Genomic DNA, 120,742 nt, shown 5'->3' on the forward strand with positions numbered 1-120,742 from the left:
TGAGCCAAAGATCACTGAAGTAAACTCGAGCCTTTTTGGCTGACTTCAAGGGGCAAATGAGCTATTATGTACTGAGCATATTTTCATATTATTACAGGCATAAGATATAAAGAGCTGCCTATGATCTGCCTAAGCACTTCCAGAATGCTCTTCTAGGAAGAACAGTGAATTCTAGAAGAACAGAAAGAGCAAATGAAACCTGGCAAAAGAGAAAGTAACACCCTTAGCAGTTCTCATTTTCATGTGTAAAGAAAAAAATGCTGTTTAATCCAGTCATGATAGGATAGCTATACCAGACTGCTCTGAACCAAACTGATTTGACAGAATCTGCCCCTACCCCCTTCTGAAACTACACATTAATCTATCCTGCTTCACTGGAAGAACAGAGGAGTGATAGAATTCATTGTTCACTGCAAAACAGGTAGATTATGCCTTTATTATTTTTTTGAGTCAATCTAATCTAATGCATTTTGCACTTTTTGTGCTGAATGACAAGCCTAAGAGTGGACTCTCTTTTTATTGGCTAAAACTGACTCAGTGCTTTATTTGGTGTTGGCTTTCACAGTCTGCTCTGGTCTGGAAAGATTCAACACAGAGATTCTCCAGCTTTTCTTTTTTGCTTTCTTGTAAACCATTCTCAAGACAAAAGATTTTAGTCCAATGCGATTTATTAAATGGCAGTGGGCTGAGTTTTTCCAATCCTTTCTTCCTCCCAGTTTCCTCATGTTGAGGCACATTCTATTTGGTAGTAAGCAGGAGAATCAGTTTCAGCATTTGAACCATCAGGTACGAATCAGGTTCTAGCAATATCCAGTAATTAAAATGTTACAAGTCAGCTTGAGCTACAGAATTCATATCTGGATCCAAAATTTCCACAGTGTTCACGTTTACAGGAACTGCAGATTTGTGTCAAACTCAAGTTGATTCACACAAGGCAAACCCACATTTTATTTCATTTCAATGGTTTATGTAGCTGGTGCTTTTTTGTGTGTTAGACAATGAAATATAAGGACTTTGCTGTCTGTAGGAACCAGCAGCCATGTGCACAAAAGCCAGTGCAAAGTCTCAGAGACAAATGTTGTACTTGGTATTAGGCAGAGAATACTTTTCTTCCCTCCCATTTGGTCTTCTTCCTATACAAGTTTAAAGACAATCTGACTATATCTATCTATCTATCTATCTACATAAATGCAATGAGACTTATGCAGATGAGGATGATAATGTACAAAAGCAATTCAATACTTAGAAGTTCTGGTTCATGAGAAAAAATAACAAAATATATGCTTAAAGAAATACTGAAGATTTCTGGTTTTCTAGTAAATCAGAAATATATTGAAATAGTTAGAAAACTAGATGTGTTCTAGAGACATTGCATTTGTGTATAAAACACCTGTCACTGTAGGGCTCTGATCCTGTTGAGGGGCTGTATATTTCTGAGACAAAGAATAATAGCAACATTAATAATAATAGTTCAAAGAACACATTAACTAAACTGGAGGCATCCATGTGAAATACTACAGTACAGTCAGGAAACCACAGAACCAAAATATTAACATTGGAATGCTGGAGATGAAAGGACAAAGAACACAGGATGAGCACAGAGTCTGTGTTAGGAAACACTACTCTGAATATACAAACTTTGGGAGAGGAAATAAAATCTCCCTCAAAAGCTGGTTATTTGTAGAAAAGCAATAAAGTAAACTGACATGGTTTTGCCCCTGTGAAAAGGCTGAGGTGCCATATCAACTCTTTCCTGCTCTTTTGGCAAGAACAGTTTTCACTTCACGTGCGACTGGGTTGTTGACTGCCCTGTTTCCTCGTAAGCAGGTTTGAACATCTAACCACCCTGCCAATACAGGTGGGGGGTATAGTGTGCAATAGCCACTGCTGAAGTAACTGTTGTCTCACTTTCAACAGAACATTTCTTAGTGGTAATGTATGGCAATGGAATAGAAAAAGTCTAGCTGGGTTTTCAGAAAGATCAGCATTTGCTTCATGAATTTATGGTTTGGGATTTGGAAAAGACTTAAGAGTTAAATTAATGGAGCTCTTAAAATCTGTCCTAAAGCTCAGTGACTGAGTCCTTTGGATAACGTCACTAAACACAATGTTATTAAAGAACAAATTATCAAAGTCTGATGACTGAAAAAGTTGCGGCTGATAGTAACCTCAAACCACAGATATCTTTACCACCCAAAGTATGGGCAAATGAAAAGCAATTCAGAAACCTCAAACACATCAGCAAAACAAGGTCATTAGGTACTCATTTATATCACAAGGGCATGCACGCTTTTATATGGATTAGAGTGTGGGGAAGGATATATGCAAATGACAGCAAAGAAGAAACAACAAAATTCAGTATGACAGTAAAAGCATTGCCAACTCCAAAGTTGGCAAATGGTCCAACTCAGGACCATTCAAAGATTTTGGAATTATCTGACTTGTATAATATTAACCTAAAGCCATGTCCTCAGCTTTTAGGCAAAACCCATCTCATCATCACCATCTCTGCTCTTTGTTCCTATGAACTTTGCTACTGCAAATACAGCTCAAACTGAGCCTCACTAGCCATGGTGTCATGGCTGTTGCTGGGCTGGAGCACAACAGTTACAATTTCTGGGTCACTATCTGACATAGAGTACAATCTAACATAGTAAAAATCTTCATTGCTGGACTCTCAGCTTTGAGTGTCAAGTCAGCCATTGGAGATTACGATGGGGCAGTTCCAGGGACACACTTCTCTCTAAATATGCAGAAAGGGCCTTGATGTCTGCACCTGATTCTTGCAGATCTTGCCATCCACCTCTGACATATCATCACCGTGGCACATCAAAACCTTTAAAGAGAAAACTCAGCTTCTTTTTCATGTTTGCTCTTTGTTCAGATCCAATGAAAAGTGGATTTTTTATTTTTTATAATCAGAGTTACGTACAAAAAAACCCCTTCAGATGTAAAATTGTTAACATTTCTGAGATAAACATTAAAGTTTCTTTTTCAAATTATTTCATAGCTAACCACTTCTAAAAATCCTAAGATATACAAAAGCACAAAAGGATTAAGGAAGCTTGCTGGGACTGTAGTGTGTGTATGGACATTGCCTTGCAAGGGAAAAATATTCATACTCTTCAGCTGTGTTTTACTGCTGCTGCAGTCCTGCTTGCATTGAATTACTGAGGAACTTGGCAGCAAAAATTATTCCACCATCTATCCCACAAGAGATTTAAGGAAATTGAGATGTTACACTGAGACATGGTTCTTCAGTTAGTGGCTTAAAAAGGTGGAGGACTTATTCAAGCCCAGGGTAAACAAACATATCAGGAAGTCAGATGAGAGACCCCGGAGTCTTTGCTAGGAAAGAAATAACAAAAATAATCTCCTTGTGCTTAGAAGGGAAACCAGGGGCCCACACTTTATGACCAGCTCACTACAGACTTTCGGAGGGAATGGGCTTTCCAGTGAAGGAATGAACCAGTTTCCAGACAAGCTCACTTTCCCCGGTGGCTGGGGATTGACAATACATCTATATTAACAGTGCTGGGAACTGCAAGTGTGATGTGAAATGAAATATTTATGATGTTATTGCAAGTTCTACATACTTATAAACTGAAAATTCCTATAACTTTCACTGGCAGGCCTGTTCTCTGCTCTACATAGTACAGGCTCACAAAGTCTTCATGCTTCAATGGTGGCAGTTTAAGCTCCAGAAAAGCAGCTTTCTGGCCTGGAGACAGATAAAAGCATTTGTAAGATAATGTCAACATTCTTTTCTTACAAACCTAATGCTTGCTTGAGAAGTGTAAAAATGAAGTTCCTGTCAGGAAAAATAGAGTCTCTCTCCTCTTATGTCTTCTTCATCAGCCCCTGCCTAATGCAGAGAAATCTTAGCAAGGGGATAAGATATCAACAGACGACAATTGTCTAAGTCTACAGACCTCTATTGGCAAACAGTAACTGGAGTCTATTGCTGTGGTGGTTTCTTTAGTACAACAACTGTTCTCCAGGTAGTTCATTGAGAGCACTACCTGCCATCAACAGATCCCTGGTAACAATCCATGCACCATGGTGGTAAGAAAAAACAAAGCCAAAGGGGGTTTAAGGTCATGTAACCAGACTTCCTCTCCCAGTGATATCAGGACATGTAGAACAGAATTAGCTTTAGTAACATGAAAATAAATCATAGAAGAGAATGGTAAAATTTTCTGCTAATAAAAGCAGTGAAAAAGCAGCACCTCTCAAAAATCACAGATCGGAGCAAGTGAAATCTTTCTTAGTGTGCCACAGTGATCTCCATCCCACCCTGTCAAGCCCTTCTCCCACAGGTCTGATATTCACTTGTATCCATTAAGGCTTTTATTCCTATTAGACTTAGGCCAAAGCCAAACAATTGAGATTACCACTGAGTTTCAACCTTTTTCCTCTAAACTCTGGGATGTGAAGGCATTGGGTCACATATATTTCTAATCAGTTAGAACAAAGCTAGGCCTTGGGGATCATCAGGAAAGCACCCAGTGTCCTGGCAGAGAAGAGATTTCTACAGTGCAGCTACAAAAGGCAGTTGGGACAGCTGTCCCCATCTCATCCCCTCTGCCTGCATGTGTGGTGGTTCTAACCCACTGCTGGTTCTTCTAGAGAGGGCACTTGGATACCACACTTCAGTAGGAGCACCCAGCTCATACCTACTAAGTTCAACTGCTAACAAAGAATAAGCCAGGGGATAAACTTTTCACATCTCCGTGCTGTACCTATTTCAGAGCTCTAGAAATCTTGGGATTACTACATTGGGGAATCATTTGTTTCTCTCACAGCTCACAGTGCAATAGCCTCATAAGCCAGCCCAAAGAGACAGTAAAAGAAAGTGTTGGAGGTGTGTAGCAAGAGATGGGACCCCATCAAACCCCTGAGTTGAAGGCACATGGAAATCCTGCCTGGTACTTGCAATTCTGAAAGCATCAGCATGGGCATTTGGAAGGTAATCGATGAGCTCTCGGGGCAAGAATCTGCCTTATTTTTATTCTATACAGCACAGAGCATATTTATACATCTACAGGCTGATTTTACTTACTATGTCAATATATCCTTCAGAATTTGCTGTTAAGTACTCTGTGATTTTCACAGAAGATGGATGAATGAAGTTATAGTGTCTGCAGAATTCCTGCACCAAACATCCATGATAAATTGCATACAAGCATTTCACACCCATCAAAGACAATAAACTTAATTTCTTCAGCACCTTTCTTTATCCTTCACATCACAGTGTTCACAACTTCTGTTTATCTATTAGGATCATTTGGAGTGTCTAAATTTTCATTTCATAGGATCAGCTCATTTTGTTCACCGGCAGCTAGAAAGGATTCATCTTGTTAACAATGGGCTGTTTGAATGACAGGCTTCTAATAGATTCATCTGACTTCCAGTAAAGCCAAGTTCTGACCTGACCCAAGTTGTAAGCAGAGCAGTGCACATATAGTCCAAAAGAGTCTGATGGGCATGTTAGTTGTGACTCACATGCTCACATATAAACTGACTGGGAGACAGGGGAAGGAATTTTTCTCCAAGTTGAGTTCATATAGGCACTAGAGATACTCCATTTTCTTTCCCACAGACTCGACCATGTTTATTTACCAGAGCTGATTGCATTCACCAGCACCTGTCTATTGCAAGAGTGTTCAGCAGTAGGATCATTTTAGTCGTCCTGTTAATCAACTGCAACTAAGGACAACTAAACCTTCCAAATATACTGATGCTTGCAGCATAATTAGCCTGAATTTGGTTTTATACTGGCAGCTCAACACAATGGGCTTCATTGTGACAGATAAAAGATGAAGCGTTTTTTATGGACTCACCATTGCTGAGTAACAAGCAGCAACCTCGCTACAGAGACTAGCACCAGTCTCTGTAGATCAAAGAGAAAAGGTCACTTGTGCTCAGCCACATCAAAAGGCCTAAGAGGAGACGCAGCACCAGGAGCTGCTCCAGAAACTTGAGCATCCACTCAAATATGTGTAAGGCCTAAGGCTGTAAAAAACATCCTAAAATCTAACCTCTGCCAGTGAGGAAAATTATTTCCAACTGTAACAATGGGTTCATTATAGTAATTTGCTTCATCAAATGCCATGCAGCAGGTGGAAATAGGTCAGGGCTCAGAGGAAAAGCTCTCAGTAAATAGCTGAAGTATTTTAAGTAAAAAAGCCCGAAGTGATTTGTTTTTCTGTTCTTCCTCCCAATCCTGTTTGTCATGACTTGAGCTCACAGGTCATCTCCCAAAAAGACTTGAAAAACTTAAGTCACAGTGAATTTCCCCAGCACAATGCCTGTTTATTTCATTCCTTGCTAAATAAAAAAAGAATTTTGAAACTGGAGGCAGCTTGCTTCATTTCTACATAACTGAGAAGTTGAGACTTATTTGATGTGATCTCCAAGTGAAGTGTAGAGGGAAAACAGGATACTGTATCTGGCAGCAAATATGTGGCAATCACGCAAAGTAAACTCTTGATATGTCTGTAATCTCTTTGTTGGTTTATCCCTGATTCAATTTAAGGCTCTGGAAAAAGCCACCAAACCTCTTCATGTGAAGTGTGAGATGGAACTTATTAGTCATGGCAATTTGCTTCTCATGGGATGCCGGCAGTCAGAGAGCACGATGTACTGAAAGAAACAAACCTAGAGGCACAAGTCCTGGGTCTCTTAGTCCTCCCTAGAGTTACCGGTGAGGAGAGAGTTCCAAGTTAGGCACATAAAGGAAAACCTGAGTGAAAGTTTGATTTACAAACTTTTGGGCTTTGGCTTCTGACAAACCTTCTGGCTGACAATCTTCTTGTCTTTTGTTTTCTTGAGCCTTTGGCACACAGTCAAATGCATTTTCCTTAAACCCATTAAATCAGAGAGAAGGGCGGTTACACATTGTTAAGGAAATGTAATTCTAAAAGAATACATCTAGAACACCAGAGGTACTTCCAGTTTCTCCTCCGGGCACCATTTTCCTTGCATTTTTTCATATTCTTTTTGAGTTCTCAGGTGACATGACACTATTCACTGAGAAAAATAGACTGAAACCTTGTGCAGCAGCATCCTTGCCCAGGGGCAGGGCAGAACGGCCTCTTCCATGGGGCAGGAAGGCCAAGGCAAAGTTTCATGCAATGCAAAGTGGTGGTTTTACGACAGGAACTTGAGACTGCTTGGAAACAGCTCTTTTTTCTTAACTGTTATCCTCCCCCTCTACTCTGCCCCGGTGAGGCCACATCCAGCAGCAGGCTACAAAGATGATTAGTGGTCTGGAGCATCTTTCTTATAAGGAAAGGCTGAGAGAGCTGGGTTTGTTCAGACTGGAGAAGGCTGAGAGGGGATCTCATCAATACTTATAAATATTTCAAGGGTGGATGTCAAAAGGATGGGACCAGACTCCTTTAAGTTGTACCCAGCCATAGGATGAAGGGCAACGAGCATAGACTGAAGCACAGAAGGTTCCATCTAAACATGACGAGAAACTTCTTTACTTTGAGGGTGCCAGAGCACTGGAACAGGCTGCCCAGAGAGGCTGTGGAGTCTCCTTCTCTGGAGACATTCAAGACCTGCCTGGGCGCATTGCTGTGTGATCTGCTCTGGGTGAACCTGATTTAGCAGGTGGGTTGGACTAGATGATCTCCAGAGGTCCCTTCCAACCCCAACCATTCTGTGAATGCCCAGCTCCATGCAGTGCAATGACAGCTCCAGTGTCTGGTGTACTGCTAGCAACACCGTCCTACCCAGGCTGACAAAAATAACCAAGGATGGAGTCATGTTTTTCTTTAACTGCATTTTGTCTCAAAATCTGTGTGAAACACCTGGTATTTTGAGGTACCCCTTCTAGGGCAGAGCAGGGTAAAATCACTAACCATGAGAGTGAGTTATGGTGGCTTGGTGAGAAGCTTGCTTCACACCCACCTGTAGGCCCTTCAACATGAGCCCATTTCTCAGAGTGGGCTGTAGGGCTGCACTCATACCCCTGTTCTGGTGCATACAACTCACTGCCTCGGGAGGCATCTGTCCTACTGCACATCAACACATTTCAGGATGTAAAAAAGACCAAACTAAACTTTATAGAGATTTGTTTTTTCAGTGTTTCAAGTTATTTAGTGGAAAGACAAACTTGCAAGGTTTCATTTGGATTTGTTGTCCACTTTTTTAGCTATCTCTCTTTTTTTCTCCCTTTTCCTTTAAAGGAGAAGGAAGTATTTCTCAAAACAACAACTTGTAAAATAAAGCAAGAGGCAGTGAGAAATTTTTGCATTAAATGGAAAAAATATGCTTGGCAAATTTTAAATAAAACATTTCCAAATATTGACCACTCTTTAAAGTGAATTCCTTTAGCTAATTTCCTTAATTCTTTTCTGAGTTATGAGACAAGCTGCAGAAACAGATGGACTAAGGATTATCCTTGACTGCATCTAGCATCTTTCTGTAAATTCTTAACCCTCTGTTTCCTCAGTTACAACAGTGCTGAAGGGGATGTCAGCCTAAGTTCAGGGTTCTGCAGAGAAAGTGATCACAGCATGTGCAGGAACAGTATTGTGCACAACCAGCAGTTTTGAGCATAGGTAAGATAAATCAGATTATGGCTATGAGAGAGATATAGATGCTAGTCCTCCCAAATGCCAGAGTAGTCCATGAAGACATATGTAACCTTGCTACAATCTGGAGCAGCCCCTTGGGTATCCTTATATTGAGGGCCATATAAACTTTGAGGCACTGAAATGTAGGATAGAGGAATTACAGTGGCACAGATACAGTCTCTTTTCCCTTCAATCACATCGTTTCTTCTTTGCAGATTTCTAGGAGGCACAGCAGAGAGCCAGCCATAGCATCCTTGTCTTCCAAAGTGCCTGTACAGATATTCAACCAGCTCTGTAAGCTCTATCCTCTCTAGAGTCCCAAGAAACAACAAATAAATGCTATGGTGGGCTGGTACAGGCTTACTCCACATCTTTGTTTAAGAAGGAAATAGGCAGGGTTCTCTTGTATGACTTTTCCTGTCCCCCAGTTGTCTCACCACATTTTTGTTCTTCCTGACAGAAAAAAAACACTGACCTGACTGTCAATGCCATCTCTGCTTCAGTGAGCTGCTTTGCGCGTTTTTTCACGGAGGGCTGAATAATGGACCAGTGCCAAAGCCCTAATCAAGAGGAAAAACTACTAGTAGTTACAGCTACTCAGCATTATACATGTTTCTGAGTAGGACTGATTAAGACTTTTGTTTGGAACAGGGGAACTGTGTAAGAGGTGCCACATCCCATAAATTAGTTTAAGCTGAGGTAATGTATGTGCCAACATACAGCTATATGTTTGCTAGCTCAACAAATCTGGTAAGCAAATGTCTGGGAGAAACAAGACTAATAACATTTTCAGGCATTTAATCCAACTAAGGCAGAGCTGCATGACTCAGGGGACCATTACAGAAGTCCAGATTTATACACAGTTTAATAAAACACTAAAAACTTTGCATTTTATTTATTTTTAAGGGGGGAAAACATATCTGATGAAAAAATTTGGTGTCCAGACTCAGTTTAGCTAGACAAGAAAAATGGTCTAATTCTCAAAATACGGTGTTTGCCACTAGGGACACCTGAGTTCTAATCCAGGCCTTCTGCAACTTCTGTAGCACTCTATAGAAAAGTAATTTAATTTTAGTCCAGATGGTGAACTTTGTGTGCTGCTGAGCAGATTAGTCATACAAGTGTGCTCCTTTCTGTGGGACTACTCATGTGAGTCAATTATCAATGGGGAGAGGGTAAGCGAATCTGGCCCTCTGTCTGGAGTTACACAGAGAGAGAAAAAGCTACCACAAATTTTAATTGGTCTTGCCTCCTTGGAGGAAGAATTGTCTACAGTGATGCTAGAAGAAATTGTAAGAAAAGTAAGACACCTTCCTGATGCAAAAATCTGTTAATCAGAACAGTAGTCTCTTAAGTAACAGAAGCTTTATGGACTGTTTCAAATGCAATTAAACTGGACTAAGGAATCACAAAAGCAGGAAATCAAATAGACCAATCTCATCATGGACAGTAAGTAAATGAGTCAGTAAGGATCGAAGTTCGAAGTTCGAAGCATCCATCACATCTTATAACAAGGGGCTAAGACACCCGAGAGAAGGACACACTTGCTGGCAATGCAACCAGAGAAATGAACCCAACCAGAAGTCACTTAGAAATGTCATTTCTCTTTTGAATCAGAACTCAAATGCTGGTTTGCAGCCTTTTGGAACCTCAACTGGAATTAGACCCTCTCAAAAATTACTTTGGTTAATTAGCAAGGAGAAGTAATAATTTCTGTGCCTGAAGCTCTGTTCTGCTGGATCTTTTCCAGCAACTGACTGTTGCAAGTAAGGTCCAAGTCACCAGTGTGGCTAAAAAACCATTAGTAGCCTGAACTGAAACTAAACAGGAGCAATTTCAGTTTGAATAAACCTGAACTGGGACAGAGGTAAAAACCAGCTTGCTCAACTCCTTGATGTGACACATCCTTCTGATGCACAATTACCTAATTCCATGGATTTACCTAAGGGGAAATCTGACATGAAGCAACCTTTCTTTAGAAAACCGTATTTCATTCACCACATTACCTTTCTGTTATTGTCAGTAGATTATGTATGTCTTCACTACTTGCCTTCCTCCCACAGAATCCCAAAATACTAATTAAACTTCCCAAGTCCAGAGAGATATTGATTTCTCCTTCTGTAAGAAAATTAAGATGCCATAGAGAGAATCCAAACCAGGGCTAGAAGCAGCATGTGGGAATCCTGATACCAATACAGTTCCCTGCTGGACTCTACCTCTGCTGTTCAGTAAGGTGTTGGTGCTCTAGGTACTTCCAAAAGACCTGTTTTGTTATATAAACAGCACAACAGGCAGGTTCTGTGTAATTCAGGCCTCAAGAGCACTGTCTCCTAGAGCACAACTTCCTCAGCCAGGCAACAGTTGTATTTTGTGTCAATGACCATGTCCAAGTAAAGTTTGATCCTTTCTTCTTCCCACTCACCCCTCTCCAAATTAGGAATATTAAGACGATTTTCTGGATTGTGACTTACAGTAGTCTAGACCTGAGGTGGGCTGCAAAAATGTATTTAGACAGGAAAGTGTATGACTGAAACCCTGCATGGCTCAGCATCCCAGCGGGAGTTACAGCTTGCAAAAGACTCTGTTATTGTGTGGTATTACTAGGCCTTGATTATGACACTTGGATGACTCATAACTAGGATATTTTCTAAAGATCTTCTTATCCTCATACAGAGATTGAAGAGAAGAACACAAGAAGGTGAACCCAGTGTATAAATACATTGCCTTGTTCTGCAGAGAATAAAGGTTTCAGCATACTTGGAATTTACTAAAGTTACAGTATACTGGAGGACATGTATCATAGTTTATTAATTCTTTCCATACCAGAGAGGCCTCCCTCCAAGCAGAGATTATTTCATTTTCCATCTGGAAATATTACCCTTTCAGAAGTCTGTGACCTGGGCAGGCGGCTGTTCTCATTTTAGGGGAAAGAAAGAGAAACCTCCACGAATTCCAAGGACTTAGTATCATTGATTGTGTTGTATTACCCAGAATCAAAGAGCTTAACCACCATTTACACTAAATACTTTAGCACTGCTCAGGCAGAAAATTATACTTTCTCCTGCTCCCATATTCCTGTACTCTTACATTGTCAAGAGCTTGAAAGTACCTTAGAGTTAATAAGGATGGGGCTTGCAGTTTTTACAAGCATGTGTTATGTAGGATGGCAGAGAAGTCTGCAGCTCAGGTTCAGGCCTTGTCTCTAGAGAGTTATGTTTGCACTGTCCAGATACCAAAACTAGTTCAGAAGCAGTTTGAGCACGGAAATCCACCTTAGGTTAATTGACCTCCATGAGAAGATGAGACTCTTAAACACAGGACTGAGGTTACTTCCAGCTCTCTCACATCTCTCTCCAACACACTACTCTTAAGGCATGCTTGTGCATTACATGGCAGAAATTATACTGTATTATCCAGTTCATACTCAGATGGGGCATGAGGGAGCTAATACGCCATAAATACTAGGTCATAGAAAGTTCACACAGTCATCCAGCATATGCAGATACACAGCACATAATTTTTAAGTCATAGGACACTGAGAGCTGTAACTAGAAAGGCAGTTGCTGGAGAGCCTAAAGAACAGATCTGTGCTTGACAGTCAAAAGTGTTAGGCCTGCTTGGAATTTGCAGAGGAAAACAAGTGAAAGAAGAGGGCGGCAATTGTATGTTTTGTGCAACGCTTGGCTGCACTGCCAGTGAAAGGAAAAACAGAGCCAAGTTCACAAGCACTTCACTGATCATTTGCTTTGTTTTCCCTTACCTCACCATAACACCTTTCAAATTATCTCATTAACACAAATCAATTGCTGCATTACACAGACATCTATTTTTTGCAGCAGTTTTAGGGCGCAGTGATAGTCACACAATGGCATCTAGAGCTGATTTACATTTATTTATCCAACAGTGATTTCAATTCTCTTTCCCAAAATCAAAACAGCCACCCTCTCAGGGAATGCAGTGTCAAAAGAATGCACATATGCAAGGCTGTCTGAAATTTTAATTGCAGAAAGGTCAGGAAGTTCAGACTAAAGGTTCCCAGAGCAGCTCTAGCTCCTTTCCCCTGTGTGTCTCATGTTGCTACAATAGGGTCTTTCCTCACATAAACATGCAGAATGGGCAATTCAGCCTGCTGTTCAACATGTAAAACCATCTCATATGCTGCAAAGGATTTCCACTCCTTTATTGTCACCTCAAAAGAACTTCTCTACTACCTCTTTGGATCCTTAGGAGTGCTAATCATGTTCTGAAAAACCCTACAGAACCAGTTACAAGCAAGCCTGCATGTGTAAGTAAAGACTTAAGTTCAACAAGGTGCTAGGTACATTCATGTCCCGAAGAGCACTGCTGGACCCGCTGATTAATGCACTCCAGTTTAGGTACATCTTTAAACAGTGTCCACATGCATTATAGTGCTCCAAACATGGAGGAGGGTATTGACATCAAGTTCTCTAAATTGTTGCTCTGATATACAGAATTCAGTGAAATAGATTGTAGTTAATCACTTTTAGTGATGACAAAAAACCTAAATGATTTTTTTAAGGTGGATTTGATGAGTTTGTGAACACTAATCTGGTTTACACATCAGTGACTCAGTTCCATATCAGCACTTCAGGTGTTTCTGTCATCTCCCAGCAATTCTGGATCAGCTGCCAGAGCTGATGCTCTGTTGGAGATTTCAAATCTCTCAGAAAATATGTGAATCATTTTATGTGGGCAACCAATCAAGGCAAGCCTCTGCCTCCACAGGGAGCTTCAGTGGGTCTGACTCCTTCATCTGGCATGCATGGAATGCACAGGATGCTTATATGAAGGCCTGGATGTGGAAAAATACACTTCCCTTTGCCATATGGTTTATATATGTGCTCACTTGAGAAATAAGAGAATTAAGAGATTGTCTTCTGTAACAGTTTAAAAGTATTCCTAAAAGGCCAGAACATTAAAAACAAAGAAAACTATGACCCAAAAAAAAAAAAAAAAAAGATACTCTCCATATCAGTAAATCCTTTAAAATAGTGATAATATACAAAAGTAAAGCGTGAAATGTCTTCTTACTACAGTTATCAGCCCTATTATTGCAGAGCCTGCAAACTGCAACAACTAAGCTGTCTTACTGTGCTAAATTATCTATACAGACAAAAAAAGGGGATTCCTCATTAGCGGTTTTAACATTACATTGATAAAACAAGTGTTAGAAGTTGTATAGGTGTGAAAACAAGGTTTGAGGAGGGTTATTTCTTTCAGGTCATATACAAAGCCTATGGCTGAGCTGGAACTGACACACAGGTTTCCCAAGAGTGTGCCTTCCCTGCCAAGTAACTTCCTTCCCAGTCCACCTGGGAATACCTGTCCATCCATGCTGCATATAGGTCCAATTATCCCTCATGTTATTTCAGAAGTGAGTCAAATGGGTCTCTGCGAGAGTAAACCCAAGTACTATTAACAGGACATTTCATTCTATGGTTAACTCCAGGCAGCTGGTATAGATAAAAACTGTAGGTACAAATGACACTATCAAACCAAACAGCACAGTGGGCTTTGCACTCTCAAGTATTCTGAGAAACCCTCATGATCTATACGCTGTGTGTAATTATACCACTCAATTCACCTGATGAAAACATGATCCCTGTGAAAGCAATACAGTGCTCGTTGTTGCAGAAATTTTGATTAATATTTTAAAGTATTGATTTATATCAAGGGCTAAATATGTGAGGTTTAGGGGAGGTGAAACAGCATTCAGTGTACACATTGTCAGGCTTTTCTAGAGCAGGTTAATCTTAAGGAGTATGGCTATGAACCACACTACACGCCTTGGTCTGGGTAAGGTGCATTTGGCAATGTAGGTATACTGACATGATCAGGTGGAAGAATGAAAAAGCAGAAGAAAAACAAACAACTTATTTTCACTAAATTGATTGACTGTTATATTAAAACTAGTTTTAAGCCATTGTAGGGACATGAATTGAGAGATAAGGTACCTCGTCCCAACCTGGGTAAGATGTGGAGTGTGACCTAGACAGTTTGGATCCTGATTCAGATTTTGAACCTCCTCGTCAGCATACAAATGTAATAGTGCTGTGATCAAGCACAAAGTGTAAATGCAATACAATAGATGTGAAAAGTCAGATAGGACCTAATTACCAACACCTCCACTCCCCCTCCGAGCTGTGGGGTATTCAGATACTAGCTTTACATCCTCTTGTTCCCTATCTCTGAATGCTAAAATGTCTTGTCTTCAAAGACACTCCTGCACAAATTGAAGTAAGACATGCTGAGTCAGAAGCAGAGTTAGTCTCCTAGGGCATGATGTGCTAGTTCTACAATACACTATAGCTCAAGCACTAAAGCAGGATTAACTTATAATATCCACTGATTAAAAAAGGGAAAAGGACCAGACCTTACATTGCATAAAACAAGTGACTGGATACCAGCCAGATGTCAATGCAAGTGTCTACCTTCTCCATCAACATATGCTGCCTCTAACTCTCCAGGAAACCTTCCCTAATGGCACTGCTGTGGCTAAACAAATGCTTAGTTTATTCAGTCTGCTTGACCTAGTCATTGACACCACTCTCCCAAGAACTGTGGGGCATGTCCCTTCTCTTCAGAATTCCTTGCAACATTTTCAGCAGCTAAGCACTGTATCATGAAGAATTCATAGACAGATTTTGGGAAGATTCAAGATTTATGGCTTGCATGTAACTATGTGCTTCTGCCCAACACAGCATGGGCATAATCCTAGCCCAGTAGCTTCGTGAGATCTCATTACTAGAAATCAACATTGAGGCAAATTTAGGTTAAACATAATGTACAAAAAATTAATATGAAGGATGTCAACCTTTTGAATGGTGACTGGGTGTATAATAGGCACTCCTTTGCTTGAAGACTTTGAGTGAGGAAGTTTTTCTTGAAAGTAAGTGCTAGCTGAGAGAGTTAAAGACTTGAAGAAGAGATTATTGTGAAATCATAGGTCACACAAGATGGAAGACAAGTAATGATCATAGCTTTTCCTCTGCACAACATCTACTTACCTATATAGCAATTCACTGGTGGTACAGAATCCTAAAAGGCTCTGTAGGCAAAGGCCTACAGAAATCCAGATATTCCCACAAAAATACTTTATATAACAGCAAGACAGATATTCATGGAGCATTTGTGTGCAGGGAACTGGGGAAAAAGAAAAATCGATCAGACATCATCCTTCTGACTACAGTGCTGTGATAAAGTTTTACCTGTTTAATGATATTTTATTCCTTGTCTCATTTAGGTCACAGGCCATTTTGGCATTCCAGGAAAGTCATAACATGCGATTAGCACCTGTTATAATAGAAATTAGCTTTCTTCCCAGGAGAAGAGGGAGAAAAAGAGAAATTCAGTGAGTTCTGGTTGAACTGCTGCTAGGTTAAATTACTGATGTATGATGTAATGTACCTTGGCTCTCCTTGCCACCTTGAGAGTGGTTCAGACTGCTGTTCATGTCTGCAAATAGCCAGAGTTGGCACCATACAGACATCTGTGAGCTTGTACCCAGCGAGGCTGTGGCTGAGGTCAGGGCAATGTCACAGACCCCACTGCCGTGTCTCCTTGTTGATCATGGTAAACCAGTGGTGCTGATCAGAGCTGTGGAATAGCAGTCAGGTCCAGATGATAACTCAGATAAGGTGCAACCCTGTCTACTTCTTCCTGACTTTCTCCTCCCAAGCAATTAAAAAATATTAGATAAATACCTCAAGTCAATAATTCAGCTGAAAACCCTAACAGACTCTTTGTGAGGCAGGAGCCCTTATCAACTTGGCCAGGGGCCTTCTGTAACAGATCCCATTTTTATGCACTTGAATCTTCCAGGGGCCTGTGGCTAAATCCAGAGGAATTCAGGGGGAGTTTTTCCAGTGTTTACATGAGGACAAGAATTCACACCTGAATAACTAAGTGATTAGTAAGTGCATTCCTTAAAGTTTTTTTTTAGCAGTAGTTTGACAGCTTTCCATATGCTTCTTCCTCATTATAAAAGCTGTACAGGAGCAGCATAAATCTATCTCAAGGTTAATTTTAAAACTAGCTTTAGGCTTCAGTTGTCCATAGGTCGCACAGTCTGCCTTGCTGTGGTTGGAGCTGTAAGTGCTTGTAATACAACTGCCTGCTAGAAGGGGAGGGAGCACAAAATAACTGAAGACGCTAAGGGCTAACCAAAATTTTGTTTGTCATAGATTTGAACTACTGACTTACAGGTGAAAGGCTCCATATGTTAGTAGTAATCCCTCTTATCACTCGTCCCCTTTGACAAAATGCTCCAGTAACCTATTTTTTCATAATGTTTCCAAAATCAGTGCAGTTCATGGATTTTGCTGCAGAAAATCTTCACCGCCTTGGCCTTTGCCAAAGTGAACAGTGCTGAGAAGTCTGCTCTGGAGTTAGTCTCTTTAGACAATAAAGATAATATACTGTCAAAAATTAGAAGTTCTGAATAAAGAAATAACAGATAAGCAAGCTGCTGAGGCTGGATAACAGACACACTAAAAGTCCTGATGGGACCAAAGAATGGAAAGGATGAACTGCAAATGAAAACCTGGGCTTCTTCTATGCATGACAATTTCTGTCATGGATGACTAGAAAATAGTTAAGTACTGCATTACCTGCTTATTTCCTAAGACTTAAAAATGAATGCTTATTACATCAGAATGAGAAATAATGCACTGAACGTCACATTAATCAATGGCACATAGTTGTCTGTAATACTCTATTCACCTCCAAAGGAGCTACAGAGGGCATTTCAGAGTTAAGTAATGAATGTAACTAGAGGCAGAAGATTTCTATACAGAGGGAGACAGAGGCTATTGAGGTCAGAATGAATCATAGAATAACTAAACCATGTCCCTAAGAGCCTCATCTATGTGTCTTTTAAACACTTCCAGGGATGGTAACTCCACCACTTCCCTGGGCAGCCTGTTCCAAGGCCTGACAACCTTTTCTGTGAAGAAGTTTTTTCTAATATTGAATCTAAACCTCCCCTGGTGCAACTTGAGGCCATATCCTCTCATCCTATCACTTGCTATTCAGAAGAGACCAACACCCTCCATGCTACAACCTCCTTTCTGGTAGTTGTAGACAGCGATCAGGTCTCCCCTTAACCTCCTTTTCTCAAGGCTAGAGATACTTAAGAAAATTCAGGAAAGTATCCAAATCCATTGCACTATTACTGGATATTGGATCACTGCCACAGAGGACGCATAAATCTGTAGCATTGGTTTTGCGTACCACGGACCTAATCTTATTCCTGTGGCATATAAGCAATGATTTTGAGATATGTTAAAGTGGAGGAAAATTTGGCTCAGATTAACATCAAACTGAAAACCCAAGTAGTATTTTGAAGAGGTGAAGTCCAGTTCACATCTCAGAGAGGAGAAAAATGGAAACCAGGTAGTCACTGAGGCAGCTGCTGAGGCCAAGTGGCATACAAGAAAGAACTGGAAATCTCATGGGGAAAAGAACACATGGGGCAGAGGGTATGATTGACAGAAAATCTTAAGAAGTATATCGTGCTGGTCATAACCAATTTGTCACCAATGGAGGTAAAAGTGGGAGAACATAATTTCAATCAATAGACAGTTATTTAGTATTTACCACTGAGAGTGTAGCAGCTTTCAAGAAGTAATTACTAGTGGTTATATATGGATACAAAATACCAGAATAGGTTTGTAAATAAAAAATAGCTTACAGAAGACCAAATGCAGTATAATAAGTGATGAGAGAAATGAACTTGTCACGTGGACTGCCTATGACTTCACAGGTTGTTTTGCATGAATTAAAAAAAAAAATATCCTAAAATTTAAGATATTATGATAATTGCCAAAATCAGATAAGTCAAATTCCGTGCTCAGTTACACCAGTTACTATTTTATTGTTTTCTTCTTGCTGCTTACTCCTGTGGTACAGGTATGACTGAACAGAAAATAAACCCATCCAGAAAAACTTGCATTTTGTCACACTCCTCAGTAAGTGTTTTACAAACTTTACCAACAAACAAAAAGGAAGAATCACTGCAAGATGTATTTTATGAGAGAAAATAAAGTCTCTTTTGGGACTGTTCACTGACAGCAGTGGAATCAATTCAGCTGTGGTTCGAATGGGAATCCTTATTATCAAATAAAACACTGTTCTGCTGCCCAAATGCAGCTGAGAGGAACTGTTATTTAGTACATTGCATCATTACCAGAGAGCCTGTGTAACCCTATCTGTAGCAACAACCCTGAATAGTGTGGTCCAAATTCTCTCATTCCTTACATGTGTGCGATGATTTTTAGGGCTTTAGGTTGGGGAGATTTGACTCAAAAATCAGATAAAACTGATGACTTGATCGTTTCACCTCCTTCTGCACAAAACAAATTTGCTCACTGCAAAGCAGCTGCCTTTCAAATGCCTACACAGCTTAGGAGACCATACAGTAGTCTAATTCCTCGCCAGTGAAGTCAGGCTGTAACCATGGCAGCTGCGAGTGTAAATCTCTGCGGTGTGAAAAGGCCCAGGCTGATAAAGCAGATTGTTGTACAAGTACATATGTGCCTGTGTCTGTGTATACATAACGTAAGAAAGCATACGGCTTAGGGTGTGAGCCAGGGAGGGCAGAATAGCCCCACCAAAACTTTTAGTAGAGCAACTCTGGGTGAACTGCCAGCTGGATCCCAGCACTGCAGGTGCCCTGAGAGACAGTGCTGAGGACAGGCTGTGGGGTCACAGGACAAGGAGGCAATCAGGATGGGAAGGAATAATCAAGTAAATGAATGTCAGCCAGTGCAGGCTGGTTCTGGCACTATACAGGGATGTTGTCCCTCAGCGGGGAAAAACACTAATTCCAGCCTGACCTCAGCCTAAACATTACATTTGTTGCACAGAAAAGAGTGCAGAAAATGGTCCTTTTGCTCCAGTGACTGAGGCCCAGGAGCTGGCAAGGTATATATCTGTAGAGATGGGGAAAGGGACAGTCTCCCTTTAATCATTCTAGGCCTGGCATTACGTCAAGCTTTTCTTCAACCTTTTCCAGGGGAACTGGGGCCTTCGTTCCTTCCTTTCATTAAAATACATGAAAGTATGATTAATGATCCTGGAGCCTGATGTCTCCCACGTATTCAAAGATCAGCTACAGCAGTGGCTACTGCCAACACAGCACATTCTAATGTGTTGCAACCCTAATCTCCATGCTCCTTTTTAAGGGCAAGAAGCCAGTTTCCATGTCTTAGTCAGCCACCGGCTTCTTTAGTGCTCTGAAGGCACAAGCACAGAGGTGATTTTGTAAAGAGGGGTCTTTACCTATTAGGAATCAAGCTGCAGTCCACCTGCTCAACCCTCTGAGGCTGCTGAGTGACTACGGAGGAGAGACGCAGTGATTTACACAATGACAGGTGAAACCAAACACAGGGAAAACTGAGGTCAAAATCAAATGAGTAATTAAAACCCTTCCTCTTAGCATCCAAGCACACTGGTATGCTTTGAGAACGGGCAGTTCCTCCAGGGATTAAGTCCATTTTGAAGAGGGTGCTGAACTGAATCCGAAGACAAAACCATTTTGAGCTGATATTTTTCATCTCAGACCACACAGGAACAGTTATTATGATGATTTTGCTGAAGCTGAGCCAAGATGAGCAAACACTGATATTTCTTATTCAAAATAACAGATCAGGATTTGATATCTTCACCAGGAGCCTTCCTGCATGGCAACCGCTTGTTTCTAGCAGGGCCTGAATTGCACAGCTTTAGCTATTCATCAGCTTTCCCACCTGTCTCAGGACATATGACTTGTCCAAATGTGTGCTGTGATCCTTTCTTGCTCTGCAGACCTTTGCAGCAGGTTGTTCACCACAGCAACTCTTTCACCCACCTAAATTGTTGCTCCTCACCAGAGAAACTCAGTGATTTTTTTATTCCTCTGTGTGAAGTGGCCTGTGAGACTGCTGAGGCCCCTCTGTGTCTGCTCCTTCCAACCCAAGCACCTGCATACATCCTTGAGTGCAGATAAGATCCCAGACCCACACATGTATGTTCATGCACTGTACTGGCATAGGTTAATCCAGGAAGGCAAAGAAGCCTCTAGTCCTTTGCCACTGGTCAACCTGATTTTCCCTTCCCTTCCAAAATATTGTACTTTCCTACTGTTGTGCTTCAGCTTCACTCCAGTTTTTCTGCAGATTTATGGAGATAGAGAGAAACAGTAATACAATAGTGCCAGAAATGTAAGTGGTACTGCAGCCCTAACAGAGAAGCAAATTCTTCCTTCCCTATCTGGAGGTTCAGCATATAAAGCCATCACCACTGAAACTGCTCACTGAAAGCTCCCGATAACATCAGTGCCAGATGACACCTCCGCAAACATCATACTGTTTTGCCATGCCACTCAAACCTGTTTTCACATGGACCGAAAGACGTGCCATATTCAAATACAAAGCCTCTTTTCGTCAACAACTGTGACCACTTTAGAATGAACCAGTTCATTGCATGCTGAAGAAATATTGTTGGTCAAGAAATCAGTTTCTGGCATAGCGTTATTTGTAGTTACTTTTGCTTTCTCTGAGAGACTGCAAAGAATAAGATGTAGACATTAACATCTCAAGAATACATTTAACTTTCCATGTAGCTATAGCTTTATTCAGTATGACTGTAGATAAGGGTAGCAGCAAACAATCATTGGAGCTTAAAGAACATTTCAAAAATAAATACCAAGGCCTCATATTTGTTCTGAAACTGTTTGTTTTAATTTCAGGGAATACTGTTTAATTTAATTGTCATCCTGACATCCAGAGCTGCCCCAGTGTGGCCACACACCTTCCTGGACTTGCCTTCATCTATCCATATAGGCTTAGCTTCTGACAACAAAGAGGACAGTCTGAAAAACTAAAGGACCACAGTAAACCACTGGATGGAATCTGCCTAGCTGCCCCAAACCAGAATTATCCTTAAATTCCTTATTTGTTCAGACCTGTACCTTCTGTATTACAGAAAACGCTGCAGCAACCAGGATGCCACCATTGCGAGGTCACCAGAGAAACCCCAGAATTTTACATTGACATGAATAAGAGCTCATAGGATTTATAAGAGCTGGAAGCTCTGGAAATAAAGCAACATAAATCTGAATGGCTTAGTCTCAAACGTATCTCCCAGTTAACTACTTCTGGGATATTTCCTTCCTGTTCTCCTACACAAACAGGTTTTCTTTTAAGACATCCCCTCCTCTTCAGGTCAACTTTATTTTACAATGAGACTGAAACAGGAGCACAAAGCTGGAGACTGTATGTAACTGGAAAGATCAAACTAAGATATTTGTTTTAAAAGTTATTTGATATATAATGAATTGCAAATTCAGTAGAGTACCAGCTGGAAACAACTGAGTCCTTTACCAGCAAAAGGTGGTAAAGAACAATGATGAAATAAGTCAACAAGGCAGATCTCCTGGAGAGAAGGCTTCTGGCACAGCAGGGCAACATAAGCACGCACGCTATATATAGACCTGGCCCTTGGGTGAATACACACATCTTAAAGATGACCCCAGTTCAGATACACAGAGAAATATATAGGGTGGCTGTGTGGTTTGAAGCCTGGGCTGGAAGCCAGGAGTTTCCAGTTTCCCTTTTTCCCAGTTCAGTTTGCCTGTTACACCGATGGCCCCGAGCCTTTGTTGACACATAGGCAACGATACTGAGGAAGTTGTGATCTGCAGGCAAATCCTGCATGGCTCTTTTTGTCAGTCGGCCATGCCAGAGGCCCTGGGGACCCTTGTCTCAGCCTGCGTGCCCTTCAGAGCAGATGCTGCATCTTGCTTTGGGTATGTGCCCCCAAGGCAACTGGCCTTCCAAAGCCTGCAGCCACTAACCACCACTGGCCTTCCCTGTGGTGTGCTCTCCTGTCTTGTACTAAACATTTGTGTACTCCCCAACAAGCAAGAGTGTCAGAATTTCAAGTATTAAGCTTTTAGACTGAAAAGAAGATGAGGGTTTTTTAATACCTCAGCTATAGGCCTGTAGTTGTGAACCTTTTTCTACATTTACGGCTTGAAATCTCCCCCTACATTCTGATGTACTGTTTTGCTGTAAAAATATTAGATGCTTATTAGATATACTAGACCATGAAAGATTGACAAAGAATATGTAGAAGTGATTTATTTATGCAATGGGTGTTCTAACACAGAACATTTGTTTAATTTTTTGGTGTGGAAGAAGGGTCAAAATCTGTGGTTTAGAAGCAATTATATTGCTAATGGAGAAGGATTTAAAATACACCAATTGACAATATCGTTGTTCCATAGAATGCATTTGGATTCAGCTCTGCATTTCATAAATTCATGATTCATTCTGGACAACGTTCCTTAAAAATTATGATATGGTGACAGATTATGGATATTGGGTGAAATGCTTAGCTTCTAAGCATTTTTTCCCACAATCTTTCTCTAGGTCTCATTAAGAAAAAGTTAAGATAGCTCTTGAAATCTGTTATTTCTTAATAAACGTTACATAGGAGTAGCAGACTTCAGAAAGACAGATTTGCTATCGTATCATATATTTCAGCTTCAGCAATAATCAAAACTGAGAGAAGACATGTTTGCACTGGTTTATATATTTTTGTTCTTTGAATTCTGGATGTCAAATTATTTGCAATATCTCATTGAGAGCTGAAAGAAGTTGGGTCCAACTTACATCTTTAAAGATCCCTTCACATGTTTTTAATCTGATTTATTCCTCATTTTTTCCATACACTTAGAAAAAAAGCCAAGTTTGAACAAAGTTAGTCTGTCAGTTCTGAGACAGATGCACATAACTCTTGAGACAAGAACTAAGTAAATACTATACTCTACCTTTTCTTGGGGCAGAAGAAGGTGTTAATATTTTTCCAAAATGGTTTGATTCGCTTTGACCAAAAATCATAAAAAACAAATAATTACTTGGCATAATGATTTTGTAAGACTCTTTTCCCCCTGCTTCCCCCACTTCAGTAAAGCTAATTTCCACTCCTATGAGAGGCCTTCTGTGTGCACTCCTGCTTAAGAGATAGCATTGCTGATGAAACAAATAGGGACCGCTCACTTTCTGTCTCTCCTTCATAAAGGCATTACTTTGGACCTTTTTTCTCTTCTCAGTTGCACAAAACTTGGATGAAAATCTTTATCTTTGAGATTTTCATTGGGTTCAAAAGTTTACTAGGTGAAACTAAAAACAGGGTTAGGAAAGACAGCCTACTAACTTGTCTGGGAAAAGAAAAAAAAACACTTAAAACCACTAAATATTAAGAAAACACTATGGCAGAGAGAATTTGTCTGAGGAAGTTAAAGTGAGCGAGGGTAGGTTAGAAGATTAACCACAGCACGCAAGTACCTTAGCCTTTTTTTAAGCACAGGGAACAAGATGTTGAGGGTCTCCAAGCCCATGCTCCCTGCTCTATTTCTGTAATTTCTGACATGGACAGATTTACTGCTGCTATTAAGCCCCAAATCAGCATTCTCCTTCCCAGACTTTGTCTTATGCAGCTGAAGATTTTTTTAAAGAGGTTAGCAATTTAGCTCTACGTATTTTACCCAGGGCTGAAATTCACAGTGAAGGTCTCATCGTTGGTGCTGTAATTTCTTCATCATTTCAAGACAAAATTATTTCAATTTATTTCAGTGCAAATAAAGGCAATGAAACCTAAGGATGTGGTGATATCTTCTTACATGACTCAAAACTAGCTTCACTTTTTTATTCCAACTGAAATATTTCAAGCCACTGGAATGTATTGTAGTCTGGTTCTTTTGTGCATTTGGGATTAAAAATAGGCAAGATACTTCATTTTTTAAATACTGTTCTATATTGTAGACCTAATTTTTTCCTCACAATAAAAAGTTAATTAAAGTCTGCTGGATACAGTTGGATTCATTTTGTAATGCAAAACAGCACGTGAAGCACAGCTCGACCACAAAAAACTCAGTTCTCTCTGTTCCTTTTTTTTTTTTCCCCCCTTTTGGCTTGGTTTGCTTTAGAAAAGACAATTTCCTCATTTGGAACGTGCAACAGGATAAATTCTGCACTCAGTACTCCTCACTCTTCCCCACCCAGCTACATTAATTTCAAAGAAGTGCCGCCAGTCCACAAGGACGTTCCTTTCAAACAAGCCAAACCTTCTGCTTTGGCACAATCACACTAGAAACCTGGGTGATGAAGCCTGAAGCTGCACTCTGATCTCATACAATTAGTTGTTTTGAGATATTCAAGACAGCTGTCATCTGCTCCCAAAAAACTGACTTGGCAGAGAAGGAGACAATTTGCACCTCTCCCATCTCCCAGGCTGATTCTCTCCCACTGACCTGACTCACAGAAAGACTCTCCACATAGGGAGATGTAGCCTGAAGTCCATTCAACTCATGGCTGCTGTCAAAAGATGTTGTGAAATATGCATTTGCAACCTGTAAGCTCTGTCTATGGGTAGATAGCAACAAGTTTCACTGAATGCACCAACCAAACTCTCCACTAGCATGTGCAAATGAGCTTTTTTCAGTGTCAAATTCATCACGTAGCAGGCAAAAATTGAGAGGCCCCAGTGCAAAGTGCAGAGAAGACTGAGGGGTGACCTCATTCATGTTTATAAATATGCAAAGGGTGAGTGTCACAAGGATGAAAACAGGCTCTTCTTGGTGACAACCAATGATAGGACAAGAGGCATTGGGAACATGGGAAGGTTCCACTTAAATTTGAGAAGAAACTTCTTCTCAGTGAGGGTGCCAGAGCACTGGAACAGGCTGCCCAGGGGGGTTGTGGAGTCTCCTACTCTGGAGACATTCAAAACCCACCTGGACACATTCCTGCGTAACCTCATCTGGGTGTTCCTGCTCCAGCAGGGGGATTGGACTAGATGATCTTTTGAGGTCTCTTCCAGTCACTAACATTCTGTGATTCTGTGTATGCAAGAGGAAGAAAATGTATGCCTTAATTGATAGCTATCAGCATTAGTGCCATAACTGAAGCCTTGTGGCAGCCCAGTGACTAGTTTCTTGAGTATTTACAGTATGACCTTCATTTTTTCACCCTCAGATCTCAAAGCAACTTACTAAGAGAAGGGAAAGTCTTTTTAAGAGATCAAGATATTTTACACAGGATGAAAGTGATGCACACTGGAAGAATGCAAACAATTTGGGGACCAATACAAGGGCACAGTTCTGAGCAGCTGGTGAGTCTCTGGAAGAGCAGTATCATCTTCTAATAGTTTTGAAACTAGAAGAAAGAAAACAGAAGAAAAGTCCTTTTTTTTCCCCTCTCTCTTTCTCAGTAAACTCATCATAGGTCAATCTGTGCTTTCAGTAACAACAACAACAAAAGAAGAAAAAAAAGAAGGATGAAAGATCATCTAGTTCTTCATCAGGTGTGGAGTACATACTCTACCAGTTACTGTCATTTCCTAGCTCTTCAAAGGATTTAGTAGTCTCTTATTCAACCCATCCAAAACAGAACAATAAAGCCTGTAGAGACCAAAATTATTCAACTACATAGTACAGCTTCCTCAATAAAAAACAGCTGGTACTGCACAAAACAACAGCAGAGCCATGGGCTAGCATGCTATTTGCAGTCCTGTACCCTTGGTAGTAAGAATCATATTGCTTTATTTAAGCAGAATGCAAATCAGCATGAGATGAGAAAAACAGACAATTAAGATACAGCTCCTTGCAGCCTTCTAGATCTCTATTGCCGAGTTTGAATTCCCGTGTGAACAGTTGCACAGATGTAACTAGAAAATCGTAAAACATTACAGCTAGAGAGAGGCAGCTGACGTAAAGCATTTCAAGGTGCCTTGGACAAAGGACAGTCAAAAACTCTGTCTTGCATAAACACCATAAATGCAGGTTTCATTATTTTTATGGAGCCAGACTGAGCATTTTGTTTAATTAATCCTGTGATATAGATACCACATTGTTTGTCCCAGCCTTAAAAATAAGCTACTAAGAAGATCTGATCAGACCCCATTAATTTTATGAACAATTACTGGCAAGCTATCTGACCAAATATGAAAATAAGTGTTGTCCTCTCTCGCCACTTTTTTCTAAGGATATCCTGACGTTTTCATTTCTGCAAGAACACACGCGGTTTTAGTCATCTATTTCTCAAAACCTCAAGTATTGTAGATGGATCAATTGCCCAGGAGACCTTAAACTAAATGACAGCTTGGGTCACCCAACAAAGCTTGTTTTTCTTATATATACCTTCTTCACAGAGGCACTTTCACACTTCAGCTTTAAAATAACTGTATATTTACTGGGCAAAAAGAAGAAGAAAAAAAAAGTTCCAGGTAGCTGAAGGATTATCAGAGACCAAACCAAAGCATGGTAGGCTGGGAAAGGTTATCTAAACTCTGAAGAAAAACATAATTTTTAAAGAAAGATTAACAGACGCCAGGCAAACTCATCTGGAACAGAGACATGAAAAACATGGGACAACTTGAGTAAACAGTGATGTCATCAAGTGGCCAGGTGAGATGTGCCAAGCATTGTTCTGAAGCCACAGGTGGTCATGAGATTAATAAATCCAAATGAAACCTGAAGGTCACTTATCCTCATCTCTGCAGCAAGAAAATTAACACTAGGAGAGAATATTACAAGACTATTTTGTACATGTAGCCACTCAGCCACTAATTATGGATGAGACCATTGCTTCCAAAAACAGTGAGCTACAGTGCCCTGCTGTGACTGGCAAAGGAGAGAGCTTGTTCCACAGATGTAATGGTTACAGCTTGGCATCATGATGTCAACACTTGGGGTTCCTCTGAGCAGAAAGCCAGTCATCTGGTCATGAGAGATACTCCAGTTCTCCTTTCAGAAACTACAAGAAATTGCCTCTAGTGTTGAGACCAGCCTCTGACCTGGGTGGCTGCCAGGGGGTAGCCTGGCTTCTAATCCCTACTCATCCAAGCCACCAGAGTTCAGGACTCAGATAAAGGGCTTCAGTTTATTCGTATCTCTGCTATGAGAGGTAGGTTTAGTTTGGTGTTTAGTTTTATTCCTTTAGTTAAGACATGGGATGGCTCGTACCAGTGTTACTTCATAATTAAACCTCAGTGGTTGGGTAAGATGGTAAAATTCCAATTTTAGATAATTTCTGTTTATAAAACACATATGAAACTGGCAATGGCTTTTTACCTTAAATGCTGCTAATTTTTGCTACTGAGCTTGTCAAAAAGAGCTTAAGGATCTCACATTTCTGATGTTCTGAAATGGGAGCTATGTAGTCTCTCCTCCTTTCATTAAACTTTCCAGGCTTTTCAATCATTGTGCAGAGAGCACAATGATTGGTTCCTTTTCTTTGTTTGTATCAAAAATACTTCAGTGATGCATTCTTTGCAATTTGTTGCCATGCAGGGAATCCTATTGCAGTCTTATCTCTGAGCAAGAACACTCAGAAGAAACTAATCAAGATTCAATTATCCATTAGAAAGCAGAAGATTTTATAATAGCAAAAACAAGAGGTGAGGGTCAGAATCCTTCCAAGGAATAAGTTCAATGTAGTCAGCAAAATTATGCCACAAAGCTGTCCTCTCTTTAGAAAAATTGGTTTATTCAGTAAGATGATTCCCAGCACATCCAGTAGAAAAGTTGTTTTTGATGGTTTTTTAACCAGTGGAGAAGTCATCTTTCTTGTGGCAGGCCCTCAGGACTTTGGTCAACCTCAGTTTTGCAACCAAAACTATCCTATGGTTTGATGATATAAATATCAAGCTTTAAAAAAGAGAAGCAAAAACAAGGCCTAGGAGCAGGACTTGGCTTTTCTATAAATATTCAACTAAGTAAAGTACAGTGCAGTTATTTCTATTACACAGAAGACAGATTTAAAAAAATGTGTAGGAATTAGCAAATCATCGGACTAAACGTTTTAAAAAAATTGTTCCTTGGCAAAAGTTTTGTCATTCCGTCTGGCTTTTAAAAAAACCCCCAAAATTATCTCCAGCTTCTCAGAGATACTTTCTCTGCCTTCTGACAGGTTCTTTCACAACACTGTTGACTCAGGGTACCACAAAAAAGCCTATAAATACTCAGGCGTGTTTAACATGTACAGACAGGTTTTCTTCTGTAGGGTTTAACATGCTCAGCAAAGGAAGGAAGGAAAAGATCGTCATCCAGATGGGGAAGATTCTTATCACACACAAGATTTTTATATCAATTCAACAGCTTTTACCACAGGTATCTAACACCTCCTCCACAGAGCAGAGTAGCAAGGCTCTGCTAACCACAGGCAAGGGCACCACCGTCTAGCCAAGTGCAACTTGTCTGAGCTGACACAAGCCTATAGCAAAGCCAAGTAGATAGATTCTTGAGGCTGGCAACAAAAATGCCTAGAGTCTAAAAGTGAGATTTTTAAAATGAGGATTTGGTGAATAAGAAGTTCGCTGGTGAACTAAGAGAGCAGTTAAACAAAAAGAACAGATTAGACTCTGATGTCCAGGGTGGGGAAATGAGATCTCCCTTTCCCACAGTAACAGAGAAATTTGGTTTAACATACATAGTGAACATAGTGAATATGAAAGGCAACAGCTTAAAAACAGCTAAAATGAAATTATTTCCTCACATATTTACTACCTTTGTCTCTCTGCAGAGCTAGGGGTGGTGAATCATCGGACTTAGGTTCCTGTTGAAGGAGTTAGGAATACAGATAAAGGCATTTTTTAGTACAACTGTACAACTTCTTTACTTACAGAAGTCTTATTTAACTGGGGAGACAAACAGTGAAAACTACCAGTATGTTTTGTCCAGTAAGAAATGTCTTCTTAATGCCTCACTTATTCATCATAAATACATAGCTCTCTTTTTGTTTTTGTCTCTGTTTAACATATCTGTTTATTATTCGATTTCCTCAGCTGCAGCAGCACGAGGTTTTTCCCAGCACTGGGATACTGAATAGGATAAATTCCTTATCTTTAAGCCCACCTTTTTCAGTCATTGACCTGGCTAATTTACAGCTAAGCTGGTACCAGGCAAAACCTTGGGTCATGACGCAAAATTGTTCAGCTGGCATACTCTGACAAGAAGCATGCAATCTCTATATATTCCATTGGTTCTAGCTCAAAATCTTTTTCACTTTCTTTGTCTCCCACCAGTGACAGCAAGAATTACCACTTTATCTTTCCAGATTTCATATTCTTATCCACTGTTCCAGGAAGACACTGTTATCCAAGGAGTAAAAAGAGAACTGCAAGAAATATTAACTTCTATAGAATGCAAAGCATTGAACTGCCTAACATTGCTTTATCTCACTGACATTATTTATCACCAACAAGGGGCAATATTTTTTCATGGAGTATTTGGAAAGGAGTTGTCATTCATAAGATTAGTCATTGGAAACTACAGAGGGATTCTAGACAATAAGCTGTGGTGATGGAATGATACTGGTTTATCCTGTTTTATCCCAACAGGCTGATAAAACAAAGTTCATTGGATAGTCTAGTTCTCACACAGCCTGGTGCTCATTTCCCAGTCAGCAGTCTTCACTTCCAGATTTTCACCAGGCAGCACCTTCTTCATATGAAGTACGATGTCCCTAATGTTTCAGAGCCACTACCTTGCTATGGATAGAAGCTATAATATAATAGAGGGTGATCACACTGTGAACTAACAGGTGAGCTGCAAAGGGCACTGATTTAGCAACACAGAATGGAGGAATTAGTTTAGCTACAGAGCAGGCATGTGGCAGATGAGCCTGCTGGAATTAAAATAGGTCAGTCTACAGACATGGGTAGGACACAAGGCAGACCAAATTAACGCTGAAGTGAAGGTGCCACACTAACAATTGCACCTTTTCTTTATCTGTAAAATTGATAGGAATAACAGATCAGTACTTTGCAGTGAGTTTAGCAGAATTAATGCATTAATGTTCATAAGTGCTCAGCTGCTGCAGAAATTGTGTCTTTTCTGTAGCTAAATAATAGCACACAGTTAAGTGGCCTGTAAACTGCCTAGCTAGCCTGTGCCAGATGCTGGAGAGGACAAGAGACTGGTGCTACACAAGAAGGGTTTTTCTTCTCAAATAATAATTTCTTTAGATCAGTCATTTTCTCAGTTATGTCAGGCAAGTTTAGCCCAGTGATTTATTTGGAGTTGAAAGGTTGTGGCTTTTTTCTCCATTGTCTCAGTTTTGGCACATAGGGATAATGAATTTCACTAACCGACAGTACATGTATTCTTTGGCATCATCTGCTGTTGACTCTGTTGGGAGTCAACCTGATTTCTTTAGGCTCCTTTTTGAAACTTTCTAACAGAGATGAGAAAAAAGAAGCTGACTCCCGATAGGCATTTAAAAAAAAATAAATAAATATATATATATATATATATTAAAAAAAAAAAAATCATTCTCCCCACCCCCACTGGCCCAAATAAACAGCAGAAAAAATATACTTTGCCTAAGTCCTCAAACAGCTTTGATTTTGCTCAGATGTTATGAAGGAACTTAATCATAACAGAAGTAGAATTAGTTTACATTTTTTCCTTTTTTTCTAAGGCATCGAAAATATTAACACTGGCTCTGCCTGAGTAGCATTCAATGTCAATATCTCATCATTTGAGCCAAGCGCAATGCTGACTTTAAAAGCAGGCTACAGCCTAAAAAGTGGCTCAGTGAAAGTGATGTTGGGGTACTTTATGTTCATTCTTGTTTATCCTTTGCAATCAAGATAAGGGTAGAAGCAGTTTATACTTAATTTTTTTAGCTGCCAGTGTTCTGGTATTAAAAATATTGGAAATTATATCAGAAATAAACTAGGAGAGATCAGTTGACAACTCTATGAAGCAGGCAAACAAGTGTCAACTCATTTTCCTGTAGCACGAATGGCTAAAGGTCACTAAAAGAAGAAAAAATTCCCAGAAGCTCAGTTTTCTCCTCATCAAACCAAATCTGCCAACACACAAAACCAAACCTCAAATTCTGTCAGTGCCACCTTCCCCAGTTAACTGACATTTGAAAGGACACCTTTTAATTAGCTGTAGGAGCACTGCCTTTCACTTTTGCTCATCATCCTCTTCTTTTTGACGGAGGAAGTCAGGACAAGCGGGCTTCATTTTGTGCGCTCTATGTTATTGTACGTGAAGTACCTTCATACCCATGTTAGGGTTTCATTCATCTCCACAGTTTTATGGAGAAAAAGAGAACATGCAAGGCTTCAGGTGAAGGGATCGCCCACTCACCACCAAACAAACTAAGAAGCAACGAGAAGATTCAAGGATTTACTTCTTTTTAACACTGCACAGCCCTTCCCAGTAGAAAGCACACCAGGTACAAATAGCCTCAGTATAAGAAGGTTCAGGTAGAGGCTTTATTTGATTAGTTGTGAAGATTAGGGCTACATGCAAGTATTTGAAGATGGGCTGATCACCCTTAAAAATCATGGCCATTGCTTCCTTCTGCTGAGTAAAGTAGCAAAGAAAAAGGAAGCTAATCCGGAATGAAAATATTTTGTGGGGATGCTTCCTGAAATAACCTGTTTACTTAAAGGAGCACTGTTAAATATTTTTAAGCCAGCACTGACTAATTAAACAATTAAAGACTGCAGAACTTGCCCTGAATATAGGGTCAGGTGCTGAAAGACTCTTTTGTAAATGAGGTAAACTGCTGTGGCTAGACAGAAAGCAAACTATATGCGTGATCACAAGCCCTCAAAAACCAATCCCACGTAAAGGACTTTTAGAAAAGCAAAAAAAAAAAAAAAACCAAAAACCAAAAAACAGGGAGCCATTCAGTTTTCAAATCAGCTGAGAACAAATTCTCTTGCTTTTGAACCCTTTTTTTTTCCTGCCAATAGCAACAAAACAAAAATGAAAAAGGCTCTTCAAAAGCTACTTAAGATTTGCATAGTGCAGACCCACCATCCTAGGTGAGATCAAAGCACAACTCCATATGATACTTCCTCGTCAAGCTGGCTGGAAAACAGAATGACAAAACCTAAGACCAAGTTACACAACTTGACAAAGACAAACACTGTCTTTAAAAATGATGGTCAGAAACAACCCATTTTGTCATTCAGTTTGGATGTAAGAGAGAAGTCAACAACAGCCTGAACTCCTAAATGAGCAAGTCCAATTATCCACGCACTAGTGCTCTGCTTAAACTGAGAAACTTGGAGGCAGATGACAGGAAATGTTCAATAAATACAAATGTTGGGCTAGGATAACTTGTCACTCTGCTGGAAAGAATGGAAAATCAAAACAAAGCAGCTGTATTGAAAGGACTCACCTATACACATGGGTGATAACAACAGGTGCCTCAGCACCCCATGGCAGCAGAAATTAAGACTGTATAGGAAGTGGTTTTCTTGTCTCATGAACAACTTCAAATATTTCCAGTCTGAATAAACTGCCAAAGGACAAAATATTATTCATGCACCATAATTATTAGTAAAACATTTTATATCTGAATCACCAAAATATTTCATTTTGATAACCTTAGAGTACTTCAATGAGATCTTGAGAGTGCAGTGTTTAAAAAATACTATATTACTTATCTTTTCAAAGACATGCCATTCTGCATTTGAAAACCATATTTTTTAACTTTGAAAATTGCATTCTGATGCAATTTTTTCTGTAATAGGAGTCAGGAACACTTGAAAGTGACTCTTTACAAGTTCTTACAAGAACTTATGGGTTTTCCAGCAAACCAAGACACTTCAACCAGGCCTGCTCTGGAGAGGATACAGTTCCCTGACATTGCCATAATCCATACTACCCCTTTTAACAAGACCATCCTCAGAGAAGAGGATATTCTCCTTTCTATTTATGCAAGATCCTACTGAAATAAAAGGTTCTAGTACCAGCTGCTTCTAAAGCAGTAGAGCCCTGCCTACCTGGGATTGCTTATCTAAGCATGTCCTATGCTTTCTAGGACACTAAGTAAGCCCAGTTAGGTAGGTGCAGACCTTCCATCTGTGCAGCTCACTGAACAGTTCTTTCTGCAAGGTCTTTTGTGCTGGACCTTGAAATCCTGTCCACTCTGCCCAAATGCTAATAATCCCATGGTGCTTTTCAGAGTTGTCAGGGTTGCCCTTAAACAAAATCTCACTTCATTTTCCCTTTTTAGGCAGAAAGCCCAGAGCTAATTGGATGCATTCTCTCTCTTCTTCAGTGGCTAAATGCAATGCTGATGTGTGCATATAATGTGGGAATCACGTTAATCACAGGCACACAGATCTCAAAGCCAAGAGTGCTGGTTGTGATGACCTAGTCTGATCTGCAGTGTAACACCAGGCATAGAATTTCTGCCAGTGATTCCTGCCTCAAGCCCACAATTTTGCACCTCAGTTCCCATCTGTATAAACTGAGTTGGAGCTTCCAGACACAAGGTTTGTTATGCCTCTCTCTGCTGCATAAAAGAGTTCTTTGTTCCCAGAAACCTTCTACCACACTAAAGTCTTCTGGGCTCTGCCCAAGCCACCTCTTCACGTTCTCTTTGTTAAAATTAAGCCTCTTATATCTCTACTCCCGAGGTAAGGTTTCCAGGCTTTGAATTATTCTATAAAAAGACCACATAGGCCTATGATCTTGGTATCTCAAATAAATCTTGAAGATATGAGGCTCATGCAGTACAGGCTCTTCAAAGGCCACACAGTCATTTCAGCACTCCAGTTGGATCCACAGCGTTTGCTTTCTCCCTGAGTGTGCGTGTTATGTTTGTAGTTCTGTCATCATTTCACAGTTTATTCAACAGAATATCCCTGTGCACAAAGTAAGTCTTAAATGGATCTCAGCAGCTGTACATAAACAGGGTTGTGGGTCTATATTCAGATCAAGGGCTCAGAAACTTCATACCCACTCATAAGAATCACAGGGCTTAAACCAACAGCATTAATTGGTAAGAAAGGTTTAAGCACTTAGGTGGTCTTGGCTGGCCTGGTTTAGACTTAGACATTTAGTTTGGTCTGTTGTTGCTGACCTGGTCCTTTAAAAAGCAAACTTGGCTGAAAGAGCTGCTCCTAGTTCTTCCCGTTACCCTGCTTGACCTGCCATACTTGTATGCACGTCAAATGCCAGCTAACCAAATGTGCTGTTCCTGTAATTACTAGCAAAAATGCATGTAATCCGTGTCAAACTAGCCCTAATTTTAATGGCAAGATTCCCAGGTTTTTCAGCGATCTAATGTGACAGAAAGATCTCAAGTAGTTCACAAATACCAAAAAGTACTAACGTTGTCAACAGATTCATTATGAACTTAACAAATGCAGAATCCTCTTTGGTCTGGTATCTTAGCATATATCTTGGATCCATATATACAGATATATTCACACACAACTCCAGTTTCCAAAGTCCTTGCACATAATTGCATTGTAAAAGCAACTGAGAGTTGCTTAAGTGTCATTTAAGTCCTTTAAGATGTCTAAGATATTAAGTGATCTATAAGGGGTGCATAATATTACAGGTAAACCATAAATAAAACTTATCTAAATTGCTCTAATCAATCTAACGAGAATTGAAGGCTCACTTTGGAGAAAAAAATTCACTGTTTGCTTTTCAATGTTCTTTTCATTTTTTTTTTTTCATTTGCCAATTTCAATCATGGTTTCCATATTTTTTTTTTTAATAAATGAAAAGGTTATTCATCCAAAACCCCTTTGCAATACACAGCTGCTTTTACCTGCTTATAGTGACCATTTTTTAATTTTTAAAAACTGGGAGCAGGAGGAAGAGGAAGGAGCTTGGTAAGTACAGCAAGAAAACAGTATCAATATTTTTCACTGAAAACTGTTTTCAAACCCAATTTTTTCAACAAAATATATTTGTAAAAAATACTGCTTGTTTTTTTCATTTTATCATTGAAAATCTGTCGGGTATAAATACAGCAAGTCATACATTTTTAAGCTGTTATTTTGGGCTCTCTGCAGACTCCAAAAAATGTTTTAAGGTTATTTTCACAGACAGTAAGACTAGACATGTCTCTCTTTCTATTCTATAAATGCTGGGAGTCTCAAGCCCTGTTAGGTGGTAATAGACGTTCTAAATTTTTGACATACATTTGGCACTATTAATATTTACCCTAAGTGTAACATTACTTTTTTCTTGAAAAAGTCCGAGACACACAATCCATTGGCTGACTCCATACTGAGTGTGAGGTAATGCCTCTATCCACTGGTCAAGAAGAAACATAGGAACCAGAGAGCTGCTTTTTTAACAGAGTCAGTGTTTTCATTTTCAACATGCTTTGCACTAAACATCACTAAAGCCCTTTCACTAATTCTGACCTTGTGATTTCTGTCATTGACAAGTAGAAGCAGAACCCAGCAGAGCAAAGTGATGTAGCATCAGGGTATTGTTTCAAAAGCAACATCTAAATGTGACGGCTGCTCCATTGTCTGGCTCTTTAAACCCAGCCTAGGATTTTCCTTATGGGACAGTGCTTCAGCAAAATAAATAAATGGGCTGTAGTTTAAACTCCAAAGCCCTTTATAAGATGGTATTTTCTTCCAGGCTCAGCAATAATAGGAAAGACACCACATTATGGCAGATGTACGCTTCTGCACTTTTGGATACATCAAAGCTTGACTTGTCTGCAATAACTTCGGATGCAAGATGGCTTGAGCAAGCATGATCTAAAACACAGTAGGGGAAAAGGTCATCAATATCCAACTGGCTCATTTAAATCCCAGTTTCTTCTTATTGCCTCACTGACTGCAAAGCCTGAAAAACAGCATATTTGCATGGCAGCTGGTAAGTACCTCAAAGGTGGGAGGAAACTGCAAGTAGAGGAAGAAGCACCATAGAAGGCCTTATACCTCTAGAGGACCATGGAAAACAGAGAGAGAAAAGAGGCCACACCTTCAGGTTGAAATGCTTTAAAACAGGCTTAATTACTAGGAAGCACATTCCACACATTTTCTACACATCACCTTCAAAACCAAACACTCCACCAAATCTCGACCATTGTTCTTACAAAATGGAACAACTTGGGCAGAAGCAGTTGAAGCCAAGTGAAGCAGCCATCACTAGGTACCAGCTACTCCCCCATGGAAATCTCTGTAGGTCACCAGTCCTGACTTTCCATTACCTCCAAACAATGCCTACATACATTGAGGTAGGGCTCCTGATGTTTCCCTCATCTTTGCATCTTCTGCCACTCTCTCTGACAGAAGTTGAGTGACATGAAGGCTTATACTAGCTTTATGCTATCCTGGAGACGAAGTGCAGATCATGCCTGGAGGTCCTTTCCCAAGCCCCTTACAGCAGGGAGGGCTGTGTAGTGACAGGCAGAGTAGGGAGCAAAGCTGAGCTGCTGTATTTGCCCACAACCTTTAACTTCTGAATCGCCTCAGCTTGAGGATACTGGCTTTTGGACACAGAGGTGTTTCAAGAGCTTCGCATACACACCGCCCAGCCAGACATTGCTCCCCTGAAGGGACAGTCCCAGGGTCTGCAGGACCACAGGCCTCCCACCAGAGTTGCAATCCCATGCTAAGGAGTGTCAGACTGCCAGGGAGGCCATGGTCTGGCTGCAGGCTGGGACAAGGAGGTCCTGGAGGAGGTTCTTGAGGGTTGCCAGCTTCCCCACAGGAAACCTTGGCTGCATTTTCTGCTGTGCCACGTAATTATGTGTGGGCTGTAAATCTGGATGTTAATGCAGGAGAAGCCTGCTTCTATACACACACAGGAGGGACTCAGCCTTTTCTTCCTCATTAGGCACAGTAATGCCTCTGCGAAGTCAAGCACAGGGTAATTGTGGCTTGCTCAAAGACAACTAACAGTTAAGCAGGACACATGATACAATCCCCACTTCTGCTCCTTTTGACTCCAGTTTCTTTCATCCAGAGTCAGTGGCTGACCTCACACAGTGTTACAGAGTGCTGGTCTTGCCTCATTGGGCAGGTTAGCTAACACATGAGGCCTGGTTGGATCATATGTCTTCAGTCAATTCCTTTCAAAACAGACTAGTTACGCTAGTTCAAAGATGCAAAAATTAGTACGTAGCACAGCATATTCTTCTAAAGTATGAGGTCCTACTGCTCACCTGCTGCTCTCTGGTAAATACTTAGACAACACCAAATGTGTTCTTCGTGCAGCATCAGATAATCAACCACGGCCCCTTCAACTGCAACACAATGTACCTTCCATATTGCAGTCATCTTGCCGTAGATTAGATGTAATATTTCATCTACCTCAACACACCAAACATCCCAGTCTTGCTTTAATGCCTAACTGCAGCCACAGACAGAACTGAGTTATTTGTGGAAGAGAGTAACTATTTATTATTATTATTATATGTACTGTTTCTTCTGTAGCATCCCTTAGTGTTCCAGTAACAGAAAAGAGCCTTACTGTGCTAGACGCCATACAAAACCAGAGCTAGATGCTGAGCTTTGCTCCTCTACAAAAAAAACCATGTTCAATTGTGATGTAGTACAGTTATTGAAACAGGACCACTTGGATCTACAACCATCCAGTGTTTTGATCTGGCAATATGAAATGTCTCAAGAGGATGATACATGAGAACACCCAAATGCAGTGGAGGGGGCAAGGAAGGAAAGGGAGAAGATGAAAAAACAGCTGATTGGAAGCAGGTGAAACAAGGCAGGACTAAACAGAATATCTATTGGTGGCGATACACAAAAGTCACTGCAGAAGTGCAGTGAAATTTTGGGATCCCATTTCTCCACTTTTCAATTATCCAGCCTTGTTGTGAACCTCCTAATTCTACAACTCCTTAGTCAGCCCTTGCTCCACTATTGTTACAGCTAGAAAGAGTTCTGGGCTTTTTTTTCTTCCTTTCTCAAAGATCTAACACAACTCTTCGCTGAACTTGGGGCAATTTCTTCTTGTCTTATCCCATCTTGACATGTAGAACTGATCATTGTCCCATCTGTAACACCCTAAAAGATGTTTGAAGGCTATTATATTTCCCACCTGCGCTCCTGCCATGTTCTCTTTCCTAGACTAAAAAAACCTGATTCTCTCAGCCTCTACTCACAGTTCCTGCTTCCTTGTTGCTCCAATAATAACTCTTTCACATTCATCTACATCTTACTAATGGTGCAGTACATCCGATAGAGGGTCTGTTAGGGTGTGGAACAGACTTATAAAGAAGGAAAAGCATTTGTACTGTAAGAAATACAACAAGTTAAATATTAGCAACACAGTAGTAGGAGTTTTTGCATACTACCAGAGATTGATTAGGTGAGACCAAATATATTGTTTCTACCTTTGGTTTCTTCTGGAGCGGAAGTAGATGGAAGAGGCTGCAGTGTTGACAGTTTCATCAACAAAGAAGTCATTAGTAAGACAACTTCTGTCTCCGGAAAGCAGTTAGTGCCCTATCAGTGGAAAAGGCTGGAGTGAAAGAACCTGTGGCTCATAAGCTTTTTTAGCACTAAAATGCATTTGTCTGATACTGGTGAATACGCAGCATGATGATGCCAGGTCACCAGCACACACATACCCTGTGAGGCACGTGTACAGCAAAAAAGCATGTCCATCCTGTGCAAAGGAGCCTGGTGGGGAAGGCCTTCAACCTGGTGTCTGCTGTTCTGGCTCTGGAACAGGAGGCAGTACTGTCACATCGCATAATTTTCTATTAGAAAAGCAGCCAACAAAACAAAAACCACTCCTCTGTCATGCTATCTTTTGGGTCCACGAAGGATGCCCTTTGCGCAGCTTTTTAGCCTCATCTAGTGTAAGCCTGCTTTGGTGTATGTTTATTTGCAGGTGTTGGGCTCGGAGGGTAGGGTGAATCAAAAAGGCTTCTTGCAGAACGGGGGCCCTGTAGCATATTTATCAGCCAATCCAAAGCCCAAAATCCCTTATTTTTTTCTTGGCTCTGAGCTGAGTTTTTTGTTTGGCACTGTCTCGCTCAGTGGTGAACCCGATTGCAGAAGTAGCATACTTCTCTCCCGCATTTTCCTCTTCCAGAAAAATCACAAGGGTGCACCCAGCCCTGTTCCCTTCTGCTATGGGTGTTCACTGAGTCCCTTGCTGGGGACATCTACCAGCATCAGCTTTCAGGAGCAAAGCCTGAGAATCTTTCACAGAACAAGCTAAAAAAGTGAGAAATTGGGGAAGAGGGGAGGCAGGAGTAGAGAGTGTTTTTCCTCCAAGTCCTAAAGGAAAGTTTGAGCCCACAGTTTGTTTATCATTTGATTTTATTTAAACTTTACTATGGGAAATAAGGAAAAGGAAAGCTAAGTTTGTCTGCAATGGGCTCAGATCCAAACTATGCTGCTGAGAAAAGGAAAAATAGCCAGAATAGCCACATGCAGAGACAGCTAATTCCGCCAATTCTTTACTTGACCACATTACTCCCTACCCTGTACACCTCAATCACTGCCTCACCCACTTCAAACTTGTGATTATGCTGTGCTGCTTCTCTAGTGTTTGTATGGGCTCACAAGCTGATTCTCTGCTCTCCTGTTTCTTTAGTCATTTACACCAATGCCAAGAGTGAGCAGAAAACTACCAGGTCAAGACTCAGAGCTTCAGCTAATGGAAATCGAATTATCACCATCTGTGTCAGCAAGGAGCTCTCCTCTACTACACACCATTTCATGGGTTGAAACACATGGAAGACAGCCCTGTAATTCTTCTTCAAACCCACCTCAGTTTGTCTAGACGTGTACCAGCACTTTCCTGAATGTCTCTTCATCTTATCTCTCAATACCCTTTTTCTCACTGACCCCTCTCTGCAGCTCCTGCCATCTGCAGCAGCACTTGCAAGAGGCTTTCTGCCACCTCAAATCTTCACCCCACAGAAGACTCCTTCTCAATGTTTCCTCTTCTTTGTATGTGTGGCAGAGGGAGGAGAGTAATCTTCAGGTCCTCTTCTGCTTTGATCTCATTTTGTGGGAGAATTTCAGACCTATCATTTGCAGGAGGGGGAAAATAAATAAAAATATGTGCACCAGAAGAGTGCATGGTAAGCATCCTGCTGTGTCCCAGCCTCCATTGTTAACCTAGATTGTTTGTAAGAGATTAAAAGAAATAAAAAACAGAGGGAGTGGAGAGGGACTAATTTAAATCAGAACTTAAGTAATAACACTATCACAAAATAGATATGTCTATTCTTCAAAAATTTTTGGTCTTGAGCATTTACAGATGAAAAATATGGACATTCTTCCGCATATTATTTTTCCCAGTGCATTTTACTTGGCAGCTCAAAACCTTATAGCAGGAAGAATTTCAGGGACCAATTCAAAGCCTTGTGCTGTAGCAGATCATCTGGTGTTGGACCTACACGCAAACTGAAAGCCTTGGGAAGAACATCAGCCCACGATTTTAAGATCCTTTAAAAATATCAAGATCTAAGTGAGCACTGTGCACATACACATTATGTCTAAAAGGTACACAGGGGTTCAGGTCCTAACAGGAACTAGGACCTCAGTTGATAACATCCACACACAACAGCAGTGACAAGCTGAAGCTCCTACATGCATCTTGCTCACTGATCAAATGTAAGTTACAGCTCAGGTTAATGACTTAACATATATCAGGCCTTTCACTGAGATTGAAGCTATAATACAGTAATTAACCCAAGATAATCTGGTAAATGGTAACAACCTCACCACCTGTCTGAGCCACAAGGTGCTTCAGTCTCACTCCATAGGGATGGATTGTAAGACTATTAATTGAATTTAGTCTCCTTGTTCCACGTAGTTCCCCTGCTCCTTGCCTAGCCAGGGAACAAGTGTATCCAAGGGCATTGTTTATGATGTGCACATTGAGAACATCTACATCTGCATTTGTAACCTCTGAGCTGGCATCAGGCACACACATCCCATGGGCACAGAGCCCATCCAGCTCTCCAGGGGCCTGGGATCACACACGCGATTCAGTCAGCCAAAACACACTGTGTTTATCTGCCTACATGAGCCAGAGCTCCACTCCTGCCAACAGCAATTCTTGTTTATTCTATATCTGTCTGCCTTTCCTGGCACTCCATGTTGTAGAGCCTAAGAGCCAGCCAGGCGCAACCAGTTGGATAGATCAACTCATTTCGTTCAGGTGCTCAAATAACCAGTGGGTGGGTAATGGCTCTTGGTCAAAAGCCATGCTAAGGCAGTGTTGAAAAGGAAGGCTTGATGACAAGCTGCAGAACCTCTCTTTTCCCCATTTCATGACAGCCAGTCTGTAATTATGAAGAATTAGAAAACCTAAAAATCTTAAAAAGTTATTTCCTTGGACACCAGAGAAGTTCAGATCACACTGGGAGTTCAGGATTCACATTGTGACTCATCCTATGACATGCTACACTGTTCTTCACTTTCCTCAGAAACAATCACTTAATGTTTTGGGGTAAACATATGTCAGGAAACAGACCATATCCTACAGGAACAGAAGGAGGAAGCTAAGCTTTGTTCATGAAATCCTAAGAATGTATTTTTAATGACAGAGGCCTGGGGCAGCTTCCCATAATTAGTTTACAGGAGTATCTCAGAAAGTCTTTGGCAGGCTGCACAGTGCTCATAAATCTGTACAACTGTTAAGTGTTCCAGGGTCTCTTCAAAGGGACTGGACCAGAGGCAAAAATAGCAGGATGCCCTTCATGTGGTAATCCCAGCCTCTGCAGACTGGGAGGTATCAGGAATCTTAATGAGAAATCCACTCTCTAGGGACTTTTACCTCTAATCTACACCAAAGAGAAGGAAGGCGAGAATAAATAAACAGAAGTGCTCACATTCTTTGACGGATCTAAAATGGACTTCCAGAGTCTTTAACATTCCCTTATTGCTGAACAGCCATGACCCTGTAGGCAAAAGTCATCAATATATTCTTCATTAGAAAAAAAGCCAAGTTCCCAGGCAAATTTAAATGCATCTCCACTGGTATCACTTGCACTTCCTCTGAGAGAACCCTTTCAATGCTGTATCAGGCAATGTGGAAGGCAGGATGTATTTTCTGCCAGGATGTAGGAGAGAGACAGAGCTGTTTTGTTCAAGATTCAGAAAGAGAAACCTGCTCCAGTGAGCTAAAGTCACCCTTGATCCAGCTCACAGCACTGGGAAGCTGTTTGAACAGGAGAGAGGACAGCAGCTGCCTGTATGCCCAGGAGACAGAGGTGACCTTCACCTTTGGTGAGGTACCTGCAGGCAACAGTGCAGTTGTCCAGTGGTTTTGGTTTGTGGAAATGGTTTCTTCCCATTAAGATGAAAACATCCATATAGCAATTATTTTTTTTTCAAACCCTAGAGGTGTTGTACAGAGGCCCTAATGAATACCACTACTGGTAGGTACCACAGCAGTAACTGAGAAACTTCTTTTTGTTTGGTTGGTTGCTTTTTTATTTTTTGCCCCTAGGGAGGAAAGCAGTGCCTGTTGTTTTCATTGCTGACCATTCCTACAGCCTTCCAATACATCTCTTTTGCTTGCTTCCCACAAAGCCATGAAAACAATACCTTATTCTCTGCTTACGGTTTCCACACACTGAAGATAAAATCTGAGCAAATGACAAATGAGGAAAGAACAAAATTGAAACAATAATGGTAAGAGAGATAGCAGTACTTATTAGCTCCTTCAAACCTTGTATCCCAGCATCTTAAGGCACTTCACACAGCCCTGATGCCCTACTATTGTATGGTAAGTGCCTTTTCAAAGCAGGGGCCACTAAGTCAGAAAGTGAAATACAATCTCCTGACACCCGGATCTGTGTTTTAAACCAGAAATTGACTGTTGTGGGAAACATTTTGCCATATCCCAGCCTGCATGTTAACACTAAGGTAACGAAGTGTTCCCAAACAGGAACACTTCTACAAGAAATCTCATTTCAAAACTATTTAACTGTTATCCTAAAATTATCTCTCACATATTTCTCAGTGTAAAGAGCATAAAGTGTTTTAACTTTCAGGTAGGTTGATGTACTTTATACTTAAATACAAGTTAAAGCACATATTCCGTTCATCAGCTGTTATTATTCATCCAATTTTGTTCATAATATCAGATGGTTTTGCTTTCTGGTTCTTGTGAGCTACCAAAGTCCCTGTGCCTTTTGGGAATACAGTATGACACAGGGCAATAACAGTAACTTAAACATATTCAGTGGAACTCACACATGAAAAAATTCTTATTCAAACCTTCTCTTGAAATGAACAGAGCAAAGCTTGCCCTTCAGCAAGCCCTTTTAGAACATATAGAAAAACATATGTTTGACTCCATTCTGAACTGTTTTTTCAGAGGCAGGACAGCCTGAACATCACAACACACTGAGAGTCAAACCTCCTTTGTATTTCATTCCTATAGAAGTTGTCATAGTTCTGTCAATGAGAGACCTTGGGACCATCCCTTTGATTCAGCAAACTAGATAAGCTTCACATGAGGATCTACACCAGGTTAGACAATATGGTGTTCCTCTTTTCCCTCTCCATTTCTGCCTTCCATAAAATGAAAACACTTATACTTTGCAAAGAGCTTTGAAATTTACAGAAGAAAAAACAGACTTAAATGCAGTGAACCATCATCCAGATCACTTACCAGTATATAGACTCAAGGTTGTCAAAATCTGATGACCAAGGCACTGCCTGCTGAAGGCATTTCTCTTTTAAATAAAGGATTTGTATTTCAGTCTTAGTTGAAGAAATTGACGGCGCAATATTTTGCATTTATACCAGCTACAGACAACTAAAACCAACACTGGAACCTGAGGAGCTCCAATGCATCTGTGGCTTTAATTCTTATTATATTCAGAATGGTGGGACCCATCTGGGAAAGGCAATCAGCTAACTTCTCACCAGGTGGCAACAATCAAGAACTAAGTGCATGAGTGAGTGAGGGCTTCACTTCAGACTCTTGAATGAAGTAATGTTTTACAGTGCTAGTGTAAATACAATGTCAATGGAGAGAATACTGGCAAGAAACCACAGTAAGGACATAAATTCATGGTGCTGGAAGACCAGCTTGGCTTGGCTAGCTGAAGTAGTTCACAAAGGAATCCAGCATCTCATATAAATAAACTTTTTACCCAGATATTAAACCAAGAGAAAGTCTGGATTTTCTATCAGATGTCATGATTTAACAGATGGTTCCATTTCCCCCACAACTCACCCTTGTCCTGAAAAAGAACAAGTAAAATTAAAGAGGTTCTCAGATATGTCTGAGTTATTTCAGCTAGCCAGTTCAACTGAATGGCACACAAAGCAAGTGAGAAGCTACTCTCTTCTTTCTCATTCTCACTTGCATCGCTCAGGATGTTAATTGATACTGTTCTAAACTAGGAGATTTGGGCTGTGAATATGTATCTTCAGTGGCTCCTCCAAAAAGAAGTTCTCACATTATTTCTCCAAAGAGGAGACAATGAATCTTCTTGGATTATGAGCTACTGGCATTCTGTAGCCCTTCCATTTGCCTCTTGCAATCTTTTTATAAACACTAAGTCTTATGAATGCTTAGCAATCCCTCTAGCACCTGGTTTGGCTCACACAGGAAGAGCACAGGAGATAGATGATGTCTGTTGGTGTTTGCTCTCAGTGGCATCTACAAATAGCTGATGAAGGCAGTTTCAACCCAGTGAAAACACCACAGAGGGGTTTCACTTTTTTGCTTCTGGTAAATCAAGTAGCTGTTATCTTCTGTCATTGGTAGTGGATTATGCCACAGATTCAGTGTTAAGCCAATGAAGGTCCTCACTTTACTCGCTGCTTGCAAGCTGCTATTGAACTCTGACAGTTTCAAGAGGTGCAGGGCTATCCCTTGCAGGCATTTACTTCTCCAATACCCGCTTCCTTCTGCTTGAACCTGTGCAGTGGCTGCTCACAAGTAGCTACTACATGTTTTCTCCCTCTCCTGAACAGTTCTGCTCATGCTGATATTTTTGGGCATTTTTTATGGTTAGCTTTGCTCTCTCACAGTCTTTTAAATAAGCTGGAATCACACATTCCTCAAACCACCCTGTCTTTAATTAGAGAATCACCATGTCTGAAGAGCTATCTGTGGCCACAAAGGCTGCATATTTTAACATAACATACCTACAAATTCCTTCTTCCTGTTCTAGTTTTGGGGACAAAACAAAATTCTCTGCTCTCTCAAATCATCTGAGATCACAAAGCTCCACAGACATTGCCAGCACCCATCCCAGTACCATACATATATCACAGTATTCCCTTGGGGGAAGTGTTCCCTCACACAGCTGTCTGCACAATGTTCAGAAACCAAGGAAAACACCACAGACTGTTGCTATAGGGAGGACACCAGCAATGCAGGAGGCCGTGCCCGCTGTGTAGGAGGAGGCCTGGGATGTCTGAGCTCCAGAGAATGGCTGTAGGCACAGAGTCTCTGCTTACATCTGGAATTCACATAGCGCAGTACACAGCCCTTGTCCTCACCACTTACTAACCCTTCTCTTGATCTATATAATCTCCGTAAGCATCAAAGCAGACTCCAAGGCATGATTCAGAATGGGCACTTTTACCGTAATATGATCCTATGTCCTCAATAAGTTTTTTGAGAATCTGCATTTGACTGAAAAAGCAAGGCTAAGTTTTACATAAGGAAGAATATAATTAATTGCCAGAAACTTTGGCTACCTGATTAGAGGTGCCATCCTAAGGGGCCTGGCTTTCCGAAAAGTAATAGATTCCCAGTTTTATCCATCAAACATCTTTGATAGTATGTTTCCTGTACAGTAAGTGAATGAGGCGACCATACCCAAGGCACTTCTGCAGTTTGCAAACCCAGTCCAAACAAACACAAGCTCTCTCTGAAGTCAATTGTTTAGGCCAGCTCTCCAACATGCTTCTTCTTCTCTTCCTCATCAGAAATTCTAATTTATTAACAGCTGGGACTCAAGCTCCGGACTTGCAAGGTCAGGGTTCTCACATCTGGGACTGTCATTGCCATCTCAGAGGGGAGTGATTTAAGATGTGGCCATTTTAGAAGTGGAACGGAAATAGGCAAGAAAAGCAATTCACTGACTGGTCATGTACAAACACACCCTAATAAGGCTGTTTACATCTACACCTTCTCAAATAAAGTAGCTGCTTACATTTCTGATCTAAAATTAAGACAGTGGATGCTAGTTTTAAATATCACAAAGGTAGAAGCAGCAATGCAGTCTTTCAGAAGCAAGTTTAAATTCCAATATTCCAGGCAGGAGACAGGGAGAGAGAGATAGGGAGAGGCGGTTATATCCCATGGAAGAAAGGGAGAGCTGCTGACATATTCAGAAACAGTGATGTGTGGAGAGTTAGAACAGTAGTGCATTTAGAGCTACTTTTGAAAGCAGAAGAGGAAAACCTTCCCAGCTGTGGCCAAGGTAGAAGGACTGAGAAGAGAAGGTTTAGTGGTGAGTTGCAGTTTGTGTCCTTCATCCTTCCATCAGCTGTCCATCCATCAGCCATTGCCTTAAGCTGTGGTAGACTCTGAGCAACCTGATCTAGTTGAAGAATTCCCTGCTCAGTGCAGGGGTGTTGGACTAGATGACCTTTGAAGGTCCCTTCCAACCCAAACTATTCTATGATTCTATGATTTTATTCTAGGCAAGACCATGCTCTTTCAGTCCACTTTTCCTAACTGAGGCTAAAAGCTGGCACCTAGCTTTGAAGCCTGCCCTCTGCTCTCCCTGCAGCTTTCCTAGTGTGATCTTAGATCTTCATTCTTTTTTGTTTTCCTTTTCTATGCACAGCTGCCTGCCAGGCTTGCTAAACTCCAAAAACCTCCCCTGGCATCAGGGTTGCATAGTCATTGCTACCCATGCAACGTGCTCAGTAAATCAGGGGCAGGACACTTGTGGCTTTTTCAACAGACAAACCCACAGCTAATGCTGTAGCATTCTATGGGATGGAAAAACTGAATCAATGGGAATCCTATCTTTTGTGGCTAAGGACAGGAAAGGCAAAAATACACAGATGAGGTGATGAGAGGCCCACTAGTAGCAGAAACAGGAAAAATATGTTTTTTCAAATGAATCATACATTCTAGGGTTCAAAATATGCAGTATTCTGGCTGCTTTTAACAAGACATTATGGGCATTTATAGGCCATACATTTTAGAATTAAAATGACAGAACTTGTGTTGTTTCCTTGGGAAGCTTTTCAAGGAAATACACAAGAATGCAGGATCACTCAAATGTACTTTTCCTCCTTTCTGCATAGTCCATTGTTTCATTGACTAGAAGAGCTGATAAGAGATAAACCCACTTTCAAGAACAGCAGGTCTGAGTCTGTGTCCTGTGAAAATAGAAAGGGAAGGGGAGCTGACATTATTGAATTGTATTGCCCACAAGAGGAGTGACAGATGAAGCCACTGAAATTTCTTATGCCTTTGTTTCTGTGTTTGCAAACTGTGGCTAACATAAAGGCTGTCATGAGGCATAGGCTGTATTTCAAAAGTGCCTTGCAGAGGCTTGGATATTGCTAAATGTCAGTCTTCAGTTCTAGGATCTCAAATAGGAAACAATAGATGTAGACAACATTATCCTCTAAGGTAGGCCACAATGTGTGAAACAGGAAAAAAAATAGCATTGCCATAACAGGTCCTTTGTGAATGGCGCGACAGGGACTGAGGCTTGTATTTATTTGAGTCTGTACAGATCCGTGTATAAACACTGGCCTGAGATGGGTCGGTGAATGTACTAAATGAAGGCATCATGGCATTGTTCTGCATTGTCTCACTTTATTCTAATAAAAACACTGAGCAATGCCTAGCCACATGTACTTCTGACCTGCTAGATAGTGTGTTATTACACTTGCTTCCTGGAATAACAGAAAAGGAAGTTACCTGATACAGAAATGGATCTGTGGTCAGAGATTTTATGACTAAAACAGGCTTATTGCACAAACAGGGCTTCTAGTTATCGCTGCATCACACCCTCATAGCTGATGTTCAAACTACAGGCTGCCTTCTAGAGAACATGCAGCATTTAGCATTGGTGATGGAAAATTCTACTGTCTGAATGTGTTCATCTTTTCCCCACATGCATATGAAATGAAAAGTTTTTAAGTACCATTTTTTTACCCTATGAGTGAGTTTGGCTTGTGCTGGGTGCTGCTGAGAGAAGAGCCTATCCCTTAATCACACAATCCTCCAGCTGTAGAATCAGCTAGAGAGGGGGATAAGGGAACAGGCGTCTGTTTCAGATTAAGGGATTGTTCCAAAACTTTCTGTTCAATGCAAAAAACACAAAACCAAATGTTTATGCTGTGAAATGGCAAGAATCCTTCAAAAGGGATGGGAGGGGAAGAATACAGTAAATGCAAAGAATGCAAAGTAACTTCTTGTTATGACCTGCCCAAGGATGGCAAATGAGTGACCTGGAGTAAGAATGGTCATTATAAAGTAAGGGTGGGAATTAAGTTACAAGCTTGCCACAGGATAATAACGGCTTCACTATTCCTCAGAATTATTATATTTTTCAAACATAAGGTTTTCAGTAATATTTTTGAGTAAAGAAAAAAGTATCAGTTCCAAAGTAAAAAAAAAAAAAAAAAAAAATCCAACAATAATTCAACGCTTTCCAAAACATTGAAGTTTGAAAAAGTATGGGGAAAAAATTATTTGTGCCTTTCTAGACAGCTAAAGAATATAGAATGAGGTTATGGGCTTTTCTGTGACTCTGTGTCACTCTTTTCCCACTTTTGTTCGTCACAGATTTATAAATCTTGGAAGCTTACTGTATCAGTAACTTCTCAGCAAGGCTTCCATTTTAATAGGCCTCTGATTAAAGGAAAGATATTTTAATTAGCTCTAAAAGAAGAACAGCAGTATAATTTGCATACTATGTTTATTTGGGGGTTATTTTTCAATGAAACATAAATTGTTTTTTTACCGATATTAAAAGCAGAGGGACATTTGTGCATCATGAGGCCTCACACCAAGACCTGAAGCTGGGGTAGGGATGAGAGTGAAAACCCAACTCCAATACTCCCTGGGAACAGGTTATTGCTTCAGTAGATTGTTTTATTTTTATTTAGAATAAAATAACAGTTCAGATCCTATGAATCAAATACTTCTCTCCTATCTGTTGGTCCAATTGTCGTTGCTGTTAAATGTAAACATTTCTTTTTCTTGTGAAACCATTGGCTGCTCAATTCAGAGCAATAAAATCAGACAAAAGCGAGAGTTTGGTTGAGAGTTGAGGCATCCATGTGTGTCACTAGATGGCGTTGCAAAACAGTTATGGTATAGTTTAGTGGCAAATCACAAGGCTGTGAAGATGGTGCAATATAGGTTGCTGTGTCTCCCTGTAACACCCGGCAAAACGTGCTTATGTCTTCATGGCCACCAGAACAGGCTTGGGTACCAGCTCCCACCTCTTTTAAGCTTGTTTAACTCACATGTGAATAGACTGAAAGAATCAACATGTAGAAATAATCACTTTTATTTCTCTACAAAGGCCCCTACACGCTTCTCCTGCAAATGTAGCTGCACACTCATACATACTAAGACACTCCACTGAAACCAGGGGCAGTGGCAAAGTGAGGGCTATTTCTGTTACTGAACGTGGCCCTGACTTGGAAAATCTGTCAGCCACATTTCTAATGTCAAGCAGATGACTGGTTCACTGTCTTCTCTTAGAGATTGTGATGTAGCTGATTTTCTGAAAGTTATATGGGGACATGGTATGTCTATTACTACTTAAGATCAGCTCATCGAACCTTAGCAGTTTTAAAAAAGCAAAAGCTAGGAGTTAGCTTGCCAGACTGTTGGGTGCTCTGGGAATCAAGCTGGTATCCCGTCTCCCACTTCACCTGGATCAGGGCTGTCAGAGGAGTTTAGCTCCAAACAACAACTGCTCTGCCACTTGTCCCCAGGTCTGCCTTCCATCACAGCTGTGTAGCTGCACTGGTGGTGTTAGAATTGGCAGGTACGAGAGGGAAGGACAATTTGGCTGTGCCCTCACTGTTCAGTTAACAAGTTTGCTGATGATGATGAGCTGTGCCTGTTCTGAAGAGCCATCAGGCTCATTTTTACACAGGGTCAAGTCACACCTGAAGCTCGGGTGGGCACTTCCTATTTTCTTTCTTCTTTCTGCACAGAATGCATGCATGTGTCCAATACAATCCAGTACTGGAAGGCCAAGAATGAGATGGAGAAGAAGCAAAAGCCTAATACAGCCACCTAGGACTTATCACGCTGTCAACAAGATATCCTCTAGTACTTTGTCCTGCTCAGCTTTAAGTAGTTGAGGCACCCTGAGCACTTGCCGTCTCCCTTGGGAAGTTACTTGCAAAGTTTTAATCCATCTATTCCATAGCCTCAAAAGCCTCAGCCTAGATTTGCCTTGGTCCCGTGATCCCATCGCCCCAGTTTCCTCGTAAAAAATCTCATGCTCTCTGATTCTTCATATCACAGCCTGGTGGCTTGTCGTTTGCCCAAGTTTAATGTACCTACTTCTTTCGCTATCTCCTCATAAGTCAGTCTCTCAGCTTCTCAATCATTTGTGTTGTTCTTCTCAAAGAGAATTAAACTTCTCCCTCTATAAATAGTTCTGGTTGGTGTTCCAGTCCGCTGCTGATCTTTCCATTACCAAAACTTCTTGACTTTTTATAGCCCACCATCTGCTGTGCATGATGGCATGCAGATGTTAGTCATACAGATGTCAGACATTTTTGGCTACCAGCACATCAATAAAGACATATTTCTCTAACACAAAAACTTGAGATCTTTCCTTAAGTGAACTAAGTGATGAAAGGTTAGTTCTGTGCTGCCTTCCCTTCGCTTCTCGCTGTTGATGAATAAAATCACATTTTGCCACTTACATTTGGGCTGAAAAGACTAATTCTTCTCCTTCATATTCTTCCTTAAAAATCCCTAAATCCTCCTCTTTCCTAAGGTGCTCTCATACCACTTCCACTGAGTTAAGGTACATAACCTTGGCTACTGGTGGGCTACCGCTATGGCCTGGCACTCCTGTCTCCGTTATCTCACTGCCCCTTGAGCTCTTGCATCCATTTGTCCACCTATTTTCTTCTACAGAGATTATAGCCTCCCTGAAGAAGATATTTTCTTGATGTCGCAGAGTTTTGATTGCAGGTACAATAGCATCCTGGCCACAGCCAGGCTACTAATAACCACTATGGATGAAATTGCAAAACCTTATTCCTTAAATGAATTCTTAACAGCTAACAAGAATAAGGCTTTATCAGATGTGTTTCCATGGGTAAGATTAAGGACAAATTGTCTTAGAGTGTTGGTCACAGTTTTAGTGTCAGACAACTATTAGCAGTAGATATTTGCAGACAGATTTCAAGAGGGGGAGCATTAGTGAAGGTGTGAAAGCAGTGTGTTTCAGAAGGTAGTTTTTAATAAATTGCAATGTTGTTAGTCAGTTTGTTTTGGTGGAGTTTTTTTTGTTTCATTTTGTTTTGTTTTGTTTCTTTCCTCTGGGAGTGGCAGCAACTACAATACTAGTAACAAAAATGAAAATCAGAGAATAGAGTCTGTGGAGAATTAATGAAATGGACTAAGTATCTAGTCATCTCCTTTGCATCCTGCAGAGATATGATAGACCCCAAATGATTTGGGACAGCGTGGATATGTGGCCTCATGCTTCTGGAGATTAGAAAATCACTCACAACGGGAGGTGAATTGAGTTGGTTGCTTTATAAGGATCTGCATCATGTGATCATTTCATATTATCCACCTCTGTAGAAAGGACACTGGAGAGAACTAGAGGTCCAAATACAGTGGCATTTCCAATAGCAGTAGATGTGTTGTGCCAGATACTTTCACAGCTGAAGGTGGTATCAGTGTAAATTAGAATTTCTTACTCCAACAGCATGACCTTCTAAGATATTGGCAAGAAATAAGGTCTCTAGATCGTGTTTTACCCATGCCTATGTCACTGTACAATACTTGGTATTTAAGACATTCTCTTCTTGATAGACAGCAGTTTTCAGTTCATTGCTCTTCATTTTGAGTGCATGGACACACATATACACTCACGCAATTTTGTACTTGACTAAACAATATCAGCTACATCTTTATTCTCCCAGTGCTGACACACATGAGTAAAGCAGCTTTAGCAGTTCTGGTCATTTGTGTGTTAAATTTTCATTGCTACTGGAAAAATCCCAGATCACCTCCCCTCAGTGGAAGCAGGAGCTTGCTATAGTAATTATGGAAAAAATAACAACATCCAGACATGAAAACTTGGACCAAGTATTTCACCTGGGATCTCTTTCACAACATATTTTCTTTCTCATTTCTTTCTCTCTCCTCTTTAATTTTTGGAAGGCTGTGATCTCCCTTAAGTTTCCAGCTTAATTGTATCCTATAAATATGAACAAAATCTTCACTAAGACAGGAACTTTGCCATTAACTCCGAGGCAGCTGTGTTCATATATCAGGAACACATGTGGCTTTACATACAAGGCTGCCTTTAACATGGAGAAAGCAAAACCAGCAATGGAAATACCAGTCTTTACTGCGTATTTCTCTGAAGAAACCTGTTACACACATTTCTCTCTCTTTTTTGTTCATTTTGGAAATCATGAATAGTCAGGGAGATTTTATGATTAATCTAGCGCTGTGAGGGAGGTGACAGGGAAACAAATGCACTTCTTTTGGTCTTCCAGGTCTGCTCAGCACAGGCATCCTGCCACTGTTTCTTCAGTGACTCAGCCCCATTCGTTGCACAGAAATGTTGACAAAAATGGACTGCTTTATCTCATGTATTTAGACAGAAGCTGCCCAGACTGGGAGGTCATTCCCTAGTCATACAGTATGAACAGAGGTACCAAACTCAATGGTAAGAACTTGCTGCACTATAGTAATACTAGTGCTTCTAGTACATGGACACTGAAGTGCTCTCTAAAGAGCTTGCAGCAATAATCTACTGGAGAAGAGTAGTAACAGTTTATCTCTGAATGCTGAAAAATAGGAATATGCGTGGTCTCTGTATATTGTAAGGGAATCACATCCAAAAAATGAACCTTGAAATGCTATCCAATATATAGCCTATCAGATGTGTCATTTCACATGTGAGCCTCTGCAAGGGTATATTCCAAGAACAGCAGCAATATATTAACAAAACATGCTTCGACCACATTTTTTCTGACTACTTTTGCACTGTAGCCAAAAATATATAATGAAATCCAGATCTCACTAGTTGCTGGAATGTCCTTTGTCAATAACTGTGAAAAACGTCTCTCACCCTGCATTACAAAACTGAGCCGTGGAATTTATGTGCATAAGTTCTTCCACCCTTAAAAAGTATTTTTTATCCTGAATGAAAATACTGGCTCTGGTTCTGCATGGCAGAGACCACCCCCTACCTCTGCGTACATCCTAATACCTTCTACACCAATGTTGTTCCTGTGAATTTATTGCCTGTGAAATAGACTCAGCAACCTCAAAAACCCAGATTTTCTGTTACTGTTTGATTAAAAATTAGTACCAGTATTACCCAACAGGAAAGAGATGCATAAGTATATCTCCTCAATGTGAGATACTGTATCAAGGACCGGGATCTTTTTTTATTCTTCGCTTTTTCTGCTCGTGAAACCGTTACCATTCAACTGTGTTGCCAGTTTTTGGCCTGATGGAAACCTATCCATATGGCACCAATTTGTGTTTGGTTCCAACCTGAGCTGAGGTTGGGTCACAGACCTTAAAAAACCAAACAAACAGACAAAAAACCCAAACAAACAAGCAAACAACAAAACCTCTAGTTTCCAAACCCTTTGGACCAATGTCATGGCTTGAGACTTCTCACACTACTCCGCACCTTCTTCATATGTTTTCAGTTGAAAGCGCCAGAGTAGTTAGCATTGTTCTATTGCCAGCTCCTGACCACTCGTCATCATCTCATGAATTATGTTTTGTGAACCAGCTGCCTACATCATTCTGTGCATACTTCTGTTTCCAGAAGCAGCGCAGGAAGGTCACTGGATTCATGTCCCTGTAGCCTGGTGGGATGATGAGACTAACCAGATCAGCCATTCGCCTCCTCTCCCAGGCAAGTCGGTTCTGCTCCTACACAGCCACAGAAGGGAAACAAAATTCTGCAAGGAAACAGGAACAGCTGTATTCACTAGACAGACAGCATATACAGGAGGCAGGTATGGGCCATCCCAAAGCAAATTAAACCCCTCAAAGGAGGCTGTGGATCTCTATCCCACTCTACACGTTTCCATAGATTTTGACTCAATTTTCTAAATACTTGAGTTTAAGCAGATATTTGCCCATTTCTTCTCTGTCTCCCAGTGTGCCTCTCCAAGGTTTGGGTAGTAGATACTGATTCTGAAAGCTAGTTCAAGGAGAGAACTTAAGAGCTCTGTGTTTCCAACTACTTTTACTTCTTTTCCCCATTTCATGACCCCACCTACAGACCCCTGGCCTGTGGAAGACTTGACAGCCAGAGCACCCACCACAATGGTTGTCCCTCTCCTCTCTCACCCACCAAGGAAAGACTCCAAAAGCATCTGGCAGAGATCTAGTTCAGCCTAAAGGAGATGAGCTAGAGCCACACGTTGCCACTGAGTAAGACACAGGAGTGCCTGTTTGCACAAAGGACAGAGAAAAGAGTGACTCCACTAAAGATTAAATACCAAAATGTGTCTGGTAGCATGTAAATAAAGACAAGGGCCACTGATGCCTGCAAGTGAGCATGAACAGCCTGACAAGAAGAGTGGTACCTTATCTGCACATGATAATATTTCCAGCTGTCACTTTCAGCTCAATCTGTCTTCAGTCTGACCTGAAGCAAAGGGTCATAAACATTAAATTCTCATTCTACTTTAGTCTTTCACCTTGTTTTGCCTTGCCTTACCTCCATAGAGCCATGCAAGCACCAAAGTAAAGCACAGCTTCAGGACATGCATAAGTGCTTTTCTGACTTAAAAGAGGATTTGAATCTTCCTTGTTGACTGCTAGTGAATGTTAGGACAAGAATGTGTGCAGCCATGTAACTAGCATGTTTTATATTCATCCCCAAAGCATTCTGACACATAACTGCTGAGCACAGACCTTTTTGGAAGGCTCTTCTGTTGCTGAAACGTAGCACAGTCTGGTTTTTAAACATGATTCTTCCCCACTCCTACCCCTTCAATTTCATAATCAAAGCAAGTCTTTAGAAAAAATCAAACCACTTTTTATTTAATTTAAATTACATGATGCAAGAAAAATATTTGTAAGCCAGAATATTTCAGGACAGATAACGAGGCCCACAAATCTGTAAGGAACAACCTGCTCTGAATCAGTGGACTCTTGTTTTCTGGCAGAATCTCATTGAAATTCCTCTACCAGTGCAGAGGAGAGCTGAATCTTCCATGATAAGTGAAAGAGCTGATAGTATTGCAGGACAATTTCTACTTGATCTTCTTCCAAGTATGCAAAGCCATAAGTGATTGCATTTGGACAAAACAGTTGTCAAAGATATCAGACCTGGGAGCTCTGCATTAAGAATCCAAGTCCTGGTATTTGTGCAAGGAGAGAAGTTGCAAAAGCATCAGCTTCCATCCTGCTCGAATGTGCTTTTTACCACAGAATGAGGCTTCGAGAGCCAAGAGAGAATTCCTCCTCTGTTCAGAAGCGTTCAACATCGCCTAGCAGTCCCCGAGACAAAGGAAGGGAGAAGGACAAAGAAAGCATGCCACAGAAAGGAGGTGACATGGACCAGTGTTTGGACCTATGCTAGCATAAAGCCCTTTGGTGCAGAGGTCTGGAAGTGAGATGAGAATCCAGGGCCTTGCAGCTGTTGAGTTCATTGTTGTGGCCAAATTCGTTTAGCCATGAAAGCATGCCATTTGGGAGAGGTAACTAGCAGAACTTAGGAGAACAATGTTGAACATCAGCATCATGAGAAGCCAGTAGTATAGTTTCCCTGCAGGGTTATACTGCTGCAAGACAGAGATGTTGGCCTCACTCACTGAGGATTGAAGCTAATGAAGTGTCCTTTTCCCAATCATCTTGACAACTATTTCCATAACTGACTGTAACTATCCCAAGACTATTTCTGTGTTTTTCTGGATGCTATGCCTCAGCAGCTGTATGGTCAAGAAACCATTTCCAGTACACTGCCATGAATTTATCGCTCCCACCAGCTTGTGACCAGGTAACACTGTTTGCAAGGCCGGCAGATGGCAATCTTTGTATTCATTTGCTCTCATGTATGACACATTCATTTTAGTGTACATAACACCAGTTGCATCAGTCAGTTTGGGGTAGAACTTGTGTCAATCCTGGCCAGAAGGTGTTTTGTTCTCCCTGGCTGATGTTTCCATCCCAGATGTCAACCAGATGTAGAACAAGAAATTACTCTATGTAAGAGCCTTTATCTCACCAGGAAGCTCTGTAAATCAGACAAGGAGAGGTGCTAAATTCAAGGTCAGCTCAAGCACAGGCCAATAATAACACCCAGACATCAGAATCTCACTGCGTCTCAAATATAACCTGAACCTTTGGGGCTGCAACCCTGTCAGTACCTAGGAGGCTCAGCCTCAGTCTAAAACCTCTAATTTTACGGCTTTTTATATATATATTTTAAAGCCTGAAGTGTCACATTGCATCACCAGTTTCCAAGCAGCATTCCTGGGTACTCCACAGAAAAAAAAATGTATATTTAAAAAAGCAAAGACTCAAATGAGGCCAACCTATTTATCAAAAACGCCTTTCTATTTTAGGAGCTTGATCCGACTAACCAGGCACTGCTCTTTTTATTATGGGTCACTGCTTTTGCAAGCCTCCCTGTACTGACTCCTTCTCCTGCTTACACACAGGGGGCTGCAGCACAGTCCCCCTGTTTACACTATTAGTTATTATTTCCCCAGCTGCTGGCTGGGTTATGACCCCAGTCAGATCACTAAGAATAGCCTCTCCCCCTCCCAGTAATGCCAGGAGCCAGCAGGGTGCAAGAAACCTGTCCCTTCTTAGAGCATCAACAATGTCTGGCTTCACCGGGTTCAGGCTTGGGTGCTCTTTACTCCCATAAACCCTCACCAGCATCAGCAGGGGAACCCACACATGCTTATCTGCCTCCCAGCTCCCCATCACCATACAAAGCAGGTGATGCCAGTCTGGCCAACCCTTCGCCTCCTCTCACCTTCCCTGCAATCAGTTTCTCCTCCCTATTCTCTGAAGGATCGCCTGGAAGCCTATCAAAAAAGAACACTCTTCCCAATGACACCTCTGGCTGTCTTCTTCTTGCCGCTACCTTATTTCTCCAGGTTTTGTAGGACTGAGAAAGAATCCTAGTGCAGGAGGTGGCTGACTTCCCACTTCATCCCTGAGCAGCTGAAATAGTGTAGTCGTGCACACACCCTTTGACACACTTGGTATATATATATATATATATATATATATTTAAGTCTGATACCTAAAGCAGAATATAGTCTCACAGTACTTCCATCTTTAAACATATATATATATTTTTCCTTTGTGGGCACAGCATTAACTTTCAGTTCCTTATTAAAAACACTCTGAGGGCTACAGGGTTTGTAGGCTGCATTTCACCTTTCTCAAATTGCTCATGTCAGTTTGGTGGGCTAAAGAGTTCATTTCCATAAGCCTCCAGAGAGCTGCACTCTTCAAGGGTGATCTCAAATTTCTAATACAGATGTGTCCAGAGGGATCTGATTCCCTCTTTTTGCCAGGACTTCCAGTCCAGCCAAGAAGGTCTCTTAGAGGCTTGATTTGAAGACTAAGCAGCAGAGAACCACCACATTCTTGGGGAAATCATCCCAGGGGTTAACTGAGATTGTTACTAAAAAAATGCAAGTAATGACCATTACTACAAGTCTGCATTTGTCAGGGTTTAATTGCTAATCATTAGCTATCCTTCTGCCTTCTTCTGCTGGTTTAAAAAGTGATTTACTTTCAGAAGTCTCTTTCCTGTGTATGCAGGAGAAAATGTGGACCAAGGTGTGGCTGTGCCCTCCACATGGTTATTTTCCCACCATCAGTTCAATGGGATCATATCCAAACATCAGGTCACTTTCTGAACCCTTTGCAATCCTTTTGAAAAGCTTGATGTGCATGGCAGTAATCACCTTATTGCTACTACATATGACTTCCTAACTTGTTATTGACATGCTGACAGACTTTATGCTTGCAGCAATATCACACCAAACCCTTCTTTCCAGTGCCTTCTACACTGTGACTTTTAAGTCCTCTACAGAACATCTTTTTCTTATGCATGTTTCATGCTCTTTTTTTGCTTCTTGCTGCATGACTTCTCATCAGCCCGTTAAAATACCTGTTTTCTTTACCAGAAGCCCCATGTTGTCTTGTATAAATTGTTTATTTTCTAAGAAATCCTGATGGCAAATATTTCCAGCAGTCATTTCAAGTTTGTTCCTCACCTCAGATAAGGATACTAAGAAGCATCAGCCTTGGAAATAATGCTTGTGCCTCCACATCTTGTTGTGTGCTGGTCTCTCCATAGAGCAGCTTTACAGGCTATCATCTCCAGTGAGCTGCCACCCTGTGATACATTTAAGAAAGATTCTGTAGCATGCTACCTTTTTAATCAGTTTGGGACAGCAAAGTCCTCCCAGAAATTCTTTAGTGAAATGGATAGAACAGACAGCAGGTATAATAAGAAAATCTGTTTCTTTCCTTTGTTGTCACGTACTGAGTGTGTTTTTCTTGGCTTAATTAGACCTATGCAGATAAATGATGCTTTGTTTCTGTGTGGTTTCAGACTATCACCAACCACAATAAAATTGAGGTAATTTGCTTTGTTTAAAAAAATTAATTTACCCCAAATTAAATACTTGGCTTCAGCTTTGTAAGGTCACTTCTTTTTTTTTAAATTTTTGTAACAAAACAGGAGGAAACACTTAAACAAAAACATCATTTTGAATAATATTTTCTTTAAAAGGCTACATTGAAAAGCATAATGTTTAGAGACTCTTTTTTTTTTCTTGTCAAGGTTAATAAACCAGCAGACCTGCCACTAATATAAGTGGAAAATGTTACCCACCCTTGCTCCATGGAGCTCCAATTTTGTGGTCCTTGTGAGAGGTACAGTCCTCTTACTTCCCAGCTGATGTCGGATATGATATTCTGTGCATTTTTTCACTCATGTTAATGTGAGTACAGGCATTCAGCATCCTCCCCTACCTCCAGGGCCAACCAGTGGCCACAGAACGCAAACTCTGGACACATATTAGCAAAACCACTATGAATATTTATTGGCACACTGGATAACCTGAAGTAAAAACAAAGCAAATAAGGAAATAGAGAAAGAAAATAAAGGTTTTATCCCTGAAATATTAATTTCAAGAGAAGTTGAAGGCACACTGTCCCCTTGTCCCCAAGATAACTGAGGTCAAATCCAGCATGTTATCACAGAAACTTAACAGCATCTCTGTAAATAAGTGAAATCTTGGAAAACAGTAAAAGTAGTAGTAAGGGCTTGGGTGTTTTTAGGTGTTAACAATCAACTACAATTAAGTCTGTTTTCCACTGATGGTGCATGATACGCTGAAGCCAGTATGAATCAGTTAAAGACCAGCACAGCATAGCTGTGTGTAGCTGTGCCAGTTTACATCAGCTCAATAAAATGGTGTCATTCACACCATGAAGGGAGACCAAAGGACATGAACCTGCCTTAACCCGTGTCTCTAGGCATTTTTGCACCTTTTCTCTTTCTTTTTTTTTTTTTTCCTTCTTTTTTTTAATACTGGTGCACATTCATGGAGAATATAAGTTGTTCTAATTTTGATACAATGGTGGAGTAAACATCCTGATCTCTTTAAAACTACAAATTAACAGCCACGCCTGTATGGTGTTCCAGAAAAAGACTGTAACAACATACATGAGGACCTGGCAGAGTAATTGGTTGGAAAGTGAAGAGAAATTTGATTTCTCTGGAGAACTCCCAGAAAGCAAACAAACAAGGAAAAGGGGGAAAAGAGGCAGAAACAATGGGGTTAAAAAACAATAACTCTCAAACGCCAGAGCTATTACTGACAGCAGTGGGGAATGCACTTCTCACAGGACTGTTTCTTACCCAGACAGTGGCCTTTTAACGGGAGGAAAGAGAACGCCAAGGCTGGAGAGTTCCAGGGAGCTGGGACACGCGAAGGAAAGAGTTAAGGCTGGAGTCACCCTCTCAGAAGTGCTCTGTGATGCTGTGCAGTGTTTCAGCCCCCAGAGCCTTCCTCCTCCTCCTCCCTCTCAGTGTCGGAGTGGGGAGGAGGCGGGTTCTGCTGAGCTGTTAAATCCTGACTGAAGTTTCCCCCATTCCCAGTGGCCACCGTTGTCTGAGGCTGGTTCAGATCAGGGCTGGGGTTACCCTGACATTTCTGGGACCGCGGCCAGCCAAGAAGGGGAAGAGAAGAAAAGACGAGTCTTTTACAATTTGCTTTTGTTGAAGTGTGGAGAAAGAGGAAAGGGAAGCGTCCTGCTCTTTTCAGCATCACATTCCTGTGTTTCTCTTCAGCCTGGAAAATATATTAATGCTAGTCCTTTCCTCTCTGGAAACAAAGGAGCTAAACGGGACTGAGGAAGCAAGGAGTGAGGAGGCTTGGGAAGTCTAAAAGAGGGAGACTCGGAGCAGCTGGGATTTCCCTTTTCTTAAATGAAAACCCTGCCTGTGTGGGTAACTGGTAGAGCAAAAAGCCAGACCTGCAGGTAAATGGAGAAGCAGAAATCCCAAAGGAAATTTCCGCTAACCTCATCCTGCTTGTCAAGAAGGTGAAGAAGAAAGTTAAAAGATACACGGGGAGACAGACAGGCTCCGGGACCTGTTGGGCTGTGTAAGGATAAATCACTGGGCAGCAGCAAAGCTGCATGGCATTGGTCTCCTTTTAAAGGAAAAAGACGTGAAACCTTGACGCTGGAAGGGGAACTTCCCTAAGAGTGTAAGTCTCAAGTCAAATTCTTGGCTTTCCGCTCTATGTACTCTTTCTCTGTGCTTGTTTGTATGTGTGTATGTGAGAGCACGAGAGAGAGACAGAGAGAGAAGGATGCAGATCAGTGTGTTTTGGATAGACAGAGTCATGTTACAGACAGATGATCTCATTTTTGCATAAAATGATCCACTTTGTGCTTTTCCAAAAATAACTGTAAACTGTACAAAGCCACCAGGGCAGGACTGAGGTGTAATCAGCATTTCTAAATCACAAAAGCTAGCCAGCCTGTGGTCTGCCTTTTTTTAATCCCTTGTGCAAGATATCCTCATACTGTTAACATCTAACTTTTTCTCTTTCTACTCCTCCCTGCAAGTGGATTGCACAATGAACTGGAGGCCAGCTCTCAGCTTAGCCCTGCTGTGGGCAGCGTGGCTAGTGTGCGGCTCAGAGAAGACAGGAAGGCTAGCAGAAAGAGGGAGCCATGGAGTTCGGAAAGTGCCCCTGGCTTACAGGGCTCCAAGCAGCTTCCCGAGAAGGTCTGGAGCATCCCTGAGGAATTCGAGCCCGAATTCCCAGCACCCCGTCACCAAGAGGGATTCTTCGGCATCTCCAAAGGCACCTGCCAATCTCCTGCAAGGGGAAGCGCGTTCCCAGGCCAGGGGCACGGGGACCAGAATGAGACAGGTACAGAGACTCACAGCTGCAGCCAAATACTCCAAGTCTGAGATGATTAAGGACGAAGGGATACCCTCTGCCTCCCAGTCACGAGTGGTACGTTTCCCTTCGGGGACAAGTTCTCCCAGTGTCCTGGCCAGCTTTGCTGGGAAAAATCGGGTGTGGGTCATTTCTGCCCCACATGCCTCTGAGGGCTACTACCGGCTCATGATGAGCCTGCTGAAAAATGATGTTTACTGCGAACTGGCTGAGAGGCACATCCAGCAGATTGTGCTGTTCCACGAAGAAGGGGAAGAAGGGGGAAAAGTCAGAAGGATAACCAATGAAGGAAAAATCCTGGAGCAGCCACTAGATCCTGCCCTCATACCTAAGCTTATGAGCTTTCTGAAACTGGAGAAGGGGAAATTTGGCATGGTGTTGTTGAAGAAAACTCTGCAGGTGGAGGAAAGGTATCCTTATCCAGTCAGGCTAGAGGCCATGTACGAAGTTATTGACCAGAGCCCCATCAGAAAAATTGAGAAGATGAGGCAGAAGGGCTTCATCCAGACTTGCAAAGCAGCTGGGGTGGAGGGACAAGTCGTTGAGGAAGGCAATAATGGGGGCAACACCCAGCCTACCCTTGGTGGTGGACAAGTCCAGGTGTCAGCAAGGAAGGAGGAGCCAAGGAGGAGCAATAATCAGCCAACAAGGACCAAAACGGTGAGGAAACCAATGACAACCACGGTGGCCACTCCTCTGCCTACAGTAAGGACCACTACCCTCGCTCCCACCACCACAACTACCCATGCCACCACTCGCGCAGTGACAACAGCAAGCCGGTCTACAACAACAACACCCTTCCCTACCACACAGAGAACCTGGACCACAAAATCACACTCCACCACAGAGTATCACAGGTTGCCAGCAGCCCCTGATGCCACCTCACCACGAGTCACAGCTTCTGAAGATTTCTACTCTCCTCCATGGAAGGCAAACCGCAGGGACCGGCAGCGCGGCCACCCAGAGAAACACCTGGTGGCCACACGGAAACCAAGCAAAGCTGCTCGCTATGACAGCTTCACAGAAGTCCCAACAGCTGCCTCAGTGCACTATACAAAGTCGAATGTGGGTAGATTTAAAGATAACCGAACAGACAGGAAGGACTATAACCACAGAGACTTGAATGTCACACCAGGGCAACACAAACCAACTAAGACCAAACCACCAAAAAAGAAGGATCAAGAAAAGATACTGAGCAATGAATATGAAGATAAATATGACCCAAGCAAGCCTGCTAGTTCCCATTTAGAGGAAGAGATTGCAGTCGGAAATATTCCTCCAAAGAAAGGAAAAGAATCAAAGAAACATGAGCGAATGGATAAACCTGAGAAGAAGAAGAAGAAGGACAGGCCTGACAAGCTGCAGAAGAGTGAGAAGCAGACCAAGAAGGACAAAGCTGAGAAAAAGAGCAAGCAGGACAAAGACCGTAGCAAGAAGAACAAGAAGGGGAGCAGGACTGAGAATGAGGATTTCCCCAAGCCCAACAAGAAGTCTTTCATGCAGCCTCCCAGGAAATTGGTGACCGACCTCCTGGAATATTTTGAAGGCAAAAGGCGGCTTATTGTAAGTAACTTGTTCATCTGAATCTTATTACTTAAATGAAGTCATATCTCCCTCCTAGTAGGAATATGTGGAACAGAAAGTTTATGGTGCTTTTGTTTAAGAGATAAAATTTCTAGACCCAAATGATCACTTCCAACAGGGGAGGTTTCACAGCCTCATGTTGGAATTCTTACATGCAGTATTAACACCAGGCAGCCAGGAATTAGGCTAAAACCTCTTCCCAGTTGCTTCCATGAGCCACCACATAGCTATCAGATTTTTTTTTTCCAGTGGGTATGTACGTGTCAGGATATATAGATACATAGTTACAATCAATAAAATGAAGTTGCAGTATGGATTACACCCATTCATCTCTTTGGGGCACTCGCCAATGTTACCATATTGCAATGCTCAACATGTCCTGCCAGCTGGCACACCTGCTTTGTATTGGTGCTGGTGTCCTAAAACTGGAAGCAAGCTATGCAGCTTGGCAGTACTAGTGCTTGTCTGGCTGAGGATATTCACAAAGACGTATGATCAGGTGCCATGAGGTAGGATTGTTACATTTGCTATTCTTTCTGATGGGAATCTGGCATTCAAATCTTCAAGACATCTTCAGAGATCCCGTGCAAACTTTATTTTGTTTAGTTTTTTTCCCCTGCTGTTTTTATTAAACTATGACACAATGGCAAGTTTTCAAGTCTGAGAAACTCAGCATGGTCTGGAGTTGCTTGTCCCAGGGTTTAGTAGTGTTGTATGTTTTTCCAACTACTTATCTAAAAAAACACTTCACCTGGGATAGGAAACAGTTTTAGTTGTAGTACAAATGTTTTTTCTGGCAGATGGCATATACCCTGAAAGGTACACTTTGAAAAACACTTTTTAAAAATATTATTGTAGGAGCCAGTTTCTTGCAATTATTCTACTGCAAGCTGGCCTGTTTCACAGTTATTGTCCAATAGTCAGTGTCACAAACATAGCTTTGACTTTCATGCCCCATATTCCAATACAAACAGCTAAGATGCCAAGCTAAGATTTCAGCCATTGGAATTTAATTAATCACTCTGCTGATGATTCACAGACCTGAGCAGAAGCCAACTTTCTTCTCCCCCTCCCCATGTCTTCAGCTGTAGGGGCTGTGCAGAGCAAGTAGACTTGCATTGCCCAACATGATGGAAATGGAAAAAAGACATATAGTTGAAAATTTTTAGCTTGACTGAATCTCGCAAAAAATGTCTATTAGTTAACTAATAGTTAACAAAATCAAAAGCTCAGAGAAAAAAACTCCACAGAAGTTTAGGATCTTTGAAACTTGGTCATGTATCTCATTGCTGTGGCTTCCAAAGTATGTGCAGCATCGGGACAAATAAAAACAAATTTGAAAAAAGAGCCAAAAACATTGCTCACAGATGTCAGGCTGCTAACTCATTACACCAAGACAGTCCTGGCAACTTAAAGGCTGGTCTGAAATTCGAATCTTCTGATACCAGGCCACTTCTCAGCTGGATCTCCAAAAAGAGAATTGCCCAATCTCAGAGTGCCTGGCCAAAACTCACTGAAGACAAATTATGCCATTCTGCACGCTACTTTCCCAGTATCTAATACCATCCTCAATCTGCTTCTTCTGAAGTTTCTCAGAGAACAAGTTTGATGTGGTCATCAGTAAAAGCAGTGGCCGAAGTCTCCTATCTCTTCACCACGCGCCATACATACGAAAAACAAAGAACTTTTCAAGCTTCTATAAATCGACACGTGCTTATTTGCATCCCTTCCTATCAAACTGTTCAACTCCCTTAGGTTCAGTTCTTCAGCTGGATGAACTTTGTCATTCACGAGCCTTCAAACTCCCTTTCTAAAGTATCAGCCCATGCTGCTGTAGAAGTGGCTCTACCTGAGTTATTCCCCATTGCTTTGTTGTACTTTTGTCTTTCAGCCGCTTTAACAGACTGGCTCCCAAAGATAGCATTTCAATCCTCTCCTAAAAGTCTTTTGAGAGAGACCTGGTTTTTTAAGTCCTACACATCACTAAGGACTTCAGGTTGCAGATTTCAGTTTGAATTTCAAACATCCAGAATTTTGAAGGCTATTCTGGGTTGTCTAATTAATGACAAATATAGGACCCAGCTGCAGAAACTGAAGAAATATCCTCTCTATAGTGAGGCTTTTATTGCAGTCTTACTAATGTTGAGAAGTCTTGGCTTAGTGAGTTTGGGTTTTTTGTTTACTTCACTGTGGTGATGAATTGCAGACTGACAGTTTATATACAACTCCCCATTTATACTCACATCCACAGGTATGCACATGCACATACACACACGTGCATATGAACGCAGACACATACAGTGTATACACTGCCTGGGTTAAAACAGTCCTAGCACAAAGCTTTGATTTGAAGTTTGCTTTGTCTGTAAAATGTTCCCTGCTTTGTTCTACAAGGTTTTATGAAGCAGATCAAATTCAGGCTTTACTGTGTGTTCCTGCTTACGGCCTCTGAAACTGGGAGGACAATACAAACCAATGGTCTGGTTTTGATCTCAGTTCTCAAATCCTTTTCGTGATCCTTTTTTCATTTGAAGCATTTCTATGCAATTTAAAAGCATGTTACATGTTATGGCCCAGAAATTAAATCCTCTTTGTGTCTGACTCTCATTCACCTTCATGTCCCAATGCTGTAGTCATGCCAGGGGGCCTTTGTATAAATGAGAGTCAGATCTTATAAGCCTAGAAATGCCTCTTACATTTCAGTACATTGATGAACTGGATTTATAAGGCATATATAATAAAAAATTAGCCTCTGGGCCCTACAAGCTTAAGTAGACAGCTAGAAGATCATGGCGCCTGTTACAGACTAAAGCATAAGTTTGCAATTGAAGGATTCTGGTGATTATTTATGACCTTAAACCATAAGTTTTGAATCCAGATTCCGACTCCCTTTGTGTTTGAGGGATTGGTGGCAGGTGCTTGATTGCAGTTCACTGCTGCCAGTTAAAATGATCATATCGCTAGGGCAGTGGTATTCCTCTCCACCTTCTGCTGGAAACTACTGCAGAGGACCACTGCATGTTGTTACACACACGCCTTCCCTGGTATATTTGCATCTCAGCCACTGATGAAAGATCTAAGTTTTGTGCTTTAAACTTTTTAAAACTTAAATCTTTTCAATTGTTAAGAGGCTTTGGAGTAATTACTATAAACTGTAGATACTTTTTTAACTTTTGTTATTGCAATTGCTCTTCCTCCTGTTCTTCTCCCATAGCCATGCTTTCTGAGCAAACATAAGTCCCATAAGACATCTAAGTGGCTTAGAAGCCAAAAGAGCCCCTGGGAGCCCTGCCTGGACCATGGGATGAGGCCAGAGCAGTTGCCATGTTCCCAGTGCTCCCACTGTGATTAAGGAGAGGGAATCCTAGATTCATGGCATCACTGGAGGCTGAGAGAGAGACCTGGTGAGACTGGCAGGGCAAGAGATAATAGGAGAGTACATGATTTGCTGTTAAATCCACTGAAAACTCTTCTAGCAGCACTGCAGAGAGGCAGTGAAGAAGCCGGTGCCACCAGCTGGCCATGATTCCTAAGGTTTTCTTGGGGCTGGTTGAACACCTTCGGGTCAGGTCTGGGCCTCAAGGTACACTCCAAACACAAATAAATAAAATAAGGGTACAGAGCTGTCAACAGCTCTATGGAAAAGCCCAGTTTGCAGATAGTGACTAGTTCTCCTTCAGTAAAATACTCATCTGCTTCATTCCTTATACTAAACAAGCTCTTTTGTCTCTGCCACCAACCAGCTGATCACGACCCCTAAGGCGGACAACACCATGTATGTACAGCAGCGGGACGAATATCTGGAAAGCTTCTGCAAGATGGCAACGAGGAAGATCTCAGTCATCACGATTTTTGGCACCATGAACAACAGCAGCATGAAAATTGACCACTTCCAGCTAGGTTCTTTGGGGTTTTTTTTAATAATTTGTTTCCATCTCATGGGCGCAATACAGAGAGCAAAGGTAGAAATTTCCCAGATTCGGTCAAGATCTAAGCAAGATCATTTAATGTGATCCAGTTGCACTTTCAAACCCATTCATCCTCCTTCCATGCCAACTACACCCCTATTGTATTTATATAAGTGTCTCTGGTATTTTCATGTTTACAATTTCAGTCCTGTAACTTTGTGGGAATTCTTAAAGCCAGTAAAACAGTGACAGAATGAAACGGCAGAAAAATGTGATGAGAGCATGGGACAGAAAGAGGAAATTAGGCTGAGCTCAAGCAATATCTTGAATAACAACCTCACTGTCTAACCAAACAGCTGCCCTAACACAATGCCCTGCTCGCCCTTGGTTTTTGCAGGACATCAGCTATGGGTGGCTAGATACTGGCTCGTATGATTCAAACACTGCTTAAAGAAACTGGCTGTTGTCATGAAGGAGAGGAAACTGGGGGATAGGAAATGTTGATGGGAACTGTTTGAGATTATATTGAAAACCTGGCCCAAATTAATCCTGTTTTGAAGTTCAACATCATTATCTTCCCGCTTTATCATATAACATTTTCTTATGTCTTCGCACTCCTCACAAGGTCATGGAAAAAGCTTCATCTTTCAGGCACATACACTGGCTAAACCCATGGCAGATAGAAGCGTGCTAGTTAGACGCCTTCCTGCAAGTTCCTTTCCTTCCCAAGATCAGCTTTCCTAGGTTTAAGAGCTGATTTTGATATATTCACAAAGTGAATATTCTCCTCCACAGGTCCAGGCACATTTTTCCCTCTGTACTGGTAGACAGATATTAATTTAGAAGATTTCAATCATATCCTCTAGGTATGGACAACATTACAAATTTGCAGCAGCATACCTGATATTAGAAGGTTTACTATTTGAAGTCCTGTTGCCTCTCTTTACCCATAAAGCAAGATACCCATCAATGTGACTGCTTATTGCTGGCTATTGTGAAGAAGTTCATCTCACTGAGGCCAGAGTTTTTGGAAGTGCTATAAATCAGAAAAGTAGCTCATTCAGCCATATTCAGTACCACCTTCTTTACATACAGAGTTCGTATACAAACAGGTGACAATGGGCATCCATCTCTCTTAGCTTTGAAAAATCTCATGTCACTGTTCAGGTCCTGGGAAGCACTCACCAAAGCCAGTGACAACCTTTCCTTTTTTAACAGTAGGGTTTGGACAAAGACTTCAGGTCTCAGTCCAGCAAAGCACTTAAGCTTAGGTGTCTCTAGAATCATGTAAATAATCTCATTGCTGTCTGCGTCTAAAGGTTAACACCAGTGTAAATGCTTCACTGGACAAAGGCAAAGAAATACTATAAAAGCTGCTAGTTTTGCTTATAAGTTCACTGCATCTTTCCTCTGGAAGTTCGCCCAGTTTTACCAGATCTTGGGAAGAGATGTGTGATGGAACAGAAAGCTCAGGAACACACCAGCTCCAGGGTATTTCAGGTCTGGCATACAACAAGCCAGAAGATCACAAATTTACATCTGGCTTCCAGCCCAGCCACTCTTACTCTCAGAGGGAGAAGACAAAGTGAAGGACCAGGAGCCTTGTGTCCCTGGATGACAGTGAGTCACAAATCCTGCCAGACTGTCCATTTGTGCACCTTCTTGACATATCTGGAGCACTACAGGATTTTCCACATCAGGCCAAGGTTACTCAGGGTTACTTTTTGTGTACCTAGACCCATCTGCCTGTCAGTGGACTGTTTAGGATTATATTTAGCTTCAGTCTGGCTAATAAACAGACATTCACTCTGACATAGACCATATTCTTTCAGCCTGTTCCAAACTTAACCTACACTCAAACTTCCCCCAAACCACACATATATAACAGCTTAATTCTCACAGGAGGAATTGCCTTCTTGAAGAAAAGCAGGAGACTTAGAAGGCTGTGAGTGAAACCTTACATGAAGTTCATCTTATATTTTTGCTTAAAACACCAGATCCTGAGCTTTTAAAAGTTTTAATAATACAAATGTCTTCCTATTCTAACTCACCTTCTCCTCCAGCCTTCCTGCTTGCACGGCCTCTTCATGGCTCAATCTCTGTCAGTATCAGAGGCAGCAAAAGCTCCTAAGAAACATTTTATTCACAGTATTTATGCTGCAGCGAAAAGCCTTAGCACACAGCATTATGAGATCTACTTGTAGTGCAGCATCTTGGGACTGAGATAAGAATAACAACAAGAGAAAGGTCCACAGAAAATACTTTTCACTTGAATTTTCAAATGCATTTAGGAGTAGTGAATGAAAGAGAGCTCAATAACACTGTTTGGCCAAGATCAGCTCATAGTGAAACCAAGGACTGTTTCCCACTGGAATGACAGGAAAACTGAGTGTCACTGCAGAGGTCTTCTCTTCACCTTGAGTTAGCCACGCGGTCTCTTTTCCCCAACTTATGGCAACAGGTCTTCAGTCAACTAACCACCAGCCCCAGGCTACCTGCCCTTCAAAGCCAGTACCTAATCTATTAGGCCACAGTACTGCTACAACAAACTCCTGGACTTTTTGCAACCTCATTTGCATTATTTGTAAAGAGTAACTCAGCTTCCCAGTCTGTGTTAGCTGCTAAAGATGTATAGAGAAAAGTTTCCACACTCTTTCAGTGACCTTTCTAGAAAGAGCAGAGAGGGAGGACTTTGCAGGTGGCAGTAGACAGTATCAACCCGTGTTCTTCATGCTGATCCCAGATGTCCTTTATCAGGTAGAGGCCAGAGACAAGTAGCGAATTGGAGGCAATTAGATTAACTTGTTGGGGTTTTTTTCTCCCAAGAAATCAATTTCAAGTTCAAAAGGCAGGGTAGCCTTTGTGGCATTATATTTCCCCCCCTGAAACATTTTTCTGTATCACTCTTGTCATTTAATTTTCTTCTTTACATTGTAAATTTTGAAAGAAAATCTCCTAAGAGCTAAACACTGAAGTGCTGTCTTCATGTTGATACCTATAGTCTTTAAAGTGGAACAGTGCCATGGGTCAGTTGGTCTAAGGTATTGAACCATACAGCTATTATCTGTCGCATTTCACACTAACACCTTTTGCACCATTCTATCTCCATATAGACCAATATAGACCAATGAGATAGTTGGTTCTTTTGTAGGGAATTGTTTGCAAGCATAAGCATGAATTTTTGGTCTGTGTTTTAATGGTCATACATGCCATTAGAAACATGAAAATCTCACTTATGAAGCATACGTATGTTTACAAAGTGAATAATCAATGATCACATCCAGCAACCCATCCAATAAGGAATTTATAACATTGCCTATAATTTTTTACAAAACTTTCAACTCAGGTACATATAACCATGTAAAACCATATAAATTACATCTATAACTTGATTAGTATCACTAAATTTTAACATTTGCTGGGGTTTTTTTTTGTTTGTTTGTTTTTGTTTTCTGTCTTCAGGGGTCTTTTCCTCCCCAAGAATTTCTGAATGTTTTCTCAGGGTAAAGCAGTAAGCAGGTACAAAATGAAAATTAAGTTTTTTCCTGTCAGTGTGATAGAATGGGAAGTGAACATCAGCAAGTAGGTGGAGGAAGAGGGCCACAGCAGGGTACATGGAGAGAGCTGAAGAGCTACCACTGGAGTATTCAAGACACTTTAAACAGTTTCTGGTTTCTTGTAGTCACTAAACCTCACATGTAATTTTTTAAGACTATAAAGGTTAAGCCTAGTGTCCTGGCCAACCTCAAGCTGTTCTAGCTATGTTTTACTGACCCAAATTCACTAAGTTGTTTCATTTGGATATGATGCTTTCCAGTTTCTGTCCTAAATTGTTGAACAGTTCCTATTTTCTATTTCAGAAGCTGGTGAAATTATTAGTACATATATATACATGTACAAGCAAATTGAAAAAAATCTGAAAGATCTTTCCAGGAAAGAGGAGGCAACCAATATTTTTAAAAAGCAAGTAGAAATGCTGAATACTGAAGTGCATGCCCCTAGGATAGACTAATTTTAAAAAAATATTGAAATTGAAAATTGGACAGTTAAAATCCATAGTATTGTTCTGATATTTTTTAATATTTTGCCTATGCAGCAGGAAGACGGCTTCTGGGAAATGAATTTCCCCCATTCTTTCAGTGTGAAATTAAAGGTAGAGTGCCACACAATTCCGCGCCTACTTTCATTTCTCCTTTGTCTCACATTAAGATAATGAAAAGCCCATGAAAGTGATAGAGGATGAAGATCTTGTGGACCAGCAGCTCATCAGTGAGTTGAGGAAAGAGTATGGGATGACCTACAATGACTTCTTCATGGTGCTGACGGACACTGACATGAAGGTCAAGGTAAGGGGTTTAACTCATTGAAAGAAAAGGCATTTGAAAAATATGAACAAAAATAAAGAATTTGGGGAAATTACACTACATACTTGCATGTGAGGCACCTGAGAGACTGATGCAGGGCTTGGTCATTGCTGGAGGATAAGAAAAAGGACAGTAAGAGAAATTTTCAGGAATTAGGTAGCTATCTTCACTTTCTGGAGTTAGAGGATTTCAGGAATTGTGGGTTTCTGCTGACACCATAGGAACAGGACTCCCCCACTGGCAGGGGGTTTAGTGTAGTACCTGACATTCTAAAACACAGAGTTTGGCTGCTCAGTGAGACGACAGCACTTTGCATATGGACAATGGTCTAGTTGGCCTTACAAAATAAAATAATGACAATTTTTTGCCTTCAGTGGCCTGGCCTCATCATATTGGGCAAATACTGAAAGTATGCCACTTCCAAAGAGCAGTCTGATTGCAAAAAACAATAATATTTTTCTATGGTTTCTAATCTGGTTTAGGCCTTGTTGCTTGTTGCTTGTGTGTAAATAGGAATACTTGAATTTCTATATATCCTACAGTGTTGTGACCTATGAAGAAAGGCTGCTAACATGTGCATTCTTTTATCCATCTGTTCTTTTTCCTTAACAGCAATACTACGAAGTACCCATAGCAATGAAGTCCGTGTTTGATTTGATTGACACCTTCCAGTCACGAATTAAAGACATGGAAAGACAGAAAAAAGAGGGCATTGTCTGCAAAGAAGATAAGAAGCAATCCCTTGAGAGCTTCTTATCCAGGTATTACCTTCTGTTCTTATCTGCTGCTAGTTCTAATAATTATTGTCTTGTTGGAAAAACAGCCATCCTACTATTTCTGTGATTTTTTAATATAGATTTATCAGTATTTACAGTGTTAAGCAAATACAGAGATGTAGCCATAGCTGAATGCAGTCTTCTACAGAGCACTGGAAGTCAAGATGCATGTTCTGTTTCCTGACTGACCTCACATTCTTTGGAGACCAACTTTCTGTACCTCAGTTCCCCCATCATGACATGAAGATAATAACAGTGATTTGCATTAGAAGACTGAACAAGGATTAATTCACAGATGTTTTGAATGCATGAAGCATAGTGCTTATGTGTTTCAATCATCAACCATCACAATCTCATTAATCCCATTCTAATCCCTTCCATGTAGCTCAAATCGGTAATTAATTCTCTGTAACTTCCTTCTTATCCTGCTTGAGAGAACAGTTGGTCTTTGCCAGTATTAGTCATGCATATTCTTAAAGGTCTTGCAGATGTCTCTTGCAAAATGTTTGCAAGACCTTCTGCAGAAAGACAGTTTTATTTTGCAATCTCCATATGCCTTGTTACTGCTCTACCTGTGAGACCTGCATTCCAGGCAATAAATACATCTGGACTGTGGGGATCTAGATCCATGGAAGAGCTGTGCAGCTCTAGCCCTCTCTGTTACAGGATCATCTACATGAAATTTGGGCTTGCCCATCACTCTAGGCCTTTACCTGTTACTACTGTGTCCTTCTCACCTACTACCAAAATCCATGGAAATACACTGTTAAAGCCAGATGGCTATAAAAATAACAGAGGTGGCATGATGGATTATGACTTGAGGAGGAAAGGAGCAACAGGCAAATGAATAGGTTGTTGGTTCATAAACATTTGAAAATTTGATGGCCACTTCAACAGAAAGAGAACCTTTAACCAGATCCACCCCACCCACCTCACCACCTCCTGTTTAGGTCTTAGTGATTCATCCTCAAGACCACCAAGCAGAACCACAGTTTGGAAACAGCTGACCAACACAAGAAAGAGCTTGTATGTTGGAAAGAGACAGGACCCAAATCCTTCCTTGCTTGCAAACAGCCCTAGCAATAAACACACGTTAGAAAAACAGGCAGGAAAAACGCAGACTGTTGCATCTATAAACAGAACTGCTGCTGCACAGAATGCATTAGTTGTTTGTGAAACAGGCATCAGGCTTAAAATATTGGGTGGACTTCACTAGCCACATTAACTGGTCAGATTCCCAGCTAGATTCATTCCAGCTTTGTCTAAGATTATCTCCCCAGCTGAACAAGAGTCCTGGCATCATCTCCCTGGTGTTGCTCATTGGGGAGGTCAGTTATAATAATGCAAACATTGTTCTTAACAAGCCTGGCTGGCGTGAAAGGAGACCATGAGAGCCAGAGCTGGCTTGAGTAAAGCTTAAAAGCCATATATATCAGGAGGAGATCTTTGAGTTTGGTAGTGGGGAGTCCCCCCTGTAACACTAAGACACCGTCTGTATTCCTCTCTGGGCTCACAAACAAGAATGATCTGCAAAATAAGTAGAAGAGGAAGAAAGGATACATAATGGGAAGCATAAAGGGAAGGGTCTGGCAGATTTGTCAGGACAGAAGCCTACAGCTTCTGATGTCAGAAATAAGGGCATAAATCTGTACAATAGTGTTGTTGAACTAACAGCTGTGAAGGACCAGCTGAATTACTTTCTCAGTAAGATATAGCCCCAGATAAGCACACCAAGTATAGGTATTGCCTAGGGCAGGGGAATAAACAGCTTGAGTGGCCTTCAGCCCTTTTGACCTCTGTGCATCTCCAAAGCAGATACTCAAAAAACTAGAAAGGAATTAAGAGTATCTTGAACCAGCTCACAGATAAGATTCCATCCTGATTTATGCCCTAGACAAAATATGAGCCAATGTTTCCATTCTCGGTCACTGCTTGTAGGTAGCCAGGTTCTTTTGCTATACAAAATATTTCAAAGATTTTTTTTTTCCTCCATTTTCAGAGTAACAACATGAAATTTCCCCCCTTCCTTTCATGTCACATATGTGATCCTTAATGCTTCGCATTCCTATTCACATAACTGTATACACATACCCATGTCTCTTTGCTGCTCCTCCTGGGTAAGATTAAAATTAGGGAGCTTTGCATTTCAAGGATTTACTTTTTTAATTATAAAAATACATGCAGCATCAGTCAGTCAATGAGGCAAAGACATGAGTATCCCCTGCTCTTTCAGCAACTTATTCTATTATTTTGATCAAGTCTTACCATATTTTATTCTTCTCTCAAGTGGAACAGCATTGATCCATTGCATTAGCCTTTATTTTGAGATCTTCACATGGTGCTGGAGAAAGGCAGGCTATTATTATAACAGAGTAACATCTGCATCCATTTAAAAGATCATTTCCTGCTATAAAAATATCCCTGCAGCTTTGCAAATTCCTATAAATCTGATTTATTCAGGTTTAGTGGAGTACCTTTATTCAAAAAAAAGGTTGTTTGGAGAGTATTAAAAAACCCTATAGTTAGAATTTTTAAAGGTTTCAAGTGTCCTTACGGCATTGCCTTTCCTTGAGAGGACAACAGAAGGTGCTCCTTGTGTGAGTTGGGTTAGATGTGGCATTTCATTTTAAAGAAATATCCAAGATTTATCTTATTGCCCCATGCATGCCTTATATAGCCACAGGCTCACACAACCACATGCAGACAAACAAGCTCAGATTTAAAGCCATGTTAAAGTATTTCGAGTGAGTGTGGTATAGAATAAAAAGAGGTCAGTGAGTATTTGCACAGAAGTATGAGTTATGTCTGAAATGAAGATACACCCTAATTCTCAGACAGCCCTTGGACTGCAAAATAACTGTGCAGTTCCAGCAGTGGTGAATGACGTAAAAGCTAAATGCCTAGTGAGGAATTCTACAGGAATCTTTCTCTCCCTTGAATATACACTTCTCAGCATTGTTGTAACAACTGAAGGGGGCTTTGAGCAAAGATTGTAAGCTCTGTAGTGTTTGTTTGGCAAAGCAGCGAAACTGCAGATGTTTCTTTGAGAGTTTTGGAATTATAAAATTCAAAACAGGCTTTATCCTCTCTCAATGATGGATGGAACTGGGACGATCTCCCATCCAGCTGTGACTTAGAAGTTGTGAGAGGTATTACATACCTCAGCCTACAGAGAACAAAAATGCTGAGAGGACTGGGTCACGTGTAGTGACTGTGCCCCATCGCGCTCTCCTCTCTTTCCAGATTCCGATGGAGAAGGCGGCTGGTGGTGATCTCTGCTCCCAGCGATGAGGACTGGGCTTATTCCCAGCAGCTTGCTGCTCTCAGTGGACAAGCCTGCAATTTTGGTGAGTCAAAAGAAATTACACTCTTGCTCCCCAAAACCACATCCTTCCTGGTGATGTGATGGATTCCTTTGCTCAAGTCTGAATGTAGACAGCCTGAGGAGTCTGACAACTGAAAAGTTTGCCATAGCTACTCGAAATCCAAATGGAAAAGATTGTGCTAAGCAGGTAGTACAGGACACTCTGGCAGCTAAGATAGATAAACAAAGTGTTCCCTGGAATCATCTGCATGAGGCAGAAAAGGTTAGCACTCCGAAGCTTCTCTCTAGGCTTGTACTTCCAAAGATCAATAGTATTTTCTTCCTCTTACTGCACAAATTAATGACGTAAGTACAATGCATTGGGAAGGGCGCATCCTCTAATACCCATCTCACTACTGGGACAGTTATCAGGGAGATGCATGGACATCAGCTTTTTTTCTTTTCCTTCCTGCTTCATTGCCAAAACCTGTAAAAATGTTAATGGAAGCCCCTTTAATCCAAGAAGGACCCTCACAGCCCCCTAACTGATACTTAAGGTCTAACTACATAGTCAATGGAGAGAGATAGTCTCCTCCAGGAGGTACTTAAGAGCAAGACCCATAAACACTCTTCTCTCTTTCCACTATCATAGTGGAAAGCCCAGAGAGACTTACTCCTTAATTTAGATTCCTAGCAATGCAAATACCATACAGGGCCAGACCTGACTCCTACAACAGAATTAAACAGGTCCCATTGAAAAGTCACTATTTCAATACATTTCAGTCATGCCTGAAGGGAGATCTGCACAGTATCACTGTTTATTCATAATCACCTGGCTTTCATTCAGAGCATGAGCATCATCGTGGGGGGGGTGGGGAGGGGGTGGCTGGACCAGATGATCATCAGCATCATCTCATTTGGTAACTACCAAAGCAAACTGTGACATGTAAAACACTTTCTGTAGAACTGAATGTACCCAAAACAGTTCATTCTCCCCACCCTTTGTAAAGGACAGCTTGATGGAGATCCAGGGAATTCCTAAAGCATTTGTTCTCAATGGGTACTTTAAGTAAGTGACAAGTTTCCAAACATCTCACCTCTAAGTTGTAAAAACAGTTACATCAAAGATTTTGTAGATCATACAGACTCACGTTACATGAACAGTTTCTATAGCCCTTAAGGTCTTTCTTGAAAGCACAGGCAACAGTTCAAGCATCTGCCCAGAATAAATGAAGGACATGAATCCCTGTCGTAAGCCATTCCCCACAGTCTTTTGGATGTCAACTGTGACAGGTTATATTACCTGCAAATACTTTGTCACTGTGTGTATGACAAGAGCTTTACTAGTGAACAAAACAGTCCAGAAACATTCTGAATTTGGGGAATGGCCTCTGTAATTTACTGGTGTGTCTGACGCTTGTATCCCTGTGCTACAGAACCACACCAAGCACTTCTGTCCTTGGGACACCTGCAATAGCTTTTATGTAACTGATACCACATTTACTCGACACTCTAGCTTATCCCCACATTTGGAACAGGTGATGTGGCTGGCAGAGACTCCGCAGATATCAGTATTTTTTCCTCCTAGAGGGCTGGCTAAGACTAGCCCCTAATTTAGCATGTATAGATCTGGCTGATGAAACTCAAATCTGCCCAAGAATGAGCAGAAAGATCTGGTCTGACCCAAACCCTCCTTCATTTCCTCCACAGGTCTGCGCCATATAACTATACTCAAATTGCTAGGACTTGGGGAAGATATTGGAGGTGTCTTAGAGCTGTATCCCATTAATGGTAAGTGACTGTTTCTAGTTTCTTCAGTACTACTGATAAAGGGCATAGTGCTGTTTCTTTGTTGTAATTTCTTCAGAGGGATGGGTGTGACTGTGTTTTTTTCTCCTTTGTTTTGTTTCTTTTAAGAAAAGCAAACAAAAAGCTTTCTTGGTGTTCCTGTGCTAAACATTATATAGCTTCTGCAGGACAAAAAGCCCAAATATAATATAGAAGGCATCTCACATATTTATCTTCCACCTAAAAGATACAGTCCCAGGTACACTCCTTTGCCTGCCTTGCTGCCAAAGACAAAGGGATGTCTGTGCCTTTTACACACTCGAGAGTTTGCAGGGCTAATAGAACACAGGCTACGCAGATTCTCTTATATGGGTCCCTCATTCATCTTCATAGAACCGTTTGGGCTGGAAAAGACCTTTCAAAGATCATCTAGTCTAGCCCCCCTGCCATGGGGTTGCTCAAAGCCCCATCCAACCTGGCCTTGAGTACTTCTAGTGATGGGACATCCACAACTTCTCTGCACAACCTATTCTCATGTCACAGCACCCTCATCCTAAAACTCCTCTTCCTTATATCTAATCTAAATCTGCCCTCTTTCAGCCTAAAAACGTCACCTCTTGTCCTGTCTATATGAGCTCTGGTAAAAAGTCTTTCTTCATCTTTCTTATAAGCCCCTGTTACATATTCTACTTCCATCCCAACAGGATATTTCAGGCAGCTATTCTTAGATCTCACAGTCAGGGTACATTTCAAATGCTACAGGTTCCCCTACTACCTAATCCAAATAACTGCTTCCATCAGTGGAGGAACAAAGACAGGGAGGAGCTTTTTTATCCCATCACTGTTTCTACTGCTCTGTACATGAAAGCATCCTGGTTCTTCTACCGTATTTTAACAGAAGTCCATGCCTAGGAAAGAATAAGAACAGAGAAAGCAGATGTCATAATTCTGTCATCAACACTCCTGCAGCCTCTGCTTACTTTTCACTGAAGGACTTCAAGACCTTGGTTATAGTTCCTATTTGTTAAGATCAATTGATCTTTTCTCAGTTTACTTGTGTAACCTCTCTTTGAATTCACATTAACTTCTAGTATGTGTTCTCCTGTGAGAACCTCTACAGATTCGCAAGGTACCTTTGATTTGCCCTGAATGTGGCCCCTATAGCTTTGTTTGATACGCTTTATCTCTTGTGTGGGGGAAAAGGTGAATATTTAATCCCTATCCATCCCTGCAGTGACGTTCACAATCCTGTAGACCTCTCCTCAAGCCATTTATTTTACAGACTGCAGTCTTTACTTACTTGGTCATTTATCATACAAAGCTTATTCCAAACCTATGACCAACCTTGTATTTCTGACTTTTTCCTTTTTTCTACCACATTCTTTTCAAGTGAGAGAAACAGAAATGCATGCAGTGTTCAAGATGCACACAAACAATAGGTTTATGTAGTGGCATAATAATACCCTGTTTTGTTTTTTATTTTCCTCATGGTTTATAACATCTGTTTTGGCTTTTGGCCATCAGTGAGCACTGAACTAGCCTTTCATGAAACTCTTTTGTAGCCCTAAGATCTTACCACCAAGTGGTATTGGTCAGACTTCATCATTTCTTATGCGGAGTTAGCAAAATTTTCACCATGTGTACCATTTCATTTCAACTGAACAGAATTTCTTCCATCATTTTATTAACGAGTCACATAGTCTTACAAGGGTGTTCTACAGTGCTTCACAATCATCCCCTGCCCTTACTACTCTGAGTATCTCCACACCGTCAGCACACTTCCTTACCTCTACGCTTATACCTTATGTGCATCATCTACAAACACACTGAACAGCACACCAGTCCCAGCACAACCAACTGCAGAACTTCACTGGTGACCTCCCTCCACTCTAGGAGCTGATCATTCACTCTCACCTTGTTTCTGCCTTTCAACCAAGCTATCAAAGTTTCTTTTGAAGCCTTCTAGAAATCCACACAGCCTCTATCAGCCAGACAACCCTTAGCCACCTGCTTGCTGACCTACTTCAGAGAACCTCAACACATTTTTAGGCAGGATGCAACTTTGTAGGAGCCCTGTTGCCAAGCCAACTGGGCATTATGTATGTGTGCATATATATACATGTGTGTCCACTGATGTCTTACGGTTCCTACTTATTAAACCAGCATAGACTTCACATTTACAAGCCTGGAGTTCACTAGATTTGCACTAGAAGATACACGTGGACATGACATCTACCACATCCCATATCTCACGTATCTTGACAGTTCAAGAGTGAGGTTTTATCCTGCCATTAATGACCCAGGAAATTCTTCCTCCAGTTCTTCACACTTTCATGCTTCAATTCTTGTGATTTCTTTCACTGTGACAGTTTTTCACATATGTGAACCAGTGACCCAAGCTGCATAGAAGCTAAAGATGTGCATGCGTGCTGAGTGACAAAAAGGTGTGCCACGCTCCAGTAGCTTCAGCCTAAAGAGTAAAGACAAGTTTACTAACCCTATCAAAAGTGTTAAAAATATATCTGCAAGTTCACAGTGGAGTAATTTCATTTTGGAATGAGGAAATCCTGAGCTTCATAGAATCATAGAGTTCTATGAGTCTCATACATATGAGCTTGCACATTACAAGAATCTTAACATGGCCAATTATCGGGCTGTATCCTGTCTCATGTTGCTAACTTGCTTATCTACAAACCATCATCATCGTCTAACCAAAATATCAATGCTGGTTTTATGTGATCGCTTTCTAGGAAGCTCTACTGTAGACCGAGAAGAGATCCCACCTAATTTGGTGAAAGACATCCGAAATTATTTCCAAATTAGCCCAGAATATTTCTCCATGCTTCTAGTTGGGAAAGATGGAAATGTCAAATCCTGGTATCCTTCTCCAATGTGGTCTATGGCGATTGTGTATGATCTGATTGATTCCATGCAGCTTCGGCGACAGGAAATGACAATTCAGCAATCGCTCGGCATGCAGTGCCCAGATGATGAGTATGGTGGGTATGGTTACCATAGCTATCACCAGGGATACCAGGAAGGTTACCAAGATGACTACCGTCACCACAGAAGTTACCACCATGGCTATCCGTACTGAAAAGAGCAACTCAGCCTCCAGCTGCCCCGTGTCTGTCTTCTAATAGCTATGCAAGCAATCAGTGGCCAGTTGCAGAAAGTCTTCCTAGGCCACATAGATATCCGTGCTTCCGTCTTCCACTGTTCAATCATGGGACTTTGGTCATTTGCCTTCTTAAAAACGCAGAAGCCTTTACAGTGAAGTAATCCAAACCAGTAGCATTGAAGCTTTAAACAATAAAGACTCCTTTATATTTTTAAGCCTTTATTAAAAAAAGGCATCAACAGGTGCTGTTTGTATTAAAACCAAACAAAACCAGCCAACAGCCCCAGTCCACGGACACTACTGTAGGGCAGGACACAAACTGTCAAAAAAATAATGCAATGCTCTTTTTAGTATTTCTTTCTAAGGAGAAAAAAGTGTATTTATTGGAAAGTGGGAATTTTGCATTGTGCTCATGAAGACAAGTAAAGAATCACACTTCAGGACTTTCCCATAAAAGGAAAAAATAAGAAAGGAAGTATGAGGCGGGCTCTTTAATAATAACAGCAATAATAAAATTCTTTTGAAGTACCTTGTCTAAAAAGACAGCATCCCTTCTACAGTGCATTAACACTGTAATTAGCTGACTTTATCAATGAAAATAAGAATTGATGTTTATGGCAGCATTTGTTCCAATACAATACAATGTAAAGTTCTTAATTAGAAAGCTTGCTGTATGGTCATTTGTTCTTTTAATTGAGGTCCTAGCTCTCTTAGGTCCTGCCCACCTGACAGTTAAATCCAAGTTAATGAGAGCTAAGTGGAAACACCAACCCTAGTTAGCATTGTCTGAAATACAGAAAACTGAAAAGCATTATTTTCATTAGAAATAAAAGGAACAAATTCTCATTCACTTGTATTTTAAATAAGTTGTAACTAGCTCTCTATAATGTTTTTAATTAAACTATTGCTCTAAATTTTAAATTTCCTTCTACCACTTCTTCTCATACAATCCCCCATGAAAAAAAAATATCTAGACTAAATGTTTATAAAACTATTTGGGAATAATTTGATCTGCTACTAAACCAGCTCTATTTTTGCCACACTTGCCGAAATGGTGTTCTTCTCCCTTTTCATTGGTGTCTTTGAGCATTGGATCTGCTGCACCACCCTACTCCTACTGAAATCAGTGGCAGGAGCTGCATGCATAGCCATGCTTTCAGCATCACTTGGGTCATTTCTAAACATTAAAGACCCAGCAGAAAGATTTAGGAACATCCTGAAGGTATCAAGCCTTCATAGTGGCACAGTAGTCACTTCTGATGTTGAAGGCATGCCTGATTTAGTCACATTTATTTTTATAATCTGTGACATGGGTGCACATGCCATGTACAGATACATGCAATAGGGTGCACTCACTAGGTTTTGCCATCTCAGCAGTAGCACAGGAATAGGGAGAAGTTACAGCTCTAAGCTGGCCAGAGTATGCACCACAGCTTGAGTTTTAGCATTTTCCTAATTATTTTTTTTTTTCCAGACAAAACCAGAACTGAGTAAAGCAGCAAGTTCACTCAAAAACAGATGATTTCTTTAGAAAATCAGTCACAAGAGGTCAGAGCTTGCTTGCCCTTCTGAATGTCAGCAAGGCAGAGAGATGTGGAGAGGTCACAGGGCCTGGCCACTTCTTCCTCAGCATTACAAAGTTGGTCACCCTCTGGGGCAGGCTGCCCTCCATAACACAAAGTCTAGTGAGCACAGGGTAGAGCTCCTGACTTACCCTTCTCTGGTGACTGGAGCTAAGGTAGACACTTGATAGAGCAACAGAACCATTTGGAGAGGACTGCTGCCTGCAGAGCGCTTCCAAGAGCTCATTAACTACAGTACTTCCACAGCTGAAAGCAGTGCAGAGAAATTAAAACAACCAAAGAGGAGTTAAAAAAATAATCACAGAACTGAAAGGTTTCTAGAAGGTAATAGGAGGTCACATAGCTCAGTTTTAGATAACAAGTGTTTATTGCATCAGTGTCTTAAGGTCAGCTACCTAACTTTCTTTGCCTCAAGCAAAAGCAGAGGAAAGTGTACCAGATGTCTAACAGTTACCTTCTACACACAAAAAGAGAAACACCTTTGGGGTGTTTTTTTTCCAGGTGTTCATTTCAACTTTTCTGTAACCTTGCTTTCCATGTAAAGTTTTTAAATGAAGCCCTTTTAAACTCTCATTACAAATCACAGAAACTAAATGTCCTGTGCTGAGCAAGAGGAGACAGTTAACTTAAAAAAGAGAGTGTAACACCTGATCCAAATTATTTTCTTTTTTCCCCCTCTCCAGAATTCAAAGTTATGCAAATCCAGCCTAGGCATTCTGTGGGAGCTGCATTAAAAAGACAACTCCAAACAAATTGCCCATTTATAAGGGAGGCTGGGGTGAGCTCTTAACCAAAACTACACACTGAAGTATTCATTGAATTTGAGGAAGACTCACTATTATTCTACATTCTGGTGCAGATTCCTGCCTTCATCAAAAATTGGCTCAAAATTACCAGAAACTTTTAGCAATGATTTAAAAACCTGATTTTGCAACCTATCTTCCCCCTATGGAAAATTAAAAGAAAAGTCTGAAGGAACACCAAGCCAAAAAATCCTTTCAACAATAACACATAGTTATTTTGAAGACTATAAGCATTTGGAGCTACAATACTCCAAATAAAGACTTCACTTTTTAAAATACAAATCAAATCCAAAGCACTTGGATCTGTCCCTGCAGTATCATTCTGAGGACACTTACTGAGATTAAGGTCCTATTTCTACAGCCTTAGTGGGAAGATTCCACATGATAAAAAATCCCTTTTTGTTATACTTATTTATGGGATTTGATTCAGCTCCAAGATGGCTGTTTTCATCCACAGGCTGTCTTTCAAATACCAATGGCTCAGTTGCTAGACTGACAGAGTAGATGAAATGAACTAAATAAATATTGGTTTAATTGGCTTGTTCCAAACAAGAGAAACATGAACACATCTCTCTTCCTGAGAGGTTTTGTGAACTATTAATATTTCCTTAAACCAGGAGGAAGGAACATAACATCCTCAGCAGCAATTAAGCTCAAACATTTGCGAATCTGGGCTCTAAATCAGAACTCTCTGCCCAACGTATTCATTAAAAACTACGTGCCAAACTAACGCTGCTCTCCAAAAATCTCCTCAGAAATTTCCCAATTGTCATTCGAGGACAAAAATAGTAAGCTTTCCAACACTGAGTAGGTCAACAAGCACACAGTGGAAATACTTAATCAAGTGGGATTCACAAGATATATACGAAAAATGTAACTATAGAATAGCTCCCTCTTGCTAACCTGGGCTGCTCTCCAGCTGACAATTGTTTACAGCACTTCCTCTAACAAATGTCACGTACAGACTCAATTCAACTATCTGTAGATAGTGCAGCTGCACAGAATCACATGGTTATACTTTCAGGTTACTTTACATGCATTTTAATGCCAAGTTGATGCAAATCGTTACATTTTTAGAGAGCAATTAACATTCCTGTTGCTACAAAGGGGATATACAGTTCTCCATTATTAAAATAAACCTGCCTCGCCAATCCAACAGAATCTCTCTGAGAATTCAAACCTGAAGACCATGAAGATTTCCGCGTTAGGTAGGAACAACTCTACAGTGCAAGTAAATGTTTGGATCAACAAGTATATACTTGATTGTGCAATCTAAGACTTTGGCAAATAAGTATGATACCATTGGTGAGATTTATAGAGGGAAAGATCATTAAGCAGGACAAGAGTCGAAAGCAAGAACTAAGTGCACTTACAGAATCTTCAGATCAGTCATTTCCCTATCTCATTCCTCTTAAGGCAGATATTTTGGGCTGTAAGGTCAAACATATAGTTTTTAAGACATCCATCTTTGGTTTGATGCTCTGTTGTTAGAGGTATGAGGCTGATTTCTATGTTCTGATTCAGTGCAAGGCAAAGCTCTCTGGAAAAGTTAATGTAAAAAGCTACTGCTCATGTAAATGCAAAGCAATCTAAAGTTAACAGTACTTTCACTCTTCTTGGAAATACTTGCTGAAGTTGGTAGCTATGACTGAAAAAGACAATGAACTCAGGCAAGTATACATTGCAAAGCTGTATGTAACGGAAAAGAAATGAAAATGTCTTATTGCAACTAAGTCTCTAACAGTCTGAGCTTTTTTTGGGGGGGTGGGGGGGAGGGGGATGTTGAAGTTTCATTTCCCAAAACAGGACATCATAAACCAATGAAAACCATATTTCTGGAATTTACATTGAAATATGCTTTCAGGTGTACAGATGCAAACAACTGGGATTCCTTATCTTTAAATGGCCTATGAGCACAATGAGATCAGCTGTAAAAAATGTTTCAAGCACAACAGTAATTCAATTTTGTACAGGTATTCTTAATATATGCTAGAAAAAGTTAATGCTCCTGGAAAAAAAAAAAAGGTAAGAAATTAGAATAATAATTTTAGATTCATAGTTTATAACTTGACAGTCATTGGCCACACGTAGAAACAGGATGCCCCTCTTGATGTATCAGTGACAAGACATATGTTAATATAGCAATGAGCCCTCAATACAGTATGCCTAAGTTAGCTGTTACACACAGAGCCTGGGAACAGGATGGCAAAGGAGAACAAAGACAGGACTGTCTTCAGTCCACAGAGAAATGCATCGCTGATTACTATACACTGGGGTATGAAGCTCCAACACTGAACTCATTGCTTATCTTCTTAAGAATTCTTTTGACAGTAGCTTTCAACTATGAAAGATACATTTTTGAAGGAAGGAAATTAGAAACCAACATTTTTTCTACTGTACTGAGAGAAGAAGCTTTAGAAACATACCAAGAATCTCTTCTCTGCATCCCTATTCCCGTCTCTCATTCAAAATTCTCTGAATTATTTGGAACCTATTTTTCATCTCACTCAAAATACAATCCAGCAGATGCCTTAACAGTGACTCTGAGATCACTATGCTTGGCATGCTGCAGAATGATTTCTCTCTCTACAAAATGAATGCAAGACCTTATCAGTCTGACAGGGTGGAGCAACACCAAATGATATTACCACCTGTACCCTCTTGCCCAGTGCTCCAGATGCTGAAGGGCACCACTGTAGCTGCATAACATTTGTTTTCAGATAGTGCCCTGAGTGTAAACTAAACCTCTACACATAGCCTTTCTAAACGCAAAAAAAGACCCTATCATGCATTCATACTGTTTAATACACTTTTGTTTTATTCAAGCTCTTTCAACGTTAGGCCATGTACATCACGTGTAAAATTCACAATTTGCTACAAAGGCATTCCAGATTTCCATTTCCCCAGACACTGGGAGACAGGCACACAACAGTCTCACACTGAAAATGTGAGGAGAACTAGTGGCTGAAGTCAGTGAAATCTATACTGCTCTCAGTCACATCAGAGAAAATCAGAAAGAAAGGACTCCACAGGAGTCAGTATAGTGTTACACTGATGTAAAAACACAAATGAAGACAGAATTAAGACCATTCAAACTCAAATCACACTCCAGAGATCTGCCTCTTTGAAGCATCAAGATATCCTTAGCCCAAATTATTTATTATACATTCTCAAGTGAAATTTTGATGAGGTTGGTTCAGAAGGGCTTTTTTACTCTGCTAGGGATATGTCAATCTGAACTGCCAAAATACAATTAGAACAGTCAATATGCCTCATTATTTATGAGGTTAGTAGTAACACCTTAAGTCCTGAAAAGAAAGCTTAATTGAACATTTGTACATTGGAAGATGCAGAAAAAACATTAATCAACGCTCATATCACTTCTGCAAGGTAGAGAACAGTTTTATCTCTGCTTTGCTAGTCAAGGAATTCATACAGGAAGTTGCAGTGACTCAGTACTGTCAATCAAGGCAGCGAAAGACACATGGTTAGAGTTCAGGACTGCCTTCCACAATACAGAACATGCCACCCAGACCAATGAGTCCAGGGTCCAAGCCTTTTTTTGTTTGAATTACTTATAAATTTTGTTTCTTTCAGCAGATTTACATGGATAGGAAGAGGGACTACAACTCTCCATATGTATGGCTTGAATGTTTTCTTTATCCACCTCTGGCATTCAGCCCCAAAATAGTCTCAGTTGCTCTGCAAGTGGGGAAAAATGACCCTTCTCTATGTTAATAAAGAGCTGACATTCTCTCTGTATGAGTAATAGTACTTCTTTGAGCCAGTGTCATGCTAGAGGGAATCTTCATCTGTGTCAATATCACTGCTTGGTTTGTTCAGTCTCTCAAATTCTTCTCCGTCCTACAGTAACCAGAAGCAAAAGAGAACAACATGAGCAAAATTTATCTTGTTATTAATACAAAAAAGGAAAAAAGAAAAAGAAAAATATTAGAGTTTATTTTGAATGTATCACTTACATAAAATTTCTAACCAGTGTGTTACAATCTTGCTCTAGGATATATATGATCATAAAAATCATCCCCTGTATCTTTAATACTTTTTAGTGACTTACTCCCTGAAACAGCTTGTAGCCCATTCCTTCATTAGGAAGTCTGCACATCTAGTGCTATTTGTTTTATCACAGCTGCTCAATTTTAAGTACTAAAATAGAAAATGCCTAGTATACCAAAAATATATGAATTGGTGTTATTTACTGCTTGTTAAACAACAACCTAAAAAGGTACCATGTGGAATTTCTGGAAACCATCTCTCCCAAGTTAAATGTGTTTTTAGAATTAAATGGAGACAGCACTCTGCTGGTTGTAACTTGTATTACAGTACAGATCTGCACATGCAGACTAAAAGCTCTCTCAGACATTAACCCTTCCTCCATTGACTGACTGCTCAGCCTGATTGAATGACGTATCTAAGACCATGCCTGCCATGTTCTAGTTAACTAGACTGAAAAACACGAATGAGCCTGGAAGAAATGGTTTGTAAGGAAAAAAAAAAACAAACGCAACAAAAAAACCCCATGTTAAAACTGTATTTAAACATCACCTTTATGTCTCCAGGTGACTTTGACTGTTAAGGTAGAAAGAATCTTAACATCAAATATATTAACTTCTTCATGATGTGGGCTCAGGTACACAGATTAACCAGTTCTACTTAAGTACAATTATTTCCCAGGCATCAATTCCTATTTTTGGATGCTCACGGCCAGCAATATATTTTGGTTATAGAAGTTTCAAGAAGGGATTTGTACAAAGCTGGAGTTGCTCACAGGACTGTCTATACTCACAGCAGGAATGCAATGCTTACCTAGGCTTCATGAACTGAAAAAGTGGAATATGTGAAGGAACGCTCAATGAATTTTAAAGATTTTAAGAAATATTGAGGAGTTTTGGTGTTTGAGTTCAGGGATGAGTCCAGTCACATGCAAGATTAATCTTCCAAATGTTCCATAGTATAAGAGGTAAAACAAAACCGAAACCAGAGGAGACAAGTACTGAAAATCCTTACCCCACTTGACCTCTCCCATGCAACTCCTTTGACAAGCTTGCCCCTTTCCCGCAGCGTAACATATTCCAGGCCTCTTGGTTTACTGGCATTATAGATAAATATGGAGAGAAGCACTACAGGAGCTTCCAAAAAGAACTCTAGAGAAGGCCTGAAGTCAAAGATGACGAAAGAGACTGTGGTGATGATGACAGTGGTGATCTGAGCAGTCATAACGTGGAACATATTGTCTCGGAACTTCAAGATGAAGGCTACAGACAACCCCAAGAAAGCTGTGACAAATATAAGAGCCACTGAGAAGACGTTGTGCCCATAAAAGAAGCCACAATTCTCTATCTGCCTCCGGTCCTTAGCCCGCAGCCCCAGCATAAGCCCATTGAACAGCACCCCAAAGGCATAGAGTTTGCTGTTCTGCGTGAAGATGCTTTCAGCAAGCTGATCCCCATCTTTCAAGATCTTTTCATTGTATATGTTAGCGAGGGCAGAAATGAAACATTGCACTAGAATAAGGAGATGGCCAAGGCTGAGGCGGAGAGGTTTCAATGCTCCTGCCATGGTACTGGTGATATTCCACTGGAAGCTGGGAAGGAAACTTGGGGCTGCACAGTTGCCCTTTTCCAGGCATGCTTCTTCAGGTCCAGCATAGAGAAGGCAGTGGTTAGATGGACTAAAAAACATATTGTGATGGAATCCGTGTGCAGCCAAACTTTGCTGATGGCCTCCAGTTCCTAGAGTCAGGGCAACGATGGACAGGAACAAAATCACCAGAGATGCCCACTGTACCCAAGAGAGTTTTTGCCTAGGAGTAGACAAAAAACGCCACGAACTTTAGAAATACAGTGGTACAAATTAAATGACATGAGAACAAGTTCAATAAAACACATAAAAGACATCATTCCACAGATAAGGAGACAGAGACTGGCTTTGCAGAATTGACAGTAAAATGCTAAAACATCGCATGCTATTCTATGGCAAGCCTGGCGATCACAGGAATACAAAATGCAGTATTCTGTAGAGATAATTTAAGGATCATGTTAGATCTAGATACTGACTGTCTGACAACTTAAAAACAGCTGTTGTCTCCAACACAGGTCTGATGGATAAAAAGAAATCACAGACATTCAAATAATTACCCTCTTTCTTTGATAGACTTTCACTACATTTCACTTTTCCCACATGATTTTGTGGCCTTTTCTAGTATTTTACAATGGTATATCATATAAATATATGAATATATGAATGTAATTTATAAGACTGTTAGAGCTATTTATACTGTTTTATCACTCAAGCAAAGCTTGTTTATCTTGGGGAAAATCAGAAATTTGGAAGATTAAGTAAACTCTTAACATCACAAGAGACAAAAAACCTAAACAACTGAGAAAAAGCATTTCAAGTTAGACTATCAGACACTCTTTTGATATAATAGCACGTGTAGAAAAGGCATCTTTCCTCCACATTGAACACAAGCGACTTTTTGAGTAAATATCCATTTCCCTCCCAGCCTTTTCTGAATCTAAATCACACCATAAAGAGCACAAATTAGGTGAAGTGGAACACGTAGGACAAAGAAGCTGGCTTTTGTCACATGAATAATGAAGAAGGGACATGTAATCACTTTTTTAAACATACTATGCATTTGACTAGGAACACAGGTTGGCACAATATTACTGAAGACGAGTCTATCTTTCACTCTTACATATCTCATCCCCTCTTGTTAGATTACATTTACATTCATTTAAGAACTACAACACACTGCTAATCATGAAATATGAGATTTAATGTACAAACGAAAGTACCCAAACCTTTATTCTGATAATCCAACAACTATATAACCAGTTGTTTTCTATTACAGTTGACCAAATGTGTAGAAATATGTAGGGACTCCTAATAAGCTATTATTTTGTACACCTTCAGGTGTAGAAAACTAAGCCATTTCTCCATGTTGGTATAGCCACAAGAAAACATTATCACTGTTCACATCAGACAAAGAGAAAGCATGTAGATTAACTTCTTCATCGAGGCTAGGAAGATATAAAATTTCATTTATACTTACTTTAGCACTATCCTGAAGAGGAGAGCCGTTGTTATAATGACGAAATTTGAGAATAGCACAGCCATTGCCTAGAAAGAAAAGAAGGGGAACAAAGTTATACTCCAGATGTCGTGTGGACATTAAAAGCCCACTGACTTCAAGTGTTCACCTTTCTACAAGATGCTAGAGTGAAAAGCATCATCCTGGTACTGAACTTTCTGCCTTATCCAGGTGGTAGAATTACATACCCCTAAAACATCATTCAAGTCCTATTTCAAAACCTCAGGCAAACAACAGACCCTAACTTTGACTGTACTGGGGAAAGCTGTACTGAAATAAACATGTGAGGAAACCCATCCAGTGGAAAATTTACTTAAAAAAATGAAACAGTTTAGTTTTCTGTTAGATCAGTTCCCCAGCCAGGCTGACCAGTCAGCTGCAAAAACAGCTGTCAGCACAAAGGAGGAAGTTGCTCTAAAATGAAAATAAGAAAAGAATAGGGGAAAGCAAGGTTGCTTCTGGCTGCAGTGCCAGCTTGCATTCATGAAATCTCAGACTTGGGCAAGGCACTTGCAGAAAGTAAGCTTCTTGTATGTCAAGTGCATGTGCTGTATCATTCACAGGTAAGGAGGTGCTCAACTTGAATTTTCAAGACTACAATTCACCTGTTTCAAAGTACAACTCAAGACAATCCTAAATCTCCTGTCTTATTTGGGAATAACTGTATAATAATTATGACAACAGTGCAAAGACACACAGCCATGATCCTAAGCTGCAAACTCCTTGTGACAAGGTTTTTCTTTTTGTTCTCCGCATTAGACACTCTATACTAGGATGGTGGATCAAGAACAGGCTCTTTTAGGTACTGCAGTTATCATTAAAGATCATAGTTTAACAGCACCAGTGGGGAAAAAAGGGGTTTTTTTAAGGGATGGGGTGTTTCCCAAATTGTGTTTTATTCAGGACTGCCCTATGTAGTCAGTAAAGGTATAAAAATCTAGGCATCTGAAATCTTTCTTCCAATTCAGCCTTAGAGTGAGATCACTTTTTCAGACATTTTTACACAAAAGTGTACATAGATTCAGAAGTGCAAAACACAGACTTTATCTTGAGCTTTCTCCACTGCATTTCCACATTCCCAATTCTGTAATAGCAGAGCCTTTTTCATTTACCAAAGGAAAAGTACAAGCCCTTTTCCCATTATCTTAGTTCCACCCTATACCAACATACTATCTTCTGAATAATACATCTCATGAAACACATGACACAGGCTCAAGTAAGCCAAAGACTGACACATAAGACATCTGCCTAAGAAATATCAACTTAATTTTCCACTTTGAAAGATTTCAACTCAATAAATATTCATGTTAGGTGAATACTGTGAAAGAAGAAAAATATTGAATAAACAAGAGAATCTGGAACTAGCAGAAACCAGTCTGGAAAAAAAGAGGTTCAATATAAAATGTAGAAGTGTTCCATGTATACTCTAGTTCTGCTTGACAGTCAAAGCTCCCCACTCAACATCTCTGGTAACATAATATGATCAAAATCTGTAACAGGACAGTTACAAGGAATTAATTTTGAGTTGCTTTGTTCTCTGTGGCCTCAAGGGACCTCTGTTCTAAATGAGAAAGAATAAGAAAAAAAATTTACCAAAGATCACCATGCCACTAAATTACATGTTACAAAAAGCCTCTATAAAGTCTTATCACTAGCAAATGTTAGCCACTAAAGAGTATCATAGTTACAGCTGAAGCTTCAGGCAAAAAAATCTCACCAAAGCAACTCTATAGTTCAAGTAATTGCTCACTCAGGTATTATTTAGTCCCAAACCTAATTAGTTTTTAAAGTCACATGAAACCAAGTGCAGTCAGTTATGGCCATCTTCTTTCAAGCGCCTTGTCTCCACCTTTTCACTTTCATGGTCTTATACACTGTCAAGGCATTCCATCTCAAAGGTATTCAGTTCTCTCTTTTAATACTTCTTTACCATTATAATGTTATAATTTCAGATAACCCTCATAAAATATATCCAGTTAAAAAGTATAAGACGCTAAGAGTTCTAAAAAAAAGAGTAATCGTGGAGCACATGTTCTGAGGGGAAAGAGACAAAATGTCAGGGTGTGTGTAAAATATAAAAGCTGTGCATTTTACAAAAGATGACCTTAACTGAGCCAAATCACATTGCTTAAGAAAGCAATAGTGTTTACGTAACCTGGTAAACAGTAGACTTTGATACTGCAAACATTATAGCTGAATTTCCTTCCTAAAGTTAAAAAAAGAAAATATGAAAAAAAACCAACAAACACCAAAAAATCCCACACAACAAACCACAGAACCAAACACCTGTGTATGCTATCTGAAGATATTTGACTCCTGATTTTAATTAGATTTTTCCAGTCAGGTCCTATTCTAGACTCTGGTCTGTCCCTGACAAATGTACACCTAAAAAGACAATATTTTAATAAGAAATTCTGAAAGAGAAGGAATAGAAATATTTATATTTATTTTTAATGTCAAACTGCGGCAGCCACCATATTTTATAGGAAGCACTATCTGTTTCCATCTAACTTCAAACATAGATTATAAAACAAAAAGTACCTTAGCACAAGAAAAAAAGAAAGCACAAAACCTGTACTATTTCCTAAGCGTATGCAGATTCATCCAAAAGGCTGAATGTAGCTAGAAGCACCAATTAAATTTTGTGCTTAAACATAACAAAAAAATGCAAAAATGAAGAGTCAAACCGTTTTCCTCTTCCCCTCCTCAGTTGCTGTTACACATAGTCCCTTTGTGAGATTACATTCACTTACTTTTCTTTGGAGACAAAGTCACTGTGTACATACATAAAGTGGTAGAAGCTGCACAGAAAAGTGCAGCTCAAGTACCAGCAAGATGAGCAAATGCATTGGAAGAGAAACACAGAGTTAAAGAAACCAAAGGAAGGAAAGCACCAAAAACCTGCCTAGTACTTAAGCAATTCAGCCTATTTCTAAATCACTTCAGATGGAGAAAACACACAGAGACTTGCCTCTGCTGAGAGCTGTACAACACCAATGAGAAAGTCTGGCTGGTCAGGCAACAGATCATTTTTTTACGTGCAAATCTTGCCCTGCCAGTGTGTTACAACCATAGATAGTCTAATGGCAATGTTACCTACCACTAAGATTTCGGAAGATACTTTATTCAGTATATGTATACTTACTGGCTGGAGGTAGGACAGAACATAGAAGACGATCAAGTTATCCAAAAAGTAAAGAAAGGCAGGAATTGACCATTTCATGGAATTACAAAAATTCTTCCAGGAAAGGCATTCAAAGGGATGATCCAAACAACCCTCTGAAAAGAAATCAGTAAGAAAGACATATTTCTTATTATTAAAAACCTTGTAACTGAGTAGGTACCATACTCTGTTTTCCAGAACATAGTTGGACTGAAAAAATTAAGATACTGCAGCCCTCTGGCAACATAGACAGCAGAACACACAGCTAGAGCAGCAATCCTGTGTCTATGGGCATTCACTTCCCTGCTTTAGCAGAGAAAACATTAAGGAACCTTTTGCCCCATCAGAGTATTTGTCCACTGGGAGCAAAAATTAAATGATCACCCATTCTTTGAGGGCCAAAAAGCACCCCAAAGTCCCCACACAATAGCTACATCATTACTGGGTATGATTTTCTGATTATTATCAATCAAATCTATAACTGAAACAACGACCTGTTCATATAGCACCCAAAGGGTAGCAAGTAACGTCAGAAATATAAAATAAACCAGTACTTAGTATCTGTGGTACACAGCGCATGATCTGCTTAAAAAGAGAACGTAAAGAAAAAAGGAAGAAATAAAGGACAAGACACAAAGAATAACATTTACTTTGATATTCTAGACTACTCTAGAGTTGGTGACAAGTACTTTGTTAGGACAGCTTTAAAAACACACAATGTTATTTAATCCTTTCTGAACCACTGACACATAATTTCAGCAAAATTCAGACATCTGGAAGAAAAAGAAAAAAAAGTGGGGGGTGGGAAACACAAACAAAAATGTGTAGTTAATTCAAGCAGTAGCAAACACTGACTGAATATATTTACTATCTTAGGTATATCTATACCAAATGGTGGAGGTAAAAATTTCATCAGCTTGCCAAAGCCATGACTGCTACATGGAAAAGCGGTCAAAACTAGCGCTCAATTTAACATGAGTCACCAGTGCCTGACACCCTCTTTCAATTTAAACTTCTGTTCTCTACCATTTTGAAATCCTATGAAATTAACCTCTCATCCTTTTTACAACAAGACAGAAAAGCCAAGGAAAAAAAGAAAAAGGAAACATAGCCTGCAATACAAAACCAGTAGCTAGTAAAGCCTGACACCGCTTTTCCTTAACCTCAAAATTTGTTTTCACAACAAAGCCACCTTGAATTATAAAACTGATATGTTGCTTCTAACTCAAATACCACTACACACACGTAAAGCCCCTTCAGTGGAAGGCAGTGGTGCTTATAAATAGAAGTGGTCAGAACAACAGAACTTAAAAGATTAATCCTTGAGTTGGTGCAATTTCTAAGCTTGTGTTCAATTCATGACCTCACAGAGAGGTGACTCCTATTATCCTAGCATGATACTGTGTCAAAATTCTGAAAATGTTAGACTGCATTTTCATTTCACTTTGTAGTTCAGCCTACGTGTCCCTATTTCAGCTACCATACACACAACTCAAGAACACCTGAATTCACAGCACAAATTAGAGCTATAAAAGTATGGTTTAGCTATAATTCTGCATGGAAGACACAATTCCAGTGAACTTTACTAGCAGGACCTACTCCACACTATTACATGTGCATCTATAGTAAAGGAAATCTTGGAAAATCAACATATTTTAGTCATTTTAAATGTAGATACTTACCTTTTTTCTTAACCCATAATGCCAATACCACACACAGGACCAGTTTTACTACTTCAGAACATATATTCACTGTTGTAGGAAGGTAGTCATATTTGTTCTCTGTGGGATTCAGCAAATCAGAGAGTAGACAATCAGATTCTGCCTCCTGTTTTCATCATTACAGCAAGAAACTATTTTAACCCCTCCAGTCACAATTTTAGCCACTTTTGATAAATGCAAAAGGCTATGTCAGCACTTTCATTATAAATATTCAAATTTCTATGATATACAACTTCCCAAACAATGTCCTTTCTGGGCTTAAACCTTCCCTCATTTGGTCCAAGTTTACAGTAGAACTTTTTGGAAAGACTCAAGAACATCACTGTTTAAAAAAAAAATGCGAAAATGGGAACATTTTCTGCAAACAGCAATATGCTGGTTTTTTTCCCCTCACAAAAAATAGCTTCCAGGATGGCACAACCTTCTTCTAGGACTGTATCTTTCCCTTGTTAGCATACTTGGCTAATACTTGGCAAAAGGAGAAGCAGTAATAGCTGGTTATAGCACGCCCACTATGATACCACTTTTTTCTCCTAAGCCTTTTGTGAGACAAATGTTTTAGTCCAGACACGCACCATTGATACTGCTTACACAACAATTTAGCCTTTGAAAATCGGCAATAAAACAATTCACTGCCTTATCTTTTAAGGGTGAACCTCCACGTGGGTCATACACCTTGCAAATCAACTTGTCACTTCTTTTTTTCCCCCAAGTACAGCAATACATGTCACTATTTATATATCAGAATGTTTACGCTAAGAACTCTGCAGGTGGAGAACCAGGCTTTCGGGTATCCATTTTACCCCAAACATCAACTCTTTCTTATTTGAGGTATGTTATGTTTATTGCCCAACAGCACCATCATTGGCAGAATACTTCATCAGGAGGATTCGACTTGAGCCCAACGCAATAAACACGCCTCCAAGCAGAAACGTATAGGTGGTTGTCTTGGAGCAAAACATAAATCGACCACGGCACTTGGTCTTCATTCTGTTGTCTTGCTGTCAGTGCCCTTTGGATGACAAGATGAAAACATACTATGAATAGTACTTCCAGAAACTAGTTAAACAAGGTGAAATGTGTGTATTTTACTGCTTTGTATTTTTACTGCTTGTACAAGGATACTTACATCACAAGCCATGATCACATTCTACAGTTTTGGGGTTTTTTTTAATTAAAAAGAATTAAGACAGAGAGAGGAACATTCTATGAAGACCAGCAAAGGGGTATATACAATGTATACATAGCGACTTGGGAAGTGGCACGAAGAGGCCATTTTGTCAGAAAACCACATCTGTAGAATATCAATCAACTAAAAAAATTAACATGGTTATTTTTCTTTAATATTTGTTAAAGTTTTCTTGCTGCTAATTCCAGCAAGGACAAGTTTTACAGCTGTGAAGAGAGGGCAACAGAGCAGAGATGACCTGGGGCTTACTCAGCACCGGCTTGTGCCCGGGAGGCAGGGGAGGAACACGGACCACCGGCGGCCGAGCCTGAGATGTACCCGTGCTCTCCGTCTCCGCGGCTGCCGTTACTCAGCCGACCCGTTAACGGGCCCCCAGGCCTGGAAAGCCGGTTAGGAGAAGGCCAGCACCGGCCCTTGTGCCAGGGGAGGAAACGCGGAGGCCCCTTCGAGCCGGCTGCAGGCGGGAAGTCCGTTAACGGCCACCGCGGCTCGCGCCGCTCCACCCCAGCGTGGCTGGCCGGAGCGCGGCACCTCGAGCGGGCCCGGGGCAGCGGCGAGAGCGGCTTCGGAGGAGGCGACGCGGGGCGAACACCCACCTCGCGGCGGCGACGAGAACGCGGCCGGTAAGCGCCGCCGAGCGCTCCGCTCCTCCGCGCTGCAGCAACGCTCGTCTGGTTTTGCGGACGGCCGTCTGCCACGTCTCTGCCTCAGGTCGACGGGCGGCTACAGCCTGGAAACGGGGCGGCGGCCGCGCAGGGTGGGCCGGCCTCCGAGGCGGCTGCAGCCGCTGTCCACACGCCGCCGCCAAGCACCCCGGTGTCACGGGCTCCCGGGAGTCCGCGGCACCGCGCTCCCGCTCACCCCCGCTGCACGCCCCCAGCGCCCATCACCAGGCTCCCCGGCTCGCCGCCAGGCCTGCGGGAGCACAGTCAGCCCTTCAGCGCCCCACGCAAAGCTCCCCCCGTTTCTCCGCAGCCGTGGGCGCTGTCCAGCTCCCGGCGCACCTGGCGGGGCGGGGCGAGGCGCTGCCCTCCCTCCCGCCCCGCAGCGCGCACACCCGGGCCGCTCTCCCCCCGCCGCCAACTCGCTGCGCGGGCGCGCGCGCGCCCTCATTCTCTGTTGACAACCAGCCACGCCCCTCCCGGCCGCTCCGGCCACGTGACCGCAGCGCCTCGGGGAACCAGGCTCCGCCCCAGCTCCCGCGCGCCCCCGCCCCTTCCCATTGGCCGCAGAGCGCGCATGAGCAAGAGGAGTCACCCGCTTCCCGTCATGTCCCTCTCCTCCCTCCGCCTCTTCGCGCCTTGCGCACGCGCACGGCAGGGAGCGGGCCGGCTGCGGCGCCGGCGGGCGTCGAGCCGCCGCTGTCCCGCCTCCTCCCCGCGCAGGCGCACCGCCGCTGTGTCGGGCGTGACGCATGGTTGAGCGCCGGTTAAACGTCACGTGTGCGCGACATGGAGCGCAGGTCGGGGCGGGAACTGCTCCGGGAAGGGCGGCGCTTCACGTGACTGGCGGGGGGGCGGTGCTGGCGGGGCCGCCGCGGAGGTCGCTGGCCGAGGGGCGGGGGAGGAGGTGGCTGTCCTCCTCGCGGGGCCCGCCGGCAGCGCCATGCAGAACGTCATCAACACGGTGAAGGGGAAGGCCCTGGAGGTGGCCGAGTACCTCACCCCCGTGCTCAAGGTGCCGGTCGGCGCAGGAACCTGTTGGGGGGGTGGGGTGAGGGGAGGCGCGCGCTCCCTGAGGTGTTGGTGTCGTTTTGGGGGAGGGGGATACACGCCCGCCCTCTTACCGTGAGGTGGCCGTGGAGCTGGGAGCTGCCGGGGTCGCAGGTAGCAGCCGCGGCCTTCCCTCTGGGGTGTCAGCCTCAGGGCAGCCGCTGCCCGCCCGCTGATGGCTCCTTATGGCGGCTCCCGCTTCGCGGCCTTTCCCTACTGCACTGGCGGGTCGTGGGGGGCGTCCGCGGCCGGGCGGTTGCTCTGTCTTCCCGGTAGCCGCGACCTCTCTTGATCTCCGGTCCCGAGGAGTTCTGTGTCGTTGCGGTGGCTTTACGCAACCGGCGGAGAGTCTCCGAGGGCGCGGTGCTCCCTCACGCCTCCCCCGAGCAGGTGTGCTGTCAGGGGGGCGCTCTGCTGGGGCAGCCTTGAGCGGCAAAGCCTTCGGCGTTCATCCTACACCGGGGACGCTGAGTTGGAGCTCACATCCCATTACGGGTGGGAGTATTCACGTGGGAGGTACAGGCCTTCAAAGGCTCGGTGTTGCCGGCCCTACCGCTCGAGGAATTTTCTGTTAAAGTGGCTAAACTTTGATTAGTTGCGTCACTAGGGATGGAAATCCAAAGATGCTCATATCCTGATAGGCTTAAGTATGGTTTCAGGGAGCGTGTTGTGGTTATTATTTTGGGTAAGAGTGAAACTTCTTCAGCTGGCATAGAAGAAAACTAGTCGCATCTCCATTACGTGTGTAGGTATAAAATCAGGTAGCATAGCTTATTTCTGTGTTGGCATTACTACATTGGTACAAGCCTCTGTGTGGTAAAGTGACTGCAAATAGTAGCAATGGACTGTTTGGTTGTTAAGGGCGCATTGTAACAGTCTGCTTGTAAAGACAGGCAGCACATCTAAGTATTTTTCTGCAGTTTTTAAGTTACATCACATTTTCTGCCTGCTATTTACAAATACTTTTGGATGTAAAACCCAACTTTGTGTGTGAATGCTTAACTTGCCAGCAGTTCTTTCACTATTGATTTTCACACTTTTCCATGTTTTTGAAAAAATACTTTCATTGTAATTGTTTATGATGACAACCTCTCTGGCTTTATGGTGTGACCTTCTATATACCTTGTACTCTGCAGCTTAGATCTTAAGGCAGAAGACTAATACTCAGTTATTTATTGCATTTGTTCCTCTGTGGCATATAGTGTGCCTTGATAGTGAACCTAGAATTGCCTACCGGTGTGACATATATGGGCCGTAGAGAAGTTGCTCTGTGAAAACGTGAAGTGACTTGTTTACTGTGGTACATTTACTGTTGCACAGCTGGAATGACAAGGGAGGAATTCTTGTGCATAGATGTACTATTAAGAGGAGGCAGGAGTAGAACCTCCAACATATTGGGAGTAATAATACATATTACAGGTATATATGCCTATATACTCTAACTTGGAAACTTCGGAAAGAAACTAGACCTGTCTTTCTCACTAGCTTACATACCGCAGAATGTACAGAGATGAAAAAGTGAACTGTTTATCCTTAGGGAACAGAGGTTGGATATTTTCAATATTTTACTTATGTAATTCCAGAAACACGAGTTTGCTCTTGTTGCCTACTGCTTATAGTTCATTTTGAGGTTAAATAATAAGTTGTTTCCACTGTAGTGTTGCATAACATGTTATTGAGAATTCTCAGTTTTACAGCAATCCAAATTTCTAAATAAGGTTGAGTTTGATTTCTTTTTACAAACACCATAACATCACTATACGTTAGTTCAGTCTCTGTTTTGCTTATCTTAATCTTGTTCTTGAATGTCTCTTCTTTAGAACTGAGGGAGAAAGGAAGTAATCAGTGTTTATATGAAACAGGTGTGCTCATTTTACGCAGCACAGGTGATAGCATGCACCAAGTATAAATAAGTTAAGCAGTGGCTGCTTTTCTTTAATGATTTCTTAATGATTCAGTGGTGCAAAGTTGTGGCTAAAAGTGAGGTACTTTTCAGTTGCTGCTTTTAGGGCCAGTATTCAGTAATTGGTGACGCAAAAACTTGAAAAGTGAGCTATGCCATGGTTGAAATTTTATTCTTCAAAAGTGGTTCTTAGCACTGATGCCAGGGTTTCCTTGGTGCTTGAGACTTTTCTGAAGAAAACAAAACAGAAATAGAAGTCTGAAACAAAATACATTTACTCTAAATTTGAAATGCTAAAAATGCCTTAGATTTCATAAATGTCATCTTTAATGCAATAGTACTTTGCTTTTCCATGCAGAACTAAATCATGTTACTGCTTGCCATATTCTTTCCTCCATAAAAAAAGTGACAATGTGCAAAAATCAAAACTGTTTCCGTGGGGTACATAATGAAGGTACATAAATGGGTATGAAAAATCAGTAACTAATTCTTTTTTCATAACTGTTCCTACCACAGAGAAAAGTTGGTGTGGTCATTTATTTCATGACATTTCTTAGTTGCAAAGCCTCATATTTATGCATTGCAGTGCTGTTCAGTGCCTAGAAAAGTCTCAAAGTACTGACTGTTAGAATCACTGATTCCAACTGGTTTTCTATCTCTTACTGGCAAATGTATTCCTGAGTGCTGGGGATCTCTTCTTCATTATTGATATAATTGGCTGTAGCAAAAAAAAATTACTTTGTATATGTGATTTTTTTTTTTTCCCATAATCTCCCACATTCTGCAACAAGTAATTTTGTTGGGCCTTACATCATAGGATGTTAAAGTGAGCTGCCTATCAGCCCTTGCAGAGGTTGCCTCTAGATTCACAGTTCTCTGTGGACAGAGCTAGTTCCATGACAGAAGTAGAGCAGATATTTGTCTTTACCAGTAAAGTGAGGTACTGTGATTTGTCAACAGAGCTCAAAATTTCTAAACTTTATTTATTGCAGGAGTCCAAGTTTAAAGAAACTGGAGTAATTACACCTGAAGAAGTAAGTATTTAGAAACTTTATAATTACTTCCAAAATATACTTAAATTTTATTCAAAATGACCATGTTAATCTCAAACAACTCATGTCTTTGCCAACTAATTATTGCTTCTTGAAACAGTTTCCTCAAAGTAGAAGTTTTAAATGGCATTTGTACTCTCCAGATGAAGTAGATCAACAGAATTCCTGTTGAGGTGGCACTTGATATCTGAATGTGAGATGCTTTTTCCTGTATTATGTTGTGAAAAACTTGTAAGAAAGCTTGTACTGACTCAACAGCTCAATTTGTAGTGGTTGTATAGGACTAAAACAGGAATATATCAATTTCAGAGGTGTTTCCCACAAGCAACTCAAAGGGGAACGTGTATCTTAGGAACAGTCACTGCTTACCTCACTTTTGGTTCCTTCCTGGGCTCTGGCTAAATCATTACAAATGCTTGTCCACACAGAGTATCCAATGATTATTTTTTTTTTCCCTTCCTCTCTGTAGGTTGCTTCAGGCTGGTTATGTTTTGGATTGCTGCCAAGCAGCTGTAGTGTTTTAGGGAGTCTGCTCTTTAAGAGAAACAATCAGGATTTTTTTTCTAGAATATTAAAAACAATGATTGTGCAATGCTATTTTGACTCCCCTGTTTTGCTTTTTTTTCATATTAAAATACTACTATTCTGAAAATACATTGTCTTTACATAAGTATAAGAAAATTATGTTAGCTGTTAGGTAGAATGAAAGAAAAATGAGACAGAATGCACATATGTGAAGATGAGAGAGGGGGGAAAAAAAAAAGAGGAAGGAAAAAATGGTGACTGATGCAGATAGATAATGTGGACAGAAGTATTTTTCCTAACATTGGTACCTAGCATTTTTCTACTACATTGCATGGCAAGTATTCACTTGTGCTTTCTGTGATCTGGAAGAGTACTGCTTAGAAAAACAGGCTTAGCAACAGGGTGTTCTGTTGTTCTGATAACCATACATATGTGTTTATATAAATGTTTATATATTGCATATTAATATATTTATAATCTATATTATACATAAAACAAATAGACAAATTTTCCACTAAGGCATAATGCCTTCTTGATGTATGGGGGGGAAACTTTGCGGTAGTACTGAAAGAAAAGGTACTTTCTATAGAAGGTAGTAAGAACCACACTATGCTGCCCTAAACACTTTGCAGTATTTAAACACCAGTTAGAATGCAAATAGTGTGTATCCTCGGTATAAAGTTAGGTGCTGATAAGATTAATAGATTGGATCATTCAAAGCAGTAGTCGAAAGGGAAACACTTATACAGCAAGATTAATTTTTTGTTAAATTTAGATGAGCCTGTAGCGTGGATCTGCTAATTGTCCCTTTTTCCTTCTCTGATGATTTTGGTCTTTATATAGTAATCATTGCTAAAGAATAATTGGAAGTCATCTGTAAAGATCTAGGATGTTATCTTTGAATGAGTTTGGATTTCTTGGGTAGTGAATCTCAGTTCAACTGTGTTTGAGTCTAAGATGCTGACTTTTATAGACTTGGTAGGATCCCTGTGGCTTGCCTCTGAAGATGAATCAATTAGCGATAAGGCTAAGGATGACTCATTAATCAAACTCAACAGCTACTCTATCTTTTCATATATCTGTACTTGATTTAATTGCAACAAATTTTTGCCTGTCATGGGTTCTTACTAGTTAATACCTCAGAAAGATAACATCTGGTTTAATTTTATATGTAAGTACAGGCAAATCTTAAAAATCTTCCTTTCTGGGAATAGAAATAAGATGGTGTCCTAAAACTGATCTCTGGAATATTGATTCAGGGATGAGATAGCATTAGTGCTTAAGAAATAGAAACTGAAACCAGCTAGATTAATAATACTGCCTAAACTGAAGAAAATGCAACTGAAATTTTAACACTTTAAATTTTTTTCATATTCAATAATGTATTTTAATGTTGGTGCTACAAAGGGTGTTCCAGTTCCTTAAACAAAGAATTTTAAATCATTTTGGAGTTTCATGTATTATTTTTACATAAAGGCTAATGAGTTTTAAAATTTCTATGTGTGTTGAGAGGGATGCTGTTTTTCTTTAAAGTGAAGATTTCACTTTGGCTGGGGACTTTCGTTGGGAAAATGGGTGAAAGAAAGCACTTTTGCAGAGATTAAATCTGTTAATCCACGTGCAGTGCATGTTGTGGTGTTTTCCGCTAGGCTGATACAGCTTGTTGTGGAGGACACAGTGAGAAGATGGGTGACATGCTGCAAGCATGTTTTGTCATGCTCCAACAACTTCTTGTAAACTTTGTAAACAACTGTATGTTGTTACAAAATGGCATTTTAAGACAAGAATGCAATTGAAGCAGTAGATGGGCACCTAATTTTCAAAAGTAACTGGTGCAAAGACCACACAGATCACTGTTATTAAATGCAGGCTTACCTTCCTCAATTTATGTGTACAAAAAGTAAGCCCAGTGAGTTAGACTTTTCTGGGTGAATTTTGAGTTTGTACACAAGTCTAGCATGACTATGCTTTGACATAATGATGTGATTTTTATAGAAGCCTCTATCTCTGATACTAAGAACAAGTGAAGATTTTAAAAAGCTATTTCTTCAGAACAAAGTTATACATAAGTTTTTTTAATGCAGTAAGTACTTGATTATCCATACCTAGTTAACATCAGAGATAGAACTATCATAGTGATGGTCATTACTTAAAATGTACGCTGTTCCTCTGCAGTTCTGTCGCTGGTTCAATTAATTTGACAGTCTCACTTTTCTTCTTGCTGCAAAATTGTTCTGAAAACCAAAAGAGGTTTGACGGGGTGTTTGTTTGTGGGATTGTTTTGGTTAGTGGTTTTTGTTTGTGTTGTTGTTTGTTTGGGTTTTTTACATTAAGTTCTTAATTATTTTTGTAAATCTTTGAAGAGTGGCAAATAGAAACAGTTTCTTTATCACAAAGTAAACAATGTTACTGGGTCTAGGAAACTTATTTGCTTGTTACAAGACTGGTAAGTAATACCAGAGCTTTTTCAAACTATCTGAATTTGCTATTGTGCTCAGTATGCATTTCCTTCAGGTGAAGTCAACTTAGTCTTTTAGTTTTCACAGTTAGCTGAGAAATGAAGTTAAAAGAAAAAGTAAACTGATAGAAACAGTTACTAGTTAAATAGTTAATCTATCAGAGGAATGTGCAACTGAAATATTAATATTGAGAAACATTGTAGATTATTTTCTTATGTTTTGTTTAAAAGAACTTAATTGTTTTTTTTCCTGCCTTAACAGTTTATTGCAGCTGGAGATCACTTAGTTCACCACTGTCCTACTTGGCAATGGTATGTAAAATGAAAGAACTATAGAAAGCTAGCACTCCTTTCTTTGCTTTGATGTGTTTCCATTGGACGCAACTGTAGAGTTGTCTCATTTCAGAATAGTACATGGACTCTTGCAATAGAACTTGTGCTGTTTTTATGATGAATCTGTCTTTATATTGAGCAGAACTTATTTATTGCTCTGTGTAGCAGCTGAGATGAAGGTTTGTTTTGGGATTGTGTTTTGTTTTCCTGAGATTGTAGAGGAAATAAGCTGGTGCATACTGTGAATGCTTTCAGTGCTTAGCTGCAGTAGCAGTACATCTCCCTGAGCTTGTCTTAGTATTGGTGATTGAAAAAGCAAAGGCTGTGTTCAACTGGAATTGCTAAGAACTACTTGTAATTGGTGTATTTTAGAGAAGTTTTTGTTAATTACATTTGTTCGAATTTTGGCCCACATCAGATCACTTTGTGCAGTGCTTGCCCTTGGAAATCCCTTATCTTCCATGTACAATAAGGTGCTTCCTTATGTATTACTGGTGGCTTGCATTATAACACTAACCAGTCAGTTCCTAGATGGACAGTTTCTGTGAAGTTGGTATCATAAAGGTTCTTTGGCTCTCTACTGGGCTGTGAAAAGCTGAAGGAGGAATTATACTGCTTCAGTCATTGTTGCCTTTTCACTGTCTCCTTCAGAGAAAACATGATATTGAGTCTATCCTATGTGCCAGCAGTTTAGACAGACTATTTAGAATGTTAGGCTCTTATTCCAAACTAAAGACCTCTGAAAGTGAAAGCACATGCTTGAGTAATGTGAGCTTGGTAAAGATTACTTGAGCTCTGGTGACTGTGGGCAGGTTTTGTATTTGTAGAAGGCTATTTCTTGTTGTGTGTGGTTTTTTTGTGTTGTTTTTTTCTGAAGTTGCTTTCTACAAACATTTGGGATGGTTGTTGCCAATCCTAGGAGTTTCACATAGAGTAAATTGTTCTGTCAACCCATCTTTGCTTGGCCTTCTCAAAGTGAAAGTCATTTTTGAAGCAGAAAATAGCTCCATAGTTTAAGGGTGGCTAAACTTTTTAACCTCATACCTATGTAAAAGTCTTCTTATAGTCAAATAAAGGCATAGCAAACAGATTCTGAGAATAGATGAAGAGGAGTGTATATATGTTTCTGATGTAAATTGGAAATAGAAGGGTTATTTTGTTTGCATATCATAAAATTCTCAACCATTTATGGTACACTTCATTTTACAGGGCTTCAGGAGAAGAACTAAAAGTCAAGGCTTATCTGCCAACAGAGAAACAGTTTTTGGTAACTAAAAATGGTAAGGCTAAAGTTTAACTCTTAAGTTTTTGAAGGATTGATAGCATGATTGACTGTGCTATCAACTCTACTGATTGTCTGTATTGTCAGGGGAAGCAAGTATCCGGTGCTTTGGCTTCACAATATTAAATTTGTTCTCTGTATATCTGAAATCTTTTCCTGAGACCAGTTGTTAGTAGGGCTTTATACTAGTAACACAGCTTGCCATTTTTGAAGGAGAAATGAAGCTTAGACATTATATACCTCCTTTTCTGACTGTCTTTTATCCTGTCCTTTAGCTCATATTCAATGTCCAAATGGAAAGGATGTTGGTTTTCCTCTTTCTTTTGGAAAACTTGGGCTATTGAAGTGTTCTTGAAATGTCTTTCATGGTGGCACTGATACTTCTGGTTCTCATATGTAACTAATGTCATTATTCCTTTAAATAACTACAGAATTTTAAATCAAATTTTGATCAGGTTCACAGTTGTGTATATGTGTATATTTGTGGTGGCTACCTTAATGGATAAGAAAGCACAGCCATGGGGAAATAATTTTCTCAAAAGATATACCTTCGGTACTAAAAACAGCCTGAGGAGATTTTTAGTGGCACTGGGTTGTATTTTATGCTTGGATTTAACTTGCTGTTTTTTGAAGACTTGCCATGTACTATCATGGAGAAAGGCTTGTGGTAGTGTTGGACAGACTTTCCTAAGATGGTCTTGATGGTCAAGTGATCTACTTTGTTTCTCTTTTCCCCTCACTTCCAGGGTTCCCCATTGCTCTGACTCTTCTAGATCACATTTCAAAATACATTTCTTGCAGATGGTGACACACTGCCCTACCGCCTAAGTAAAATTTTGGGCTATGGGTGAGGCTGGGAGCCATCCTACAGGCCTCATTTTGGAAGTCTTCTGAGGACTTCTCTTCACACCCCTCTTCTCCATTTCTGAAAGGTCTAAGAGCAATTTAAAAATACTGCACTGATGCAGCAGTTTTCTCCACATTGGCAGAAAAGGAGCATTTTTTACATAGTCCTTGTTTATGATATTGGAAAATATCTGTTCTGCATTGATCAGATCTGCATTCTTTCTTTGACTATTTTCTGAAAATCTTGTGTAAATCTGTACTTGAATGGCTCTATCATGCATATGACTGATGTTATTCTGAATAACAAATTAATTCTAACTTCTTCTAAGCTTCTAGATGTTAATTTATAATTAAACATACTTAAAAGTTTACATCAGGTATGTGATATATTAGGAGAATTTTAAAGGCAAGTCAGTTCAGTAAACTGATGCTAATCCAGGCAAAGTTGTACTTAGACTAAAAGTTGCTTAGCAATGTGAAGAAAAAGAATAAGTTGTCTCTAGTTGTTAGCAAATAGGTAGGCAGTCTCAGGAGACATGAGAAGTTAATTCTTTTCTAATTCTGAAGAGTTTGGATGAATGTGCTCTAAAGGGTAACAGAAGAATGAATTTTTAAGGCCACTGCAAATCTTGTACCATACATAAAATATCTGGTACAGCAGATCAACATATGTTTTTAAGTTCATGCTTTTGCATTTGAGACATAGCTTTGGGATTCCTTAAATCAGGGTATATGAGAGACTACCACATTTCAGAAGGCCTTGTAGGATAACTCTTTGCTCCAATCTAGTTTTGGATGGGAATGGCTACATTAATTCTGCTTTGCAATTTTTTACAGTGCCGTGCTACAAAAGGTGTAAGCAGATGGAGTACTCAGATGAGCAGGAAGCAATTATAGAAGAAGATGATGGTGATGGGGGATGGGTAGACACTTTTCACAATGCAGGTATTTCAAGTCTTCCTTCAGCCTTTGTTTGGTCAACTGAAAGATTTTCAGTTTCCACTCTTAGCAAGTTAAAATCTTTCTTATGCGTAGATGGCTGTATACTAGTATCTAATCTGGAAGAAACAGGTTATGTTACCAGCTACCCACTTGATTGGTGTATGACTGCTCAGATGTTTAGCTGAATGCCTGTATATTCCTGAAAAGGGCCACTTTTCAGAGGTGCTAATAATAAATTATTTCAGTATTCTCTTAAAGTTCTAGGAAGTTATTGAAAAAAAAATGAGCTGTGTATTCACTCATTCCTTAATAAGATCTTGTGAAGAGTATGCTGATTTAAATTGTGTTGTTTGAAGAATATGCAAATATTTCTTTTTTAGTAAGATTGCATGTGAAGCACATTGAGATCTTTATCTTAATGATGACCTCAACTGACTTAGTTATTTTGGTGTTTCCATTATGTTCATTAGAAAATATTTATTACTTTAGTATCGGAGGTCACTGGGAGAGAGGGAAGCCACTAAAAAGAAACTAAATGTTAAATACAGGGGAGTGTAGGAGATGATCCCTTTTTACAGTAAGTCCTTAGAGAAGTCTAAAAATTACTGCTGACATGAATCTATCTTATTAGTCTTCCTAGTACAGCCTCTTATAAATCCTTTCGTTCTTTTCTAAGGATTGGCAATTTTATTAGCTTTATTTGTTTTATTCTGTTTCTTTGTGTTCTATTAAGAGCCAGTGAAGTTCTGTCTTTCCAAGAGTTGATACTGTTGTGATTTTGGGGTGGTTTTTACTGCCATTTCCTCTCAGTTAAAAGCATTGAGTCTTCTGCTGTCTTTTTGCTCTGTCATGAACACCTTACTTTCAAGGTGCTCAGAAATATTCATAAATGCATGCCTTGCTCGTGAAGCTGAGTTCCATTATTGTGACATGAGTGCCTATCCTGATATCATTTTATGCAAAAGCTCCTTAAAAAAAACCAACTACTAATTACTTTGCAGTGTTCCATCAACAAAATTTATATGATGTGCAAGAGCTATGCTGTTGTGCTCCATGTTACTAGTATGGCTTGTTTATGGATGTCCAGCACCAAGCATGCTACCAGTACCAAATAAACAGCCCTTCAGATATCAAAATTGTTGTGCGATATAACTTTGGAAAGATCATATACTGCTTTCTGAGGTCTCTGCAACCTCTTTCTGTAGTATTCTGCAACAAAGAAACAAGCTTCCTTAATGCAAATTTCTTGTTCAATTAACAGGTATAGTGGGCGCAACAGAAGCAGTTAAGGAGATCACACTAGACAGTAAGGTACTTGTTTCTAAATTGTCCTCTTTATTACAGGACCTGAAGGTAAGATAAGTCTTACCTGCAGCAATCCAGTACTTCCTGTGAAAAATTAAAATATAATTTGTCACTGGTTGTGTTGCAGATATACACTGACCTTCAGTGCCCATGATATTAGTTGAAGCATGTGCATCTCCTTATTACTATGTGTTTACTGAGACAGTGTTATTTTGGGGATGTCTTTAACCCAGTGTGCCTTTGTGCCAGGCCTCTACAAACTGAAAGTTAAATTCTGTTTACAGTGATGCTGCAGCCTTGTGTCTCAAGAAACTAATGTTTAGAAATACAGTGTAAAGAAATTTTTATATGGGAAAATAGTGTAGGGGTGTGAAGTATTTTTTTCGTAATCTGTAACTGCTGCAAGCAGAGTTTTAATGCATTTGGTCCTGTTTGACAGACTTGCACCCTCAAGTTTTAGAAGTACTAAAACTGTTTAAATGTAGATGTTTTATAAAGTCATTAGTTTCTGCACATGTTTCCAAAAAGTCACTCTGCAGCAGGAGCCAGATCTGAAATTTAGGTTCTCAGGAAACTGAGAACAGTTGGAAGTACTTGAAAAGGAAATATGTTAGGTAACATGTTTAAGAAACAGAGACACAAAATGGTTTTAAAGATGGACAGACTTTTAGCAGGGCCTGTTGCGGTAGGACAAGAGGTAATTGTTTTAAAGTAAAGGAAGGGGACGTTCAGGCTGGACACGAGGAGGAAATTTTTTACAATGAGGGTGGTGAAACACTGGCACAGGTTGCCCAGAGAGCTGGGAGATGCCACACCCCTGGAGACATTCCAGGCCAGGCTGGACGGGGCTCTGAGCAACCTGATCTAGTTGAAGATGTCCCTGTTCATCACAGCAGGTTGGACTAGATGAACTTTGAAGGTCCCTTCCAACCTTAACTATTCTATGTTTGGTTGTTAAAGTGGAGTTCTGTGCGCTATGAGACTTTGTTGAACCCTGCAGGGGCAAAACTTTGGATTTTTGAAAATTAGAGGCAAATAGAATGGACTGATGCATGCTACTGCACAATTGTAAACAGCTCGAAGTGCTGTTGATAGGATGAACTGTGAAGCACCTGTATTTCAGTTGCTGGACATAGTAAAAAATAACTACTTTTTCACAAGTCAGTAACATAAGGGTGGAAGAAACAGTAAGGAACATTTATAGGTGATCACTGTTTCTATGAAACACAATACTTGTGGAATGGTATTGTGATTTATAACTGATGTTGTGTGCTATGAATTTGATTTCACTTCTAATATATTGTATGTAGAAAAACTTGCTTGTTGTACACTACATTTATAGGTGATCACTGTTTCTATGAAACACAATACTTGTGGAATGGTATTGTGATTTATAACTACTGTTCTGTGCTATGAATTTGATTTCACTTCTAATATATTGTATGTAGAAAAACTTGCTTGTTGTACACTACATCATTTCTTGGACCACACATCCAATTCAGAATGACAGCTCTTCCGCTAATGTTCTGTTTGACAAAGCACTACACAACTTGATTTCTTACTGTTTTGTGGTTTACAATGAGGAAACCAGCCACCTGATGCTTACAATTATAGCATCTTCTAATTCTAATCATTATTTGGAGTATTCTCCATAAAGTCTTTATAAAACCTGCAGAAATTGAGACCTTTCCCTTCTGAATTTTTTCTGGAGTTGTCTGTTGGATTCAAATGCCATGCATAGGCCCACAATGGCCAAAAGAAGAAAACATTGGCTGAGGGCTTGTGCTGTATGCATTTCCGTTGGACTGTGCTTCCTCAGACATATGTCAAAATGTGCTGCATTTTTGGGGGTCTCTCATGTGTTTTAAAACCAATTATGGAACCGTTGCACAGTTGACTGTGGGTTTGGTAATAGGAAATCTTAACCTACATGTTTCATCATAGCTGTTTTGTCATTGCCTTTCATTTGAGATAGGTGGGATTTTTAAAATAAATTCTGACTGTTTAACACTGTGTTTATTCTTCTTTGCTTAGAAATTAAATCACTCTAGATTACAAAGTCAAAGAAGAACTTTTTAGTGGATTTATAACATCATACTGTCGTTCTGAAACTAAGTTGGGTTAACAAGCAGATAGTTCAGCATAGTCCGTAATGCTGCAGAAATTATTTTTCTTGTTTTCTGTATGTATTTACTAGACTTAAGTTTGCTGGGGTTGTTAGGTTGTATAGATACAGCAGTCTTTAAAACAGTGTTTTCAATTTAACTTCTAAAGGATAATATAAAAATACCAGAATGTTCAGCATCTTGTGAAGATGATGATGATGAAGATGAAGGAGAAGCTGCAGACATGGAAGGTATTTCCTTAAATTGGGTGGGATGTGCTTTATTTCAGGCCTTTAAAGCAGTATGCTGTAAGAAAACACTGCTCTTCTTTTTAATGGAATGCATGCTGAAAAATTCATCCCTATCTTTTGTATGGTCTTAGTGTTGCATGTTTACTCTAACTTGTGTGCTGAAACCTGTGTGAATGTTAATGGCTAGGAAATTAATTTGAGTAGCAGAACAGATCCAAGCAAGCAAAAATTAGGGATTTAGCACAGCTTCCTTCCTGCTTCATATCTATATTTAAACTCAGTCTGTCAATTTGAAATGGCTTCAGGATTGCTTATCATGTACTTATGGTAGTCTTGGTCAAACTTGTATTAAAAAAGGTATAGCCTGGTTTGGGGATTTGGAAGTCTACCTGAATGAAATATCTTTAGACACATATAGATTTGTTTTAATGGAGTTCTTTGTGAATGAGAATATGATGACGAGCTGCGAGCTGAACACAGACTTTTATGGGTCTTCTTTTCAGAGTATGAAGAAAGTGGGCTATTGGAGACAGATGATGTGAGTGAACCGTTCTCTGTCTTGTCTGTTACAATGCTTATTACCAACATGAACACAAGCAAAGTAAAAATAATAATATCAAAGGAATGGCACAATGAGCTTGTTAGACACAGTGGGATTACTGAGCCTGGTTTCCTATGGATTTGTCTCCTGCCAATCTACTGCAGTAATTGTAACTTTTAGGTCCTCAAAGATTTTGATGACAATAATTTTGCTTTGTTTGCGGGTCCTTTTTTGTCTGTTTACAGACAGTGCTGTATTCACAAGGGGTAAAAAGTGCAGTGGTTGTTTTTGAGGCTTACATGTAGAAGATGAGCAGCTTTATAGGTACAATAGATTGGTGCACCGGGCTGTTCATGAGAGAAAACAGAGAGCATCATTATTTGTGGTACTCTGCTATGGTCTTCATGAACCTGCATAAACCAGGACCTCTGCTTTCTGAATTTCACTGGAATTGTCTGTTGCATTCAAAAGTTATTGGTGAAAGAAGGGAAGGGAATGTGACAATGTAGTTGTATGCTTCCTTAGGAAGCTGGAACTTTTTAAAATAATAAGACAAACAAACAACACAAAAAGCACTCCAAAAATAAAACCAAAAAATCACTTGGTGGGAGAGAAACTAATACTCCTAAATTAAAGATAAAATCCAAAAGCTTATGTTTTTTTAATGCTCACTTAACATTAATTTCAGTTTTACAGCTTTACATAATTATTTAGGGTGGGAAAAGAGGAAAGCCAAGCAAGACAGTACTAATGTTGTCATTTTTACCTCGAACCAGGCAACCCTTGACACAAGACAAATTGTAGAAGCTAACAAAGCTAAAGTTGATGTGGGAGGAGAAGATGCTATTCTACAGACTAGGACTTATGACCTCTACATCACTTATGACAAATACTACCAAACTCCAAGGCTCTGGTTATTTGGATATGATGAGGTACAGCTATGTTGGGTTTTGTCCCACTTCTGTGAAATTAAACTCAGTGTGTCAAATAGCAAGGCTAATTTGTTGCTTATCCATAGTAGAAATTTAAACAAAAATAGTGAGAAAACAATTATACAGTCAGGGATGCAGACAGGATTTATGGTACTTGCAGGAAGTAGGAACAATTTCACAGTGAATTGTACCTGGTAACTGAGCACATTTGGAAGGAAGGAACTCATGCTGTCATTTGAGTTTCTATTAGCTCTTTAGAGTTAGTAATAACCCCAATAAACTCAGTCAAGTAAGCAGGTATGTGTTTTCATGATCTTCAGAGGGAGAGGATTAGATAAATCCCTCTTCCCTTTCTTGACCATGTTTCTTGAGTTAAAGTTGATTAGGGCTTATGGATTAAATACCTCAATGGGAATCTAAATGTTTCTCAAATATATTGACTTTGCCATTCACCTGGTATATTAAAAACAAAAACACCATATGGATTTTAATGCACTCGGTTCTTTCAGTGTACCTTCAGAACTGTTGTATATTAGATACTTAAAATTTGTGGTGCTTCATCTGTTAATGATGATAGAATTGCTGAGAAGGAGCAAAAGGTTCTTTGTTAATAGTGCTTTTGTTGTTTTCCTTTTTCCCCTATAGCAGCGGCAGCCTTTAACAGTAGAGCATATGTATGAAGATATTAGTCAAGATCATGTCAAGAAAACAGTGACCATTGAAAACCATCCTCATCTTCCCCCACCTCCCATGTGCTCAGTTCATCCATGCAGGTAAGTTGTTGTTTCAGGTCTGATTCAGCATGCAGACACAAGGCATTTCGCTGGTCTTGTGAAGGGTTTGGTACAGGTTTTCTGGATGTATTTCCATGGTTGACTGCCATGGTGGTCTGTTAACTTCTGAGGTGGTATGAAAGGAAGATATCAGTGATTCTCTAGAGCCTTTCCAGTGCTCACTGCTGCAAGTGTATTCCGCAGTTAAAGCTGTCTTCTCTCTGCTCAACTTGCTCTTTCTTCACTTCCCTACAGACTCCAGAAGATGGCAGACTGCTAGAACTCTGTAAAACAAAATTCTTCTATACTTGCATTTGCTGCTTTTTTTTCTTTTTGTGAGGGTAAAAGTAAAATGTATACTTTGTAAGCAGAAAAAGCTGTTTGAATACGAAATAACTCCTCCTTATTTTGGAATAACTACCCTCTGTTCCCCAGAAGTCTTTGAAATTTTACACTACTAAATAGAGGTCCTTTAATTACCACACTGAAATATTTGTTGAATGTAAGTGCAGGTTGCATTTTCTGTATTTCCCACCCAAGACATAGGGAGTCTGTAGTTTGACTAGCTGGACAGATTTTTTTTATTTTTTTTTCCCTAGGTCTTCAAAAGGTGCCTTTCATCTTAGATGTAGGCCCCAACATCCTTTTAGGTTTCTTAGTGATACAGAGCAAATATCTTAAACGGTGTAACTCCTCAGCTTCTTGATAGTGTTAAATTCTAAGAGAAAGGAGTTTGAACTTTTATCTCATTCTAAAAAAAGAGACGCTCTCTGTAGTCTTGCATATAGTTAAAAAAACACAGTCCAGATTGCCCCTTTAAGTCTTGTAATTTCTTTTGACTTAAACACTTCAGGGATCCATGTCACTGGCTGAGGTGTCAAATAATCAGCTTGCTGTTGACAAGCTTGTGATTTTGCAGACTCAAAACATTCTTGTTTCTGGTTTAGGAATTATTTGATCATAAGATTGAAGGGCCTCAGGTCCCAAGATTAGATTTAGAAGAGACAACTTTGTGAGGTAGTGGGGAGTTATGATTTCAGTGACCTTCATCATGATTGGCACAAAAGGTGAAGTAATAGGTGTTCAGTTTTTTCTAATAGTAAAACTGGTGGCATTGAATGCTACTCACTGCTGGCATGTTCAAAGGCAGAAAAAGGACCTATTTAAACTAAATATTTATTTAAGCAATATGATGTTAATGAAAGAAACATTTGTCAAAACTTGTTGAAAGTCAAGTTATCAGAATGCTCCAGAATTAGAAAGTACATGGGTTGCACACTGCCAGAAACTAGTAGTACTTTGCGGGAAGCATTACTAGGTGCTTGCTCTGACTTCTCTTCTTGAGCACATGCTGTAAGATAATAAGCAGGACAAGGTAGACCTTTGGTTTGATCCAATAAGACTGTTCATATAAAGGTGCAAGAACATTTTAATAGGTCAATCTGTTAGTGACTTTTACTGGCTTAATGTTAGCTGTCTGCAGGGTTTTGGATGAAAAAAATGGATGCAGCTTTTTGTGCAACTGGTGTTTCTGAAGGAGTGTCAAGTGGGATGACTGTTGGAAGGCTTAACAGACTGACCAGGGACATGACTGATAGAAGGAGAAAGAAAAGCCTGAAGCCAAGCCTTAATTTAGTGATTGTTGGAAGTCCTGCAAATTGATTGAGAAACTGCTCCTGTTGATGGATGCAGGCTGGGAGGGCACTCTCAGACAAAACAAAGATGACCAGATATTTGGGCATGACGACCCTCACTAACTAGGTAGAACTGTGCATTTTATACTGGGCTGTGGCTGTGATGGAATCTGCTCAATTTCGCAAACACCTTTTCAGAGTAAGAACAAGTGTAATGCTAATGTGTGAATTTGGGTTGAGAGTCTTCGTGGATGAGAGCTCTGTGTATGTCTTCACTTCTTCCTCTGAAGCCAGTGAAGCACCAGTGCCTTTGTTATGTAATCCACATCTACACTCGAAGAAATGGTTTGCATCATGACACTACTTCCTTTTAGTCTTTTGGGAGAGGTTATTGATGTGACAGTGAGACAGATTTGTTTGTAGTCTTAAACGTGGAGGGAACTGTCTAGTCCTTCTCAAAAGGCAATCTAGTTGACTGGCAACTGCTTAACATCAGAAAGGTTTGAAAAGGTTATCTTGAGACTGTAAAAAAGGGTGCTAACAGCATATCTAAAATTGAGGTTTTAAGTATGTTCTTTTACTCTCCAAGGTGAGCTATTTCCTTAAATAGGTAAGGCTAACAGCTAACAAGGTCTGAGCTTCTGATGTGAAAAATAATAGCTGAAAATGTTTTGTTCTTAATTTAGCTAGGAAGTACCAGTGTTTAGCTAGCTCTGTTGCTGTTGCTTCCCTGCATGTTACAAAAATTGTGTAATATAGGGTATTTGGTCGGTCCTAAACTAACTTGGTTGTTTCTTGTGACGTGTGTCTCCTTATGCGATGCGTCAGAGAAAGGAAAGAAAAGGCAGTCTGGTGCTGATGTCAGCTGCTTGAGATTGCTTCTATTTTGAGTAGTTAGTTGAAACTGTTCATCTTGCAGCTCTGCTGTAAGTTGTATTTCTTGTCAGCATTTTTATGATGCTGGGAGGAACACAGTCAGCTTCCTCATTAATTACTGCAAACTGGTTTAATCACAATTCTCATCTTTTTATGTGAGTGTTATGAAGGAGCTATCAACTTAGTTAATTACTAAACACATTTACAATTAGATCTGAATTACTTGCAGTAATTCCAAAGGGTTATCTTCACTATTTCAGAATAATGGCAATAGGTTTCTGAACTCTCTTCTTATATGCTGTAAATATCTGCAGGGAAGTGACTAGAGGTAGCTGCAAGGATTGGGAAGTTGTAGATATTAAGATTAACTGACTGTTGTGGATTCTGAATGTTTCTCCTAATTATGATGTTTGTGGGTTTTTCCACACCCATCTCATTGTTTGTGAGCGATTACAGACACTGAATCATATGACGGGAAGGCTTTTATTTTTTACTTTTACTGTCAGATGGTATATATGGTATATATTTCCCTTCTAGGTAATACTCAGACAATGTTAGTTTGTCAGCTGTGCTGAATTCAAGTGTGAAGTTAATAACAAGTACTTTGACTGACAGATTTGATCAATTGCAAAGCAGGAGAGGGGTTTTTCAGCTGGAAAGCCAATGTTCCTGATGAGAGCATAAAGGGTCATCTAATCGATCTAAGAAAACAGCTTATTTCAACTTATTTTTAACCTCTAAATACATGTTCTTAACTCTGTATATCTCTATTTTTGGTAGGAATAGCAGTATTTCTGTCTTGGAATATGAATAGTAACTTACTTATACTACCTGAACCACCTCAAGAACTGATTGATATACCAGAAAGTAATTTAGGTGATTTTAGTGGATATTTTAAATGTCTGATCTATTTGATAGCTCAAGTGATCTACAAACAGGTCCTGGAACAAGCATCAGTGAGCATGTAGTGTGTTCAGTCATCTCGAGTTAAGAGTTATTTCTGGGGTACTTTTATTCAGAAGTAAAAAAAAAAAAAAGAGATCTCTAGATAGCAGGGTATTTTAGATAACATTTCTCCCGAAGTCACCTTATTTCTTTCCTTTGTGGGGTATGTGTACTTCATATTAATTCCTTGACATTTTCTTATAAAAGGAAAATGAAAACAGGAAAAAAAAACTTCTGAGTTTATAAAGCAACTGTAGAGCTTTTCATGAGTAACTGTATGACCAATAAGAATGACTGTTACTGTGGCCATTATGGAATTCCAGATATCTAACTAGTCCTTAGAAAACAGAAGAGAACAAATGTCATTAAGATGTATGAAGCTGAACCAGTATCCTGTAAAAGATCTCTAATAGCTGTAGGTTCTGTGCCAGTACAAAAAATACTTTTCTGTTATGGACAAGGTCAAAGCTTAAGTTTTGACAGTGGCCAGGTTCCTACAGGAAGCAACTGGCCTTGGCACATGACGTGGCGTGTGTTCTGCAGGGGCATCATGAGGATCCAGAATTGGCATCAACTGTGAGAGTTAGCTGATTTGCAAAGACCAACAGCACAACAAATGACAAATGCTGACCTTTTGTAGTTCCCCAGACTTGCGTGTTCCTGTTTACAGCATATGTTGGTAACTTTGCAACAGCTTCCTTCCGTTTGTTTGCAGTCACTGGCAACATGATTAACTTCGGAGATTACTAAATGCCAGTTACTGGTCAGCAATTTAGATCTGCATAGTGGTATCAAAGCATGGTTAGAAAGTTATGAAAACTCTGATTACCACTCTTCCTTGTTCTCAGTAGGCACATAGGTTGTTTCAGGACAGGTATTTTAAACTACTGCTGTTAACTAGCTTGCAGCATTGTGTATGTGGATGTCCATAGCCCTATATGTCCTTGTTGATAAAGATTGCCTACAGAATCATGAATTTAAAAGTTGAAGTATAGATAAAAGATGCATTATACAATGTGAGAGTTTGTGTTAAAAATATATAAATAAACCATAAAATAACCATACAGTAGTTCTCCCCTCTGATTTAATGTGTTCTTCATCTCCTGGTTAATGTGGTATAAGAACTATCCTGAACACAAGACCATTACTTCTGAATTGTAACTGGTTGTGAAAAGATTTGAAGTCTTCATCACTGGAAATTTTCAAAACCAGACCAGACAAGGTCCTGAGCAATCTGTTCTAGTTTACTGCTCATTGAGCAAGGAGTGTTGGGCTAGGTGACGACCAGTCCCTTCCAATCTCAGCTATACTGTGATTCCATGTGATGTTCCCAGAATCAGCGTTGTACACAAATGTTTGTGTGGTTCATAGTAGGTCTGGAATGTCGCTGATGGCTTCACATTGAAAAACAGTGACCGGAGGAAATGTTTGTCCTCCCCTGTAGTGCTTTATAATAACAGCCACAGGAGGAAAGAAGCTGCCATAGAACCCAAGTTACTGCCAGAAAAAGTTTCCATTACCCAAAGTCAGTCCTAGAGCAACAGTTCTAAATTTATGCAGGCTTGGTGTAGCCTGCTGTTCCTAGGAAACTATGAATTGTTTAAGTTTTTGATACATCTTAAGTTGTACAAATCCAAGAGTGCCACAGAGGCAGCTAAAAAAAGTTGCACCAATTTCTAGGCATCTTTTTCAGGGGTGATCTGGGAACTTCTGGTGGCTTGTTGCTGGTACAGATTATTTTGTGGGGACTTACCTGGTGGCTTTTTTGGCATTTGTAATTTTTAATTGCTAAGAAATACATATTGACTCTCATTATGGCACTCAGTCTACACTGTAGCATAGAACATCATTCTTTTTCCCTTGTGAGCATAAGAACCTGTCAAATAATGCTACATTCATTACTTAATATTATATTTCAGTTATTGTTGGGATTTTTTTCCTTAGTAAATGAAGTTTCCTCTTGCTGCTTCTGAAGCTAACAGTCCAAAACTATTTCATTTGTACAAAACCTAATCTTATTGAGATGAAGACAGAGTTACTTTTTCCTTCAAGTATTTTTACAGTTTCTGATCTGTTTTTCAGGCATGCAGAAGTGATGAAGAAAATAATAGAGACTGTTGCAGAAGGTGGAGGAGAACTTGGAGTTCACATGTATCCTTTTTCGTTACTACACAATATTCTTAGAGTTTTCTGGCAGTGTAAGGAGCTGTTACCTCAAGGTTCTTAAACTGGAATGCAGTTTTATGTGAAAGCAGTAAACAACTGTTTGTGGTAGCACTTGCTAAAGTTTTGGGCTGAGTTCCTTTGAGCAAAAAAACTTAAATCAGTTACAAGGCTTGAGGGTGCGGGGAGGTGGCAGGAGCAACAAGGAACGTAGGTAGGATTGAAGAGAAAGGATTGAGCCATTGTTTGTAGGGGTGTGAAGGGAGGTAGCTGTGAATATCAAACTGGAATTCTAGTGCTCCATTTGTGCAGCAAGCATGTGAAACTAAACTGGGCAGTAACTTTTCTGACAAGGTAGTTCAACTCTTTTATTTCTCAATAGTTAGAAACAGCTTATTTTCAAGATTACTTTTTTCACTATTGCTAAACAAATTGAGGGATTTTTAGCAGGCAATTTATTCCCTTATTATTATGTAGTTTGTGGTTGTCAAGAAATGGTCCATGAGACTGACATGCCAAAATAGTAGGTTTTACTTATATGCAGTACCAAATGTAACTTGACTGTTTAATGATTTATTTTAATTTTTCCACTTGTTGTCTGCCTCAGTCCCAGGTGGACAGACACTTGAGTTTACGATTATCCAATATACTTTAGACTGCAGATTCAGGCCCAATGTGCATTTGAAGGTGACATTCACAGGGAGACAAGGAAGGTCTCCTCTCTGAAGGCAGTCTTCTCACTTTAGCAAAGCTAATCTCTCTACTTTCCCTCATCAACAGGAAGGAACTCTTTCAAAGAATGATTCAAAAAGGGAACTTATTTCTTTTTCTGAGCCACTGAAACACTGAGGGAGGAACCTGCTTTCCCTGCAACTACAGAAAGGTAGCTAGGGATTAGGCTTGCTAGGTGCAATTCACCTTGGCATTTGTTAATAACAAATATTAAGTATGTAAGTGGGATTGTAAATGTTTGTGTGGTGTTTGTAAGATTTATTGAAAATAACTCCTGGTTCCCTGTTTTAACTTAATACAGCAAGATCTGTAGGTTTGGGCAAGCATCAGATGTCCTTACCAGAGTTCTGCTGTATGAATTTCCTAGTATCTAACTGTGTCATTACAAGGTGTTCTTTCTCTATTAGCAAGAAATACTGTTGAGCAGACCACTGAATGTGCCTTCTGCTTTGTTTTACAGGATTCCTAGCTATTACGCACTTTCCTTAACAAGAAACTCAGGTACCTTCTTATTTTCTTGAAATTTGTACAGGCTGTCATTCCAACGATAGAATATGACTACACAAGGCACTTTACGATGTAACTAAAATAAGAGATGTCCTCCTCTAATTATCAAGTCTTTTTTTAAATAACCCATCCATGTGACTTATACAACAGCATACACAATTTCTGTAACTAACCTTTTATCAAGTTGATGCTTTAAAATAAAATGTTCCATTGCCAGCCTTTTTAATAAAAATCTTTATGTGTAATATAAATAAATCACTCTCATTCCTATACAGACACTGCACTAAGAGGTGGGAATTTTTTTTCCTCTATAATTCCTTCCATTTTCTTTCAACAGAAGACTTTTTTTGCCTATTGGAAGCTAAAGCCTGCTTTCCTTGTAGAAGCCTAATGCATTTAGCGTCACTGCTGATTTCTGAACCTGTGGGGGTTTTTTTTATTATTATTATTATTTTTCCCCCATTTAAATTCACTTCAGAGTTTTGTGTGTTGGTTTTTTCTCCTAGTTATGAATGTTTGTTTCCTCTAGCTGGA

The 120,742-nt window shown here is 40.4% G+C and overlaps 3 protein-coding genes across 3 annotated transcripts; 2 read left to right on the forward strand and 1 right to left on the reverse strand.

The window, feature by feature from the left end:
- Nucleotides 1-61,643: 61,643 nt before the first annotated feature.
- CCDC80 (coiled-coil domain containing 80) lies at nucleotides 61,644-80,794 on the forward strand (the record flags this gene model as incomplete). Its single annotated transcript, XM_080355187.1, has 7 exons — nucleotides 61,644-63,536; nucleotides 67,301-67,457; nucleotides 71,675-71,811; nucleotides 72,442-72,590; nucleotides 75,849-75,952; nucleotides 77,620-77,700; nucleotides 80,448-80,794. The coding sequence occupies 7 exons, from the start codon at nucleotides 61,644-61,646 to the stop codon at nucleotides 80,792-80,794; spliced, it is 2,868 nt and encodes a 955-aa protein (XP_080211313.1).
- A 5,215-nt stretch (nucleotides 80,795-86,009) lies between these two features.
- On the reverse strand, nucleotides 86,010-97,504 carry SLC35A5 (solute carrier family 35 member A5). The gene is made up of 7 exons (XM_080354499.1): nucleotides 96,988-97,504; nucleotides 96,062-96,214; nucleotides 95,164-95,262; nucleotides 93,464-93,597; nucleotides 90,280-90,347; nucleotides 88,230-89,025; nucleotides 86,010-87,068 (listed from the first exon to the last, which is right to left on the reverse strand). The coding sequence occupies exons 2-7, from the start codon at nucleotides 96,189-96,191 to the stop codon at nucleotides 87,000-87,002; spliced, it is 1,296 nt and encodes a 431-aa protein (XP_080210625.1). The 5' UTR covers nucleotides 96,192-96,214; nucleotides 96,988-97,504; the 3' UTR covers nucleotides 86,010-86,999.
- Nucleotides 97,505-97,880: 376 nt separating this feature from the next.
- Nucleotides 97,881-120,463, forward strand: ATG3 (autophagy related 3). Its single transcript, XM_080361883.1, has 12 exons — nucleotides 97,881-98,068; nucleotides 100,999-101,040; nucleotides 104,304-104,353; nucleotides 105,584-105,654; nucleotides 107,340-107,447; nucleotides 108,706-108,755; nucleotides 111,024-111,105; nucleotides 111,609-111,643; nucleotides 112,423-112,578; nucleotides 113,224-113,351; nucleotides 118,889-118,957; nucleotides 120,203-120,463. Exons 1-12 carry the CDS (start codon nucleotides 97,997-97,999, stop codon nucleotides 120,282-120,284), a joined length of 945 nt encoding a protein of 314 aa, XP_080218009.1. The 5' UTR covers nucleotides 97,881-97,996; the 3' UTR covers nucleotides 120,285-120,463.
- The last annotated feature ends 279 nt before the right edge of the window (nucleotides 120,464-120,742 follow it).

This window comes from Nesoenas mayeri (assembly GCF_963082525.1).
Source record: "Nesoenas mayeri genome assembly, chromosome: 1".
Taxonomy (NCBI): Eukaryota; Metazoa; Chordata; class Aves; order Columbiformes; family Columbidae; genus Nesoenas; species Nesoenas mayeri.

Bases quoted from the DNA above. Each gene is read 5' to 3' on its own strand.
- SLC35A5 (XM_080354499.1), bottom strand. From the start codon at position 96,191: ATGAAGACCAAGTGCCGTGGTCGATTTATGTTTTGCTCCAAGACAACC. The intron at 95,263-96,061 runs GTGCTGTTGGGC...TGAATCCCACAG, and splicing joins GAAGTATTCTGCCAATGATG to AGAACAAATATGACTACCTT. The intron at 90,348-93,463 runs GTAAGTATACAT...TTTTCTTTCTAG, and splicing joins TTCTGTCCTACCTCCAGCCA to GCAATGGCTGTGCTATTCTC.
- ATG3 (XM_080361883.1), top strand. From the start codon at position 97,997: ATGCAGAACGTCATCAACACGGTGAAGGGGAAGGCCCTGGAGGTGGCC. The intron at 101,041-104,303 runs GTAAGTATTTAG...CTGCCTTAACAG, and splicing joins GAGTAATTACACCTGAAGAA to TTTATTGCAGCTGGAGATCA. The intron at 112,579-113,223 runs GTACAGCTATGT...TTTCCCCTATAG, and splicing joins GGTTATTTGGATATGATGAG to CAGCGGCAGCCTTTAACAGT.